General features: G+C 40.2%; 2 protein-coding genes and 1 long non-coding RNA gene across 6 annotated transcripts; 2 read left to right on the forward strand and 1 right to left on the reverse strand.

Moving 5' to 3' along the window:
- Positions 1 to 58,761: 58,761 nt before the first annotated feature.
- Positions 58,762 to 72,353, reverse strand: sybu (syntabulin (syntaxin-interacting)). Of its 4 annotated transcripts, none has more exons than XM_081597263.1 (8): positions 72,112 to 72,353; positions 67,455 to 67,492; positions 66,752 to 66,938; positions 65,422 to 65,568; positions 63,132 to 63,231; positions 62,858 to 63,010; positions 61,535 to 61,735; positions 58,762 to 60,432 (listed from the first exon to the last, which is right to left on the reverse strand). In XM_081597263.1, exons 2-8 carry the CDS (start codon positions 67,476 to 67,478, stop codon positions 59,316 to 59,318), a joined length of 1,929 nt encoding a protein of 642 aa, XP_081453389.1. In that variant the 5' UTR covers positions 67,479 to 67,492; positions 72,112 to 72,353; the 3' UTR covers positions 58,762 to 59,315. The 4 variants fall into 4 exon arrangements, with proteins under 4 accessions (XP_081453389.1, XP_081453388.1, XP_008430162.1 ...); XM_081597262.1 differs by having other exon boundaries at positions 65,422 to 65,622; XM_008431940.3 differs by lacking the exon at positions 72,112 to 72,353 and having other exon boundaries at positions 61,535 to 61,690; positions 65,422 to 65,622; positions 67,455 to 68,127.
- LOC145547601 (uncharacterized) lies at positions 70,326 to 77,481 on the forward strand. Its single transcript, XR_014083894.1, has 2 exons — positions 70,326 to 71,621; positions 74,507 to 77,481. It is a non-coding gene; the product is annotated as an uncharacterized LOC145547601 (long non-coding RNA).
- Positions 77,482 to 79,446: 1,965 nt separating this feature from the next.
- Positions 79,447 to 89,321, forward strand: gdf6a (growth differentiation factor 6a). Its single transcript, XM_008431939.3, has 2 exons — positions 79,447 to 81,424; positions 86,932 to 89,321. The coding sequence occupies exons 1-2, from the start codon at positions 81,058 to 81,060 to the stop codon at positions 87,819 to 87,821; spliced, it is 1,257 nt and encodes a 418-aa protein (XP_008430161.1). The 5' UTR covers positions 79,447 to 81,057; the 3' UTR covers positions 87,822 to 89,321.
- The last annotated feature ends 54,858 nt before the right edge of the window (positions 89,322 to 144,179 follow it).

The raw sequence follows: 144,179 nt of genomic DNA on the forward strand, positions 1-144,179 counted from the left end.
GTTACTCGACCGATTTCAACCGTCTCTGCTTCTCCTGATCCGCAGTGTCTGCAGCTCTACTTTGTTAAAATCAGGCCAGGCGCTCTCAAGAGCAGGGACCTGCCGGATAACCGGTTTTTCATCGGACAGTCCGGTTCTGGCATCAAGAGCGTCTCGATGGACATGGTGCAGCTGCACCAGCAGTGAGTATTCGCCTCGGAATCACTCTGCGAAACCACAGCTTTGCGCCGTGGTTTTGGCAACTGCCTGAACGTTGCTGCGTGTAGGAGGGGCTTTTTCCCCGACGAAATGCTCTGTCCTCCAGTTACCGTGTGCCGCTGGTGTCCAGCGAGGATGTCCACTACATCGCAGCCAGGGATGTGGCGGACATTCCTGAGGGTGCCGCGACCGTCCTCTGCGGCTATTTGGGGTTGCCCGACCGCCCTGATAACATGGCTACCTTGTAGCTCTCCGCGGGTGAGTGCATTTGTCCCTGGCGTGCACATTGCCGTCTCTCTCTCTCCGTGTGGCAACATGTTTTTTTAACGGTTTTAATCTCTTCCAGTTCCACAGACGGCGCGAGATGAATTTGTCTTTCTCCTCATCGTGTCTCATCCATCCCAAAGTTCAGTTGCTTTCATAAAGTCCACATATGTTAAGAATAGTTTTTAATGGTCCTGAAGCTGCTCTTAGCACTTTATTAGAAAGCGACCCCAGTGAGGCCTCGGACCTGGGGGCATTTTACATGGCCTTCCCGGTCACCCTCGATGGCGACCCGCCATCCAAAAAGCAGAGGGTAGACGCTGGCTTCCCTGGGTCGAGAGCGCTGTTTGATAAGTGGTGGTCGGCTCAGCAGAACCTGAGGAGGCATCACCTCATGAGTGAGTTCAGTCTTTTTTTTATTATTATTTTTGTCCCCTGCCCCTCCTCTGTGGCCCAGCTTTGATGCAGGGTGCGTTTTGCTCTGGTCAAACCGTATTTCTTTCTGTATCCTAGCCAAATGGAGCAAGCAGAAGCCCACCTTGGACCAAGTCGAGAGATTTCTCCGGCGGTCCAGGTGGAGCAAAAACTACGTTCTGGCAGCGGAGATACTTAGGCGCTGGGCTCCTCCCCCCACCACTGGCCAAGAGGAGAGGGATGTCGCCCGTTATGTCGGTGACCAGAGCTGGACCGGCCTTGCAGTCGCAGAGAGCCAGAGGACTGGTGCTGGAAGAGGTGAGTCGATTTTGAAACACATTTTTAAATGTGCTCGTTAAGCACCATTAAAAAAAAATCTGCTTAAAAAAGCACATTTTTAAATGGCAATTTTAAAAAGAAGTTGTTTTTTTAAATACCTTTTTTAAAAAGCTCTTTTAAAATGGCTTTGGCGAGGGTTATTTATATCACCGTGTTATTGTTGTAGCAGCCACCGTGTGTACTGTTGAGAGGAGGGGAGAGAGAAAAATACATTTTAACGCCTTTCCATTTACTTTCACAGGGGTCTTTACGACCAGGGATTTCAGCCAGGGCTCTGTTCCGTGCGACTACCATGGGCGGCTCATCAGCGCCAGCGAGGGCCGGCAGATACTCGGGACCCTGAAGGAGGCCGAGGACTCCTACCTTTTTTTTCAAGTGGCGTGACCAGGACCTCTGCGTCGATGCCCAGCCCGAACACTGCCAGTGCCATCCGCACATTGCCACGTTTGGCAGGTTAATCAACCACTCTGCCAAGAACAATAATTCGAAGTGCTTCGTGGCAAAGCTGGCAGGGCTGGCGCAACCGACGCTCCTCATCAAAGCGATGAGAGACATTGGTGTCGGAGAGGAGGTCCTGATGGACTATGGGGTCAGGAGAAACTCGTTTGGAGGAGAAGGGATGGACCTTGTTTGGTTGAACGAGTGAGCTGGAATCCATGTTTTTTCCTGACATTTTTTCTTTGTAAATAGTTCCTCCTTTATTTCAGTGTGTTCCATGAAGCGTTTAAATTGTTATTGTTGTAAATAGTTATTGTAAATAGTTCTCCTCTCCTCGGGCTGCTCACGGAGCCCGGCGGGGCCCAGCCCGAAGAGGAGACGTGGGTCCCCCTTCCAATGGGCTCACCACCTGTCGGAGGGGCCAAAGGGGTCAGGTGCACTGTGTAACGGGCGGCAGCAGAGAGAGGGACCCTGGCGGTCTGATCCTCCGCTGCAGAAGCTGGCTCTTGGGATGTGGAACGTCACCTCTCTGGTGAGGTGTTCCGGGCACGTCCCACCTTGATGAGGCCTCGGGGAAGACCCAGGACACGCTGGAGGGACTATGTCTCTCTTCTTAATTTTCCCTAATCCTTTCTATTTATTTATTATATTTTTATAATTAGTCCCAACTTTTTTTTGTGTGTGTGTGTGTTTTCCTAACAAATACAATTTTGCATCTATTGCAATTTCTTCCTTCCTTTCCTGTCCTTGAGTTAAGCTGGCTGTTGGAAACTAGATCTGCTTCCAGATTTTTCATTTGACGAGGAGCAAATGTAAAAGATTTGTTGATAGCTGGACCGTACTAAAATGTCCAACAAAACAGTAGTCAGTGGTAGTAGTTCTGTCATACTTTTTCTGTATTAATCTTGCTCATCGTAGTAAATAATTATCATTTGTAACTTATATATCTACAGAAGTTTTGACTGCATCTCTCCAGTCTTTGATTTTCCACTATAGAGCTTCGGAGCGTGACGTCACTGCTGTAGACGGAGGGACATCAGCGCCATCTTTGGGGTCCTCTCTGTTAAACATAACCGACAAAAACAACAATCTGGCAAATTTTTTTAATCCAAGTTACTTAAAATAATTTAGCTATGGTACAAACTTGCTGTGTTATTGTCTGTAATGTCCGATCACACGATTGAAACGGTAAAAAGATGGAAAACTGACTTTTGTTTCACTATTGACGCCCATGTCGGTCCGATGTTGTGGAGTTTACCTTGAAGTGGCTCATATTTAGCGCTGGACCCCAGTCTGGGTTGAGCTCATCCTTACGTCGGTTTGCCTTCAAGAGGACATATCAGAACACACATCAGTATTAATGCTGTAAATTTGATAACACTAGTAAAATAGTTTACTTCACAATAATGTAAAAACCCCGATGTCCACTGACAAAACTCAGACCATGCTACATAAACAAAATCTTAGCAAAAAAAAATATGACACAACACCAACAAAGCAAATTTAGACACTCACCAGAATGGAAATGTCTGGAGCAAACTTGTAGGTATCTGGGGATTTTGGAGAACGTAACATCAGGACGTCTCAACCGCTGACACCCAGGACATTTGTCTTCTTTTCGTTAGCTCCGATAGCTTAGCCTCCTCGTGTTGTTTCCAAGCAGGAAAATATTGAAACGAAAGTCAGTTTTCCATCTTTTTACCGTTTCAGTCGTGTGGTCGGACATTACAGACAATAACGCAGCAAGTTTGTACCATAGCTAAATTATTTTAAGTAACTTGGATTAAAAAGAATTTGCGAGACTTTTCTTTTTGTCGGTTATGTTTAACAGAGAGGACCCCAAAGATGGCGCTGATGTCCCTCCGTCTACAGCAGTGACGTCACGCTCCGAAGCTCTATTGTTTACAATTTGCATGCAAAGTGTGTCTTCTCCTGCCACCAATCAAGTCCAGGTTATGATCTTCAATAGGGTACTGTGCAACTCTGGAGGTTGCAAAATCTTTCCCTAATCCTCGCTATGCAAATCTTCTCCAGCTAGTAGTTAGGCGTTGATCATAATCAGCAGCTGCATTAAATTATTATAAAATTTATTATTGTAATAATCATGGTAAATATAGTATATAATTCTATATTAATATGTCAATATTATATATGTGTATCTATTATAAATAATATAATGTAATAAATTTTTACATTGTATATGCAGCTACTTTTAAAACAGCTGAAAGATGAACAGTTTTGTTTGCATTTCATAATACATTTCAAAAAGTGAAATTGCGCTTCCGTTGAACTCATTTCTTGTTGGACTTTGAACCTGTTAACATTAAAAAATAGTTTAATTCATAATGCATAATACCACATTACAATAAATAACATTAAATATTAAATAGCATGTTAAAATACACAGGAAAACAATACATTACATTTCATAGTTCATTATTTATTTCAGTGTATTAAGAGTTTAAATGCAAAGTGTGAGTAAAAGAGTTATTTTTGGAAATGGTGGTGTGATAGTGTGACAGTTTTTTTGATTTTTTTTTCATGTCTTTATTTTCCCTAATGCTTTCTGGTGGACAAGGAGTTGTACACTCTCCAGATTCGGGGCCGTGGTCGTTATCTCATGTTCAAGAACCTCAACGTTGGTCTGGAACTGATGGATAAAATGAGCTGCGAGACGACCCCGAGTTCAACACGAGAGCGTCAAGCGAGGCGCAAACAACTTCGGCTGAGAAGGAGAAGATCAGAGCGCTTCAGGATAATGCTCCCATCACCTCAGCCAATGGAAGCGCTCACGGAGAGAGAGAGAAAGACCCTGGCACGACAGAGGCGATGTAATCACAGCTTGTTTCTTGGGCGTTGAAGGAATTCTCGCAGAGGAGTGCAGCCTTGATGAAACATGTCAGCGGTCGATAAGTCTGAACGAGGGGAGGCTGAGAACAGCGTGTGGCAGAGGAGAGAGTAGGACGCATCACGCGTGATGCTGCGTTCAATTAACCAAATAAGTACAGAGAACTTGATTGCATTTTCACACAGAAGCTTACAAAACTCAGCATGGCTACAAATGACCCATACTGTGCGTTCTGAATCTGCGAAGTATTCTTTTGACAAAATGAGCCCAAGTAAATATCACAAAAAATTATTTTGGAGTTTAATTAACACATAATAACACAACACTTTGTAAACAAATGAAGTGTTCACAAAACAATTTGTAAACACTTTACTGTGGTTCTTTATTTGATAAGAACCACAATAAATAAAGACAGAGTTAATTTTTTATGAATTTGGGGAATTTTAATCCACTCGTCTCCTTAAAACTGCTGTGTTTGAGTCAGCTTGACCCAGTGCATCAATTAATGCATATCAGGGAAACAAAATACACTTATTTTGCGCTTTTAATATTGTTTTGTCGACGCGACTGAGCTGCAGGAGAAATTTCTGACGCCTGTCAGAAGTGGCTGAGAATAAGTGAATCTGAAAGGAGCTGGAAGCAGAACTCCCCTGGGTCCCGGCAGTACCTGCAGGCCCACTGACATGTTTCCTTTGGAAAACCAAAATGGTAAGTCCATCCCGTCTTTTCTGTTACATTTTTAGTCAACCACAACAAATATAATAAACTGATGATCAGAGCCACCTCTTAAGGTGACGATATGTGCAACAGTTTCGTGTAAAAGTTTCTTAAAGTTGGCCATGAAATTTGATTTTATTTGATAGTCCAATACAAGGTTATATTTATAACCGGTTGTTCCGTTGTTGAAGCAGGGGTCATAGGTCACACAAATCGTAACGAGGGTCACAAATCCTAACTGGGATGCACTTTTGGGACCTTTGAGATACAGAACTCACTGGTTTGATGTCAGAATAAAAGAACATTTTGAAAATCAAAGAGTCGCCAAATGAAACTGGTGCTTATTAACTGAACCAATTTTAATTGGTTGCAAAAATCGTTTTTTGCTTTCTATTGTTCCTGCTAATAAGGATCTAATGCAGCAGAGAAGAAACACGAAATAAGATCAAGTATCAGTAAATCAGGAGAACAAGCAAAAATCCTCTTTGATGTTGCATTTGTAAGCCTCCGAAAAATCATCATACAATGAATCCAATGAAAAATTTCGGTTGCACTGATTATCCCGATGGCTTTGATGGTTCATTTGAAAGAGAAACGCAAACCAAAACATTACTCTTTTCAACTTTTTAGTCTTCAATCGCCAAAAAAATAAAAATCTATTAGATTTCAAGGAAGAGCTGCACATCTCTCTCATTTTTTCCTTCTGCGAGTGACGATTTTCGCGAGAGAGCGCGGCATTATGAGAAAAGCCTTTGTGTCTTCTTAGCGAGGAACCCTTTTTAATTAGCCCCGAATACAAAGAGCGGCCGAGGACATTTCACCGCGGATCAAAGCCGAAGAGCCCGGCCACGCCGCAGACCCACGCTACTAATCCCACAGCTGCTCCCTCGCATGCCGAGAAGACGTCTAGAGTTCCCTTTATGCTGACAGCAGCAAGAATAATTCATTCAAATGCTTTTTTTTTTTTTTTTTTCAAATCTGTCTAGCAGACATGTACTTTATTATTTAGACATCAGGGTCGACTAAAACATTAGCCTACAATCCTGTAAGACGAGGGCTATGAAAACAAACCCCCAAAACAAAACACACAGCAGCATAAATCAAAACGACCAAAACAAAAAAAAAAATAGCAGCAGTGAATCCGTGTCACCGGCGTGAAAACAACACCGTCTTTCTTTTACGGGCAGAGCCGGAGCGTTTTCTGAGCCGCCGCTCCAGATTCTGGTCCTTACGTGTGAAAAGTGTCACATGGATGAGTATTGATTTTTGGGGTCATTTTAGCTCCCGTCTGCCAGAGCGCTCTGACGTGGTGCAGTCAGTCCGTCCACTCACTCCGTTACCTCTGAGCAGTCAGTGTAGCTGCTTGTGTGTGAGACTGACGTGTTGACAGAGTCGGAGGTTTGCATAGATTTTAGGTCAAATGAGGCTAAAAGTAGGTAAATAGAAATGTCTACTGCGGAGAATTTATCCATTCTCCATGCTACGTTCTTGATGTGTGAGGTTGAAGAAGAGTCAGTGAGTTGAATTCATGAATTCCATTTATTAAGACTGAAATACAGCTGGTCCATTTCGCATGCTACCTTTAGGAGCTAGCGGGACAAAATGGCATCAAGCAACAGCTGGTAATTTCCTTTGTTAGCATCTATCTAAGCTACTCCCTAAAGAGGGCGTTCCCTAAAATGTCACTTTCTTTAACGTTAGCTTTGAGGGCGTTTCCTAACATCCTTTAAACTTTAGCTTTGCAACTAGCTAAAAGAGATAAAAGAAAAAAACAGAATTATTTATTCTCAACATCATGACTCGTATCTATTTGATAATATTTTTGGAGTAGTTTTACTGGAGCATACACTGTAAAAAAACAAACAAACAAACAAAGCCTCAAATTTGCAGTGAAATACCAGCAGCTGTAGTTGCCAGAATTTTACTGCATTTGAAAAAATAAAAACTAAATATTTGTGTAGTTCTAATTTACTCCATCTGTGAAAGATGGAGCAAATCCTGTGTTCACTGAAATATAATTCGACTTCATCGTGTAAATGTTGTGAAATGTTTACAAATTAGCAAATGCTGCCCTGAATCAGTAGTTTTAAATTGATTGCAGATATTTAAGGTGGTATTTTTAGCTGCAGGATTTTTGATGAGCTTCTCTCCCACACTCTGCACAGCTGAGGGGACATCAGTCATCACTGCTGCAGTGGGAAAAGTGACTCCCTCCGTGGCCATGATTTAGAATCCACAGTCGGAAAGTCCTCTCAAAAACAGCCAGGGAAAATGAAAACCTTTGGAAAATAAGTTCCAGTAAAAACAGCATTCTGGCTCTAATAGTGGAAATGTGTCTAATTTGTTGAAACACTATTTAATTTAAATTTACTCAGTACTGTTCCCTCCCAGCTGAACGGCTGATGGTTTTCACTTTGGGAACCAGGCTAGTTTTCTGCGGCTGATAAACATTCCAGTTTCCACTGCATCTACCGGAGTCAAAAAGAAAGTAATTGGGTAGAAATTTGTCAGAAAATGGCCCTGCTACCTAGATAAAGCACCTAGTGTTACCCTGAACCTTTGGGGTGGAGCTTTGTCTACCTTAAATACTTCCTGTCTTCTGTGTACATTAACTTTTAAATGTTCATTTTGGAGACAGACAGGATCAACCATAGTTTTAAACCACCCTCCCTTATCGGGTGTTTTTCATTCTCCTGGCTGCTCCCCTTCTCCAGGTGGGCATGGCTGCTCTGCCGTGTATCCTGGATGTTTTATTCATCAGCAAAGACATTTAAAGGGAGAAAAGTCATTTGGGAATTTCAAACACAGCGACGAATCAGGTCAAAATCCTCAGGGTCGTGCTTGATGTTAAGTCACACAAACCTCAATGAAAAACGTCGAACATTGTCAGAGTGCGACTGTGTCTCGCTTCCTCAAGCGCAGAGACTTTAACTCAAGCCTTTCTAACTCGTGGAAGATATTATAATCCTCTGTTTTAACGTCGTCCTAAAAGAACCGCAGCTCCGTTATCGCTTCAGAATCCGGCTACGATGCAGACTACGACCAGATAAAAAGCTCACATCAACTCAATTTTAAAGGCTCGGCATTGACTACCTGTCCATTTCTAGAATTGAGTGGAACGTGCTCTTACTGGTATTTAAAACTCTAATGGTCTTAGGCCACCTGATGTATTGGATTTGCCTCAGTTGTGCAGCCCCTCCAGGCCCCCAGGGTCTTTTAGAGAGGCTCTTCTGTTGGTCTTTAGAGTGAGAACAACATGTGGTGAGGCGTCGTTCTGCTTTTGCAGCCTTCAGCTGTGATACAAGCAGCCAACACTGGGGCAAGTTTTCAACAACAACCTTAATTCTGCAGTTTTTCTTTAGTCTTAAACTTATTCCAAAGTTGTCAAAGTATCTCTGAACCAACAAAGCCAATGTAACTGAGATGTAATGATTCAGGTGGACCTTCAGTGTCAGCTGTGATTGATCCTTGATCCAGAATGTGTAGCTTGTGACTTAAAACATCTTCTAAGTTAGTAAGAAGAAATTAGCTCAGGTTGCCATGTCATACTGGCTAAATTTTATCACAGTAACTTCATTTTTTTATTTTATTTCATTTTTCTAATCATCCACAAGCTAATCGAGCATCGCTGCGTCTTCGAGGTACGCGCTATAAATATTTCTAGCCGGAGTTGAGGAAGTCGACGGGCGGCAGTCCGGAGCAAATCATGGCAGCCTGGCAACCGTGTGGTCGCTCTGTTTCTGTTTCTGTTTCTGTTGAAATTCACAAACGTCGGGTTTGGAGGAAGAAAAACATCACATTCCAGTCTAGGAGCTTATCAGTGACAGAAAGCAGAAGTGATTGTATCCACTCTAACATATGACCTCGACCAAATAAGGCAAGAAATACCTCGACGGGAGCACTGCTGTACTGTATTTATAATGTTAATAAAGATTTTTTAATTATTATTACTGCCTGGGGAGTTTTTAAACAATTTATAGATGAGTGAGTCAGATTACGACTGTAAAATGTGATTAACACTGGATAATATGTTGCTTATAAAGATTTTCTTGGCAAATTTTCTTGCAAGTCATATGACTTACATGAACCACTAGTGTTACGGAGGTCTTGGTTTTTTTTTTTTTTTGGAACGGACAGTTTTAATTTCCCATTTCTGTCTTCAAAACCGCAGTTTGGAGTAAGTTTGCTCGAGTGTGACCTCGATTAACAAGGTCTGCATCAGAAGTTACGGCACGTTGGGTTGAGGCGTTGCCTCTTGGAAAGAGTCTTGGATGGGTAAGAACTGCCGGGTTGCTTCTGTATCGGTAAGACCAGTGACAGCGTCTACATGAAAAGGGTCTATGGAAATCCAAAAAACACTACAGGTTACGATTAAAACATAACTTCCACTGTTTCAATGTCCAAAAACTCATTGTTACAGCAGAGGGAAATGACAGTTTTGTGACTTTTAGAAAAACACCGTCTTGTAGTTTTAATGGACTATTTTAATTGCATGCATGTTGAAAACAAAAAAAAAGCAGAGTAAAGGCTACTTATTAATTCCCTCCTCATGAAGAGTTTCCTCTTTAGCGATAATCAATCTCTTTTGAATCGTATTTTTAAGACGATTAAACTCATAAGCGCTTACGTCTTTTAAACTATGATTTCTGTGTGGTCAGATTTGAACTTATGCTGATCATTTTTAATTTACAAGATTTTCTAAACCGTAAAGTTTTAACTCCGTCTGATACAAGCAGCGGGAATTTAAAGACCGTACCTCATCAGAGTATCTGACCACAGTGATAATTTGTCTAAATGATTTATTGGATCCAACAATTTTTTCCGCAAAAAAAATAAAAATAAATAAATAAATAAATGTTGAAAAAGTCTGGACAGTAGAGCTGTGGTGAGGCATATCCAATTAATTTCTAGTAATTGTTACGCCTCTTGATACATCACTTTCCAAACCATGTGTTCAGAAACAAATGAAAACTGTGCATTGTATTTACCAATTGCTTTCCTGCAGGAGCAAGCAGATATGATAATCTCACTTACAATCAATATAGATAGTTAAATTACAGGTTGAATTCCCTGAAGAACAAATTTCATTCATGAATATCTTAGTTGCTAATTTCCGTGTAGAGAAACTTAACTTTGTCTCACTTTGTCTCACTGTATCACATTGCATGTTTTCGCTACACTATTAAATGTAATTAATCGAACATGACCGTGTTTTCACGGTTACAGCTGGCAGCTCTCTTGTTTAAGCCGTGCTGCCTCTGAATCATTCATGTGTCACAACTTGTTAAATGCTGTTTGACTTTGTTGAAGTGGGGCTTTGTGGCGTGGCTGCAAGCAGTTGGGAGTCTTACCTGCAGTCAGCAGCTGTCAAAGTGATCCGAGTTTGTGGAATTGGAAACAAAAGCTCTCAGCAAACCCAGAGTAACCGCCTGATATTACAACATCACAATCTTTCTCTTCAAAGTAAAGCATGCCACTTTTCCAGTTAATGTCATTACGGGACTTAGTCTGCCAAGAGAAGATTTGTAGCTGGGTGCTTTCAGCTCCATCCTCTGTATCTCAGCGTAACAGATTGCTTTGCTTTTTTTCCCCCAAGCATAATAGTTCATGAGTATTTGCAAAGTTGTAAATATTTCATCATTACTTGTAACTTGTTTGTGGGACAGAATTATGCATGCTTGTTGGAAAGAGAGGTGGAAGGTTTAAATAATTGTTCTACACTGTGAAAACACAGCCACCAGCTAAGCACCATTCATTCTGTAAACCGTGAAGTTAGCGTCTGATTCAGAGCATCTCAAACAACTTGGATGGAGTAAAAAAAAAAAAAAACACAATATGATGTGGAAATGACTGGAAATGATTTAGTAAACGTTAGAAACAGAAATGTAACTTAATGAAGGTATAAGAAAAAATGGTCAACTTCAAATAGTTTATTCATAGGAACACAAACTCATCAATAAAACACTTCACACCAGTGGCAACCGTAACTCAGTTTATGTTAAGTTTTAGAAGATTTCAAACACTCAGACAAGGGATGGAGAAAAGGCAGAAGAAGATTGTCATTCCACATATAGTGAGAGCATCCGGGAGACTAAGTAGCATATTTATAATGTCCCGGACAGAGACTGGTTCACTCCAAGGTTAAAACACCCAAACACGCTTAATGGCTCGGCCAGGAATATTCAGAGCTCTGAAGAGCAGATAAAATAAACAGCAGCTAGAAAAACTGACACAAAATGAGAAAAGTCATCGATTCAAGACACGCTAGTTCATTTACTTCTCGGGGATAAGGGACACTTGAAGGCAGAACTGTGCACCTTTTGGACAGAGAAGACATGTGGTTTGTGCCAAATGAAAGAAGCCACGAGAAACCAGAGGAGGCGTTTCATCTTTCATTTGTTTTTAAAGTACAACTCACATGGAATCGCTAAGGACATGTTTGGATCACTTTGCGACAACTCAAACAATGACTCACTTTTCCTCTTTTGCTCCATTAGAGACATTAGTATTCCCTTCTTTTGTCATTTTTCTGTCTAGAGCTGATAAGATCGTTACTCACAATGATATCTAGAACCGAAGCGGCCCTTATGATCGAGTGTTGAAACGCAAGACAAAAGAAGACGTTCAGTTGAAGCACTTACACCAATGAGTATCCACCCATTTACTTCAAACAGCCCCAGAACCTCATTAGGCGTAGTTCAAGTTCAGAATGCTAAACTAAACTTGGTCTTTGTACTCAAATTGGTTCTGGATTATTGGATCGCATTCTGACAGCTCATGCCAGTCACACAGCGAGAATTTTTACATTTTTACTTCACATATCATTAGGAGTGCAATAAATATGAATACGATGATTTTTTTTACCCTAAACCTGTGAAAATGTATAAGTTAACAACTTAACTCTCTTCACACTACAGGATGTGTGTCTTTCAATCGGAAGGCACAGGAAGATGTGACACTTCAGCATTCATAATTTAGTCTCCAGAGAGGCCATGCTGCTGCTGCTGACTTTTTTTAATAAGTCAAAAAATTACACCGTGTGTGCAGCTCCCATACCCAGGAGCGCTGATGATTTTGTTGCTGATGCTACAAAATCAATGTACTTGAGACCCAAATGTCACAGCTAAGAGCCAACAACAGCATTGCTTAAAAGACAGTAGCTCATTGTGCTGACTTTATAAATTACAAGGAGTAAAATTGAGGACCAGACCACACAGAGGCAAGATTAGATTTTTTTTTTGTCTGCGTATGTGTTCACAAGAATCCTGCATTTTAGGAGACCAGAAATTATCTTTATTTTTTCCCTGAGTGGAAAAATTTCAAAGCATCATGAAACGGTTCGTTTCAGAGCGTGTTTTTTTTTTAAAATGATGTAGCTCCATTTCTTTCTGTCACCCGCATTTCGCCAAACTGCAGCCTGAAGTTCTGGTTCTGGGTGGATTATTGTAATGTTCAATATGAGTGGAGCCATGCAGACAGAAGGGCAGCATTGCTGGTTCAACAAGTCTGATGATGAAATGTTTAACTTCATCTGTGTGTTTTAATGAAAACTCCTCATTTCTGTGAGGACATTGATGCTACTGACCTAATTTGTTAACCTTTATATGAGACTTGATCCTGATTCCTGTGTTTCTACATTCAACACACCTGTTCAGAGTTGCTTTTGAACCATAAGAAAAGGAATATTGACCAACATATTCAACGTCTATTGATCATCTTGGTCAATACAAGATGATCAATGTTGGTCACTGGCTTCTCAGTTGTCTAACGTACGTTGTTTTTATGACTTTATTTTTGTGATGTAAAGGTCTTTGAATTGCTGCAATGTGCTATACAAATAAACTTGACCAATTGATTTCTTCAGTTTTATCCCATTCTTAAGTAGTAAATTGAAATTAAAATCATATTTTTTATATTAAAATAAGATGAAGCTATAACCAAATCTTCATCTGGCTGCATTTGTAGTTGTGGTTACTTGAAACAGTTTTAATTAGAGATTTTCCAGTAGTTATATTTCAGGTGTTCTGATGTCTATGGTTCTGACTGTCTGTCATACCCGTAAATCCTGCATACCTTATGGCAATGCTCATGCGCACATCAATGTTATGTCACATACTACTTACTCAGCAGATTTCTTATAAATTCGTCATACCTGTAGTCCAACTTGGAGAGACTCACGCACAGAGAGAGAGAGAGAGAGAGAGAGTGGTATTAGAAAGTTTAATTGACAAATGAAAGTCTTTGGCGCTCGGACCCAGGAGGAAGACGTTGCGCTGAAAACTGCTGTCAGAGAGAATGAGCCGCTGTGTTTGAAAATTAGAGACGTCTTTCCCTCTGGGCCCGGACGCTGGTGGTGGAGAGGATGGAGGACACTGAATGGACATTGAAGAAGTCTTGGGCTGATGGTGGAGGAGGGGTGGAAGAAGGTTGAACCTCAGAAAACTAGCGGAGGCCGGTGAACAGCTGGACCTTATCAAGGGAGCGACGCTTGATGATTGGAGGAGGAGGAGACCACCACCGATTGGTTGGTATTGAGGTGCAGGACGACATCTTGGTTGGGCAGGTGGGATGGATATAATAGTCTTCCATGCAGACTGAATTTTTGCCTAGGCTTCACAAGTTCCATTTTGTGTGTTTTATTTCTCAGAAGTTAACGGTACATTTTATTTAATTAACCTGCTATGTTAATCAAACATATTAACATAAATGACTTGTGCTGTTTCCAATATTGTTACCATTCTGCAAACAAGATATTAGTCCCATTTACTATTACACTATTACAACAAATACTGTTTGACTACAAACTTGGTCTCCTGCGGGATATTTTGTCCCTACAGCTAATCTACCCAGATAGCACACAATGTTTAAATCAACGTTGAAAAATAGTTAGAATCGTTCATTTTTGGTTGAAGTCGACAAATGATGGTGGATCAACCATGAAACAACCATCCAATCAAACCGTTGAAACTGTCATTGAATCAATGTTGTTTTGTGGTTGAAATCTGATGACTGAAATGCCGAGGTCTGATTAATGGTTGATTTTTGGTTGAAGTCGACAAATGATGGTGGATCAACTATAAAACACACTCTAAAAAGAAAATAGTTGAACCAACTTAATTGAATTCCTTCTGTGGGTAACAAGCAATTCAATTAAGTTTATCCAACTTAATTTATTAAGTTTAACCAATTCAATATATTATAATCATCCGCAGAGATGGAGGGTGGGTGCGGTGGAAGGAGGACATGGACGCACAGGTAAGTGCTCAGGCACTGAGCAGCTCATATATATATATATATATATATATATATATATATATATATATATATATATATATATATATATATATATATATATTCTTTAATATTATTCTTTAATAAAATTAATAATATAAACAAATATCTATCTATACCCATCCATCCATTTTCTTGCGCCCTTGTCCCTTAGTGGGGTCGGGAGAGGTGCTGGTGCCCATCTCCAGCTAACGTTTCGGGCGAGAGGCGGGGTACACCCTGGACAGGTCGCCAGTCTGTCGCAGGGCAACACAGAGACACACTGGACAAACAACCATGCACACACACTCACACCTAGGGACAATTTGGAGAGGCCAATTAACCTGACAGTCATGTTTTTGGACTGTGGGAGGAAACCGGAGAAAGCCCACGCATGCACAGGGAGAACATGCAAACTCCATGCAGAAAGACCGGGGCCGGGAATCGAACCCAGCTCTACCAACTGCGCCACTGTGCAGCATATATATATATATATATATATATATATATATATATATATATATATATATATATATATACACTCACTCACTCATGCTACTCAGAGAACCGAGGTTACGAAAGTCACCTAAAGTTGCCTAAATTTCATCTTCAAACAATATTTACTTTGAAAATTAGTGACGTGTTAAATACTTTAGGCTATACGGATAATATTCAATAAGTTTGAATATTATTGAAAAGTTAATTTATTTCAGGAACTTTAGATGGCGGGACATCCTTCTTAAAGTGGCCCTGTCCTTAATGGATTCCTCATCCATTCAAATTCCTCACTGATTTAAACTTATATAACTCTGAGCACCGTCCACAGCCACCAAGACAATGAAGGAAAACTTCACCCTGCTGAATGACAGAAACTAAACTCTCGGTCTATTTAACAATCGTGCATTCTTCTAGTTGCCATTTTTGAAACAGTAGACTTATTCAGTGGTCTAAGACACATTACTGTACATTATGCTGTCTTCATTGTATCTATAGATTATTGCAATTTTTTTTTGTTTTGCATCTTTCTTACTTGAACAAAACAAAATTTCTTTACACTATTATTCCACTGTGTGACTGAGCCCGATTTAAAACCATAAACTCATATTGTTATGAGTTCAAAATCTTATTGACCCTTTACTGATCCCATGAAGCCTTCCTTTGAATGCTGCCCCTCAACTTACAGTGTAACCTATTAATATGCAGTAGGTTTAAAATGGTGTCTTACCACAGAAGGTAATAATCCTACTCAGCAGTACAATAAGTGGATTTTACAAAAGGCTGTGCTATTCTGGGTGCAGAAAACAACAGCTAATGATGCACTGAATGTCATGACAGCTTCTGCACTGATCATTTATGTAATAATATCATAATATTAAGAGTCGATCCCTCTTGACATTACAGAAATAACACCTTGTTTCTTCAAAAGGCATTTACATAATCTGCAGGAGTTGAAAAGTGCAGCTCAGGCTTCCCAAGGTGCATACATTTCATTAAAGTGGTAACGAAAAAAAAAAGTTCTAACACACCTACATACTGACAGACTTGTTTAAATATCATCCGCTAAATATTTCAGATCTGTTTGTCTTAAATTTTTTGTTTCATTACAGTATTTAAGATCTATTTTTATAATACCTTTTTATAATACTTTATGTGGGTACTATGACAAAAAAAAAAAAAAAAAATATATATATATATATATATATATATATATATATATATATATATATATATATATATATATATATATATATATATATATATATATATATAAGCTGGGTAGCCCTTGAATTGCTACAGAATAAAGCTGTATTTCCTTCAGCCCACTGGCTGCAATGTTGACACCTTGAGATGCCATGAGACCTAAATCCTGAACATCATGGCATGGAGTCATCCCAGTTTTCCATGTCTGGCATATAACCACTCATTTTAGCTTTTAAACTGGTTCTATTGACCCTGTGTCCAGACAGAGGGATAATCAGTAGCCCATCATCTTGACCTGTTTGTTCTGAAGATCCTGCAGCTTCCACTTCTCTTCCTAACATGGCGCCTCCTCACCCTGACTCTCATACTGACAGGAGGAACCACAGAGCTCTGTTAGGTTAAAGCTCATCTTCTGAAGTTGGGATATTTTTCCTCCAACAGGTTCCAGAGGAATCACCTCAAACCAGATGTTGGACTGGATTTTATTTCAATGTCATTTGTGAAAGTTAGAATCCCATTTTCAACAGTGGAGCTATAAAGGTTGAAACAGGTTATTATTTTGGAGAAAATCTCATAAACATCAATATTTCCACTAAATAAGAGGCAAAAAAAAATTTGTTTGATAAAGGAAAAGCCTCTCAAACTCTGAGCCCGACAGCACCAAACAATTTTTTAATATTAGACAATTAATTTAATTTCACATAATTATCGCTGTAGAAGCCATTTGTTTAAATACATAATGAAACATATTTACAGTGTTTGATGTTTGTTTTAAATGATGTCTACTCACAAAGAACAAGATAATTAGTCCAAGTTTGTCGTTTATTGAATGTTCAGAAACTACAGCGGCTGTGATGAGCCAAGACAATGGAAAACAAAGGTAAAACAACCTGAACAGGTGATCAACTCTAAACCACTCACATTTTTACTCTCCGTCTCTGTCATTTAAGCACACCCGTTGCCATGGCAACCTCCTGCGCTCCACAAGCCGACCAGAGGTTAAAAAAAACATAACCTTCAGTCCGATACGGTATTAGGTTTGCAGGCTTGATATTTATTTTGCGATTATTAATAAGCCTCTCATGAACACAGCGGTGGTTGATTAGTTAATTTTAAACTCCTGCTCTGCTGGTTATTTTGGAAATGGAACCGTAACGCACAGAATTGCGCAACACCTTGTAGAAACAATAATCACTGAGATTATTATTGTGGTTGAGTCATTAATTTGAACATGTTTTGTTTATTTTTTTTGTTGTTCTTTAATAAAGTTTCGAACATTTTAAGCCAGCCAGAGGAGGACGTGCTGCTCTCAGCGTCCTGGCGGCGTTCAGTTTGTCACCTAATGCCGAGATCAACTCAAATCCTTTCACAATTGACATATTGCACCCCTGCTCGGGCAAAGCACAAACAGTTCAGAAACAATATGAAATGGGAAAAAAGTTATTTATTAATTGATTAAGTAGTGTTTTAGATTGTTCTTGAAAAACTAATCAGTCACGGCTAATTAGTGGGTGAACTCGCGGCTGCACAGTGAATCCACTGATTCTTTACAGCAGGCAGCTGCTCCTCTCTCTTGCAGGTACTGCGTACCCCCACTAAATCTTTTAGGGGTATGCAGAACCCTGACGTACCCCCTTACTTTCACCCCTGCTTGTAACCAATGCAAGGGGTTAGTGAGGACTTTTCTTTCACTGTCACAATTGTTTGTTTTAGCTGATGGCAAAAAAATGAAAAATATCTAAAAAACTTCCAGCACAAGTTTCTGAAATTAGGCCCAGATAATGTGAATCTTGTCATCTCCCAGTTTCAAGATCCCTGGGAACTGAAACGCCACAACAAACTGAAGTCTGTCTAATGGAAAGCAATATCCAGTTGCTGCTGGTTGGGTTAGCTGATAGTATTCAACTATAAGTAATGAAAACTTTCAAAATGGTTTGACGCTGAAGGTCTGCTTAAGAATTTTTAAAGTTCGGACAATAGCTACTTTTTTTTTTTTTTTTTTTAAACTTATCTCAACCCAGTTGTGTAATTGTTAGTATTTCAGTGGACTGTCTTTCTGACCCATTCAAAAGGCCCCTGTTGGCAAGAGAAATCAGTGAACCATCTGAACATAATTAAAAAAAACAAACAGAAAACAACAATTGGTGTTTTTGAGGGAGTCAATCACAAAATAAGTTGTTCATTTTTATTTAATCTGTGTATAATGCTGAAGAAAGCACAGACCCACATATAGAGCTTTAGCATCATCAATGTGTGTCCTAATGTTGATTAATTAATTCAGGCCTAAACAAGTGTAGTGTATTTAAAAATATATATTATTGTAAATGCAATTTTACATTCCCAGAAACTGAGATTAAACCAGTTTATTTGTGTTTAAGTTATAGAAAAAAAGCTGTAATTACTCATTTGATGACTGTCACTATTAAAGGAGGATAATAATCTTAACAATTAGAAATTTAAAAAAAAAGGCAGGAAGGAACAGTCATCCTGAAAATGGTCGACTTCGTTTGAAGGACGCTCCTTTGTGATAAATTAGACACTTGCGCCTCCTTGCAAAACTGCAACTAAAATTACTAAGTGCTCCTCTGATGAGCAAAATGCAGTTCTTTCAATTTGCGGACTCAGCCGGCGCATCGCTGCTCCTTCCCCTTGCTCCGGCCTCCCAGAGGACTCGTCTGTCATCTGCTCAGAGGAAGCTTCCTTCAGCTTTGGGACTGGGGCAGAAATGAACGAGAGCAGGGATACAACGCTGGCTAATTGGCTTTTACGACAAGCAAGTAGCCATGAAAAGCTTGTTGCCATAGTAATTAGGAATTTTAGAAGTGAAAGACCTGAAAATTTCAAAGTCAAAAAAAAAAAGAAAGAAAGAAAAAGCAGACTGTCTCTTGTTAACATTTACCACTAAACAGAAGGGAGTGTTAGCTTAATGGGACAAAAAAAAGGAATGTTTTCTCTGTTTGATGCATTTAAACTGTAAGTTTTATGTTTAGTGTTGTAGGGAGGAAACCTACATTCAACAGTGTCATGTAAAAAAAATAAAATTTTAAAATGCAAATTTATCATGGATATGAAACGACCCAGTATAGCATTGTAACACAAACACTTGATCATTAAGACTATTTTGGTGCAAATCTTAGAGCTCATATACAGACATATTCAATAAATTAGAATATGAATTTTAATGAGGCTTTTATGTTTTGTTTTGTTTGGTTTTATTTACCTTAGGCAGGTATATACATTTCACAAAGCCCACATTTCTGTATTTAAAATGTCTTTTTTTATTGGTTTGATCCAATATAAGAAAGTCAATGTATTATTAGTTGCAGGCAGATAATATTTATTGGTTTGATCCAAGATAAGAAAGTCAATGTATTATTAGTTGCAGGCAGAAATTCATTCAAATTAACATAAACAAAAAGCAATTGATTGCAAAATATTTCATGTTCAATCAGACTGGACAGATGATGTCTGTGAATAGCAATTTATAAAACCTTTTCTCACAGATCACAGCTGTACATAGGTCTGGACTTTGACTAGATCAACTGGAATCAAAGGAACTTCAATGTTTTGGTCTCTGGTGTTGTTACAGTAACTGCCTTGATAATGTTTCATACAATACAACATAACCCAATGAGCCCATATGGTGGATATGTAAAGTTGAAACCAGAAGTTTACGTACAACATCTGTATTTATTTCTAACTCACTGAGGTGAAAAATGAGCTTTTTCTGTTTTAGGTCAATTAGAATTACCGATTTTTACCAGAATAAGTGAGTTTCTTAAGGTAATTTTTGTATTACTTTCTCCAAAGTCAAAAGTTTTATATCTTTAGATATTTGTATAAGACAAAAAAAGATCTGTGATTTCATGTTATTTAAAAACTTCAGAGAAATTGGGGCAGAGGGGGATTACTTAAAAATACTTATTTTTCCAGATTCGTTTTCTTAAATTGATCGGATCAAACTCTCTGTGCCGACCTGAGAACAGATTGTTCCTGATGGAGTTTCCAGTCCTGCTGTATATCCGTCAGCAGCGCCGCACCACGCTGTCACACTCCTTCTAATGACGCTCCCCAATTCAGCCCGACAGCACAAGGACAAGATCCTTTGATTCATGTCGAATGTAGAAACATAAAAGGAGACTCTGCTGGTTTTCTAGATGTTTAACGGATAGATCAGTAATTGAACTAATTGCATCATCTGTACTTTCCCGCTGTCTTTGTGTGAGCTGGAGTTGGTCTAACTCAAGTTGTGTCTCTGTTTTCAGAAGAGACGACTTTTCAAAACATTACATGACAAAAGACGTTGACCAGGTCAGAGGTCAGGCCTGTCACAATAACACGTTTCGCTGGACAGTAAACTGACCCAGAAGTTACGCGATAAACAATAATGTTGATTTGAGACTTATTTTCAAGGAATAAAATGGCATAATAATGAAAGTACAGCCTCTCTACGATCAATAAGCTTTAATTTCTGATGAACATCTGACACTGGAACTGGAAGAAATTTTAAATGTCCAAAATAAATAAACAAAACAACAGAAACAACAAACAAAATTAATTATAAAGTCTCTGAAAACAAAACTGTCCCTCAAGAAAAGGGTCTAGTTGAGACCAAAGCAACGGATGGAAGACTTTAGATGTTCAGTTTTCGGTATAAAGAGTGAAAGAAAAGAGAAAAATGATAAATAATGTAAAAACATGTGATTGATTGATTGATTGATTGATTGGTTGATTATTGCGACAGGCCTAAACAAAGGTTTCCAAACCTTTCCATGCTTAGCCAGGGACTCCGGCATGCGGTGGTATAGAATATGTAGAGACATTTTTGGAATATTATTTTTTCTCATTATTCAATGATTACTACATTAGTTTAGCATAAATGCTGCCTCATACTTCCTGATTTTAGTTTGTCGTTTAGTGTTTTTCGCAGCAGGGCTTAATGGACGGTTCTTTCAGCCTGGTTGTTATCAGAAATGTTCATTTTGCACTTGCTAAGCCACTTTGAGGAGCAAAAAAAAAAATCTAGAGAAATTTGACAGGCAGACAATCAGAAAGATGAGCATAGCAGCAAAGATCTTCTAAAGGGCCTTGTTGTCCCAGTGTGCATGTTGATATTTGGCTTTTCTTGCAATACAGAGAAAACTCTGGTTCTGACATGACTGATTATCGAGCAGAATCTGTTCTGTTGATATTCCTTTCAGATTTATCATCACTGATTGCGACATTATCTAATACTAATTCACTACAGAATCGCTTTAATTTGCTCACATCTCCTATTACTTCTTTGGATGGAATAAATCAAAATGTTTTTTTTTTACTTTATCTCAAGCACCTCACGCAGAAAACAAATTATTATTGTGAGGAAAACTGGTTTAATATCCAAAAAAAGGGGTGTGTGAGCAGCCTTACTATCAGGTTAATTGGTTTCTCGGTGCTGAGAGTGTTGGCTGAGGTACTGTCATGATCACCTTGTTGTCCACCGCTGAGAAGGCTACCTCGGGGAGATCCCGTTCATGTTTAATTCAAGGAATAACATGTAAAGGCATGATCTGCTTTGACAGTTGCTGGACAAAATAACCCAAACATTCAGGTCGGTGGTTTTCTCTTTTTGCTCCACCTGAGCATTTACGCCCAGAGCAGCTTTCACTTTCCTCACCCGTCCATTCATCCTTCTCAGTGGCTGCTGCTGCTGCCGCCTCGGGAAGTGAGATGTGTTATTTTGAGTTAGCGCTAGCTCCCTTCAGATGAAGGGTAGCTCGTCCGAGATCTTCCGCAGTTTTTTAGAGGATAGGTAAAACTCCCTTTTCATTTCTTCCTTGATGTTTCATTGCTTCCTTGTGACAATTCTTGAGTTTTATAAGCCTGTCGCCCCAGTTTGTCACAGAGTAACCGTGTAGTTTTGCGGGTGAGTGAGGTAAAAGCCCCAGAGAATGAGGTCTGGGGAAGATGGACGCGGAGCGCCGTGTCGGAGCCGCTGTCCTTTAAGGCTCATTAAAGCCCGCTGGTGCGTGGCCACCTACAGTCAGGCTCGCAGACAGCTAAGGTAGCAGGTAGGAAGATGAGTAAGCACGCAAGCGAGCATGAACGCAGTGTAGGAGGGTCCTGACAGCGAAAAGGTTAGCCGCCCCCTGTTCTCCTCGAAGCCCACATGCCTGATTAATGAGAACACGTCTGCCGGATGGCTAAGACGCTTAGCATCTCAGGATAAGTAGAAAATGAGAGATAAAAGAAAACCAGACAGCTGATCAGTCGCTCAGCTTAAACCCAGTGATCCTGTTTTCCTATTTATTTATTTTTGATCCCTTTCAGAAAGTTCACTTTAATTAAAGAGAGTCTCTTCTTCTTAATTCTTGATTGGACTACAAAAAAAACCTGCAACAATCTGATGAGTCACATGTAGCAAAAATAAATCTAAAGTGACATTCAGAATGGTATGCTGTGCCTCTCAAAAGTTTGCACACCCCTGTAAAAATGTCAGGTTATTGTGATGTGATTTATTTTATTTTTTTTAACACGTTAGTTTTATTTGTAGAGCAATAAGGCAATTCAAGGTACTTTACAGATCCTTATAGTTCAGCCTCAGACATCACCCACTTTCCTGGGAGAAATATGCAGTTTCAGAGTTTATGGAACAGGAGCCAAACTAAAATATGTTATACATTTTTATATCACAACAGAAAATAAACATTCTGACTGAGTACAGGAAAATACCCCATTATTAAATTACTTAAATATGTAAAATAAATAAATAAATAAAAAGTTTAAAAAAAACGTTTCTAAAACAAGCACACAATGAAAGCATCACAAATAAATCATTTACGTGATTTTCCTAATTTTTTCTTACATTTTTTTTCATGGTGTCAGGAACTGACTAGTCTGGCCATTCCCTTCCTACACAACTCCATTTGATTCTCATCTCCCTTCAGAGCTTCGTCTGGGGTTTTTCTCATTGAGTTCAAATTCTCAGAATGAAATTCATCCTGGCCAATCAGCGAGCAGAAGGAGGAGTCATGAACGACGACATCGGGTTTCTGTGCTGTTTTGGAATGGTAGTCTCCATGCGATTGTAGTTTGGCATCTCGTTCGGATCTGCAGTTCTGGTTGTTTACATCGCACACAATTTCTAGTTATCTCATAGCGTGGAGTCTATTCTTAAAACTAAGGGGTTACTTCTTTTCACTGGGTAATTTTTTTTCTAATTGGTTCAATTATGAAAATGTAAAAAGGCAGAATTATGTAAAATTCGCTTTTTTGAGCTTTACTTTTTGTTATAATTTTATTCCCTCATCAAGATACATACTTGGAGTGTTGTTTAAATTTTTTCATGTATGTTTGAATCCCAGAAAAATCCCTTAGTCTCCTCTGGCAACTATTCAGCTGTACATGGCTTTCTCTGGGTGGACCTAGCACCGCCCCTGAGGCGTAGCTCCTCCTCGGATTTCCAAGCTTCCGATCTTCTGACACTCAGTTCCCTCATACTAGCCAGAAGCAATTAGCAAACACCTGGTGGATCTGCGCATCTGCTGAGCTCATTGTACGCTTCAGTGCAACACTGGTAAAAACGTTATTAAAGGATTAATAGAGAAGCCATGTTGTCATGACTTCCTGAAAGTGGAGTTTCAAAAAGAGCAGGAGCTTCTTAAAGAGACGGAGACCCAACTTCAAGGCGTTAAATTACAAAGTCAAATTTATTTTAAGTCATATATATATATATATATATATATATATATATATATATATATATATATATATATATATATATCCAGTTATAAAAACAACCTTCAGTTGTGTGAACTGAAGGTAACACATTTACTTGCCCCTTTAAATATTAATTCTAATTTACCTTTCTGTGAAAAGTCACTTACACCGACCATATGAAATGCCAATTCGAGTAAATTAAGTAAGGTGACTTGAAGGCTGCATCCGGCAGGAGACATTTTCGCATCCATGACAGCACACATCCAATCTGCTGTAATGATGTGTCGCAGAGAGTAACCGGCCGTGAGGGCTCTCCAGCGGCGCTAGCGCTCTTCAGCGGGGGCTGGCTGTCCGCTGCAGCCTCCGCTTGGACCAAACCAGCTGGCGTGACGGGAGAAATGTCAGCCGCTGTTGAACCCCGGTGTGCTTAGTGTTTTGCTCCCTGTGACAAAAATAACGTACATATAGATAGATAGACAACCGGCCACCGCTATGAGTACAGCAGCAGCAATTTTCAAGTGTTTCCCATCAGTAAAAGCTCGAATAAAAAAGGAGCGGGCTAATCAATACGTGACCGGTGAGGGAGGGGAAGATTTCTTCCAGAAGTATCGACGTAATATAGCTCACTTCAAACAGCCTTTTCAGGCCAATCCAGAGCAAAGCCTGAGTGAATATAAATGACGCTCTCCCGAGCTTTTCAGCGCTTGTTAGCATTAGCGGACGAAACTGAAATTATCCACACATTTTGAGGAAAAGGGGGTTTAAAAGAAATTCGCCGTTCACGTTTTTTATTTTTCATGAGACGAAGCCCCCTGTAGCTCACCTCTCTGCCTCCCTGATGCGCACGGGGCTTTCACTGTACTTCCTGTGAATAAGCTGCGAGGCTCTTTTGGCCAAACACGAGGAGACGTGGGCTTATCACAATACTGCATGACAGAATGAGACGTTAATGGAGGGCAGGTCATGTGAAGAGAGGCTGTTGCTGCTGCCGCTCTCTTGATGTTTCTCTCTTCTCAGCGGCCGGATCCGTCACCCTCAAGGCGAAACAGAAATGTTGCACGCTGGCTTGGTTTTTCTTTTTTCTTTTTCTTTTTGTCCAAGGATTATGAAAAATAAGGGAACTCTGTAATTGCGGCAGCGCTCTTTGTTTACACACTGATTAATAGACTTAAAGTGAGTTCTTTTGGGATCTGTGAAAACAGCCGTTGAAGGACAGAGTCACAGCCATTTTGTAATTATCTCCACTTTAAGTGCGCAGCACTCTTCTAAGAAAGAACGCGTGAAAATGAAACAAAATGTTAAATATCAATAGGCGGAAAGGGCAATGCTCATAAAAGGAATGAGATTTCGAGACAGAATGCGCATTCAACACAGAAATGAGTCGCGTACAAGTGCATGCATTTAGGAAATTACATACTGCGAGCGATAAGAAATAACAATATTGCTTTTCTAAAGAGTTAGTTAAAAGCATAGTTGTTAAAGCTGATTTTCTCAGGCTGGCAGCTGGATCCACAGGAGACAAGCTTCTACAAAAACCCACTTTTATTTTTTTTTCCCCTGGATATTCTTGGAACCACAAACATGCCAACAATATCAGAGTGAACCTGGATTTTTTCTCTCTCTTTTTTCAAGTTTTTCTTTTGTCCTGAAATAAAGTGACACTTGAATGCTCAGGGGTTTGTATCTTGGTGGCAGCATTACTGCCTGTATTGAAAAAGAAAAGAAAGAAAAAGGTAGTTTGGAGTCACATCTAAAACTATATCATAATATGTCAACCAAGTGTCAACGACCTGTTTTTCAGTATTTCTATTGGACAAAATGCTCTAATCATCTGTTAAATTATGCTTCTCACATTTGTTTTGCTTATGTGCAGGATCTGCCCTCCGTATATTTGCTTGGTTTTTAAGGAAAAATTAAAGTAAATGTGAATACCTGATGGAGGGACGGACAGATGGATGAAAACTACATCGTTCACTGAAACATTCCCTCATCCAGTCTAGTCTGCATTGCTGTAGGTTAATATTATTATGAATTCAAATCACACACTGTTTTATCCCGGCAACTAATTTAACACATGAACAGTTACCAATTATCTTTTTTCCAAAAAAATAAATAAATAAAGAATTAATTAATCCAACATGCAAACAATTGTTATGAACAGTTGCAGATTATTTTTGACTTTCCCATCAGAGATAAGTCTTTGATTAAGAAAACATGAAAAACAACATAGAGATTATTAGGAAACAATGTTTTAAATGTGCCTTTAAGATATGTTGTGAATAGTGACATTTACCGGCTTACACTACAGACGTTTAATATTTGATGGAGAAGAACACAAAGTACTTTTATTTTCAAAATGAAGAGCAATACATTAAAAAGTTAGAGATAAGAGATAAGCAGGGCTGAAATTTTGATTGAAGCCTTTCTGAACAACTGAAGATGAACAAATATTAATTTATGCCATGTTGTATAATCAAACAAGTTGTGAAAATTACTATTTCTTACTTTTTTTTTTTATTCAATATATGGCACATGAATTACTTCATCAAGCTATTTGCTTATTTATTTCTATATTTATCTGCAATGTTTGGGCAGGATCTGCCCTCCGTATATTCGAACCTCTACTTTTGAGTAGAACGTTTGACTCAAATGAAATGGAAATAAGGCCAGGCACAAACAGTGTGTTCTCATTTCATAGCAGACTTCTGACGAAGCAGAATCAACAGAAATGTGTGCATTTGAACGTTCAAATGCACGACGTTCAGACGGATGAGCTACAAACAAAACTGATAATAGACTAAATAATACAGAATTACGCTCCTGTGTTATTTAGTCACGATTCTACCATTTGTCCAAACAAATAGAATCATGACTTGAGTATCTTTTTTTGCATCATTTCTACAATAATTTCTGTTAATTAGCTCGTGTGCCGTGTCCGACTGTTTTCATGGAGGTCTTTTTGTGAAATTTTGTGTTGAGTTTATGTCAAACAGGAAGAAGACACACACTTTCTAAAAATTAAAAGAAATCCACTTTTGTCTCTTAAGATCAAAGAATATTTTTAAGCAAGCCTTACGGATACATTTTATCGGTAAATGTGGGAAAGGTCTTTTTGTTCTTCTTGATCAGCGGCGGTCTTTGGCTTTAGATGTTGTTTTGAATTCTTTTGTGTTTGGTTGAGTCACTGATGCTCTCTTGCAGTAATTTTGTAAGGCCGATCACTCCAGGACGGCTTCACCACTTTCCAATATTTTCTCTATTTGTGGATAATGGCTCCCACTGTGGTTCACTGAAGTCAAAAAAACCCCCCCAAAAAAGTAAAAATGGCTTTGTAACCCTTTCAAGAAAGATCAATGTCAATGATTTGGTTTCTCATTTTTCTCCTTCACTCTGTTCAGATGGGAGTGTGACGTGCTGACATTTTAGGACACTTCATGTTGTCAAATTAATTGATTTTCTGATACTCCACAAACGTTAATTGCAGTTCATTTGTGATTCAACTCCAGTTATTGCAAACATTTCATGGCAGTCGTTGCAGCTCAACTTCTGTTTAGGTTCACTTAGTAATTACATTTTTCCACAAAGCCAGGATGCTTTGAATTAACCTTTTTCTATGATACATTTGAAAACTGCAGTTTGTATACACCCAGGTTGTTTTTGTCTTATGTCTACATTTATTTGATAATCCAGAACATTTAGGCGAATCAGGAGAACTTTAAGGTGGACGTTTCCGTCTTAAAGCCGGAGATGCACAAAAAAAAAAAAATCACAGCAGATACCGAGGAGCAACACCAACAGCATACCGCTTCTTGATTTTGATACACTGGCTCTTGTATGAACGGTACAGAAGCATGATTGCGGTGACATGAATCTAGCGCGGTTTCAGAATTGGAAATGAGCTCCATTCGGCTTCAGACTCAGACCTCCGACAAGTATTCAGAGACATGACAATGGCTTTTATTTTCTCTCTCTCTCCTTGTTCTTTTTGGCAATCAAGGCTGGAGAAGGCTTTGAATGCCAAAGGGGAGCGGCAGAAGAGGATGAAGAGAGTGTTATCAGCGGCAGAGGGAATTGAGTAGCATAAGAGCCGAATGAGGGTGGATCTGCTCGAGCGGTGAGAAGCATCTGGCCGTGGCTTGTGCTTTCTCAGTGTAAACAAGCCGCATCGCAGGGCCACACAACGCATGCAACACCAGGCGGGAGCGTCCCACGGGGCAACTTGGGTTGTCCACTGAAGTCTGTGTGTTTAGACGGACCGGAGCGTCTGATACTGGGAAGAGATTTTTATCGTGGTTTAATTAATGTGTTGCTTTATATAGGGTACGGTTATCAGATATACAGCGGCTCGCAGAGGTATTCTTAAGCCTGGAGCTTTTTTGTTTTTCCTTTTTTTTTTTTTTTTACATTATAGGAGAAAGTGGTTTATAGGGAACTTACAGTATGTAATGGGCCAACACACAGGAATGGATAGTTGGGAAGACAAAGGAGAACAAAACAGTCTTCCTTTACCCTGCTTAACAAACAAGACGCATCCCCACAGCATGATCCTACCACCACCGTGTTTCATGGTGGACATGGTTTGTCCAAGGTAACGTCTAATGTTGTAAGGCTGAAAAGTATGGCTGAAAAATGTATCACAATTTAATATATCAATAACACCGGGTTACAAAATATAATATTTGGAAGTTGTCTATGTTTTTTCAACTGAATTAGGACAATTTTGAAGCGCCGAATCCAAACATAACATCCGTTCTCCTCAATCAGATCAGGTTTGACTTAGAGAAATCTGACCTTCTGACTAAATTGATTACATTTTTGTGACATCATCAATTCGTTTCTGTTTCTCATCCGAAAAAGGTTTTAGGAGGAAAATAAATCATTTTCAAACAGACCGTATTAATTAAATGTTACAAACTTGGATTTCTGTAGATTGAATAATAAACACAAGTACATGTAAATTGAACATTACGTCTCCATCTCTTTCCTGTCCTGATGGAGTCTCTCCTCCTGCTCATCACCAACTGAACCCATATTCTCAGGAAACCGATCCAGGTGTGAGAACAAGTCATGCATTTCGATGCTCATGTTGCTCCATAGTTCCTAAAGTTGACCTGGTTGAGCAAACCCAATGGGATATTTTTGATTCAATACATCAAAATTACCCTAAAACAGTTGGAAAAACATCAGACAATTTTTTCAGCTGTTGACCAGAGTAATTATTAAGTCCATCCTCGTCCCGATACATGACCTTCGATGGTCACGTATCGGTGGTTTCAGTCCTTTCATTTAAAAAAATATCATCAGCCTTTTTCTGTTCTACCATGTAAAAGAAATTTTAAGAAAATGCAGAGAGAAATTTAAATATACTTTTGTTTATCTGCCACATGTTCTGTCAAAAACAGCATGCGCTCCGTCCTGCTAATGCGTTATTCATCAGTCACAACAAAATACCCCATAATGAGTTTGCAGAATTCCATGAGGGAAGCGTCACCATCAATATATCTGCCGACTAACATCCGACGGCACGGTTAAACAATCCAATCCCGTTCCTTAATGTGGAGACAGCGGCCCGCTCACATTCAGTTAGCGTCACAGCGCGATACGCTGCTGACAGAAATGAATTTGCTAGAAGCAGAGATCAATATGAAGGGAAGGAGCAGTCAGTCAGATGAGGGCACTGAAGGATTTCCTTCTCAGGGAGTTGAAATCGTTCAACTTGTTACCGACTCAGATATCTTTCATAGCCGAGCCAGGCACTGCTGTTCCTATAACACGATGCAATATAAGCCTGTTAGTGCAGGAGACTCTGGTCCTCGGGAGTCAAAACAGGCTGGCCTCTTTGTCAATTAACCCAATTTACAGCTTCGCCTCTGCGCAGTGGTTGAGTATGAGCAGATGGCCTCTTGGAGCCACAAGTGTCAATCAACAAGCTACGAAGGCGACGGGAGATATTGGAGAGTCCTCAGACGTGTGCAGTGAGAACATGCAAATGAATGCGAGCGCATACAGCGAGCTCGGCTGTACGCACATGGAGCGACCTGTATATTGGCTCAATATTTGCCTCGGATATTAAAGTTTAAAAAAAAGCTTCCACTGGTGTTCCCACAGCCAAACAAGAGAATTCAATGTCAGTTGTCTTTATTTTTAAGCTTATTATACTGAAATACCAAATGAAATGGACAGAAGTTCTCTAAATTTGTTCTGCTCTAGTTCAGAACCTAATTTTGTTTTTTTTTAGAGATAATGGAAAAAGTTTGCTTTTTTGGTTGTGTTTGTGAACTTTTTAAGTACAGTTTTAAAATCTGAATAGTTTTCAAAAAGTGATTTACATTATATCCCTAGGAGGAGTTTGATCAAATGCGAAGGCTGTAAACAGCCAAAATGGGGTCAAAATCGGAACTTCTATCCAAAATGGCCGACTTCCTGTTTGACTTGCACTATGACATTAATTGAATTTTCTGTGTGACTTGGGGAGCTCTACAAGTGTACCAAATTTAATGTCTGTACGATGAAGTAAGGTCAATGCAGACTGTATTTTGAAAGTTGCCAGATGGTGCTGCCTCGCCTTTCTCCTGCAATTTTTGCAATGACCTTAAAATATGTAATTTTCATGCAGACTTGACACGTCCGCCAACTTTGGTGAGTTTTTGAATATGATAAGGCCCCCTAAAAGCTAATTCATTTGACAGAAGCATAATAAAAAGAAGAAGAAGAAACAGTACAATTACAACAGGCCTTCGCAGTGCTTTGCTAATTGCCAATTAGCATGCATGGCCTGGTTATTATACAATGTGTATCCAGCCTTATAAAAGTTGGGGTTTCAAACAAATCAATACGTCTCTTATTAATATACTGAAGTTTTAAAAATGCAGAGCAGATAGCCAAAATTATTACCCATATTAATATCAGAACAAAATGGCTATATCATATGGAATATAAATATTTAGTTAAAAACTGTCATTAAATGAAGCTGATTCTTATTGTTTTACTTCAAATCTGTTTGAAAATAACACAAATGTTGAATGGATTGTATCGCCCTTTAGATAAAAATATGAAAAAAAAAAAGTTCAGCACTTGAATTTAAAATTTTTTGCATTGATATTACGCTGTAAAACTGTGGCTTATACTCAATGGTTATCACACTGTGAAAATCTTATGCTGTCCCATGCCTTCTCATTACCTCCCAGAAAGTCTCAGGAATTGTTTGTGGACATTGAAGGCCAATTAGTGAGCCATACTGGCAGCTAGCAGGGTTTCCTCGTTGTCAGCAGCGGAGGTTAGCCTTGATGTCGTCTCTCACACACAAACTGGGACCACTTCTTCCATATTCTCAAACTTCTGCAATTATTTTTAACTCCAATTGCTTTTTTTTCTTTTTCTTCAAAATATTACACAAATTCAGCATTTTTTGTTAGTTTCTCTTAAGGACACTCGTTATTAACAAATGTGGTCTAGTAAGCTGAGCAGTTAGTTAGCTGGTTTGAATCCCAGCTAGCGATTTTCTCTTTATCCAGGCGTGGGTTTTTTCCCAGCTTCCGTCTACGCTCCCGAAATATCATTGTTTGGTTAATCGCCTCTATGAGTCAGAGTGTGCGTGGTCGATTCACCCTGCCTCTTACTGACTGACTTCTGAAGATAGGCGCCTAGCTAAAACTTGTTGTGCTAAACATGAAAGAAATACCAGTCTTTATTTTTTTTCAGTCACATAGAAATCACCCCTGAACCAGTGTTTCTATCTCTTTTGCTCAGTATGAAGAATTGTTGCAAGGTGAGCTGGGTCCACTTAAATGAAAACAAAAACAAACAAAAAAAAAATAACATTGACAGCACTGTTAGGAACAAAACGTAATGTATGTCATTTTATTAAATTGATTATATGTCTTCATATAAATTAGAATTTTCTTTTTTCTTGCCTTTATTTGTTGCGAACTGGCACTATAAAAAAGCTGAATTGAAATAAACTGTAAATACTCAATAGTTTCACACCATGTGCCTCTCATTTCAATTGCTCTTAGAAGGTAGGTCAGCTTAAGCTGGATAACTATCAAGCATTGCCTTTCTGCATCTTTAATTATGTGGCAATCAATAATTTGCTATCAATTCACTAAATGAAATTTGCTACATAGATTAATTACACATGAACTGGTGTTTTCAGACCTTTATTTGGGTTAATTGCCCTGATTTTCTGCTTAAAGCAACTAAAACCATGTTATTTAAAATTAGAATATTACGCCAGATCAATAAATAAAAACATTTCAAAGAGAAATGTCAAAATGTTTAATACCTGGTTAAAGGTTGCTTAAAAAAGTTACTTTCATTCTGACAGAAGTTGTATCAAAATGGATATTCAAATTTATTAACTGTATACAGTACAAATGTGTCACTGCTACAGAATCAACACCAGTGCTGCTGACGCGTCCCTGTAATAAACTAATATTAATGTTATTTAATCTCGTGTTGCGCTTCGCGGATGCTCTGTCTGCGCCAGTAAAGTTTAACTCACCTCCAAATTCTAAAAGCTTGAAGTGTCCCCATCTGACCGACTCCAGCCGCCCACTGTGCTCTCTTCAATTCATGCAAAGTGCTGTCTGCTTTCACATTTTCAATGGGCAAATACAAGATGAAGAGTTTCCACACCGGTGCCTCCCTCAGCTCCAGCTCATCTGTAAATCTGTTTGCAGTGGCCACCACACACAGCACTTGAAATATTAAGGAAAGTAAGCAGATCGTACATCACGAGGAAGCCCTTGTCATTGTCACCGGCTTGCTGGGAGTGATTCATTTCATGAACTCCGTCTCACGCACCGAGCCTTTAAACCCTTAAGGACAAAGACAAACAAGGACAGAGTCCTGAGTTACTGAGACAAGCTGGGCAAAGATGGTGGCAAGTATTTTGACAGTCAAATTAAGTGTGGCTTTTTCATGCCAACTACTCTGCTATTTTGGAATGCAGTTAGAAATTTTAGGACAAACATGGCGATCTCGGAGTGCCGATTAGCGATCATCACAGGAGACATGGGAGGTTAATGATTGCAAGCATAGAGTATAATTTAGAAGCTGAAAAGTTAGCTTGATTTGTCAGACTAACTATTGATACATAATTATTGGTATAAATATGTTCATTTGAATTGATAGTGGGGGCTACCACAACTGACAACCCATCCTATGGCTAAAGGGTGTAGCAACTCAATTATACCGTAAGTCGTGATGCTTAAGAAAAGGTTGCTAGCTTAAGTGTTGCCACATAAGAGAACATAAATGAAATGATCCAAAGTCGAAACCACAGCTGCACTTCTTTTTGTTTGTGTACAAGCTACTGTTATCGCTAAAAATGAGCTAAGTGTATCAGGACCTTAGTAGAAGTAGCAGCTTTCATATCTGTTCAACTGCTTCTTCGAAAGTATTTGATTGGTCAGATGTTACCAAGATTACAAGGGGAGTTGCCCAGGGAGGCATTTCAAACACAAGAACAAAGTAAGAAAACATACTGTAACTTTTGTGTTCATTGCACCTTGAACAGGTTTTCTATTGCTTTAATGGATGTGCTTTTATATAGGTTTGCACACTGACTTGCTTGTTGTTGAGAGAAACATGATGTATTTGTATGTTAATAAGGTGATTTTATGCATTTTGATTGTTTGGGTGTGGGGTCGTTGCTGAATGGTAGCCACCACAACAAAAGGTTAAGTTTAGGTTTTTAGTTTACTGAGCACCATTAAATTTACGGAGGGAAAAACAGTTCAAATAGCTAACAGCGCCACTTGTTGGCACCACTGGTAAAAATACATAAGAAACCTTGAAAAATGAATCTTTTATTGGGGTAATATAATCTCACATTGTAAATTTTAGAAAACTCATAACCCTTAAGTACATTTATTCAGAAGGGATTAAACCCAACTAAAGAATTTATTGTTTTCAACAAAGTAATTGGATCCCTGAAGTATTCCTTTAATTTTTAATTTATACTTAATTGTCTTATTTTTTTAAGTTGTTCAGACAATTGCCCTCACTTAAGGTTATTGAGAAGCTAAGATAGGTGGAAAAATCATATATTGTTAGAGATGCTGTTAAGGGACTACAGAATTCATACCGACATGACTAATTTTCTGATAAATCTATACTAAGAAGGCCACATCAACGCACAGATATTGCTGTTTAAATTTTTTATGTAGTCATACAGGAAGGTAATTTGAGTTGTACGTGTTTATTTGTCCCTTCCGGTTGTCGTGTTTTGTAGCTTATTGTTCATAAAATCTTAGGCGAGAGGATTTGCCTCCATAATTCAAAGGCACACATTTTCTGTTGCTCCCCTGTCACAAACTCAATGGTTATTATTTTTAATTTTGTGATCATAATAGACTTCACAGAACATAATTTGGCTTGCAAGGAACAGGAGAAATTCGCAACATTAATGATGACCCCATTAAGTTCCATTAACTGTCCCATTCAGCCATGACGATGAATCAACATGCAAAATCCAGGGTGGAATCAATACTTCATGTGTGCCTTTTCCGCCCTGTCGGATGCACAAAAGCCCCACTGTTGCTGTGTGTTAGTAAAAAACTCATCCAGTTATTTAATCGTCTCCTCAATGCATGCATGGACTGTATGTACGTTTAAAAATAACAGATGCACAGAAATGTAGAGTGCAATGTAGAGTTTCAAATAGACTAGACAGATGCAAAAGATTGATGTTCTCTTCATATCTGTGGAAAACAAGAGAAACACCGGTATGGTTGTACTGCTTCCTTTCATTAAGGTCAGAGCTGAGACAGCAGCCCTCTGATTACTGAGTTAACCGAAAGCGTGAAAGCTTTAATAGATCCTCCAGAAGCCAATGAAGCTATGTCATTTAAGTCGTTTTGTCTCTTTAAATGCTTTTTAAAAAATTCAGTTTGGTTGTGCAACTGCACCAATGACAGATGAATCCTTAAGTCTAATGTAGTAACATGCTGAAATATTCATAATCCTTAAACATTGTCCACATCTAGACTCGTTACAACAACAAACCTCAAAGCAGTTTACTGGTATTTCACCGGACAGGCCCCCAAACAAACTAGCGCATAACTGTGAAGTGGAAGGAAACGTTACTGGGTTTTTCCAATGTTTTTTTTTTTTTTGACAAATGAAGTCCGTCTGGTGACACAAAAGAAAAAAAAACTCATGGCCACGACATGTTATAATTGAGTTGTTCCCACAAAATAAATGAGTCGTTCCCACAAGATACTTCAGCTGGGCCACAATTTCTTTTTTGTCCCATCATGTCACCAATTGGGCTCCATAGAAGTCTGAAAAATGTGGCGTGCATTTGTGCTCAACCACCTTGCAACAACACGTTTTGGAGTCAAACTTTACTCTGATTACAGTGGTATTTTTGGTAGTATTCTTTACAAGCTTAGCAATGAGAGATTTTTATGGAAAGGTTTAGTTATCTTGAGCGGTTAGCATCTGTAAACATCAGTGTTCCAGGTTAGCCTCAGATTTCCTTTTATATTTAGTTATTGACATGAATAATAAGTAAACTGATAGATGAGAAAAGCTTGATATAAGCCAATCTACTGCAGTTCTGTTCTCTATGTTTAAGGTTCTTGTAATAATAGTGAACGTAGCTCAAGTCTTTAGTGGCCTCTATCAAGTTTTCTCACATCCATCTTTCTGTTACAGTTTCCTCGTCCCTGCAAAAGAAAAGCAACCCCACACCATGTTGCTGCCACCACCATGTTTCTAAGAGGGGGTGGTCTTCTTCCACAGGTGGCATTTTGCATGTATTCCAAAACCTTTTTTGAGGACAACTGTCTTGTTTTCTCATGAAAAAGTGTTAAAATAGGGATGTTCCAAAAACTTAAAGTTAAAAATAGAACGTGTGAATGTTTAGGAGTGCATTTCATATTAAACATGAACAATGAAAGTCCAATTTTCCTCCCCCAAAAAGGACCAAAATTAGAGCCATTTCCAGAAACATATATAAGTTGTTAACAACCATTACATGTGTTTTTAACACTAAAAACCCTCCTTTTCAAATATCACGGGGTAATAGGTTGCCAAATGAAGATATAAAGCAGGCTGGGAAAAGCACAAACAGGACGAGGAGGATTATTAAGGTAGTGCATTAACCTTTTAAAGGGGATAATGACGAACCTCTTTTCAGGGACTGCACAATGTGCTGCACCATACAACATCCTGTTGCTCTCCATTCACATGGATGCACTTCAGTTACTGTGGCAACCTGAAATAAAGTGAAGTATAGCTTTACAACTTTCAAATGACTCACTCTGGTTGTGAGAATGATAAACAGCCGCGCCTCTAACTTACCACGAGAGCACGTAAGGAAAAGAATTTAAAATTTTAAACAAGAAAATAAGATAATATTGACAGAAATCCAATTTTGCGGACACGTTTGCCTTTTCTGAGAGTTTGTCTTCACACTAATTTATACACGTTTCCCTCTAATGTTGAAAAACATCAAGTCAAACGAGATGTCATCAGTTAGGCTTCTTTTGTCAAAAGAGCCCATTGTAATCAGACAAATTTTCTGTCAAATATAGATCGCTGCTTACTGGATTTGTCAATATGAGTTCTTCTTGTATCCCTCGTTAGTAGGATTTTCACATTAGATTAGCCTCATCTGTCTTTTTACGGTGTGTGAGTTTAATTTTTTGTGTTTAGTTTGTCGCATTTTGGATTTTGGCAAGACAGGATGTAAAGTCCCCCAGTAAGTCCTGGGTTTTCTTCTCTCAGTACCTGGAATTCCTCCAAAGGGAGGCCAGCAGGGGGCAGGCATCCTGATCGGCCGCCCGTAGCACCTGACTGACTTTTTTCAGCAGCAGCTCCATTTCCAGGATCTTGACAGAGGGTGATGGGCCAACCAGTAAATCAAGACCTTTACTTAATGGCTCAACTCTTTCCTCACCACAACAGACCGGGACGCCCCTGTTTGTCTGTCCATCTCCTGTTCCGTCCAACCATCACACTTGAATGAGACATTAAAGATACGTAAACGCCCCTGCTTGACACAAGGACTGACCCCCGACCCGGTGGTAGCAGCCCACCATACAATATCCTCAGACTTAGAGGAGCTGACTCATCGTGGCCACTTCACAGTCAGCAGCGAACCGCTCTAGTGAGGCCTGCACTTAACATTAGCACCAACCTTCAGCCTCATCTTTGCTCTGTCAGTTTACAGCAAACAGTTCTGGTCTTTGTCAGTAGAGCTATTACAGAAGCAGATCTACCTTGGAGTTTTGTTTCAGGAAACGTAGAACGCACAAGCTGTGTTTTACACATTTGGCTCCACCACAAAGTTCAGTTCTCTTGTGGTTTTCTTCCCTACGACAAACTTTGTTTGCTTAAACCCTTTCATGCCTCAGAGCTCAGCCGAAGCAGACCTGTCTTTACAACCTCACCTCCAGCTGTACTTGTGCCAGTGGGGCTTACGGAGAACCGGTCTCGCTTTGAGAGTGACCTACACCTCTGACTGTTCTGAACCAGCCCAACGTAGCTCTGCTTTAATACCCCCGTCTGTCATCCTCAGTCATTAGGAGGAACTCCCCATTACAGCTGGAAAGAGAAAATAGTTTTCTATCGTCGGCTCTTTATGTCCACATATTAAAAACCCATAACACGAGACAACATTAAGGGTAATAAAGCATACCCATTTCTAAAACTTACTGGAAGCTAGACTTGGAAAAAGAAAGAAAAAACCTGGTGTAATGTGGTAATAACTCAAGTAAAAAGCTTAGGAAGGTGAGCTCTGTAAATCCCCCAAGCTTGAGGAAACTCCTTGAAGAGCCAAAGTGAAGAGGCTGTCGCAACAGGCAGCGAAGACTTCAAAGTCAGCAATGGGATCTGTCTCTTTAAGTTGGGTCAGTTGCACACGTCGGACATGAACCTTTTCAGCTTAAGAGTCAGCAGCCCGGTTGCTCAGAGTTGAACAAGTGAGTCCAATTCCGAGTCATTCATGTAGAAAAATGACCTATAGCACAAAAAGGGGAGGGAGGAATTAGATAAGCTTGAGTGCATGTCCTCATATTTATAGCTGTTCTTTTCCCCCCAAAAGGCTGCTCTCTAGTATTGATCATATTATTTTTCATGTAGCCTGCTTTCAAGGAAACCATATGCCATGGATTGCAATCATAAACATGTCAGAAATTGCCTTGTAGCTTTAATTTAGAGAAAATATCGTTGTGAACTATTTTGCTTCTGTTGAATTAGGCGCATCAACCGATGTGTTTAAATGCGTACACAACAACCGGTGATTGCTTCAGTAACAACAGCAGCCCCTGGGTAAATACGATGAGCAATAGGAAAAAGATAACAATAAAAAAACAAAAAACTGTACAGAAACGACATTTATGTTTGTCAGGAAGAATTTTTATGTTTTCTGGCTCCCAGAAGAAGTCATTGATCAACATGTTTTCCTCAGCTTTCCTGCCATCTGGCAGAATGGCACACACACACACACACACACACACACACACACACACACACACGCACACCCCCACACGCACACACACACACACACACACACATATATATATATATTGTACAGACCCATTCTGTGAGCTAGAATATTATTCAAAAGCCCCCTTTGTTCAGGAAATTACTAAGTGAAACACTTCATATAGATTAATTACACAGATATATGTTTGAAATCATATATCTGTGTTATTTCTGTTAATTATGATATTTTTCTGCTTACAATTCATGAAAACATGTAATTTAAAACTAGAATATTACATCAGTCCAATAAAAAACAATAATACAGAGATGCAGCCGTTATGAAGTGTGATCAATAACTGCTGAAAGGTTGTGCATTTTCAAAAGGTAGTTTTAATCTGACCAGTGCGCTGAAATGGTTTGCATATTTTACTATATGAAAAAAAAGAGAAAGGAGTTCCAACTTTAAAAAAATTGTAATCGAATTAAGTTTGTCTAACTTTCTTTATGACGACTTGATAAACCTGATATATTTACTTGGATAAAGGTAATTTGACTGCTTGTATAAAAACGTATTCAACTTTTTTTAAAGTGGGATCTCACATTTTCTTTATCCACTTTATAAAACTCCATTTAGAGACCAATTTCCATCACAGTGGATTTCAATTAGTAAGGAGGTGACGTCTGAAGGCATCATGGTACAGGGGTAGAGTTCATAAAAACACACCCGAGTTGTTACAGAACATTTCTAAATTGGAAAACCCTGAAACCCTGTTCCTCCTCTTCTTAAACATGCACTTTATGGAGTTAGCATCTCACATAAAATCCCACTGAAATAGGCTGAAATTTATGGTTTTTGATTACAACATGACAAAATGTGGAAACGTTCAAGGTCTCTGATCCCACATAAAAAAAATAAATAAATAATCCACTGGCTATAAATCCTCTTGTAACATTCAGTACACAGTTGATGCCTCCATAAGACCGTGGCCATTCTTCACTGCCGTGGTGTCTGACGTAGATAACACAGAGGCAGCTGGGATTACATTTTATTTAAACGGCCACATTCAGTGAAAGAAAAGTGCTGATTCACAGAAAAAAAAATCAGAGAGCCTTATTTTTCATCTTCACAAACAACAGTGGAGATTTGTTAGAGTCTGAAGCTCATCAACATGATGATGAACGCAGAGCTGTGACAGCAAGTCCAGCTCAGGCCCTTCATCACTGACACCATAAGACGCCTGTAACCGCGGTGATGACTAAACTACTTCGCTGCAGATGCAGACTCTTTGCTCTCGTGGTGAAAAAAGCAAACGTTTGGGTACGTACGGAAAGGTCTTGTTGTGGCGTAACCATCGGTTACCATGACTTTTGCTTTTTAGGTTGGGTAACGGAAGGGAAGGGGTGGAGGGATGGGCAAAAGTTTCTCTATTTATTTTGACCTTCTAGTTAATGAAGTCAGAGAGGCTCAGAGCACACAGGAGCGCTCCGCTCCACCAACATGTACAAACAGGAGTGTGAGGCGTCACACCGACATCACTGCTCTGTCAAATTCTTTTCTACTGTCCTCACTTCACTAACAGAGGAAGTTTTTCGAGAAAGCTGTGGAGCTAGGATCAGGTGATTTTCTGGAGATAATGAAATCAGTGTATTTTTGGGAAAAACTGAATATTAACCACTGACGGAAATGACAAAGAAGACGACAGGAAATGGTAGGAGGATAATGGAGCAGCAGGTTTTCTAGAGTGAACACACATATTCATATGTGATTTTAATTGCATTTCTTTTTTAATGAAAACACCGCAATTGCAAATTTGTTGGGGTGGCGGGGGGCAGTTGACCCACAACATTAGTGAAATATCAACAAAGTTTAGCGCATATGTGTAATAAAAACCAAGCAAATGTCTCATCTTTCACTATTGCAGAACCTTCCAAACGTTTTCACACTGGGCTTTTAAGTCTCAGAGTTTCGTTAACGAAATAAAAACCACCATGGAGACAAACAACCACACCAGGCAGGTCAGACAGACTGATCAGAGCTCTGTTCAGTCAACTTTCAAAAAAAAAAAAAAGAGTGTGAAATACCTCAAAATCTACCAAGAAACGGCTGTTCAGTTAACATCCACAAGAACGTCGATCAAGGTAACAGCAAAAGAGGTGCAAGGTTTTGTAAAGAGGACAACAACTGCAATCAATAACCACTGAGTGATGCTCAGTGGTGGCTTTTATGGATGACTGGGAAGAATAAAGCTGTTTAAAGGAGCTGGAAGAAATCGTGTTTGGATTTCACCACAACCCACAGAAGATATGTATCAAATATATAGAAGGTGTTTTGGTTCATATTTAGTTTAGAGGGTCAGAGTTTATGGAAAGGTGGAAAGAGACAAACAGTAAAATCCTGAAAATGATCTGAGACTTCAGTAGGGATCCACCTTCCTGTAGGACAGCTGCCCACTGTGGTGGTGGTTTATACCTTTATGTCTTGTGAAAAAGTAAAGGAGGTGAAGTTTATTATTAGCCAATTTATGTCTGGTAACAGTAGTGCAAAATACACTTTCACTTCCAATTTCACTGCTTATTTTAAGCTTATAAGACAAACGCCAAGGAGGTTTAACTTCAAGGTTTTTACTCTCCTGCCAGTATGTTTGCTGAAAGCGTTTGGGGCCGTATTTCACTTAAATAAAAGTTCTGAGCGCAGTGACATATTGAAGAGTTTCTTTATCAATATTAATAATAAATATATATATATATTTTTTTAATAAAAGTACTTACAACGATGATTGCAAGGGAAACAGGACAGGAAGGGAAGACCAGGAACAGGTAGTGCGACGGCCATAAAAGTCAGGAACCAATGAAGAACGATGAGGACTGATGATATACATATACTTACATACAGAGGCGGACACGACCAGGAGGACCAATCAGAGGCAGATGGAAACAGCTGAGGTAGAGTGCAGACAGAGAGGAACCGGGAAACAGATGACAGCTGTGACGGGGAACCAAGGGGCGGCCGAGGGGAGGTGAAATAATAAACACTGAGGCTAGTCGAGAGCAAAAAGTAGAAATAAATCAATGGGGTAAAAGCATAACAATCATCAAGGAGAATAAAATCTAAAAGCACAAAGAACAGAACCTAAGAATAAATAAAGCAGCAACATAAAAAGGCATGAACAGATACGGAAATATCTTCAAGACAGTAGCAATTAACTGAATATGGCAAGACTTTTGGAGAAATAATGAAGGAACACAAACATAAAACTCAACAACAACAGCAATCAGTGAACAGACGGTAAAGTTACCTGGAAGTAGCTTTTTGCTGGTTGTGAGGCGACACTCTTCTATAAAAAACACGAGCTGTTCCAAGTGAAATACATGTGAAACATTAATTACTAGTTGGCAATCTGACTCAGTGAAGGATAATAGCGGCGTTTGTCATCGTGAGCGCAACTCATGCTGAACATGTTGTCATATTAAGGCGTAAATGACCATTTGGGTCAGAATAATTACCAAGTGAATGCAGCTGGTTGCCTCCCCTTTATGTCCAGCTTCCTCCTGAGTTTCTTACAAACTATGGCGGGTATGAAGCACTTTACGCTATAATTAGCAAATAACGAGTCTAAGCTGACCCCAAGGGGTGGACAGGGAGGCTCTGAAAACAGTTTAATTTGGAGACTCTGTTTTAGAGCTTAACAGTAGATGTGTGTTGGAGAAGTAGTCAGATCTCTTGAACTTTATGCTTTGGTTACAATCACAGACTTCATTGAATTCTGTTGGGATTTCATGTCACTGATACAAAGTAATGTATATTTGTGAACTGAAAGGTAAAAATGAAACCTTTTCTGTTGTTCATTAAAATAAACCCAGAAAAGTTTGCATACTTTTCTAGGTTTTGAAGCATGGTGCACATTTAGAGGTTGTAATCGTCACCTGTTAATTCTTGGCATAAAAACGTCAAATTCATTGTGATGGCAAACAGTTAATAAAAACATCAACTTTCAAATCTTGCACACAGATTCATTCAACAGATTTAGCACTGGACTTTTTATTTGGCTATTTTAAAACATTCGTTTGCACAATGTATTGCAAATTTATCTTTATCAAAAATATAAACATAAACTATAAATATTGGAAACAGCATATTACTCTGTTTAAAACATATTGTAGCACAAACAAAAACAGGATCTATAGAGTAAAACATATATTTTTTTTACCCTAGGGTAGCATTAAAGTACTAAGTATGTAACATTTTGATACACATAAGCATACATATATATTTATTTGTTTAAATGTAATATCCTAAAAAACTGAATTCACATAAGTATTTCTTTAAGGATCTTAAGTCGTATATAAACTGCATCTCTGTTGCTCTGCTGAGAGGTAAACATTTTCTCGGACTCACATCTCAGAGGATTTGTGTGTTGTTTTTCCAATTACTGATTGCCATGTTTCCAACATTCTCCCACCTGAGCGTTGGATCTCTGCAGCTCCTCCAGAGTCACCACAGTCCTCTCAGCTGCCTTCCTTACCCAATGCTCTCAGTTAAGGTGTGCCTTCGTGTCTTGGCCTGCTTTAAATTTTTCCACAGCTTCAAATTTGACCTCCGCTTCTTCTTCTTGACGATGTTTATGTTAATCTAAAGCCGTTTATGCAAAGAGAACTTCATTAACAGAGGAAGGGAGCTCTGCAGGCAGGCGGACAGAACATATTTCACTCTTTCACCAAGATGTGCCAAAGTGAAGGGAGCTACACAGTGAACATATATGCAGCAGGACGGTTCAGCAAAACATAAATTCTGAAGGGTATAAATTATGTTCTTGACTCATTTTCAGCACGTTCTTGTTTCAGCAGCTTTACAACAAACCAAATCAGCTCCTGCTAAACAAACACTGGATTGTGGCCATGTTTAGCCTCTCCTGCACGCCCAGCCGCCCCAGGCTGCTCCAGCCGAGATAAGCGTGCTAATGGGTGGAGGCTACGTCTACTGTAGACAGAGGCGAGAGCAGATAAGGAGTGTCTGAGACACTTTAAGGAGAAAATTCTTTGCTGGACTCTTTCTTCTGGAAAGATAGAGTCCAGCACCAAGGCTTTGTTTAGCAGATTGTTCCCGCTAAACAAAGTTGAGGCACAAACACATCAGATCGGGGTGGATCTGAGGGGTACAGGACCCTCAGCTGCTTGGTAAACCCGTTCACCTTTTCTCCTCGGTGGTAATTAACTACGTCTCCACACTTTTAGACAGTCGGGTTTGCTCTGTCATTCAGGTCTGCTCTAAATCAAGAGGCTGTTGGCTCTGGGCAGAGCAGGTAAGGTATCCATCACTCTGTCACAAGGCCGATTCAGGAGGAGGCATTTCCCACTTGAACAAGACAGGAAGCTCATACTAAATTCCACGCTGACAGACGGAGAGTTATTCTTAGCCAGAATTTTCAAAACAGCGAGCCGTGTAGGGCTTTTTTATCTGCCTTTTTTTGCTTTTCACGAAATAATCCTGCAGCCATTGGAGCGGTCGTCGTTTGCAGCGGAGACGTGACCCTGATAGGGTTTGGTAATGCGTAGCTGGGATGGCAGCAATCAGACATACAGCTGAGGTCGATGAAAGCGATTAATTAAACAGAGCACCAGACCAGAACTGGAGGCACGATTTCTGCACATGCTCCCTAACGAAGCAAAATAAAAAACTTCCAAGACCTTTTTTTCCCTTATATGTCTGAGAGTTTTTGAGAACTCGTTCCGAATTAATAAACTTCTAACTGGTTATGACAAAGATGCGCCGGAGTCTTCTGAGACTGGCGCTCGGAGCTAAAGCCAGGGAAACCTTTTCATTCGGCATGCATGACGGTCCTCGGATTCTCTCTGGTACCGCTTTTTCTTCTCATTCTGAATTCTCCCGTCTTCTTAGGATTCTGTTTCATTCACGTTTAGAACCAAAAGATGGATTGCGTCACTCAAAGAAACCTTGGCAGATTTAATCTTTTCCCGTCTCTCGCTACACTTCTTTCTTTCTGACAGTTTACTGACTCATTTCAACTATTTATATTATCTTGTCATTCATGCTGCATTTATATATGTTCACTGACCTTACGTGTCTTCTACATGATCCTTTGTGTTCTCATATCTAACGGAAAATAGACATTTTTGGGCAAGCAATTACAACGGGTGGAGGTTGAGCCAGATCAGAGACAGCGTCTCCTTTGTGGAATCTATCATTATTTATGATATCTTTTGAAAAATTTTAAATACCCCAAGGTCACTGACTACCCATGGTAGGCTGAATATTTACTTTGGATCCGGGGTTCCTTCAAAACCCCCGATAGGCCGGCATAGAGGTTAACCTCTTGAGAATTTTCCCCCTGCGGTAAAGATGTCACGATCTGATGCCCAAGTGAAACTCTTCTTCTTCTATGCCTTAAAGTTAGTTAATGCAGTGCATTCTTGGATTAATAGTTTTGTATACCAGTCTCTTTATTCCCTGTATGCAGTTCAATCCTTCATCTCTGGGTCCCAACATCACTGAAGTGACAACGAGGACAATTTGAGATAATATCCAAGTTTCTTCAGAACACATATAGATATAGGGTGGGACTGTCGGCCGTGAAGAAGGAATCAGTTTGATCAAACAACATGGCAGCTTGATTACCGTAACAAGCTGCGCGGCGTTGACGTCGGGGGCAATGCTGCTGTGCAGCAGGAAGTTCCTCGGTTTGAATCGGGTTTTTCTGCATGGAGTTTGCATGTTACTTTGTGTATGGGTGGTTTCTCTCCAGGTTCTCCAATCCAAAAACATGACTGTGAATTCAATACTCCAAGTTGCCTTAACACGTCTGTGTGTGTGTGTGTGTGCGTGCGTGTGTGTGTGTGTCGCCTTCTGATGGACTGACGACCTGTCGAGAAAGAAATCAACTCCAACCTGGCAGATCTTTGGATTTATAAGCAGTGTAAAAACCAAAAATGAATCTTAGACCCGGAGATGAAGTGTCCGTACGTCTTCAACCACCACAATGAAGAACTGCAGTGCAGCAAACGGTGGGCAGTGACCTGGCAGGTGGAGACTGGCTGGGAGCACAAAAGGCTCATAGCAACAAGTTTCATCTGGGACTCATGAGACAGAAGATTAACTTGGAGTGAAAGAAGCAACTTTAATCAGAGTGTCACATCGTCCAACAAGTCTTCAAGGTTTGGCATGTTTGTACATTTATCAGATATTCGGCATAAATTAGTTTCAATTTGAGCTCTTCTTCTCTGTCATCTCAAACCAGTCTAACCATTGTCCTCATACCTGATGACATTCTCTGAATGCTCTGTAAACCCAGAGGGTAGCTGCGACTGAAAAGACCTGCACAACCACTTCAGCAGGCTGTCTTCTCCTCATCTAATTTACATGATTTGGTTTTGTACTTAAAACAAAAGACGTTTCAAGCATAGCTGTTTCAACAGACACTACAAATCTTTCCAAAAAATGGTCAACAAACGCTTCCAAAAGAGATGAAACTGGTCATTGTCTACAGCGTCAAGGGATGAACATCCCGGGTTACAGGAGGAGCGACATGACATGAAAGGTAAGTGTATATGAAGGCAAAATGCATAATCTTGATCACATGTGACTTCATCTAAACAGGCCCGTGATGCGCTAGCTGCATGAGCGTCTTATGTATTTGGGGCATGACCACAAACCGAGTTGTATATCTATCTTGGTGATTTGCTCCCTGCGTGAGACTTGTTTCTAGATCTTACCATCTGACGTTGGATGTAAATGCTTTGCAGTTGCCCCTTTTAACCTTCCACGGGTTTTTACAGAGCCACAACAGTGTGTCCGACTATAAACGGCAAAGGCTTCACTATTTCCTCAGCAGGACGTAGATGTGTCTGTCAGGGACAATCAAAGGCTGAGCACTTTTTTACCAACCGAGACACCTGATTCACAGATACCCCCCGTCCATGACATGAGATGTGTTGTTTAAAAAAATGAAATCACACACACCAGTTCACATGTCCGTTTGGCTGGCAAACTCATTTTACAGCTTCAGTTTGCAGAAACTCCAGTCGTTTCTTAGAGTTTTTCCTCCTTTTCTCCTGGGTTCAGCATCGGTGGATCCACAGAGGCTTCGCAATGAGGGTGGTGCCGTTCTACAGACGAAAACAACTCAGTTACTGGAAGAAAACACACATTTTACAACACAGGTCACCACAGCAGAATGATTAGGATCAGATTTAAGTACCAAAGCAGCTTGCCAGCACGCGGCGTTTCATTCTGTTCATCTTGAGAAGCAAAGACGGTAACCAGCCTGCTGTGTTTTACACCTGGACATCAATAGTTGTGTGCATTAATTCACGACGACAACTTATGAATTAGAAAAAAATAGTTGCAAGCAGTTGAAATTAAAATTGAAATCTGTAGAGTAGGAGGACCACACACTCGCTTCAAACACAAAATTTTACCAAGTTTTTTTTTTTGTTGTTTCTCCAGTTTCAGGTGCAAATATTTTTAGTACACTTGAAATAAGACGAAACTAGCTTACAAGTAACTTTTCGGCAAGATAAAGTTGCTTGTTTTAAGTAAATAATTCGTAAATATTAATAAAAAGAAGCAGCAGTTAAATTGGCAGATTACTGCACATGTAAATTGGGAAAAATATTTTAAGTGAAATAATCTGCTAGTGAAACTGCTGCTGTTTTTAAATCAATATTAAGAAATTATTGACTTAAAGCAAGCTCCTATGTCTTTCTGAAAAGTTACTTGTAAGCTAGTTTCGTCTTATTTCAAGTGTGTTAAGATATTTGCTCTTGAAACTAGACCCAAATATATATATATATATATATATATATATATATATATATATATATATATATATATATATATATATATATATATATATATATATATATGGTTTGTTTTGCTTGTTTTGCTTTTTTTTTTTTACCATTTTGTACGACTAGTATCAAAACTAAGTAAATGCAATAACACAATATGTATCTAATAAATAAATAGATAAATAACAACCACACTTGTGTACAAACACGAATGCACGACGCAGCTTTACAAATAGCTGACGACGCCACAGAGCTGGTGAAGGGCAGAACCCCGAGAGCATTAGAGGCTGTTATTCTTTCTTTGGCATTCAGGTTGAGCATGTTTTCCCGGAGCTCTTAAGAGCCAGGCCTCTGCTCTGAGAGGTGCTTGTGAAGAAGATCGGGTACCTGTGCCTTCGGAAACAAAGCAAATAATACATTATCTGTGGCACTTCAAACAAACAGCGTCACACAGTGTGTTTGCTCTGCGCGCGCTAAACACAAATTACTAATTACATGCAGTACAAGCCAGGATTAGTCATCCCTCAGACTGTCAGAGCCAGAGGTTTATTACAGGCCGGCAGACAAATTGGTATTCTTTGTTTTCCCACATTAAAACTGAAAGCCGTGTTAGACTACCTGTCAGCGGTGTGGTCGCTATAAGTCGGCAGCCAAATACGAGGCAACATGTGGAGACAAAAGCTGCCTCTTTTCTTTTTTTCTTCTTTTTTCTTTTTAGGATTAAAACATGTCAGTTTGCAGCAGACACCGACCGGAACAAACAGCTAACGAGCTCATGTGAATTAGTGACAGTGAAGGAGTAAATTAATCCCCTAATGAAACCAAAGGAAAGTTCAAACCTGCTTTTTATTTAAGCTTGAGCAACACTGCCTCTTTGTGGTTTCTTATGGTACTGCAGCGACTGCTTGGAACTTTGGGAGCTCCGCTTTTAGGCGGAAACGGCTCCACCGGTGGGCGGAAGCCAAGATTATTTGCACATCGCGTTCCAGTCTTTTTCTTTGGGAAACAAAAAGATCATGAATGTCCTCATCAAGCCGGTTGTGACAAAACTAGTTATTAAAATATTTCCGGACTGTTTTGTACTTCTTATTATAAAATTATATTTATTTCAACATATTTTTACACTGATGTAATTTGATACAAAAACTGTTGATTTGACTTATTAAATAATATTTAAGCACACAACTTAAGATACAACTTCAACTTCTGACAGGCCAGTTTTGGCCCTCATGCCTAGAGTTTGGTCAAAAACTCAAATTTTCTTTGGAGTTAAAAATTATTTCATAATTTTTCCTCATGCTTTGACTTGGATCAGATGTGCAGAGTTCATAATGTGAGCATGGAAGTAAAAGTTATGAGGACTGGATTGGATCTATACTCACTTTCGTAATTAATTATTTATGTATGTATTTTTTTTTACACAACTTTAAATAATCCTAAAAGAACTGCATCGTTAGATTTATAGAATGCATGATTCTCATTGCCTTGAGAGTCAATTTGGAGTTTTTCATTCTAAACAAATTCATTTTAACACACCAACTGGCATTAAGCAGCTTTTTCCACTGTCTGTTACTTGAAAGTTAAAAGTTTCCATGAAAATGTTTTTCCTGTCACTGACCCTCTTAGATATTTTCTTTGTGTAATTTACAGTTAAGCTAATGGCAGAAAGTTACAGTGCTGAATAAGGGGTTATGATCATATTTTAGGAGCAGCCATCATCCGATAGTTTGTCATGTTATATGTGATCCGATAGGTGGAGCTGTTTTACAGTACAAAAGATTAAAGATGAGAAGAGGCGCAGTGATAGCTGATTCTATCATCCGCACCTTTTAAAAAGCAGAATCAAAATAAAATATTTATGACATTTTAGAGGGTTTTTTTGTAAGGTCTTTCTTGCATAAACAGCCTTAAATCATCTCAACAAAATCTAAATCTGAACTTTGATGGAGCTGGTCAGATCTTGCAAAGCCTCCCCAGACTGAGACACCAAATTTATTCACAGATTATATAAGGTTCTTTTTCTTAAATGCTGTTTTTGGTTTACACCAAACACATCCTCAGTTCTGGTGTTCAAATAATTATATTTTTGATGCATGTGTGGTTAAAAAAACATTGCTCCAGGAGTCAATTTATTGTTAAATCCAACTGCAGATACACTGTAAAAAAAAACTGTAAAAAAAAAAAAAACGGGTAAATGTACTGTAGAAATTTGAAGGAATTTCTCTGTTTTTTTAGTTTTACAGGTATTTGTACCGTATTTTCCATTTTACGCATTGCATCATGGGAACAAGAAACTTCGCGAAGCGCGAAAACTGGTCAGACGACATTTCAAGCTCGCTAACCGGACCCTGGAACATATATCTTTTGGACTTTGGTTGGATTAAGAGACAGAGTTACCTTTCTGCCATCTCCCTGGTAAAGTAAAATAAATAAAAACTAGAGATGTGCCGATCAGGTTTTTTCCTGCCGATACCGATCACGCATGAGGGCCGATCACCGATACCGATCACCGATTCCGATCACATAATTATTATTTTTTTTATCATAAACACTTTGGAAAAAGGAACCATGAATTCACCTTAATTTAGACAAAAACTTGTTTTTAATAACTTTTTCCAAGAAGAAAATTAAACAAAATAGGCATTCTGCAAATTGCACTGCTATCAATAATACCATCTTTAACAGACTGATAACATATGAAGGCTCTGAAGAGGCTAAATAATGCAAAGAGCCAAAATAAAACCTCTCAACATTGCCAAAAAAATTCAAGTATAAAACTTAACATTCAAAGGCAAATACAGGTTCCATTGCAATAAACAATCCTGAGTTACTGAATGAAAACTTCCTGATAGCATGGCGGCTAGCTGATTACTGCTAGTTCTGATTGGCTGTTTCTGACTGAGTGGAGTAATTATGCAGAGCAGGGAGGAGATCGATTATTTTTTTTGAAATTATCTGTCTCATGTTAGAACAGCGAAAGTTTTAATACGTATGTAAAATGTATTTTTTTAGGTTAGATGCTGCAGCTTTAAGCAGAGGTTCGGTGTGAGAGTCACTACCAGGTGGAGCAGAAGAAGCGCTCCATCTGTCAAATATTACTACCTGTAGCTTAGCAGCGGTTCAACAGCGAGAACAGAACCAGCGTCTTGCATCGCAGCTCGAAGACTTAAATAATTTTGCGGGTTATTTGTTTAGCTTTCTGACCGTCATGCTAATCCGGGTGAGTGTTTGTAGCTGTGCGCTGCTTTACCTGCTATCTGATCCTCCACATGTCTTTTTTACTGCAGTGAGCCTCGATGTAGCCAAACTCCGTCAAGTATGGCATTGTTTTTATGTCGTATTAGCTTCGTTGTGTTGATGCATTTTGACATGCTTCAATTTTCTGCCGCAACACGCAAACTTCCCCATTCACACGTTATAGTTCAACATCGCTTAGGATTTGTTGCTGCGCGTTTGCGCAGTGTGAAGGAAAGAGGAGACCAGCTGCACAGGCAGGCTGCGAAATGAGAAGCAGGTGATCGGTATCTGCAACACTAGCCAATGATCGCCGATCACCGATCATGCACTTTTTCACGAAAATCGGCCCGATTATGATTGGTGACCGATCGATCGGCACATCTCTAATGAAAACACATTCTTTTCTGTGAATAATGTTTTGAAATATTTGTAGTTGACTTTGTTTGACTTCGTGAGACTCCTGGCACAGTCTATAATTGCAGACTGTTTTGCAGTCTTTTTTTTTTTACACAAAAGATATAATTTTTTTTACAATGCTGTGTTTGCTTGTGTATTATAAAAGTAAAATGTGGTGATTGCTGTATTACTATTCATGTATTTTACCGAATTCAAAGTAAATTTTTTCAAGTCAAACTGAACTGGGCGCGTGAAAGCTAACCGTTCATGGCGTCATGCTACTTATGTCTCAATCCTGCTTTTTAAAAATATCAAGCTGCTGTTTTATTTGATAACGTGATTTGATGTCCCGGTTGTTTACATAGAAGCAGGTGGCCATTTAACTTCGGTAAATATACTTTCAATGTCAAGTTTGGGGTTTTAGAATATGGGAAATGTCGCGGGTGGGGAGTATGGTGGGGTCGCACGATGAATGAACGTAAACTTGGGGGGGGAGTGGCCCCACCCTCTTCGACCCCTCACACTTCTAATGGTACACTAGCCCCCCCTCAAAGTCTCTCCTTCGCTGCCTCCTTCTTCGCTTCCCCCAACCCCCCACCCCTTTAACGATACGTCAGCCCCCTTACCTTATCTCCTTCTTCTTCGAACCCCTTTGAAGGTACTCTAGCCCCCCAGTCCGCCACCGTTCCCTCGGCCCCCCATTCTGACTCTTCGGTACGCTCTTCCCACCTTGATCTGACTGTAACAGCGGATAACTAAAGGTTTCCGGTATTCTCAGATTGAAAACTTGTAAGCACTCTTAAGGCCATAATCATCCACACCCGCAAGCTGTGAAGTTCTGTTGAAGAAACGCATCCAGTTTTGACACTTCTGATAATGTGTCACTCCGTTGGTGAGAAAAAATCCTCAAAACACCGTTAGGCATGAGGACTCAGAGGCAGGTCCTGTCTCAGAGGTCTGTCCAGACTCAGAGGCAGGTCAAGACTTGGAGGCGGGTCCCGTCTCGTAGGCGGGTCCAGACTCGGAGGCGGGTCCTGTCTCGGAGACGGGTCCACACTCGGAGGCGGGTCCCTTCTCGGAGGCGGTTCCAGACTCGGAGGCGGGTCCTTTCTCAGAGGGGGTTCCTGTCTCGGAGGCGAGTCCCGTCTCAGCTGCAGGTCCAGACTCTGAGGCGGGTCCTGTCTCAGAGGCGGGTCCCGTCTCGGAGGCGGGTCCTTTATCGGAGGCGGTTCCAGACTCTGAGGCGGGTCCACACTCGGAGGAGGGTCCTTTCTCGGAGGCGGTTCCTGTCTCGGAGGTGAGACCTGTCTCAGCTGCAGGTCCAGACTCGGAGGCGGGTCCTGTCTTGGAGGCGGGTCCTGTCTCGGAGGCGGGTCTTGTCTCGGAGGCGGTTCCTGTCTCGGAGGCAGGTCCTTTCTCAGAGGGGGTTCCTGTCTCGGAGGCGGGTCCTGTCTCAGCTGCAGGTCCAGACTCTGAAGCGGGTCCTGTCTCAGAGGCGGGTCCCGTCTCGGAGGCGGGTCCTTTATCAGAGGCGGTTCCAGACTCTGAGGCGGGTCCACACTTGGAGGAGGGTCCTTTCTCTGAGGCGGTTCCTGTCTCGGAGGCGAGTCCTGTCTCAGCTGCAGGTCCAGACTCGGAGGCGGGTCCTGTCTTGGAGGCGGGTCCTGTCTCGGAGGCGGGTCTTGTCTCGGAGGCGGTTCCTGTCTCGGAGGCAGGTCCCTTCTCGGAGGCGGTTCCAGACTCGGAGGCGGGTCCTTTCTCAGAGGGGGTTCCTGTCTTGGAGGCGAGTCCTGTCTCAGCTGCAGGTCCAGACTCTGAAGCGGGTCCTGTCTCAGAGGCGGGTCCCGTCTCGGAGGCGGGTCCTTTATCGGAGGCGGTTCCAGACTCAGAGCCGGGTCCAGACTCAGAGCCGGGTCCTGTCTCGGAGGTGGGTTCTGACTCGGAGACCGGCCCTGACTTCTCTGAGTCAGTACCGACCTCTGAGCAGACCAAACTTTGAGTCCCAACTAAGCGTGGACTAAACACAGCGTTCAGTCCATTCTTGGTGGGTTCTTGCCTCTCTTCTTCCTCTGAAGCGTCTCCACAACAAGCAGCCTTTTTGATTTGCCCCCAGGCCTTTTGAAGAACGGTATCTCGGAGAATGACTTTCCGCGGTCGTGCCAGGGTTCTTCTGAAGCATTGGATAACCTTGTAAATAACGATTGGGTTGTCGCTTTTGATCAGCTTGAAGAGCAGTTCTCTAACTGCATCTTCATTGCCCCAGAGAAGTTGCAAGATGTCTCTGCAGATTTTTTTTTCCATCTTCTCAAAAAAGACAAAATCTATGTCCTTTACTTCTTTCCAGATTTTTGGAGCAAGCTTTCTCTGGACTGGTTCGGTGTGCTTCATTTTGTAATGCCCATAGCTAGATCGGTTACTAGACTTATAAATCATTCTCCAAAGAATATTTTCTACCATAACTCTCCTTTCGTCTTCGGTTCCTCGTCTGAAACCCATCCTGTTTGCGTCCCTCAAAAACTGTTCAGGGTCCATGGCTGCCTGAGTATAATCCTCACTCAGGCAGTTTTCATCTGCGTACAAGTCTTCAGTAGGAAATAATGTCTTTATGAACTTTCTTTTTGTGGACGCTAACATTTTCTCCTTAGGAACAGGATTCTCCAGGTGCTTTTTGAATTTCTCCACAATTACTTGGTGTCCTTCTGGGTAATCAAGGAGTGCGATTAAATGCAGTCCACTGGCAAAGTGGAATGCATCTCTCGCAATACTCTGGAAAATCCTTTCTCCTAGCTCGTCTGACACCTCGGAGAGTACGTCCACGTTTAATTCTCCAGTTTTTCTCAAAAGCAAGATCAAAATTTTGCTGTGTTGTTCCTGAAAGGTTTGTCTGACAAGATGCAGAGTTGGTCCATCTGCAGACTTTTCAATCACTTCCCACAGAAGTTCACTGAGAAAGTTTCTCTTCTTGTAATCTGGGCTTCTTTGACCAGGGTGAACTTTGTTGAACAATGTTTTTTTCACTTTTGTCCAAAAAGAGACCGTAGGCTTTACATCCATTTCTCTCTGTGGGCTTTCGTCGTTCATCTTTATTGAGCTGAGCTAAAACGTCCAAATGAATCTTGTGCCGACTTACTTAACTGATTTGTGTTAACTGATCAGAGAATTAACTGATCAGTTGGTGATGTCATGGTCTCTATGACGTCACAAAGTGAACTTTAGAAGGGCCTCATGACACAGACATCATTTGAAGTCATGCTGATATGACATCATTGTAGCAGCATGGCAGCTGTTGCTAGGGCTAATAATAGCACGTAGTGAGCATGCGCTACCAAAAAAAAAGAATCTGTGGGCACTAAATGCATTATTCTCTCAAGTCTAAACTGGCAGTGATTTGTGCAGCGTAACAGGACGGCCAGGGAACCATTGACCCCTCCACTTTACCGCCCTACCCATTTTTATTTGTTATTTCAATCAATCAATCAATCAATCAATCAATCAAATTTTATTTGTATAGCACATTTCAGCAGCAAGGCATTTCTAAGTGCTTTACATAATTAAAATAAAAACAGCATGTGACATTGAATAAACAGTGAGAAAGAGATTTAAAAAAAGATAAAAACATTAGAAAAGAAACAAAAAGAAATTAAAAACATTAAAGACATAAAAACATGGAAGACATCAAAACCCGCACTCTAACCCTAATTTAGCCACAAGCAACTCTAAACAGGTGGGTTTTAAGTTGAGATTTAAAGGCACCCAGTGTTTCAGCTGTTTTACAGTTTTCTGGAAGTTTGTTCCAAATCTGTGGTGCGTAGAAACTGAATGCTGCTTCTCCTCGTCTGGTTCTGGTTCTGGGGATGCAGAGCAGACCAGAACCAGAAGATCTGAGGGGTCTAGACGGTTGGTACAACAATAACAGATCTTTAAGGTATTGTGGTGCTAAATCATTGAGTGATTTATAAACTAACATCAGTATTTTAAAGTCTATTCTCTGAGCTACAGGGAGCCAGAGTAGGGACTTTAAAACTGGTGTTATGTGCTCTATCTTCCTGGTTTTAGTGGGAACGCGAGCAGCAGCGTTCTTGATCAGCTGCAACTGTTTGATTGATTTATTAGTCAGACCTGTGAAGACGCTGTTGCAGCAATCAATGCGGCTAAAGATAAACGCATGGATGAGTTTCTCTAGATCGTGCTGAGACATAAGTCCTCTAATCCTGGAGATGTTCTTCAGGTGATAGAAGGCAGACTTTGTGACTGTCTTAATGTGGCTCTGAAGGTTCAGGTCAGAGTCCATCACTACTCCCAGGTTTCGGGCTGATCGCTGGTTTTCAGTTGTAATAGCTGAAGCTGTGCGTTGATTCGGGTTCGCTCCTCTTTAGGTCCAACGATAATAACTTCAGTTTTGTTTCTGTTCAGCTGGAGAAAGTTTTGGCACATCCACACATTGATCTGTTCTAAGCATCTATTTAGTGATTGGATGGGTTCAGAGTCACCTGGTGACATCATGATGTAGAGCTGTGTATCATCCGCATAATTGTGGTAGCTAATCCTATGTCCTGTTATAACCTTAGCCAGTGGGAGCATATAAATATTGAAAAGAAGGGGTCCTAGGATTGAACCTTGGGGTACCCCACATGTGACCTTTGACCTCTCTGATGAGAAATTTCCAATTGAAACAAAGAAATCTCTGTTCTTTATGTAGGATTCAAACCAGTTGAGCACTGGACCAGAGAGTCCGACCCAACTCTCCAGTCGATTCAGTAAAATGTCATGGCCAACAGCGTCGAAAGCTGCACTGAGGTTCAACAGAACCAGCACTGTGGTTCTCCCACAGTCTGTATTTATATAGATGTCATTGAACACTTTTACAAGGGCCGTCTCCGTGCTGTGGTGAGCACGAAAACCAGACTAGGAGTCAAAGCGATTCATTATTGTTAGGAAGTTATTTAATTGCTTAAAAACAGCTTTTTCAATAATTTTGCTGATGAATGGGAGTTTGGAGATCGGCCTGTAATTCTGCAGTAGGGATTTGTCCAGATTGTTCTTTTTAATCAGTGGTTTGATAACTGCTGTTTTCAAAGCCAGGGGGAAAACACCTGAAGACAGTGATGAGTTTACTATTTGGATCAGATCATTAGCAACGACAGGCAGGACTTTCTTAAAGAAATGTGTGGGTAGGACATCCAGACAGCACGAACCGGAGCTTAATTGACTTATAATTTCTTCTAGGGTTTTATAATTTAGTAGTTGAAATTTGGTAATTTTTCCTGCATTTGTTTTGTTTGGGCACAGCATTGATACTGACTTTGGAGTGGATGTGCAGATTAATCCTCTGATCTTTTGAATTTTCTCTAAAAAGAAACTTGAAAACTTGTTGCAGGCGGCATTAGATTGAAGTTCAGGTGGTAACGTCATTGGAGGATTTGTGAGCCTGTCAACAGTAGCAAATAAAACTCGAGCGTTGTTAGTGTTTTTGTTTATGACATCTGCAAAGAAAGCTTCTCTTGCATGTTTTAGTGTTGTGTGATAGTTACGTAGTCTTTCCTTGTAGATGTCACAATAAATGTGCAGTTGACCTTTACGCCATTTCCGTTCGGCCCTGTGGCAGAGTTGTCTTGCAGATTGAATTGTTTGTACATTTCTCCATGGAGATTTCTTCCTACCAGTCACAACCTTTACTTTAGTGGGGGCAATGTAATCAATGATATCTGAAAGTTTGCACTGAAACATGAATGTTGAAAATCACAGACAATTATCAAACAATCGTGATCAATACATATGAGAGATAGAAGCTCATTAAAGTCTGCAAAGAAATTTTCCACATATGTTGGTGTTTTGTATAGAGTTAGTGTCAAAGTTCGTTTGTGGCCCTTTACCTCGATTCCAAGATATTCAAAAGACATAAAGTTACCCAGAGAGATTTTACTACGGTTTATGGTATTCTTAAATATTGAAGCCACGCCTCCTCCTTTTTTGTGTTTTCTATTTTCACTTAAAAAATTGTACGTAGGAGGCGTTGATTCAATTAGTATGATTGCTTCATTATTGTCATTCAGCCATGTTTCTGTCAGAAATAAACCATTAATATTATGCTCAGCGATTAAATCATTAATTAATAGAGCTTTAGCACAGAGAGATCTGGTATTTAAAAGAGCCAATTTAAGTGACTTGGAGGCTGAAAGCTCTTCAGTCTGAGGTTCCTTTAGGCAGGGGATCAGTCTGAGGTTTGAATTAAGACCGCTGCTTTTTGTATTTCTGTTTTTTGTAACTTTTCTTGTAGTGATCCAGACATGTATTGTCCTGCTATGCAATGTTGGGGGGCCAGACACATTCTGGAGGAAGACGGGTGTGAAGATAATATCTGGACCCCAGTCTCGGACCTCAGAAACGGAGAGTTCTGGATCCTCAGGGAGGTCAGAGACAGGTGGCTTAGATGAAGTGAGAGTTGTGCCGAGGCGAACTTGTTGATCCATACTATCCAGCTGGGAGGAGAAAGAGTCCCTCTGTCTTTCTCTCTGACCTAAATTCTCCACCAGCATTTTCAGGCGGCTCAGGTGCAGCCCGACTCTCTTTAGTGATTCACTTTCTGAGAAACTCTGATCTTGTGAGTGAGTATAGGAGCAGAGAGGGAGGGGGGAGGGGGGAGGGAAAGATGTGGAATGGGGGAAGGAGGAGGGGAACCAGTCATTCTGTTCACAGCCGATGTTTTATCAGTTTGTATTGGAATAGTTTGTTCTTGATATGCGGAGGGCTCCATCTTAGTCAGACATCCTTGAGCCTGTTCTTCTGAAGCAATGGGTTCCATCTCCTAACAGGCGTAGTCCAAAGTGTCAATGGAAACGCTACATGACCTGGTTGTTTTCTATGTTAAAAATTTTACATATAAAAGCTGTTAAATTACGGGAAAAAATCTGTTAAATTACAGAAAAAATTCTACTGGAAATTCCGTAAAAAAACAGAAAATGTCCTGGCTGAAAATTACCAGTACATTTTCCTGTTTTTTTTACAGAATTTTTTTTTACTGTGTAGTTACACTTGGGTAACTATCTGCAGTTTTAGAGTCTACATTTGATAATCGGCATCGACTACTTTTTGTCTCCAAATAAAGACTTAAAGCTGCAAACTTTATGCAGAAAGACACCAAGTGTGGATTTACCAGTGCAGCCTGTTTGGAAAACATGAGCATGATCACATAAAAGCAGCCCTTTGTCAAACTCCTAAACTGTAGACTGTAACATCACCAGAACATCCTGTAAGACGTAGCCTACATTTAGAGATTTCATTTGATCCGCATTACAATAATATCACAGCCGTTCACCTGGGGGACTCTGCCTTCCATTGGGAAACTGACCCACTTTAAAAAACAAAACAAAAAAAGAAATCCGCTCGTCATCAGTAGCAGAGTGAATAAGCTTCGGCTGCCGACTGGATGCTGCAGAACAAGTGTGATGTCAAGTTACAAAAATTACATCTGGGTATCAGCGTGACTCGCTGAGAATTTTGATGACTCATTTAGTGCCGATTTAAATGAGTATCAGTTATGCAACATTACCATATGGCAGAGTGGAAGTGGAGTCAAAAGTAAGACTTGGATAGTTTTATTTTTAGCTCCGTTTAGAAATTACCATTGAATAAGGATGCAAAATGGAGCATTGGTGGCTTTTACAGATGGGGTTAGCCCGATCTGTGCACCAGCAGCAGTATTTTATGGTCCAAGAATTTTAAGTAGTCGATCTAAAGCACTCAGTGCCGTCAGCTCCATCACCCAAGGGATGACAGAGGCAGAGGCTTTTATCTACGACGGCTTGGGAGCTTTTGGCAGGCTGGAGACATTGCCCTACCATTCAGAGTTTTTATTTATTCACGAAAAGAACTGAAGAAACTTCAGAACTTATAGATTTTTTCCCCGACAAGCCTCTTACATAAACCAGACTTAACAGCTTACGGCTCCAGACAGGAATTCTGGCCACCGTGAGATTAAAACATTCGGAGTCTGAACATGCTCAGAAATATCATGCTTTATTAATAAAGTTACAATGACATTTGATATAGACTGACAATATTGCACATTGCTCAGGCACAGAACAAGTCTTGTATGAACAATACACAAGCTGTACAGAGTAAAGCTCCACTCCAAAGGAAAGGGTCAAGAGAGGGGACTTCACAAAAAACGGTGAACTCACATTAAAGCTTTGGCTGAAGGTTTCTTTATGAACAGCAACACAAAACATTTCAAATTAGCATGGACTTCCATTTCCCGGAGGTCATAAATTAAAAAAAGAAAACAAACTAAAAGATATGACAGGACATAACCATCTACTCGGATGATATGCTTGTTAAATATAAATAAATATATAAATAAAGAATAAATACTGTTTGGTCACCACCAAGCTTCCATTTATGGTAACTGTACAATGCAAAAATACCAGTGCTGAAAACAAAGCAGCTGCAATAATCTCATCAAGTGCTGAACAACAAAAGAAACGTTTCCATGATACTCTTTGCAAAGTGCTTCTAGTACAAAGTTAGGCGTGAGCATGCAGGTTTAAAGCGATTATGCGTCTGGTCTACGGGCAACGCGACGAAGCGAGTGCAGTCCCATGATGCAACAGCCCCTTATCAGGGCCCCAATGTTGTAGACCGGAGCGTTTCCGTCCACACCATGCCTCGAATACAGCCAGGCCACAGTGGGTAGCACAGGGGCTGCCACTGCCACCAGATCAACCAGGAAGCTGTTGCTCCAGTAACGCTTGTCCACCAGTTCCTGTCTCGTCGATTCGAAAGGTTTCTCTTCCTGGGCGGTGAAGTCCAGCTCGTCCATGAACTGGCTGCTCTTCGTATTGTCTGAACAACCGGAATCAGTAGATGTGCTGGATTCATCCCCCGTGGATGTGGGTAGCTTTGGGACTTCCAGAAGTCCGGTGGGAGGAGCTGCATCCCCTAGTGATGACCCGTGGAGCTTCAGCAGCTGAAGTAGTAGAGCCTGCAGCTCTGCGGATATGGACGGAAAGTCGGTCTGAACTTCTTTGTCGTTGGTGTTTTGGTGGCAAGGTGCGCTTGAAGAGATGGTGACTGTGGATGAAAGTGCATTTGGCGGAGATGCTGAAGATTCACGTGCCAACTGTCCGTCTTCTGACAGCGCAGGCTGCCCAGCGTCGGTCTCCACCAGGGGCCCTTGCCTGCAACTGGAGTCCTGGCTGAAATCCGCTGCAGTAGACATGAAGACCTGTTCAAAGATGTCCTCTCTGTTGGCCATCTCATCGTTCACCAGCAGCCCACTGTCTGCCATTGCCTCTGCTCCCGGATTCCCCATCTCCAGCCCTCCGTCCTCCTCACCCATCAGCTTCTTATCACCCCCTTCAGGACCATCACACATGAAGTCCAAGGCACCTTCATCTTGGAGGGCAGAGCCACTCTGGGCGAGCTCCATGCTGTGCAGCAGGGACTCCAGCTTCCTGTTTTGGATGTTGATATCTATGAAGTACTTCTGTATTCCCTTGTCTTTCTCCATCAGGCTGTTCTTCATGGTTTCCACCACCTGACGCAGCTGCCTGATCTCTTTGCGGGCCTCTTTGAGGGACAGCTGAGCCTCCACTCTGTGGCATTCTTCTTCAATCCAGTCTTCCCTCATCCTGCAGAGCTGGGACTTGAGCTCTTGGATCTCGTTCTCTCTGGTGAATTAGAAAGCACAGTCAGAAATTATCCATATGGTACGCCGCATCGTATACGGGGCAGAACTTCCACAAGACATCCAGAATGTTTTCCTTATGCAATAGCTCATTCCTAATTTATTTCTACCAAGTAGATGCTTGGATTGAGCTCGTGGAGGCATTATGTCACCAGTTTCTTCTAAAGCGGTTATCTAACCCTTTTTCGAACAAATGGCTAGAGATATTTCCTTTTCACCAACATTACAAGTACAAAAGTACAAGAATAAATTAATTGAAATGTTTTGCCAGATGCCAACAACAGAAAAGCAGGTTGGAACACGTAAAGTCGATTTGTTGACTTTAGAAGACACTAGCTTTGTTTTCATTACCCATATAGTTGCACAAATTGAAACTACAAAAATACATGTGCTTAATGGAAACATGCCAATTAAAAAAAACAAACTAATTTGATTGAAATCGGTGTGTTCGCAAAACTGCAACGAAACACTTGTTTTGCACAATCATAGTCATGTGATCAACAAGCAAGTGTTGCTACTACAAAGACAATAGTAGTTTGACAGCATGGTCTGATTTTCCATGACTTCTCACATGAACAAACTCATTCACGTGTGATTTTAATTGTGTTCCTATTTAATGGGGAAAAACATAAATGTGCCAATGTTTTAGATATTAGTTTCTTCAATTGCTACAAGTCACTTTTTAATTTTAAATATTGTAAATGGATCCACTTTTTCTATGTGCATGGATGGTGGGACTGTCTTTTCTTTTTAAATGGGCCATGTTGGCAATTCTGCAGGAAGGCATTATTAAAAGAGGGTGCAGTTATACAAGATAAAAATCAGATTTACCCTAAGCAAGTTTTCTATGACTTTATGCATGCAATAAATGAGTAGTTTGTATCATTGAGCATCAAGATGGAGAAACACTGTGTATTTTAGCCAACACACTGACAGCATTAGCCATAATGCTTATAATAATTATGTTACCATTTACCCAAATAAAACAAATGGAAAAACTTAACCCACATTAGATAAAACCACATGTAGCGTGTATTCGATTGCAAAACCAACTTTGGCCAATTTGTAAGTGGGAGCCGTACAACCTGTCGTGGACTTTGTTCTCCGACTCCATCAGCTTGGTCTTCAGGTGTCTGATGGCCACTTCCTTCTGCTGCAGCGGGGTCAGGTACTGCTCAGGGTTCGGGGGCCTGACGCCGTGGTTGTCTCCGCAGGAGCGGAAGCGGCCCAAGCTCACTCTTCTGTCGAGCAGAGATGACGGTGGTGAAACGGAACATTTACCTCTTCTGGAATAAACACCCATCCGTCTTCATCAAGACATTTTAAAGCGGCACCAAAACAAAAAACAAAAAACTGATGCTTAAGATGCAAAGTGATTCTGTGATAAAGGTAATTAGTCTGACTCACAGAGTGCTGTCAGAGCAGATGCTCCCTGCAGCCTAGAATTACTGTTTGACACAGGATAACAGAGTCTTGTCTTACGAGCACAAACATCTTCATTCGTCTTTATAAAAAAAAAAAAAAATCTAATGTTGTCCGAGTGCTTTATGACATGTACATTTATTCAAGGGAAAAAGATTCATGGATTTACGTTTCTGTTCATCTTTTTTTGTGGATTTGGACAAAGCAGCATGAAAACCTCACTCTCTGGCAATATCCTAGCAACCTGGAATACTTGAGGCTTTGATGCAAATGCTTTGCTCTCCTGCCAGAAATAGAACAGCCAAGGAGAAGGCAACACTCGGGAGAAAAGGATGTCACATGACACGTAGCCATACAGGCAGAAAAATAAAGAACTGACAAGGGGAAGGTTTTGAAGTGGCAGCAGTTCCGGACTGAGCTGCGAGTACCAGATAAGGAAGAATCCATCTGAACAAAACCCTGAGAAGGCTTCAAGACGAACAGTTTCATTTAAGCGTCAAAGATATTTTTAGGTCATTTTTTTGTCCATGTAGTGAGCAGCCTAAAGCACCAAGTAAAAAAAAAATAAAAAAATTCAATGACGTAAAAAATAAAAAAAAAATTCCAGATCTTTCCACTTCCTCCATTCTGGACTGGCCCCAGTCAACAGAGTGCCTGCTTTTACATTTGCACTACAAAGTGCTCACTAATCCCAGTCAGACTATAACCAATATAATCCCAGGCAGATGCAAGACAGGAAATAACAGTCTGGTTTTAATCCTACTACCCACTCACTCACTTACTGACTTTCAGCCATTTTGCCCGTTTAGTTAAAACCTCAAATCCCCCAAATCCATTTTTTTCTCACCCTCAGAGAAATTTCTGATAAATGTAAGATGGAAATTTCATCAGGTCATTGTCTTAACATAAATTGCAACCAGAACCTTTCACTTCGCCTTGACAACTTGGACATGCAAGATGATTGGTGTTAAATGAAGGACTTGTACCTGGAAGTGGGACTGGAGTTGCAGCTGCTGCTGAAAGTCAAAGATGCAGCTCTGGGGGGAGTCCTGTAGGGGGCGTAAAGTTCGGAGTCATGTTTCAAAGACGGAGCCCCAGCTGGTTTGAAAACCGGGAGCGTTCTGATTTGAGGGCCACGGCTTCAGTGGAGTTTGGAGAAGGTGTTTAAAAAAGCAAAAAAAAAACAAAAAACTTATGAGTTAAAAACTGGTAACTTCCTCTGGGCCATCAGAATGATACAAGAGAATTCAGTCAACATACCAGCGAGAAGAAACTTTCTTCCCAACCAAACTTGATGCGAGGATGTCCTTGGTCTTCAGGCTGCCTGTGCTGCTGGAGGAACTGAAATCTGCTTCGCTGCCTGCAGGGGGAGCCGGTGAGATGTTAGGCTGTTAGATTTTAAAAGTTTTTGAAAATTGAGTGAAGATTCTTTATGCTACTTTCTGTGATAGAAAATTGAGGGATTTCTTGGCAAAAGTTAGAAGACTGCTCTAATTTCTAAGACTGTGGCAAAATTTCCAACTTGGATTTTTGATTTCAAATTCAAACTGGAATATTTTAACTTCTGTGTAAAAAAGAAAAAAAAATTAAAATTAAGCTACTTTAAAAAAAAAAAGATTGAAATTCTCACTTGATACATCACCTGTTTGGAAAAGAACCAACAGCTATGATTCAAAACCATGTGTAGTTCACAAGCTGTTGGCTAACCAGGGATTTATACATTTTTATTTGAAACAGGTTTCACAAATCCATCTATACAGCTCATCTATAGACAGTTCACAATAAATCACAAGAAACGTCCCACTTTACTGGATACGTCCAATAGAATCCAGTTCAGTTCAAATTGAATTTAAAATCATTTCAAGATCCAGTGCAATCCAATCCGATTAGATCAACGTCACATGACATGGAGCTCAATTGTAAAACAATAGTCACTTTCAGCTGATTGGAGGCTTTTGAAAACTTCTCACCTAAAAACCTTTTATTTTGACAAGTTCAGTTTGACAAGTTTGCCTACATGCCAGGGTAAAGTCCAAGTCTGCTAATCAAATTATTCGTTTTGTCTTCAACGATTAATGGCAGTCACCATTTTCACATGTGTCCATTACTGATGCCCGTTAGCGGTCGTGTTCCTTTCAAATAATAATTTAATTTCAGAAGTGACATTTCAAATTTGTTAGATTTTCATCCTTTCGGGGTTTCTAGACACACTGGTGCACGTCTTCAGCAGGCGTTGCCTTGGGCAATCAATATAGCAACAAAATGGATCTGCATTTTATAATTAGTATTGCAACTTCATTGCTTTATCCATTTCTTGGGTTAAATAAAAGGCCAGAAAACACAAGTAAATCACATCAAATTTGAATGATTTCCTGCAAAAACAAAAGCTTACCAAGTAATTTTCGTCTAGTTTCTAGTTCAGATACCTTCACGCGCTTGAAGACAAAATTAACTGACAAGCAACTTTTCACCAATATATAGGAGCTTGTTGTAAATCAATAATTCTTTAATATTGATTAAAAACAGGACTTGTTCAATTGTCTCTCTTATACGATGTTTTCCCCATAGTGGAATAAGTAACTTCACAAATATTAAGGAATTATTGACTTAAAAAATGTCTATCTTGCTGAAAAGTAACTTGTAAGTTACTTAAAGTCTACAAAGACATTTGCAATATAAAAACACTTGGGAAGAGTTTGTGTTTTTTGCAGCGTTCTGCAAAACTAAATCCAAATTCCAAAGATCAGACTAAATGTTAAGATTCATCATCACTGATGATTAGGAATCATTCATTCATTCATCAAGATCTGAGGTAATGGAACAATCAAAGTCCTACCTGAGAAACATCTCTTCCCATCAAACAACACCATAGTAACGTGTCTAGTGACAGCTGTGAAAACAAAAAGTAACTCAAACTTGATGCCTGTGACCCTTCACCACTCCGTGAGTCAACTGAGGCTGTGTGCATGTTCCCTCGGTGAAGTAACCTCCTGCTAATCAGACTAATTGGCTGAGCGCCTAAACTTTTCCCACAACCAATCACCTTTCTTCCTGCCTCTGAGTCACAATCAGGCACTTTTTTTTTTCTCCCCCTTTTTCTCTTTTACGCTGAGATTAAAAGGGCAGGAAATTTAATTTGGGGGTGAAACTGGAGAACTGTTTCTGCTCAGTCTTTTTTTTTTTTTTTTACACTTTTGAGAAAATAATAAAACATAACATTAAATCAAGGCATAATGATGTGTATTGACTCAGCAGCGTTGCATTATTAGATAATATATCACTTTTGAATGACTTCTGCAAAATTTGTATCTTTTAACTACTTGTTTTCATTCTAAAGCTTTTGCTAATATCAGCATGTGACATGTTCATTTTAAACCGTAAATGAATGACATAAAGAAGTAAATAAGTGATTATGATAAATCTGGGGGAAAACATTTTAAAATTTTATGATTTGTATTATTATTATTTTTAATTAATTAATTTATTTATTTATTTTTTGATAAAAAACAAAACAAAACAAAAAAACTACATTTTGTGACATCTTCTTTACCTCGGGCTCTCGGGGCAGACCTCATCTCCCTCTTGTGCCTGGGCGCGCTGCGGGCCTCCCCGCCGCTCTCGGCCACCACCCTCACCCTCTTCGCTTTGGCTTTGCGCTCCGGCAGCGTCGGCGACGCGTGGACGCTCCGCTCTGAGCCTGACGGAGTTTTGGAGGGGGACACAGACTGACTAGTGGGGCAGCCGGTGTCATCTATTGTGGACAGGCACACAGAACATGCCAGGAACATGCGGGGCAGAGCACGCAGTCAACACAGGCAGTCGGTAGCTACGTTTCCATCACTGACGTGCGCAGACGTTAGCCGATATTATGCTTATGTCGAGAAAAAAAACAACACGATTTCGCAATTGCGGAGTTTCCATTATATAATAAAGTAAATTAAAGTCGCACGTTAACAAGCTTGCTCACGCGATAAGGCATTCAAACTCATGGCAGTGATGGATGTAAACAGTTGCATGTAAAATATTCGTAACTCAGCCACGCTAACGTCTCCAGAAAAATTAACAAAAACAAACCATCGTCCTCCCACTACTTCCTGTCGTCTTCTTCGTCGTTTTATTTGCAGTAGTAACGTCCTGTTGTTGGTCACGTGATGCGAAACAAGCGTTTCCATTGCATGGAAATAACTCTATTTCACTGAAAAAGCTCCTCATCATAGCGCAAAAACATTTCAGTGAGTTTTTTTTCGAAATTGCCGTTTTTCCATTAGGCTATATATATATATATATATATATATATATATATATATATATATATATATATATATATATATATATATATATATATATATATATATATATAATTTGTTATATAATTATATATATATATAATTATATAATTATATATATATATATATATATATATATATATATATATATATATATATATTATATATAATATATATATATATATATATAATTTGTTTTTTGTTTTTTTTTTCCTCCGTAATTTCAATTCACACACTTTTAATGGAAACGCAGCTAGTCAGAGAGGCTCATCACCTCCGCTCACACACAGACACTCTCCAGTGCATTGTGTTTGTTCCTTATCTCCACAGAATTGCATTTGAGTCAACATAGCAAAAAAAAAAAATACATTGGCCAGGTCTGTTTTAGGTTACATAATCCACTATGCAAATTTAATCAAACAGCAGAAGCAGCATAATGCAATTTGACACCTGACATAACTGATTAAAGCATCTGAGGTTTCTATGTTTAATTCAGTATGTAAAGCCCTCATAACCCAGCCAGCATATGTGTTATGCAACGACATTTTACTGTGAAAACTGCTAATCTTTGGCTGATCCTGAGGGTCGTCTTACCGGAGCAAAAGCTGTTGGTGCTGATGGTCCTCTTGGAGTGATCCGAGCTGATGTCGCACTCCTTCCCCTCCTCTTCGGATAGCAGGGAATCAGACAGAAGCGTGCCTCTGTCCTTCGGCCGGAAAGGATGGAGAACCAAACGTGGGATGCGGCTGCGGGGGCTTCCTTTCTCGGGTGATTTCTTTTCCTGTTGTAAACATTTGTCAGCATAAAAAGTCAAAATAAAAGAATTTAGATTAACATACATAAAGCTTTCTTTTGGAAATAACTAGGCGTGGGTGATATTGTGACAAACTTAATGTTTCATCGCGATATTTTGTGGTGCTATCGTGATAACGATAAAAGTGACAATAACTATTTACTCCTTCTTTTTCAATTAACTGTATGGCTGGAATATTATTTTATACTTCATCCCTAACATGTCCATACACTGTAACTTCTATAGGAAAATGGTTGCACCGGATTTAATTTAGGTCTATCAGAGTAGGAGGACTGAATATACATGAAAAGCGCATGTTCAGAAAAAAAAAAGGTTTTGTAAAGATATTTATGACTGTCATTTGACAAAATGTGAAATGGATCAAGGGGTTTTTATAGTTTATGTTACTACTATAGTTATATTTATCATTTATAGTGCCTCAAACAGCAATTTATACACAATTATTATCAAAGCTCTCATCAAAAGCTCGAAGAGAAGACTCACCTCATATTCTTGGAATGGTCCCATTGCAGCGTTATTCCCTAATGAGAGGAAGGGAAAGCAGAAATCCAGAGATTTATTTTTGGTACGAAACATGTCTGTGGCAGCATTTTGACGTGGCACTGAAACTGCTCAAAAACAAGAGTCCTCTGTCTGAACTCTGTTACGCCACTAAATCCCACCCTCAACACACACACATACACTTAGAAACACACACAAACACAGAGCCTGCCTGGTACAGATGGCGCATGAATTCTTGACCTGGAAAGACATATAAAAATCCAATCTTTGTTTTTTTTCTGGCCCCAGTTGAATGAGGTGAAAAACAAGAAATGTACAGATGCCATGTTTTATTTTGTCCAGGTTATTGAGTAATTCTAAAATTATTAGACTGAGTTTTACTCTGAGGAAAGGGAAAATGAATTAACAGAAAATAATCATGATCACAAACTTCAACGTGTTTTCTGAAGGATTTATGTGACAGATTAACACAAAGCTGCGCATAATTGTTAGGTGAAAGGAAAAGAACACATTTTCAAAATTTTGTTCCAAAACCTGAAAAGTGTGGCATGCATTTTTATTCATCTCTCTCTTGGAAACCCAGAAGAATCAATCGGTGAATGACATTTATGTTCTATAACGGCCTAATAAAAGTTTGGACCTAAATTCAATGGGCATTTTCTGTTTAGATTTATCTCACTGAGCTATTTTGATAAATATATTGGGCCAAAATTTTTTTTTGTAAAATTGCAAAGCTGGTATAAACAGAATAATGACATCTGTATCTACAGATTTTTTGTTGTAAAAACCAAATTATAATTTCACTTCCACTTCACAATTATTAATCACTTTGTGCTCATCTGTCACATTAAATATAACAAAATATACTAAAGTTCATGGTTATAATGTAAAAGAAAAAAAACCCCACTTTGGTAAGGAATCTACTATTTAATTTTGACTCTCTGACTAAACTTAAAAACCTCTTTAAAAGGTAAACAGGGTTCAGAGTCACACACACACTGTGACAGACTTTGATAAAGTTTGCAGAGCAGGAAATAACTTGTATAACAGTAAACCTCAGCTTTTGTTCTTGCACGTTATACACAATATTGAAGCATTTTTTTATTGAAGCCACAGAGATAAATAATGCAGACCTTTATTCATGCTTGGATAAACTTTTTGTAGTCGCTTCACTTCCTCTCTCTTGTTGGTTGCGTAAGTGGGATGAGTTGCATAAGTGCATAAATATTTTTTTCCACTTTCCTCTGTAAGGAATGGTGTCATTTACCTCCAAAGAGGAGGTTTGTACACTTTCTAAGCACATCACTGATTTAAATGTTATTTTTTAAAATCCAGCATTGACGTTAGACATGACAATGTTCTAAAATTATCATCTTTGTATTTCATTCTAGGTAACCCAGAATGAGTCAAAATTACCCCCCCGCCCCCCAAACCACGGCGGACCAAAGATGATTGCTAAAACGAGTCAGGGTGTCTGGGGAGTCCGAGCTCAGCTCATTTTTAGAAACCGATTTAGGTGGCTTAAATCACTTGTGAGGCCCCCCACCTCCTATTCTGGAGTAGCATCCTGCAGCGAGGCAACACGGCAGAATGAGATTATAAGTACCGATGCTGAACAACAACCGCCTTGCCCTAGCAACACACTTAGCAACAGAGATGAATGAACGAATCAAGCAAGAGTGGAGCAGCTGAATCTACATATCTGCACAGTGTTCTCATCCTGAGAGGCTGTTTTTCCTTAGGAATATATAAAAATGAATAGTTTTAGGGAAGCATAATAGAGGGGTGCTTCTTACATACTTATTAATGATAGTAATTTTTAACAATTATGTAATGGTAGTACTAGCATGGGTGTGAAACCATATATATATATGGATATATATATATATGCATTTTTAGAACCACACCAGTAGATGCAGGGCATTGAAGAAATATTAACTATTAAAACAGCAGTATTATGTATTTCCCATGCACATAGTGTAATTTTATAGCACAATAAAGTAACTATGTTACCTTCAGTTGTTATACAAATGCCATAAATATCAAATATGACTTAAAAGAAATTTGACTTTGTAACTCAAGGTCTTGAAATTGGGTCTCTGTCTCTTTAAAAACTCCTGCTCTTTCTGAAACTCCGCCTTCAGGAAGTCTTCACAACATGGCTCCTCTTTTAACTCTTTAACAACATTTTTACCAGTGTTTTACTGAGGAGTAGCTCCTATAATGAGCTCAGCAGATGTGCAGTTTCACCAGGTGTTTGCTAAGTGCTGCTGGCTAGTCTGAAGGGGCTGAAACTGAAACTGCAGTTTTGCACAGCTGCATGGTTGCCGTGGGAGATTAAAGGATTTCTCAAACATGAAAGAATCAAGACGACAAAATAACATTATAACTTGAATGTAAAGCTAAAAAAAAGCAATTTTTTAGTTTTACAAAATATGTAAAGCTGACATCACTGCATTTTAACTGGATTCTGTAGGACAAAGCTGCACACAGGTATTAAGAGGAAGAAAAAAGATCCATGGTTCTAACTCTGATCTGAACCAGTCCATTATAAATCTAGTTGAATATTTATCAACCCTAACCCTTTTTTTCTGCTGGAAGATGAACCTCCTCCACTGTCTCGAGCGTTTTTTAGCCTATAGCATGTTTTCTTCCTGGGCTGTCACAAACTGGTAGGATTTTAGTTGTGCCGAGATAATAATTACTCAAACTCTATTTACTAATTAAGGTAACTTCTGAACGGAGATTTTATTTAGTGATGCCAGACTAAAGAGTGCTGGAAATAAAAGTATGCCACACTTTTCAGACTTTTGTTTGTAAAACATTTTTAAAATTCATTCGTTCTTACTTTATAACCTAACCATCTACAAGGCAGTTGCTAAGGAGACTGAGGTTTGTCTTCTGTTTGATGATGTCATTGAAATGTCAACCCTTGACCATTAAACTTAAACGTTCCCACCTCTGTACCTTCAGATTAATAAAATTCCCTTAGCGGGAGGGTTGGTAGAGTAAAAATTAGACTTTAAGAAGTAAAGTCCAAGTTTGAGTTGAATGAGTGTGTCCATATGCATCTGTGTAAATAGTATTTTCTTGCTGAAATGTCAGGAAGAATGCCTGAGGTCCTCAGTGGTTTGTGCTGGAATCTAAGATTTGGCTTAGATTCCTGTGTACCTTACTGTCTCTGCACCACTGCTAAAGAATTGTCTTGATTTGTGTTTTCATTTTCATGCAGCATGATGTTAGCAAAACAACAAATTCCAAATGAATGTCGAATGTTATCCTGATTACACTGGTTGCGAATAAACCCCAAGTCTTTTGTTTTTCTTTTCAACCATCTTGATGTCTTCAAAACCTCTCTGAGATTTTAGCATCTTTTATGCTTAACCACCAAAAATGTACATCATGTGTGTGTAGGTGAAACTCCTTTCAATTCACTTCTACAGTAAATAACTGCATACTGACATTGCAATGACAAATTTAATTCAGCGCCCAATCTGAACATTTTGAATGGGAGGTGGAAGCAGAACGGATAATCCCTAATCACACATTTTCCTAAATAGACAATCCAGAAAAATTGGACTTCTTTAAAAGCTGTTGGAGTGGCTTTAACTCTTTAAGCCTCATCTGGAACGCTTCCTCTCACCCAGATGGTGTTCTTTCCAAACAGCATGGAGTGGGCGTCCGTATTAATTCCCTTAATCCATCCCAAAGCATGTTTTATAACGTCTATCTCTCCCGCTGACTAACGTGGATTTGTTTACCCCATTTCAACAGTAACCTCGTGACCCACTGAGCACTTTGCATAAATATTCCACCACATCATTTCAGATGGAACAATCGATCTGAATCACAGCAAAAGAGTAAAAATATAATAATCAGAGCTTTTCATCATTCACTCAGCTCATCAACTCCTAAATAGACTGCGTCACCACTGCGTGATCTCACTGCACATCACTTCTGAAACCAATCAAACATGATCCACCAGAAGCAAGAGGGCTTTTGTTTACACTGTCACCACTGCAAGTGATCCCCAAATTGTTTTTTTTTTTTTTTTTTTGGTACAATTTGTACCCAAACCTCTCACAGTCAGAGGCAGCCAACAGCGCAACACGCTTCCAACCTAAAAAGTGTCATCATTTGCAGGATGAGGTGAGTCATCATCACACAGAAAAAGAACTGTGTGGCCTCAAATGTGTTTACACGACGCCCTTTGTTTACCCCTCCACACTTAACCCTTTCACAGAGTGTCATGTCGTCTTCGTATAAGCCTGATTACTTTCACAATAAATATCTCGATTTTAAAAAAGTGACTTTTTTGGGGGGACCCTGGGTCTAAAAGAAGATTTTTGTTCTGTTTCGTCAGGCACTCCCACAGAGATTGTTTTTCTTGGGCTCAGAGACGCATTGAGGAAAAAAAAAAAAAAAATGCGACGGGACTCAACTTCAGCCTCGACGGAGATACTGCAAAACAGAAAACCTTTCAAGAATATGATCGTTATTACTATTAAAACCCCGTTTTTGAACTTGTAAACATCTCGTTTCTTCGAGTCACGAGTAGTTTCAATTTCACTTAAATAACGTACTGACATGCCAGTTTGATTTTCTTATTCATAGAGGGAAAATGACCTGAAACGCCTACCGGAATGTTTCGAGCGGATGTTGTTGTTTTTTCGCCCCCGTCAGCTGATGATGCACAAACGGGGCTTGTTGTTGCTGCTTCTGCTGCTGATGCTGATGCTGCTGATGCTGCTGATGCTGTCGGTGCCAGCCTCGGCTCTGCCGGACGGATGCAGACTGGAGGGGGAGCTGAGCGCTTGCAAACTGTCGACACAAACAGACTGGGAGGGAATCGGGAGCTCTTATGATGATGATGATGATGATGATGATGACGATGGTGAGCGCTCAGTGCGCCTGCCTGTGTTACATAACAGCTGTTACTTAACCAGCGAAATGGGGCGTTAAAGGAGGGGAAACTCAGCGCGACATGACAGGCCAAATGGAAATGGCTCAGATGAGACGTTTTACATTTTTAACTATAGATTTCTCAACGGGTTTCCTGTCAAAAAAGTAGGATCTTTGCTCGAAGCTGCGCATGTGCGGGAGAGTTGCGAGGGGGGAGCGGTGTAGGGGGTGTTGTTCAAAGAAATGATCGCAGTGACGCTGAACTGATCTTTCTAACGTCTGAATGGCGTTTTGACAAACTAGCGTTACAGCATCGGAACTAATATCCACACAAAGCGTGTTGGGCTTCGTCGTGTTGAGCACTGACAGGTCAGGTGAGAGCGCGTGTTCTCTCCATGGTGCTGAAGCTGATTGAGCGCCTCAAGTTCAGCCATCTTAGCAAGAACACCGTGTTTTTTGGGGGTTTTTTTAATTTTTTTTTTATATGACCGACTGGAACATTTTTACCAGCATTTTTTCTCCCAACAGTGAGACTCATCTCACTGTTAGGAATTAAAGTGTTAGTGTGGCTCGACCTCGCTCTTGCATAGCGGGGTACAAGGAGTCAAAGACAGAAAGAAGCAGCCATCTACACACACAGTTGTGTTTTCATGACTTGTGGGGACTTCTCATCGACTTCTATTCATTTTCTACAGCCTGACCCTTGCCATAATCCTAACAATAACCCCATCTGTCACAGACCTAACCCCTAACCCTTAAAAAGGTCCCCATAAGAATATAAAAACCTGGTACACGCTCGCACACACAAACAGGACAGTTGTGAACACACTTATTCTGGAGCTGTCCTACAGAATTAACATTTTAAGAGGTTAACTCTGTGTTATGGAAACCTGAATCATAGTTTCTCACACAGAGTCTGCAAATGTTGTGCCCCTAAAGAACACAGATTTTGTCTACTTTATTTATTTATTTATTTATTTATTTATTTATTTATTTATTTATTTATTTATTTATTTATTTGCAGCAATAGTCACCTGTATGTGACAGTAAGTTGAAAAAGCAGAAAGGTTTTACATGCACGGGGATTGAACCAGCATCATGGCATCAGCTCATTTGTCTCACTGAAATGTTTCTGTTAGGATCTGTGGGTGTATGACCTCTGGATGTCTGTTTTTTTTATTCAAGATTTTTTTTTTTTTGCACTTGTGGCCTTTCATGAATCAATCAATGAATCAAATCAATCAAATTTTATTTGTATAGCACATTTCAGCAGCAAGGTATTTCAAAGTGCTTTACATAAATAAAATAAAAACAGCATGTGACATTGAATAAACAGTGAGAAAGAGAAAGAGATTTAAAAATAAGAAACAGTGAGAAAGAGAAATAAAAAGAAATTAAAAACATTAAAGACATAAAAACATGGAAGACATCAAAACCCGCACTCTAACCCTAATTTAGCCATAAGCAACTCTAAACAGGTGGGTTTTAAGTTGAGATTTAAAGGCACCCAGTGTTTCAGCTGTTTTACAGTTTTCTGGAAGTTTGTTCCTGTGGTGCATAGAAGCTGAATGCTGCTTCTCCTCGTTTGGTTCTGGTTCTGGGGATGCAGAGCAGAACCAGGAGATCTGAGGGGTCTAGACGGTTGGTACAGCAATAACAGATTTTAATGTATAGTGGTGCTAAACCGTTCAGTGATTTATGAACAGTAAATAAACAAGAACATTTTAAATGTGCTGTAGTATAACACCATTAACCCCACTCAATGTTTGTAAGGCACTACAGCTACTTCTAAATAAAAATAACCTTCTGATTCTTGTGTTGTTCAGTTCCTGATCCACAATCTGTGTGGGAAATATGTGTGTGGCTGACCTCATCATATTTAGAAAGTAGTTATTTTTTTCATGAAGCTGTTCCACAACTTGACTGCTTGCAGTGTCAGCAAATTCAAAGTCAAGTGATATGTTTCACGTTCTTTCACGGACATTTTGTTGTTGTCCATTTATCATACAGCTTATAGTGCTCAGATGAACATACAGGCTGACAGTTTTGGTCTGTGTTGTGTCTCTTCTCTTTTAATCAAGGTAAATGGGTCAATATTTTCTTTTGTGCTTTCTTCAACTTTTGCTGCACAGGCTCTGCTAGTCGCCCTTGATTTGGTGTAAGAGAAGCAGGATCTGGCTGCCTCAAATCTGCATGGCTCGACAAATTAAAGCAATTGATGCAAATACTTGGGATGTGTTTCCATGACAGCAGAATATCTGTGAATGTTGGTCTGCTCTTCATGTCTTATTGCAGGTATAAAACCAGGTCTATTTTTTGACCCCTCACTGTCCTCGCCACAGGCTATGCAAAGATTTTATTTTCCAACATAACATACATAACTGCATAATTATGGAGGACCAAAACCGACATAATAAGAAATAAAAGCATAAATATATATTTAGTTTTTCCTTTTCCTTACATGTTTTCCGTCAAGTAATGTATATATTTTATTTTTCATTTCCCCTTACACATGAATTTCCATCAAGTAATGTATATATTTTCTTTTTTATTTCCCCATAACATACATTTTTGTCAAGAAAAATAGATATTTTGCTCTGTCTTGTTTTTTTTTTTGCTTCTCCTTTTCCTGTTCGTTGTATTTCTGCTTGCTGTTTTTCCGTTTGCTGTTTTTCTGCTGCATCGTTATGTTAATGAGGAGCTGCCTTCTATGCCTCCTATTGGCCAATAGAGCTTTGGAACCAACGCGTCAGACGTTGTGGGGGGTTTAGGTGCAGTCGCTCGGTGCCATCTTTGCAGGCCACAGACCAAAACAAACGTTATCCCGATGGTTTTATTGTGTTACTGGCTGCAGTGAAATGAACCTCCGAGCGCTGAGGAGGGAGCCAGAGAACGGCTGGCCGAAATTAGCGTTCATAAATCGGATCAACCTTGAGCTAAACGCCGCTTACTCGGCCATGAAACTAACTTCACTGCAGTAGTAGACATAGAAGGCAGCTCTCCTCATTAACATAACGATGCAGCAGAAAAACAGCAAACTGAAATACAGCGAGCAGAAAAGGGAGAAGCAAAAAAAGAAAAAGCAAAATATCTATTTTTCTTGACAAAACTGCATGTTTAGGGGAAATAAAAAAGAAAATAAGAAAATGCCGCGTCTCCCTCACCACCGCCTTCCGCAAATCATGACAGTGAAACGGTGAGGAACGCGTTTAGCAGCATCTTCATGGACCCCGCCAGCTGGAGCGATTTTTCTGAGTCCGATTACCTCCTTCTCCTTCGTAAATACAAGAATTAACCGACCACATTAGAAATAGTTTTGGTACTCTATGACTCATTCATCCAGAGAAAACAATCCACCACACCTCCAGCCACAGCTCCAGTCACGTTTCCAGCCGGAGTTTCTGCCAGCGTTCGCTGTCTCCAAGACCAGCACCACCATCAGGTGAAGCCGCTGCGGCGTCTCCGTCCTTCCCGAAACCAGCCGCCAGTGCGGGTGTAACCCAGGTTAAAAGAACCCTTACTAAATGTAAGCCTTTTCATAAAATAGCTATAAAATAGATAAATAGGAAATAAATGTAAAAAAAATAAATAAATAGGAGAATAAATAAAGAATAAATAAGTCTTAAAATAGTTAAAAATATAAAAAGTAATAATTACAGACATCATAAATGTTATATTTCATGTTATGACATTTTATTTGGTTAAAAATCTGTATAAAACAGAGTTTTATTTTGTCAGCAGCTAAAACGGTCAAGTGTGAGATAAATCTCTTATTCTGAAGGGTCACATTGATGTGTAGCCCATGTGACTAGCTCCAGCCAACCGGATTGCTCTGTTCTCTGGCGCCAGAAGAAGAAGCAGATGTTGTTCTAGTCGCGGTTTGGGCGTCTTTTGAAACCAGAGCAGATTAAAGGTTGGTACAAATAAAAATAAAAATTAGACAGACTAGCCCTTTAGATAATTACTGAATGGGAAGCTGCATTTAGCAGCCATTAGCTTCATATACAAAACAAAGTCGGAGTTAAAGGCTATCTGTGTGAAAGTATCATGATCAAATTATAATCACATGCCGCTTTGGACGAGTGTAGAAACTGTGCGGGGCAGAGCATACTGTGATACGGCCCCTGTGTCAGCCGGATAGAGAGAACTTCCGGGTCAGACCGATTGTCAATGAAATAATGAAAAGCTAAATTGACAGCTCGTTATCTTTTTTATTTTTGCAATTGCCGTTTTTCTAATTTCGTTTTAAAAACGAAAAAACAAAAAAACAATGCTTGTTTTGTTTTTCCAATTTTACTTTGAAACGAAAAAAACCAAAGAACGAACCACAGACGGATTTTAAACAAACTTTTATTATGTTTTGTTGGTTATTAAAACAGGCCTTTAAGGTTCTGCTGGAAATTGGACCGGGAAATTCCGAGTCGATTGCCGAGTTGGATTCCGCTAGTGAGAAACAAGATTGCGAGCCGTAACCCAGGTTGCCCTGTGACCGCAGTCTAGCAGGAGCTACGCCCTCTGCTGGACATTGCAAATCATCCAAACTGGTATGACCTGCCCATGTTTTCCTGCTGGAATAGCAGTGGATTCAGAGAAACGGGATTAACCCTTTAGGATCATCAGAGAGAAAAGACATTGATTTGAAGCACAAGTTATTCGGTCTTTTGCTGGATTGTTTCTGTTGTGTGTTATTGTTTTTTTTTCCCTCCTTCTCGAACCACATTCAATATCCATTGTTACAGGGTGTGGAATGTGAAATTGTCCGTTGGGTTTAAAATAGAAACAAGAAAAGGTTAAAACAGGAAATTAAAAAACCTTAACTTCTTAAAAAGAACACTAAAGTAAAATTGACTTTAAAATATAAAAAAACTAACTGTAAATCAAATAGATTAACAGTACTATCTTGAACTTAAATAGAACTATAACCTAAGTTTGAATAAATAGTATTCTTTAATACCTAACATTAGGTTTAAATTTCAAAACGGGGATTCAATAAAATATTCTGGAAGAAGCAGGGAAACTATTTTGAATTTTGTGTCATTGTATGTCAACTGTTTGTAATGTTGTTTGTTTTCTTTTCAACAAATAATAAGCCAGCAGTTTAAACTTATTTTCTGGTCTGTGGTCATTAATGCACTTGCACTTCTCCCTACTCCCGAAGCCGAACCTAGCACTGGTCCTATTGTCTGTCCTATTAAATGTAATCATGTCATAAGTGTTACACGGTCACCTCTCCTGCCGGAGCTCCAGTGGGCACTGCAACATCTTCTGCGTCATCTTTGGAGCCAGCACTACTTCCAGCTCCTATTAGATGGTCGATAGTAGGGAATTTTAAATAAAAAAAGAAATCTAAAAAAGACAAATCTATTTTCTGCCAGCAATATAAAACAACCTACTAGAGATAGCCATAAATAAATGCTTTTATCTGATGCAGAAGCCTTATTGACTTCTAGGAAGGAAATTTCAATTAAATGCATAAAAAATAAACATTTTGGGCAAGTAAAAAATTCTCTAAAATTAAATTTTTTTTAAAAGTCAAGCAACACATCCCTATTTCCTACCAGCAATATCAAGGAAACTATTAAAGATGACCAAAAATGGATGCCTTTATTTTATTCAGTAGCAAAAAATACTCAATTTTGTTAATTTTTGAATTTTTTTTCTGTCGGTCAAATTAGCTTTGGAAGCATTTTTGCGACCTAATAAAGTTTTATTTAACAGTCCCAGACCCCTACAAAAATTGAGCATGTTAAGAACACACAGCAGGCTGGGAAAAATAGTTTTTGGGGTTGGGTTTCAGCATATATTTTTAAATATGGTATCCCAAAAATGCCATGTCTGCTGTCAGGGTCAATATTGAAATTTCTTATATTTTTCAAAGTAATAATTATTTTTGAAATAATTATTATTATTTCAAAATAATTGAAATAATATTATTATTATTATTATTATTATTATTATTATTATTATTATTATTATTATTATTATTATTATTATTATGTTATTATTATTTATGAAGAAGAATCTTAATTTTTAAAGTAAGCTATTATACAGTGCATTTTCATGTTTTGAAATATGATTTATATATATTTAAAGAGTGTCATTACAAATAAGTGTCAAATTGATTTATTGTTTAAGTAATAAGCTTTCAAAAACCCCATCTTTTTCTTCTCAAAGGTGGGTTTGTGGCAAGGTACACCTACCCCCCAAAATCTCAAAAACCATTAGACATAACGGGCTGAAATTTTTCTGCTTTTTTTCTGGTAAGATACTTAATAGAAAAATGCATTTAGAGTACTAAAAATCCAAAGAAAAAAATTGACTGCCGGTATCTATTCCGAGTCCCCGCCTCCCGGTTCTCCCTCTGAGTCCCCGCCTCCCAGAACCCCTTCCGAGCGCTCTGCCAGCCCTCCAGAAAGTTCTGCCCGCCCCTTGCGCCGAAGTCGTCATGACACTTACTGAATCAGCAGTGGTCTTCTTTCTCCATGACTCCATTGGTATCACAGTTTGGTTTGTCGTGACCAAACTGCTGTAGAGTGTTTAAACTCTACAGAAGTGGTGCCCAAAGTCGGTCCTCGAGGCCCGGCATCCTGCATGTTTTAGTTCTGTCCATGGTGGTAGAAACAACCTACCACCAGGGCTGTGCCGCTGCAACCTGCAGCACAGTTCTCTCAACCTTAAAGAAAAACCTCGCAAACAATAGTGTCTCTGCAAAAAGTTCAGAAATCTCCCCATTAAACTGAGCCACAAGCCTTCTTACAATAGTCAAATGCATGATGCTTTGTGTTGTGGCATTCATCCAACAATTGAAAAACAAGTTGGAAAATTTACAAAAGTACATGGCTGGGTGAAGATTGACATCCATGTGGACGAAATCATCCGTGTCATTCTGATCTCCATCAGATTTTTTTTCTTCTGAAGACGATTCCTCTGATGAAGAAAACTGATAGACTTCTCCAAAATGTGCCCACATACATTTGTGCTTCCAGAATGAACTTCCTCATCCTTAGAGGAAGCATCCAGCTCTTATATATATATATATATTTTTTTTTTTTCTCCTTGTGCTGCTATTGCTGCCTACACAGATGAACCAGGCCTGTTAAAAACAACCAATCAGAGCCAGGAGGAGGATCTTAGTGCTGTCAGTAATCCTTGTGCTGATAAATGTGCTAATGGCAGAGAAACAACTCACCTTTACAGATAAACTGTCTGTACGACATTATTGGTTGCTATGCTAACTTAGCCTTAGCTTTCACAACAGGCTCTGCTAACATGGAGAAGCTGTATCATAGCAGACAGCCACTATGGGGGCAGTGGAGGTAAGCAGCACGCACATGGAGGTGAATGACAGCGCTTGGATACGTCATATCTGATTTCAACAACAGTATTGTAGACAATGACTGATGTTGATCAAATGAATGGCTGTAACAGAACTGCTAAACTTCCAAAGGCCTTGTGATGCGTTATAAATATTCCATAAGCATCACAGTGTAATAAATACAATATATTGTCATTTTCTATAATTTCGCTTTAGAAAAGCTCAAAATCGTTTAACCTCCCCAGATCACTTGACGCACCGTTTAGCTTCAATCGTGAGCTTCTCGGTCCATAAAGCCTTCTTGTAATAGATTATGTCAACCACTAGATGTCGCCAGAGTCCTTCCATGTGTGCTTGATGCATTTAAACGACTATCAAGCCCGTAGGTATTTTTTAAGTTGAAATGTGTTTTGTTTACGGGTTAGTTGATGACATTTCTGTGGGTTTGTTAATGTGTTGAGGGAAAATAAATTTTGGCTGAAATGGGATCTGTTTTTATTATTATTATTATTATTATTATTATTATTATTATTATTATTATTATTATTATTGTTATTATTTGTTTATTGTTGGTTTGGTTTGTTGTTGTTTTCTTTTTTTATGCATTCGACCATTTCTACCAGCGAGTAAACAAACTGAGAGGTCAGAAACTTTTGCGCTTCAGAAGCGTCTCCTCTTCATGCTGAACCTCAGTCTGTACTTGCGTGTAAAAAAAATCTTATCAGATCAGATGAGGTTGGGATTGGGAGACTTTGCGATAAGTCTGGACTCTGTGCGGACTTGCACTTTGGTTCTGCGGGATTGCAGACATGCCTCTGCTGATAAGACATGTGCTTTCAGTTTAAAGCTCAGAGCGGATAAGTTCGGTTTTGGAATAAGAATTACTTTCTTCGTCACGATATTTAAGAGTGTGTTTTTGTTTGTTTGTTTGTTTTCCCTTCTTTCTTTTTTTTCTTTTTGCTACAGATTAGATTACATGTTGACGCGATGACTCCCGACTTGTTTACTCCTCTGAGTCCTGTCTGTGTCACCTCTGGCGGTCCGCCGGCTGCAGCCGCGGCTCCGTGGAGCTCTGTGACATGAAGATTGTTTAGGAAGCCCTGCATTTGAGCCACCATGTGGGCGTGTTTCTCTCAGGCCCAGCAGTCTCTCCGCTCTTGTGTGGAGTTCAGAGCGAGGAAAACGCATTTCTTCTGCTGCGACCGCAGAGCGCAAAAGGTGGGAGCTCTCCGACTCTGACGCGCACATAATCATCTCCCACCCCGGGGCTCCAGGCGCTTCACTTCAATAACAAGAGGGAGATTTACGAAAAGGAAAAAGGAAAAAAAAGAAAGAAAAAGAAGAACTCATCATCATCATCATCTAGCCATGGACGCATCTCGGTTCGCTGCGGTACATCTGGGCCTGCTCCTCGTTTTGTTTGGGAATGTACCGTGTTTCCAGTCTGCTGCTATCATCTCCCCCTCTGCGCCGAAGAGGAACAGGGAAGCCAGGACCTCTCATCCGCACGGACAAAGGTCACCCAGGCTCTTCAGAGACATCATCGCCTCCTCGCACCCCGCAGCAGGACACCACAAAGACGGAGAGGTCCCAAAGGACGCCGTGGTGCCGCACGAGTACATGCTCTCCATATACAGGACGTATTCGGCGGCCGAGAAACTCGGACTAAACGCGAGCTTCTTCCGCTCCTCAAAGTCTGCCAACACCATAACGAGTTTTGTGGACAAAGGAACAGGTTGGGTTTTTCTCTCTCTTTTTTTTCCCGTGTCTGCTCTGATATACCGTCTTCTTGGAACGGGTTAGAGTAGGGTCAAGATCTTTTTACGCACACTCTAGATGAAGCAAAAACAAAACAAACAAAAAAATTATACGGACGCATTTTACGCGCTCAAAATCTAATCAAATGTTTTTGAATTTTTAGACAATGCACAAGAGCTTCAGATTTTTTTCGGTTCATGTGAAAACAGGCGATTATTTGCCACTTCTTGTCTCCTTTCTTTCAGACGATCAGCTCTGATTTAAATCCTCGTCCTCTGACTCTGTGAAAACCACAAGTTTTTGCAGAGAGAGGAACCGAACCGGTTGGATTCAGAGCGTCTGCGCAGCCCACCGATCTGATAGTATAATCACTGAACATGCTAGAAACCAAAGAATGGGGGGCTGGGGGGACTTCTGCAAAGTATTAAATCACCGGCTTTAGCTCTTCAGATTTTACGCACGGTGTAAAGCAAACAAAAGCACATTTACGCGCTCAGATAGTGTGAAATCTTGATATATTTTTCATGAATTATGCTAAGGCTGCACTTTTTTTAATTTCTCAACTTTTTTTGAAAGAGAACAGAGTTTAATTGGTTTTAAATGAACACTACAGTGAACTAATAATGGACTCTCTCTCTCTCTCTAAACGAGCGCAGTAAGTCACTGTCAGCCTAGAATCTAACATGTGGAAAGGTTCATGTCTCCCTCGTCGCTTCCTTCAATTTTCCTCCTCTAACAAACCTTCAAACGGAGCCCAGCCCCCTCACCCCACACCGCAGCCATCACTTATTAAAACGTCCAATCTGTTGCCATTATGGTGCCCAGTAGAAGGCCAGCTTGTGCCAACAAAGGGGGTCCTGAGGGGCCCAGGGCTGGGGCGGAGGGGGGCATGGGGCCGCAGAACGGGTCGGTGTGAGCAGCAGGTGTTTGAGTCAGTTATACATGTGTAACCAAGTGATAGGAGCAGCCTGCGAGAGCAAACACAGTCCGATCAACACAAACGCGCACGTACGCGCGCGCGCACACACAGACACACACAAACACTTTGCAAGGACAGGAGTTAATCTTTGAGGGAGAAATAAAAAGTAAGTCTTTGGCAGTCCCGGTGCGCCGCAGGCTGCAAAACATCCCAACATCTTGATGCTACATGTGAGAGTGAATACTTTTATATATAAAAAAATGAATTTTGATTTGTTTCGACACTGTATTGACTATGTTTTGTGCAGTCCAGACAGTTTAGAGATTTTGATGCCGCTTCCGACAGAGCTGTTCCAACTGAAGGATTTCCAACTGGGTGCCAGAACTGAAAACCTTGGCGTTGCACACTTTCATTTTAAGTCTCTGTGTGTATATGTGAGGAGGTGGCCCACGAATGAAGGCTAAATCAATAAATGTATTTATCGTGGGGGCCCCCTTTCGCCCCCCATTAGCTACGCAGCTGATTTTAAACTTGATTTGCGCGTAAAAAAGATCTGATGGACGTTGTTGGTTTCTGGCAGTGGGACTTGGTTTGATTTATTTTTTAGGAGGAGTTGGGGGTGTGTGCTGGTTAAGGAGAGGATTTGGGGGGTTGGAGGGTTGGACGTGTCAGGCTCTCTCTTGTGATTTTGATGTGATGTGTCAGTGGCTCTGACCCCGAGCTGGACCCTTCTGAGGGGCAGCTTGGCATCGGAACGGCTGACTGCAGTGTTTGAACTCGGTGATCTAATTGAGTGTTCATGTCATAACATATCAAACACTGTCTATTCTCCCGTAATGACCCGGCCCGGCCACGGTGGGCAGATCCCCGAGAAAAGAGAAGAAAATGAAAAAGAGAAGAAGAAAGAAAGAAAGAAAAAGGGGAAAATTAGAGCGCTTCCTCCTCTGTGAAGTGGTTTGGATTTTTTTTTTCTCCCTTCTTGTTTTACTGCGGAACCTCCCTTTGCGAGCACCACTTTAATTACGGAAACTTAAGTTTTGCAGCTCGAGCGCCTTTGGTTGCTTTTTGGTGTTGCTCTCAGCCCCCTCACCCGCTTCCCCACCACCACCACCTCTCTCAAACCTCCCTCTAACCCTCCACTAAGCGTTGCGCTGCATTCTAACCTGCAGCATGAACCTGGGCTGAGCTGGGACACGGTTTGAAATCGCAGCAGTGTCACATTTTGGAGGAAAACAACCTGTGCGCCTTTTGCGCGTCATTTTACGCACGCAGGAGCAGATTTTTATTTATTTATTTATTTATTTATTTATTTTTTAAACTGAGAAATCCATGTCTCCGTTTGCTTTAGAAAAAAAAATTATAAGTGGTAACTCATATATTAAATCGATAAATCTGAGTAAGAGAGGGAACACTTTCTAATAATCGATCATTTAAAAGTCTGAGAGGGGGAAAAAAAAGGCAGCTCTTGAGATTTAACCAACAAGATTTAGCTGAAGGATACAGCAGGATGCTTCAAGTGACCAAGCAAATAAAGCAAAAAAAAAAAAAAAAAAAAAGGTTTTAAAAATCAAACAAGACTGACAACTTAAATAACGCAATCACTCACTCAGTCGATCACTGAGTCGTTCCGCGCTGGCGCACTCGTTTTCAGCGGAATGTTGTCGTTGGCAAGCCGGAATGAAATGGAAGAGGGGAAGTGTTTTAATGAGGAGGATGGGAGCTGAGAACTGTTAATTATTTGGCAAACTTGTATTCGATTTGTTTGAGTGCTTATAAAAGTACCAAAAAAAAAAGTAACGCGAACCAGACGGAGGGAGAGAAGGAAAAAAAAGTTACTGAAAGGAGGCAGAAGGTTTCAATCTTCTTTTTACTGTCTGACTCGGCGGGCTTCACGGGACGGAATCTGACAGCCAGATTTATTTGGAAAAACTCTCTTTAAAGGTGCTCTCACAAACGATGTGACGTGGATGTCGCGACGTAGAAACATGTCAGTTTAAGTTAAGACAACGTTCAAATAAACAAATAGAGACAACCTGTCATTTAGAGGGGAGAAAAACAGACAAATTAAGACGAATTCGACTAAATAAATCACACTCTGCAGATGAACGTTTCGGGAGAAAATTGGCGGAAATGTTAAAATAAAAGGGATGATTTCTCTAATACGGTTTTTCTTCTGGGGAAAACCGAAAACAATGTTTTGTTCGAAATGTTATGCTCGAACTGTTTCCTGTTTGTGCTAAATGCTTCTCAGTCTCTCTCTCTGGTTTACATCCCATTCTCATTGGTTCGCTTTGATGAAACATGTTCAGGCCTCTGGGGAGGAGAATAATGTAATAATTGTGCATTGTTGAGCTGAGTATGCAGTTGGTAGCTTTTGCTACGTCGTGCCTAACAGGACCACACGAAACCCCTTTTCCTAAAATCTGTGTCTTAAAAAATATATTTTTCTTTTTTAATTTACAACTTTTTAAAAATGGTATTCCCCTTTTGGATATTCTGGTTGCTGTTTATATGCCAAATGTTTCTAGGACAGGGTTTTAAAAAATTGTTTTATTTCTTCTCCGCTACAAAGGTCGACATTATTAATCGACCTGTCAGCGCGTAAAACTTAATCACACACTGGTTAATGAAGGTGTTAGAAATAAATAAATAGGTGTAACAAATTGAGAGGGGAAAAAGTTGCTGGATTCGATTTCAATCCGTGTTTATGAGTAGAAATAATGGAAGTCTAACATCTAAAAGACAACTTAATCAAAAAATCTTATTCGAATAATTGGTCATTTCCAAATCAATTTTTTGTTGTTTTGTTTTGTCAGAGCCTTTTCTGTTACTCAGGTCTAAAATGTCTGCGATTAATATCAACAATAATAAAACCTGTAAATCTGTTACATTGTAACATAACTAAGATGGTTCATTTGCTGTCAGCATGACTTTAGCATTAGCTTTGTTGCTAGTTAACAAGTTAGTTTTTGCCAACAAGTAGGCAAAGATTAAATATTGCTCAATCTTTGCCTCAATCTATGCAAATATTAAATATTGCTTAAGATGTAATAAATTCAGTCATATTACAATCCATGCAAACATCTCAGCTGAACACTTCAGAGAACGAGAGCTGTGCACAAATTTTTAGCAAAAAATAAATGACGAAAGAAATAAAATAAAGAAATGGTTGTTACCAACAGCAATGTTAGCGCTGCTAAAATGTAGCTAATATTGAGCCTATCATTTACAAATTAATATGCTTAATTTCATTTCAATATTTTTGTATTGCCTGTTTGATACTATCTGAAGCTTCTTTTTTTTTTACAGAGCAACACGATAGCAAATCAGATTTTAACGCTGAACTGGTTCATGACAAATCAGACAAATTGCAATCTTTAAGTTTCAATCTTGATAAAACCATTAAAATCATATCCGCCTCACAGTCACCTGACAGATTACAGCAGCGGACTGAACCAACATGCTCAGTTAAATTCCGGTAAAGTTTGTGATTAAAATAAAATGGTAAATACTGCTGGATGTTAACCATTATTAAGCATCACGTTTACAAGCTACACTATAAGATTTTTTAAAATAATTTCATTGACAAATATTTCACTTTTCTTTTGTGTGATTTAGTAACATGTTGGGCGTTAGTACTAGCAACGTTTTAACTACATCTCTTTTTTTCTCAATAACAAATATGAATCTTTCTGTAGTTTTATTCTTACCGTCATTTATAACACAGCCCTGCCGGACGGGTCACTGTGAGCGGTTTTCTAGAGCAACATGTTCCCCATAAAATCAGGAGCAAAAAAATATTTATTTAAGGGGCTTTAATATTTTTAACATGTGCCACCTGGAATTAAAAAGATCGATTGTTTTTCATCGCTAATAATATTTTTTTGCAGTTTCCACAAATTCTGATTTCTAACGCAACTCTTCATCCAGACACGCTGTTTTTTGTTTTTTTTTTTTATTAAAAGTGGCACGCCATTAAAAATAAATAAATAAATAATAATAATAATAATAATCAGATGTATCGGCGTGTGGTGTTTTTTCTTAAAAAAAAAAAAAAAAACCAGGAGCAACCTGACAAATGCGCAAGATTTATGCGATAAAGTCATTCCTTTCTTTCATCTTTTTTTCCCCCTTTTTCCACGAAGGAAAAATGTTAAGGCAGCACTACGAGGCGTTAACGGGCATCTTAATTACATCATTATCGGATAAATTTATTATGAGGGCGGATGTGGATTAGAAATTAGACGGGGACATTAATCATACTTCTGTAGCGGCCATCCGTTGGGGTTTCGCCTTTCTTCTCCGAACAGCTTGTCAGCTGCAGTTTGTGTGAGGCGGGCTCATGGTGGACGTTTGACAAACAAGAAAGAGAGAGAGAGAGAGAGAGAGAGAGAGAGAGAGAGAGAGAGAGAGAGAGAGAGAGAGAGAGAGAGAGAGAGAGAAGGCCTCTGTGGGAGAATGTGACCCCCCCTAACACAAACACATACACACACACCACCTCTCTCTGAACACTGTACACTCTAAGTGAATCTGACTGCAATTATTTTCTTCTTTTCTCCTTGCAGACAATCTTTTGCACTCTCCTCTGAGAAGACAGAAGTATCTGTTTGATGTCTCAACCCTGTCAGAGAAAGAGGAGCTGGTCGGAGCCGAATTAAGGATATTTAGGAAAGCTTTGGGGGCCCCTCAGGCGGCGGGGCCCTTCCACCTCCAGCTCTACCCGTGCCGCTCCGACAAGCCGCTGGACTCCAGGTCTCTGGACGCCGCGGACTCCGCAGAGACCGGCGGCTGGGAGGTTCTGGACGTGTGGAACGCGTTTCAGATGCAGCGCCAGCACAGGAGCCAGCTCTGCTTCCAGCTCCGGGCCGTGCACGGCAAGTCCGACGCCGAGGTGGACTTGAGGCGGCTGGGCCTGGACAGGAGCGGCCGCGGGCAGCAGGAGAAGGCCATCCTGGTGGCCTACACCCGCTCCAGGAAGAGGGAGAACCTGTTCAACGAGATGAAGGAGAAGATCAAGTCGCGGCGGTCGGCCGAGGAGAAGCCGGCGAGGGCCGAGGGGCTGGGCGAGGGCCCCCCGCGGCGGCGGAGGAGGACGGCGCCGAACAACCGGCACGGGAAGCGGCACGGGAAGAAGTCCAAGTACAGGTGCAGCAAAAAGGCCCTGCACGTGAACTTCAAGGAGCTGGGCTGGGACGACTGGATCATCGCCCCGCTGGGCTACGAGGCCTACCACTGCGAGGGCGTGTGCGACTTCCCGCTGCGCTCGCACCTGGAGCCCACCAACCACGCCATCATCCAGACCCTCATGAACTCCATGGACCCCAACAGCACCCCGCCCAGCTGCTGCGTGCCCACCAAGCTCAGCCCCATCAGCATCTTGTTCACGGACTCAGGCAACAACGTGGTGTACAAGCAGTACGAGGAGATGGTGGTGGAGCAGTGCGGCTGCAGGTAGCGGCGTGTTGGTGTGATAAATAAAGCAACGGAGGAAAAACAAAAAGACAGATTTTGTTCAAGCCGAAGTGCTGCCGGCTCCGTGGACGTGAACAGATCAGCTCCTCACAGGGTCCGGAGTGTTTTAATCCAAATGACGGGATGCGCTCACAGGAAGCCCCCCTCCACCTCCACCCTACTTCAGTTTTATTTATTCAAACTGATTAACACTAAAAGCGTCCAGCACATTTATTCTCATCCACACAGAGACCTTAAAAAAGCCGTGTCAGGCGGAATGTCCAGGAGGTTTTGGCGCAAAGTAGCGAATAGACACAGTGCGCGCTCTGCATGGCTGCGGACCAGAAAGGAGCCTGTTTATCTGGGAGCGCCGCGCTTGATCGGAACGTTTTGGGGTCGTTCTTCCACCCCCTACACACACATACACACACACTCCCTAACTGGAGACATTAAGGCTCGGGACAGAGCATGCTTTCACCAAATAAATGAATAAATGAAAATAAAAGAGAGAGAAAAAAGAAATCAGTGAACACATGAGGTGAATGTCTAATGTACCAAACACAGAAACGTGGATCTGTATGTGAGGAGATAAAGATGGTGGTGGTGATGCCTTCAAGAGATTTTCTTTTTTCTTTTTTTTTTTTTTGCCTTAAAAGGACCCAGATTAGATCTGTGCCTCTCATGGGACCTGATGCATGGAAATCGATTTTTTTATTTTATTTTATTTTTATTTTTAATATTTTTGAAAAGCACACATAACTGGGGCGGATTTTTTTTTTTCGCTTAAAAGTCTGCATCTTTACGCAATGCACTTCCACGACTTCCTGCGCCATGCACGGACAAGTGGTTCAGCGAGAGAGAGAGGAGAGAAAAGAAAAATAAAAGACTCGCCAATCGAGACTATATTTAAATGCACATTAGCTTTGAATGCACTGCTGTTCATTATTTTTTTTCCTGTCTTTGTCTCTGAGCTGTAAATATTTTGTACAGTCGAAAGAAAAAACAAACTTTACAAAGTGCTGCGAATGAAGAGACGCTCGAAAGGCGTTTCTTTGTAAATGTAAAAAAAAACTGCACTCAAATCGGTAAAAAACAAAATGTCTATTCTATAATTATTTTATTATTTGTGATGTACAAAGTTCCATGATAATCATATATTTCTTACGTCGTAAAAAAAAAGAGTAATTTAAGGTGTCTTCGATATTTTTGCAGAGGGTGGAAAGTACTATTATTAATATCTATCTACCTCAATATTGCATATAGGATCTGAGTTTGAGGTGCATTCAGTTAAAGTGTAAAGAGCTTTTACAATGATATATATATGAGATCATTTATATAACATATATTACTGGATACTACTCCACACCATTACTGTACAAATAAAATTCCAAACAAAGTCTGGAATTTCTGGTGAGTTCTGCCTTTTTGTGTTTATTTCACTCGGTTGATGTTCGGAAATTTGGACATTTAATGAATGTCTTAAAAAAACGTGTTCACATTTTGTCACAATGCGACCACACACTTCATTGTTTTTTTGGGGTTTTTTGGGTGGGTGGTTATGAGACAGACCGACACAAAGCAAAGCCGCAAATGAAATTAGTGCGTGTTTTCTCGCATATTTCACAAATGATAAAACTGAAAAGTTTGGCATCGAGCCCCAGATGAGTCGGTACCCACGTAGAATGACTTTTGCAGCCGGAAGTTGTTTGGGATATGTTTCGCCCGGCTTCATAACATCTAAGGCCCATTGTTTTCTGAAAGCTCCTCGGTTAGTTTGGATGCAGATTCTTCATGGGATTTCGGTTTGCATCGATGTTGGGGGGATTATAAATAGTGGCAGGGGTTTATGTTAATTGTTAGAGAAAGGGCGGGAGGTGGGGGCCACGAGCACAGTCTAACAACAACATAATTTATCTGTAAATTGTGCATTGAACAAGTTTTCTATCGCTTTCATGCGTGTGAAGTTAACAGCTAAATCTCACTTTTTCCTTAAGATGTTTTTGCGCTTGAATGAGGTGGATTTGATCGAAATAGATGCATTTTGCAAAACTGCAATGGAAACACTTGTTTCGCACCCGGGTGTAACTAGAGGTGCGCGATTCTGGGAGTTTTGGCATCGATCCAATACCAAGTAAATGCAGGGCCAGTACCGCTTTAACAATATGGCGATACGTGACAAGAAAATACTTTAGAGGGCTGACAAACCACAATGCAACAAAATAAACACTCCACAACAAATAAACAGTTTTAAACTTATTCTGTTTTTCAAGTTGAACAATACAAGAAAGTAATACAAAGAATAAGGAATGCATTCCCTTCAGTGCACTTCTGGCTTTAAACAAAATAAAATCAATAAGTGAAAATTAAATTAAGAAAGAAAACGTGCTTCCCTGTTTGGCTGACGCCGCTGAGCCACATGACCGTAGAGGGTGGGGCAGCGCTGCTCCGTCCTGTGTGACGGCACCGCGCTGCTCAGACCAGCACAGAGGACACTTTGATGAATCAGTCTGTGCAGGCTTGAGAGAGAAAGAGCTTGAGTATCGATCTTTTTACATGAGTATCATTCAATACCAATACCAGCATTGGTATCAACATTATTGATATTAGGATCGATCCCCCCACCTCTAGTTACTACTGTCGAAAACCAGGAAGAAGACAAAAGGAAGTAGTAGGAGGATGATGTTAGGTTGTTTTTTTTCCCCCCTCCGGACAATGTGCACATGACTCCACCAAACCTCTCACAGCATTTCACAGCTCATATAAAAAAGTTGTGTGTCGTTGAAATGTGTTGAATCCATAACTCTTCTGTAAAATGGCAGACTACAATTTACCCAAAACGCTGCATAAGTAGCCGCTCCCAAGTATAAAGGCACTTGTCTCCTCTAATGGCTGATAGAAGATGAAATAATTATGATTATATGTCATGTAACTGTTTACTTCCGTTGCTGTCAGGGTGCGATTTATGCAAGAGTCACGTGAATATTTTGATGTAAATCTTTCCACTGTAGTTCTGGTTGATATTTAGGGTCTTCCTCCTTCTGAAAGCTAAACCTCTTGCTCTGGTCTCAGGTTTTTATGAAGCAGCAAACAGGTTTTCTTCCAGGAATCCTCTGTATTTAGCTCCCTCTATCTTCCCATCAAACTAGACCATCTTCCCTTTAGACGCTGGAGAAAAACTATCCCCACAGAACCATACGGCCATGACCATGTTCCACGTTAGGGATGGTGTTTTCACATGACGTGGAGTACTATTTTCAACCGTTTGAAATGTTAACAGCCCATAAATAAAACAAATAAACAAAAAAGCCCTCTGGTTTCAGATGCTGGTTAAGCTGCATATTATCAGTGATAAGAATGGTAGATAAGTACTAGGCAGTACTGGAGACTCAGTCTGAAACTAATGTATGGGACTGATAACTGCTTATCGTAGCCATTTAATGTGCTGATAACATTGAAAGCGGGTGCTATTCTTGCTATGTTTGCATGCAGGACAAACATGTTTAAGCTCTTCATCTTCTTCCACATGTTCTCCTTCATGCACATATTTGCTGTGTCGGCTTAGACGGTGCAAAAATGAACTGCTTTTAAACTCCACAACTTTCTGTTTGCCGCGTTCCTTCCTGATGGCGCACTGATCCAGATTTGGATTTGGAAGATGTTAAATTCAAATTCTAATGGAACGTGTTAAAGTTTGTGATCCTGTAATGTGGCAAAACACGTGGAAAAGTTCAAAGGGTTGTGAATACTTTTGCAAGCCACCGAGACAAACTAGCAGATTGATTCCTGAAAGAGAACGATCAGCTTGGAGAGTCAATTCTCACTGGAACACTAAGTTATTTAATTTTTATGTAGTTTCTAGTGCAAATCTCTTAGTACTCTTGTGATGAGGCAGAACTAAAGGTGACCCTTTATTTGACAGGGTGTGCATAAGACTGACATGACACTGTCATAAATATGTCTTAACACGCGTCATGAACATGAAAAAGTCTTCATGGATGTTTATGACTGTTGTCATTTGATAAATAATGACACTTTTAATACAAAGTTGCTTTAAAAGTTGCATTAAAAGTCCATTTAAAGTACCATTTTTACATTAAAGTGTCATTATTGCACAGTTCCACCAGGTGTTTGCTAATTGCTGCTGACTAGTCTGCAGGAGCTGAGTGGAGTGTTGTGGTGGAGGGTTGAGCTGTGAGACGGAAGCTACTCCTCAGAGGCGGCGCTAGGTTCAACTGCAAGATTTGCAGTCGAATGGTTGCCATGGAGATTAAAAGATTTCTCAAACAAGCATGAAAGAATCAAAGCAACACTCCAAGTATGTTTTTTTTATGAAGAAATAAAATGTTTTCATTTCCATTACATAAAAAATATATTTTGCTATAAGGAAAACAGTCTGCCAGTGGATCAAGTACCTTATATCTATATTCAAGCTCCTATTTCTTGCGGAAGAGTTACTTTTTCAAGTTAGTTTTGTCTTATTTATTATTATTATTTACGCTATACCAGTGTTTTCGCAGCGCTCCTGAAAAGATCCACATTGCGTCTGCCCTGGGATCAGACTCATCCTGTTGTTACCCCTTAGCAAACACGCTCTCATCATAGCCCAACAAATGCAATTACGTAGCGCCTGGATGTTTCAGGGACCGCGGCCGCGGAAACCGCATCAACATATGGTGTCCATCGAACCCGGGGAGGAAATCCACAGGACTGACTGTCACCGATATGGCACCGAGCGCAGGAACCCTGACTCTTTCCCAATGAATCCAACCCGGCTGGGTCAAGTTTACTTAACACTTTAATGCTTCCCAATCTGGAGATGAAAACAACACAAAACTGGGGGGTTGTGAGGGGAAGGGGTGTTTGGGGTTGGGAGTGGGGTGGAGGGGGGAATCTCCTCATAAAAGCAGCGACCTTGGCCTGGAAGCAATTAGGAAATTGCTTTGATATGTTATATGCTGTCCAGACTCTTGTACAGTATCATGTCACTGCTCACGTGTTTGTTAGAGGAGGCGGAGGATGCTCAGTGCACTCTTTAGTAATCCGTTCATATAGCAACCCTCACCTTCCAACAGATTCCTGTCAGAGTCGGAGGAACGGAGGAATCCTCAGGCGGCTCTTCATTATTCACCAATGCGGCGATGTCACATTAGCAGGTTTCCAAGCAAGCGGCAAACGAGTGGAGTAAACCTTTGCTTTAAGATTTATTTTTATTTGACAAGCTCGCCGCTCTGCTGGGCACTGGCCTGGAGGTGAGGCTGCGTGTTAAGGGAACAGTTAAATGGTGATGAAAGGGAAAGGAATGCTTTGTTTACCAGCTTCAATCCCTCACTCTTAAGTCGAATGTTCCTATAAAGTTCTTCATCGCAGCTCCCTTATTGTCCCTCCGTACACACTGAGACAGTCAGGGAGGGAGAGAGGAGGCGAAAAAAAGTGTTGTGTTTATTTGAAACGCGGCCCTAATATATATTAGTCCAGAGTTAACCAAAACTGGCAAGGAGAGGGGTCCTTTTCATCAGGAACAGGGAGAAATGTGGGGAATGTATAACACAAATAGTCTTGACACCCCACATCTGTGTGTGGAGGCTGCTCTTCAGAGGAACTGTAGAAGCTGCTCCAGAGCGTGGATCTGCGGAGCGGTGGAAAAGTATTTGCCCCTTTCCAGATTTCTTTGTTTTTGCTTCTGTCACCCCAAAATGTTTTAGATTATCAAACTAAATTATACACCAGACAAAAGACAGATTGAGACTATGTAGAATTCAGTTTTGAAGTCATTATTTTTATTTAGTGTGGGGAAGGTGGACGCTGTCCAAAGCAGCCCGGTCATAAAAGTAACAAATTATTGTGAGTTACCACATTGTTAAAGGAGTGGCATTATGTAAAATTGACTTTTTTGAGCTTTACATCATGTTATAATGTTATTCCTTCATAGAAAACATATTTGCATGGTTGCTTTGATTCTTTCATGCATGTTTGAGAAATCCTTTTGTCTCCAATGGCAACCATTCAGCTGTGGAAAACGCCTGACAGGACCGAGCAACGCCTTTGAGGACGAAACTCCTCCTCTGAGCTGCAGCTTTCGAGCTTCCCTCTCAGAAAGCAGCCCTGCCACTCCCCCTCTCCGCTCCTTCAGACTAGCCAGCAGCAATTAGCAAACACCTGGTGGAACTGCACATTAACTGAGCTCATTAAATGAACTACTTCTTAGTGAAATGCTGGTAAAAAAATTTTTTTTTTAATTTTCAAAAGGTTAATAGAGCAGCAATGCTGTGACGACTTCCTAAAGATGGAGTTTCGGAACAGCAGCACAAAGGCCCAATATCAAGAAATTAAATTACAGGGTCAAATTATTTTAAGTCATATTTGATATGTATATATTATGTGTAGCATTTTTATAACAGTTAAAGGTAACATATTTACTTTTTAGTGCTCTAAATTGTCACCACATGCCTGGAAAGTACATAATACTGTCCAGTTATTTTTGACTAGCCACACCCAAAGGAAGAAACTACTTAAACAGAATCTGTCTGATAAAGTGATGCAAGATGTAACACCACATCATGTTGCGACATAAAGGAATTTTAGCACAAGATGAGAAACATCCAGACTGGTAAGAATTAAAAAAACAAAACAAAAAAACCCCAAAGTCGTCTCTAAGGCTTTGGGACTCCAGTGAACCACACTGGGGACCCGTCATGCACAAATAGAGAAAATAGGGAACATTGGTCAAACTTCCCAGGAGTGACTTGCCCACCAAAAACACTTGAAAAAAAAAACAAGCCATGATTCATGCGGTGGCTCGTAAAGGAACCTGCTAGAACATCTGAAGCACTCTCAGTAAAGGTCAATGTTCATGATTCAACAATTAGAAAGAAGTCTGGCCAACTTCGCGGGGAAGTTCCAATGGCAAAGCCGCAGCTGGCCAAGAAGAACTCAAAGGTACATTTTACGTTTGTCCAAAATATTAAAAAAAGCCCCTCTTGATGAATCTCAATATTTTTTGGGGAAAATACTTTATTTACTGGTGAGACAAAGTGGGAACGTTCAGGATGACGTGAGTAAATCTGGCGTAAAACTAACAGCATTTCTGAGAAACAACGTCATGCAGGCAGTCATACACGGTGGAGGTAGTGTGGTGGTCTGGGACTCCATTTCTGCTTCGGCATCCTCAAGGGAAATGTGTTTGTGGCGTCAAGCTGACGATCTTCCAAAATTGCATGAGGATCATAATCCAAAGCAGTCCAAGAAGAGCAATTCTGAATACTTAAAAGAAGAACAAAATGGATATTTTGAACTGGCCTTGTCAAAGTTTGAGTTTAAATCTGAGGGCGGAGATGTGGAGTGAGTGTATACTGGGAGTGAGTGTTAGGAACCATTTGAACTCGACAGAGTTAAAAAATACAAATGTTGCAGTTATTGCAAAGGCGTTTGTTGTCAGATCCATTTATGAGAGTTAGAAGGTTTATATCCTACAGTCTGTTTCATAACTGCACTTTGTCTTTACTGAAGATTTGGTATTAACGTGTGCTGGATGATCTGGAACATGTAAGTGGGACAAAAAAGAAACAAAAACCACCCAAAAACAACAAACTAAAAAAGTTTGTAACAGAGCACATTCTGTCTTTTTCGCAACACTGTAGGTGCTGATCAGTAGCAGAATTGTTCTCACCAGTTAGGAAAGGCATAAGCATGGAGTTCTGTGCAATAAAAATCTGTCAGATGGGCATGAAAGCCCCACTCTGAGGGGGCTTTGAAGTAACTTTACTGACTTATTGTTTCTGTGTCATTTCCTTACCACTTAGAGCTTCTCTGTTTTCTTCCATTTACCACCGTCGTGGTTTGCCGATCCGATGGTTTCCTTTATAATAAAGCCTGACAGCTCTCTTTTGGCCAAAACTGGATTTAAAAAAAACAAACAAACAAAAAAAAAAACAACCCTCCAACAAAATACTTGTTGCGATCATTTGCATGCCACTTTCTTCGCTCGAGAGGCGTCTCCCCGGCCTCACTAGTGTGGGTGTGGGTGTGCGTGTGTGGTGTGTGTGTGTCTGGGTGAACAGAAGGACGGTGGCGTACACAGATGGGCAGCTGAACAGTGCCGGAGCGAAGCAAATGCATGAGGTGACCCCTTCTGCTGCCTTTCATTCAACCACTGGTTTCAACACAAAAGGCAGGGTTGGCCACCAAAAAAACACTTTAGATACACTTTGCTTGTGATTTATTTATGTGTGCTTCCTTGTAGCCATTCAAGAAATCAAAAAGAGTCTTTTCCTTGGAGTGTTCAAGAATCACCTGCTGAGCGAAGAACCAAAACTAGGATGCTAGATAAACCTCGTGTGGCGTAGCAGTAAACCTAGACGTTCTCCTCTGTCAGGGCATCTGCCCATCTTTTTTTTTTTTCTTCTCTCCTCTGTGGTGCAACAGACAACCACACCTCCCTTCTGTCGGGGCAACAGGAAGAGCGCTCCTCCACTTCACCACAGATAACCTGCTAATTGCATTAAACTCGTTCCCCACCGGGGCTTTTGAAACGTGAGGACGAAGGCAGCTTGCAGCGATTGTGGTCAAAGCCGTCCTTTGCTTTACGTCTTTTGCGGCGGAGAAGCAATTTATGTTCTGTTGGGGGGGGCGAGGGGGTGGGAGGGGAAACCTACAGATGTGTCATTAAGCATATTTAGACGCTCAGAAAAGGGGCAGCAGCTGAGGTTGATAGATCTGCTTTAAAATACCTGTGCAGAGAAGCCCGTTTTTGTTCTGTTTATTTTCCGAAGGAATGTCTGCGGTTGCCCTTTCACCCCCCCACTCATTCGTTTGCTACCCCTGGTCTGTGTTAAGAGATGGTGACCCGGGTCCTCAACATCTCAGATCAACAAGCGCACTGTTGAATTCTCCAGCAAATCTCAGTCAAAAGGAACATTGACTTCTTGTATGCTCAAAGTCCATTGTTTTTGTTCTCTCTCTCTCTCTTTTTTCTGTGAGGCGGTGAGAGTGTCGGCGTTGGTGCAAGGGTCCAAATGGGCTCAAGTTAAAAGTAAATTTGCTCAGTTAACTCTGACAATGGTTAGGTTTGAGAGCTAGTTGAGGACATGACCTCACTGCCAATTTAGATCAGCGCGGGGATGGTTGCTGAGCAGCCGAGGCTACACAATGGCAGTCAGTGGTCTGGACGACTGGACCTAAAATATGGAGAGGGAAAAAAAAAAAAAAAAAAAGAAGCTTTCACATCCAATACCGGAGTGGAGGAGAGCAAATTAAATGGAAAAAGAAGGCCAGAAATACACAGCAAGGGGTTTAAAATAAGAGAAAAAAATAGTGTCAGTAACCCGAATCAGTGCTTTCTACTACCACGTTTTGAAATTACCACACATTCTTAATTAGAAGTAGGTCTGGACTTTGACTAGGCCATTGCAATACATAGACCTGCTTTTGCGTACACCATTCCATTCTTCTCTGGTTTATAGTTGTCCTTATAGAAAGTGAATCTTGGCACCAGTCTTATGCAACCTCTAGCAGGTTTAAGGATTGTTATGTCCAGCTCCATCCATGAACTCTGATGCGTATTCGCGTCCCGCATCTCTAGCGCGTGATGGTGCCACTACCATGTCTCACCATGGTGTGTCAAAGGGGCAGTATTGTGCAAAATCAACTTTTTTAAAAATGTACTTCATGTTGTAATGTTATTCCCTCAGCAAAAACATACCTGAAGTGTTGCTTTGATTCTTTCATGCATGTTTGAAAATAATCTCCCGTAGCAAACATTCAGATGTGCAAAACGCCTGGGTGAACATCCAGTAGCACCGCCTTCGAAGGACGAAGCTCCTCAACCGATCAGTAATTTCCAAGGCTTTGGCCTCACAGAGTGTGACTCTCACACTCAGCTCCTTCAGACTAGCCAGCAGCAGTCAGCGAACACCTGGTGGAACTGCTCATCAGCACAGCTCATTATACGAGCTACTTCTCAGTGCAAAGCTGGTAAAAGCCTGAGGGGTTTTTAGGCTTTTACCAGGCATGAGGGGCCTGGTAAAAGGCCTGAAAGTACCTTTGGTACTTCAGGTTTATCAGATTTTTGTATGAAAAAAAAAGGAAAATGGTTTATTCTTTTTCTTGTGCTTGAAAATGTATGCTCTAATTTGTGTCGACCTATCTCATAAAATGAAAATAAAACACATCAAAGTTTTACTTTGTAGCAAGAAAGAATGTGGATAAGTTCAACGGCCATTAATACCTTAGTAACACACTGTAAATCTCGGGTCTGTTTAATTTTTTTTTCTCTCAGTATGCATTGACTTTTTCACTCTTTCATTCAAGATTTACAATTACTTAAAAGGAAACCTGTATTGTTTTAAAAGAGTTTTAACCTGTGATTTTCTAAGTGGCACAAACAAACATAGCGGCAGGAAAAACAAGGACTCAACATTGAACGGGAGCTGATGTCAGGTTTAAGGAAGTTGGGTGGCAGGGTCCGAGAGGACTTGATGGACAACTCCCTGACTCGACAGAGGCAGAGCTTTCACTTAAAAATGGTGCCTGGCCTATCTCAAAAGGTCAAAAGCCCAGAGAACGAACACACTACATTAATCATGAGAGGCTGAGGCTTACCTGTCTAGCGTTTCAGCCGTGCCGTACAGTTAACCTCAATTACGCTTGATTACAAGGTGTGGAAGACGCGAGTTCTCGAGACGACAACATCGGGCGTCAATAATGCAACGTCGGATTAGATGTGCCCGTCTGTCAGTCGTTCAGAACTGACAGAAAAGCTTTCCGGGGAAGAATGTATAAAAAGAATGAACGAACAGGTATAAGAAAAAACAAATTTCAGGTCTACATTAAGCTTGAGGCCAAGAATCTCGACATATGGATGAACTGACATACTGTATGCATTTGAGGCACAATAGCTGAACCCTTCTGTGGTGAACCAAAAGAGAGCTGAAGGCTTCATGCTGTCCCACCACCACCCCCCAAACCCCTTTCCTGGTAATTGCCCCATTATGTGTTGGTGGTGGATGGAGCCGTTGCAGATGTTTTATGATGGGGCCATTTTCGTTTTGTCTTCCCAATGAGCGACAGATTTATGGCACAAGACAGTCTTCCATTCAGTGTTTAAAAAAAAACAAAAAAAAAACCCTCTCCACTTTCAGACACACACACATCCCCCCCCCTAACAGACACACACTGCCACAGACATGCATTCAAACCCACTGCATCATCTCTTAAACAACTGTCATATCTGTAAGTTTTTGGGGGGGGTTTTTGCGTAACTTCACCACAGTGCTGCCCCGGCTTGTTGGCAGGAGTTTAGGAGACACAGAAAAGTTGGATGAACCCACAAAACAAGGCACACTTCCAGGGCCGTTGTCAGTCGTCTCTTAAGAGTCGGTATGTGTGCGTGTGTGTGTGTGTGTGACAAGGAGGCAGCCGTGAGAAGACCCCCTCGAAGAGTCTCGGGTCTGCGGGGAAGCAGAAGACCTCAAGCGAAACCAAGTCTGACACTTTCTCACCGAATGTTATCCTACTAGAAGAAACCATCACAGAAGTGCAAAGTAAACACCAGTTAGCTTTTCAGAATTAATCTCCTTTAGCTTGGGGTGAAGTGTTTGAAGTGTTGAAGACTATCTGACTGTGTGGTTTCTTTCCACTGGCTGTTTTTGGTGTGGTTCCCCAGAGTTTCCCTTTGGAAATCAAACCTTCAGCTCAGTAGCTTTTATGCCAAGAAAAATATTGGTCGTAAATTGGTTCCTGTACAGGCGGTGTAATTACAGGCCTGCGGACTGAAAGTTTACCCCGCAACTGATGGCTGCGATTATTAAGGTTAACAATGGGAACACTTTAGCAAAGACAGCGAAAAGGTTCAGAGTCGTCAGCTTTTTTAACGACTCGTTTCTCCGGCCCAGGAAGATGGCTTGAAACAGAAGACGGTTCTTGTCTCTGTCAGGGACGGTTTATTCGTCATGCGCCGACTGTGGGAAGTTGTCAGGTACAAGTCTTTTAACAAACAAGGTCAGCAGAGGAACACTCGCTATTAATCATTTACCGAATCTGCACAAAGGGAGAGCGAGAGACAAGATAGCCCCAAGGTCCCCAAGGTTTTGGTACTGAGACACAGCGGCTCGTCGTGTTACACACCGTCCACTGTGATATTTCTAACACCTCGCTCCTATCGACCCCACCTGCCCGCTCATGATTGATCTCCTCGCTGTGAGAGTCACCTCGAACCAGACGTCCTCATTGTCCACGTGATGGATTTATCGCCGTTTGACTCGAGAGAAAATCCATGTTGTAGCTCCAAACAGCAAGTTTCAAACTGCAGCTGCTTGAGCAGCTTCAGGAAATCTGACCTGGCTTTAAAACATGCAGCAAGGATGCTGGGGCTGAACGAATGATCTATGTCCGACCAAGTCCGAGGTTAGTTCCTGTCAATTCTCTCAAATGCGGCTCCTTATTCACTACAACATAAATTCTCCTGCTCTGGCATGAGGAATGGACTGAGGTTTGTTTGACCAGATGTAACTTTATCAGGGTCTCTCTCTCTCTCTCTTTCTCTCTCTCTCTCTGTCTCTGTCTCTCTCTCTCCTTGCTTGTTCTCAAGTCCTTCACATCTCTGGGCTCAGGCACAAAAAAAGGGAGCTCTCACACAATATTTCTGTTTGCTGTAGTCTGACCTCTTTGTGAACTGCGGCAAAGTGAAAGGCACTTTCAGCTGGGGTGGAATCGGATGGCAGTAACCATATGCCTTTCAACTGATACAAAGGTGGGAGAGGGGGAGGCCACGGGTGAGCATGGGTGTGTGTTGGGTGCTGTCGGCGGGGCGGAGGGGGTAGCTGTTGCATGCTAGGGTGAAAAGGAAAGTGCCGTGCCGCATCTTTTTGTGTTTGTAAAGTGGCAGTGGTTTAGGGTCGGAGGGTCCCGGGGGAAGAGAGGGTGGGTGTTGGCTGGATGTGACGCTAAACCCAAGGCAATGTTCGGCTGATTGGCTGCCGAAGGGAAGGTGGGGGGCAGGGGGCTCTTATGGATGAGTGCAATAGGTAAACAGCATTCCGTTCTCTCTGTCTGACCTTCTCTGTATCTCTGTCTTTCTCCTGCTAACACGTCAAACCCTCCAAAGAGGCCTCGGTTCTGCCACCTGAGATGTTTTCTGTAAGAACATCTGATATCTTGTGCACTCAAAGGCAAACCAAACTTTTCAGGAAACAATGCGTCTGACCTCTGACATTTTGGTCCCCCAAAGGTGGATGATGTGATGATCTGACTGGAGGAGAATTAACAAGGATGTACACAGTTTAGAGTTCTCTTAGCAATTATTCAGAATAAGCATAAGAAATCCATAAGTGCTTCCTTTTTAGAAAAGTTGTGAGCTTTTCCAAACATATGCTTGACTTAGGCCATTCGGTTTTGTAAAATTGCACTTACCAGTGCACTGTTTGACTTTGGGGTGGATTTGTTGGGACCTTCACTAACAGGATAATTTGCAATGGTCTTCTACTTGTGAATAATCTTTCCCAGTCTAGTATGATAATTAGCTCGTATAATGAGCTCAGTGGAGGTACAGTTCCACCAGGTATTTGCTAATTGATGCTGGCTAGTCTGAAGGAGCTGAGTGGGGGAGTTGCAGGGCAGGGCGGCTCTGTGATGTGGACATTTGTAAACTGTTTCATCATCTGAGGTATAGGTCAAAGAATCAAGGCAACATTCCAGGTATGTTTTTGAAGAGGGCACAACATAATAAAGTTCAAAAAAGTAGATTTTACATAACACTGCCCCTTTAGAAATGTGGAATTTGTTTTGCCTTGGAACAAAAAGCTTTAAAGCAACAAATTGTGTGCTGGAATTAGACCTGTTGTACAAAATCTGTACTGTGTTTGAACCAGATCATTCAGAGCATTCTGTAAACATAGCTACGGCTTCAGGCCGGATAAAGTAAGAACTCTGTATCTGTGCCACATCTAGATGAAACATTATGTTTCTGTAGCACCTGTGGACCAACTCTTGCCCAGATACAGTTTTGGGCCATTGGGGGTGCGGAGGAAGTCCAGCCCAAACCATAACCTGTATTTGGTTATAATTTGGGAGCAAATAACCCTTCATTATCAGGGGTTGGTCTGTCAAACAAAAACCGGTAGCACTTTATTTGAAGGGGTGTGCATAAGACTGACATGACACTGTCATAAACATGACATAACATCTGTCATGAACATGAAGAAGTCTTTATGAATGTTTATGACTGTTGTCATGAAGTGTCATTCGGTAAATAATGACACTTTTAATGCAAAGTTGCTCTAAAAGTTGCATTGAAACTTCATTAAAAATGCCAACTTTGCATGATTTTGTAAATAATGACAATTTAATGCAAAGTTGGCATTTTTAATGAAGTTTCAATGCAACTTTTAGAGCAATGACACTTCATGACAACAGTCATAAACATTCATAAAGACTTCTTCATGTTCATGACAGATGTTATGTCATGTTTATGACAGTGTCATGTCAGTCTTATGCACACCCCTTCAAATAAAGAGTTACCCAAAAACCTTCAAAGAACAGCTGGGCTCACACGTTTTCCTTAAAATTGATTTGGGCGTATCAGAGTAAAGGGGCTGAATGGCTATGGCTACGCTTTACAAATTTTTATATGTAAAAAAAAAAATTTAAACTCTGCATCAGTTTTCCTATCATAAGGCGACACTTGAAGTTGCTTTATGACCTAAAATCATAATAAAATTAGACGGATATTGTGCTTGCAACATAAAACATGAATAGGTTCAAAAGGTCACGACAATACCTTTGTAAAACTCAAGCATTGTCAACAAATGCCTGGATGCTGTGGTGCGGCTGAATGGTAGGCAGTCATATATCTGCATCTATCAAGGTGTACGCTTGTCAAGAGCTCTTTCCCAAAACCTCTGAAAAGACTTCTCACTAGTGTTCTGGTATTTTTATGATTATGGGGTTTTTTTTATGAGCACATCCTCTTTTCCTCCCCAACTCCTTTTTACCCCTGCACCTTCTTCATTCATCCTCATCCTCTTTCTCTGCCGCCTCTCTGGAAGTCAGCTGGGACCTCTCCGTTTTCTCCTCCAGAACTCCATGGCTCCCCAGCAGAGCACCGATGGGAGTCCTGGATACACAAAACACACAAGCACCTGCTGGAAAAGACGGCAGGATGGGACTGATAAACAGGGACACACACACACCGTCATGTTTTCATGACTTGTGGGGACGTTACATTGATTTCCATTCATGTTCTACAACCTAATTCTAACCCTAACCCTTACCATAACCCTAACCCTAACGCTAACCATCACAGACCTAAGCCCTAACCCCTAACCCAAAAACAGCATTTCTCTTCATGGGGACCAAGAAAATGTCCCCACAAGGAGTAATGGTCCCAACAACCCCACATTGTAGACAGAAATAGGTTCCCATAAGGATATAAAAACCTGATACACACACACACAGAAAAAAAGTATTTAGCTTTGAAAGTGAACTCCAGTTCTGACAGGAAGTGTGTTTGGCTTCCAGAGAACCTTTTAGTGTTAAATGTACCTGTTGTGCCAAGTTGCACTCCAGTGACACATGGAGGAATCACATCTTACACGTCCAGTACCTAATAAAATAAATAAATAAAAAATACAAAAACCCTCTCGCAGCATCTGTTCTATATCTATCTGTGGATGTATATGTTTTGAGCAATAAGAGCGAAAGTGACAGAGATGTATGGACCAACTTTTTCTCCTCATTCTAATCAGATTCAGCGCAAACTCAAGAACTCCACGGAGAAGAGAGAACTAGGAGATATTCTTTCAGATGTTCATGTCAAAGCCTTCCGAAGCAGACAAAGAAGCAATTTGTAAAATAAATAAATAAATAAATAAAAGAAGCATCTGGATCTGGCGGCAATGCAGGCCAAGCGGTGTGCGTTCCCCCGTCTCTCTCTCTCCCCCCAGAAAGCCCCTCCGCCCAGCCAACTTCCTCCTTCCACTGTTGCCGTCGGTTCCCGTCTGTTTATCATAGGATCTCCAGCGCACAATCAAACATGAAAGGATGAGTGCTCGAGAGAGCCCTTTCTAGAGCTCGGTGGAAATGTGACATCTCTGGAAACGTTTAGGCTGTCATGGCGTCTCCCGCTCTTCAAAGAGTGCGGAGAGGAGCGGATTAATGCTGCTTCTGTAACAAACCTCCTTCCTCCCTGACTGTTCCCCCTAAACATGTTGGCTCCTCAGAAGCGCACGCAGAGATTAATGACACCGGGGTGATATGACAGCTATCTATTTGGTGATTTATGATTTGTATCTGTGCTGTACTGCTACATTATTTTATATCCCACTGATGTAAGATGCTGTTTCTCATTTCGGAGTGCGACAGTGTATGTGAATTTTTCCGTCTGCATAGGAAATATTGGGCCTTAATGGAGTATATAAACTCACTTCATTTTCCCACAGTAGGGCATAAATGTGAAGAGGAAAGGAAAATGATTCATAATTTTAAACATCTTATAAGTGCGGGGTGCCTTTTAATTTAATCCCCGTTACGCTGAAACCCTAAAATGCAGTGCAAAAGAACGCCATAAAAATTCCTCAAATTGCGTGATTTTCAAAGATTTTGTCATGAAATATTAACGAACTTAACGCATTGATTAAGACCAACGAACACACCTGACACATCAGGGATACAGATCCGCAGAAGTTGGTTCTTGGTTTGAATCTCAGCATATGCGTTTTGGAATGGCCTAGTCAATGTCCAGACATAAATCCAATTGAGGATTTGTGACGAAACCTGAAGAAAATGCATATCTATATCATCAACGGATCCAGTCTGACTGAGTCTAACCTATCTCAAACCAAAGCACTTGCATCTTTAATTACAGCAAAAGGAGGCTCTACCGCCAGTACTGACTCCAACGGGCTAAGTACAAATGCACGCCACACTTTTCAGATTTTTTATTTATAAAAGCAGATTGAAAATCTCTACACTCTACTTTGCGTTGGTGCATCCCAGGTAAATCCCTTTTTTTTCTCTCACTCTTAACACTTTTGCAAGTTGTTGAGTAGCTACATATAGCTAGCTTCAACAACCAGGAATGATTCCCAGAGGTGTTGGGAGTAATGACCTGATATTGGTTACGTAGGTCCAAAATTAAACAAAATGTTATCATTTAAAGACTTGTAAAGAGGTGTCTCATGCAGGGCTGCATTTCCATCCCGTTAAAAGCTATTAGTTAACCTAACATGAAGCTAAACACGTTCTAAACCTTTCTTTAAATCAAGTACACTGAACAAAATGTTTAGGATATATTAGAGTGCTGTAGGTCTGCACACCGTGACCATGTAAACAGTTTTAAATGTGTCTGCAGCAGTTATCAGCTTTAAGAGGTGTGACCCGGGCTGTGATGTTCTGTTTAGTCAGAACACTGGACCACCCTCAGGTAGTGCAGAATCATGTTTTGTTTTCAAAATTAATCTCAAAATGTCTCTTAAAGAGACAGAGGACCAATTTCAAGGCGTTAAATTACAATATCAAATTTCTTTTAAGTTATATAAATGTCACTATGTGTTTGAAAAGTACATAAATAAATCATATGTACCATGCATTGCATCTTTATGGCAGTTTTAGTGTCCTTTAGCCAGATTAAAACAGTCAGACACAGCGAAGGAAACAACATCCTCACTCATCGGTGATGCATCATGCAGCATCATGGGTTAATATTTTTTCTTTCTTATTTTTTCATCATGGGTTAATATTTTTTCTTTCTTATTTTTTCTTTCTGGAAGATTTTGTTGACAGGACATATGATAAAAGGTCACTGCACAAATCTGAGCTTTATGGATTTCCATCAGGGGAGAAATCCACAACAGGTTCTGTTTGTAGTTTATCACAAGCCTCAAAGGACACAGCAAATAGGTGTCAGACTTGACCAAAGTTGAACTTTGAACTTTCTTTGGGATGTTTTTCTTTGGCAGGGATAACGAAGGCGCTCAGAGTTGATTGGAAGACAGACGGAGCTCAACACGGAGCGATCCTGGAAGGAAACCTGTTAGAGGCAGCAACTGACATGAGACTGCACTGTAAAACAAAAAAAAGAATTTTAATTCTGGCAACAACAGCTGCAAGTTTTTAATCGTAAATTATATACATTTTTCTTTTACAGTGTCGGGCAGAGGTTCAACTTCTGGCTGGACAACGACCCTAAACACACCACCAAACCTACATTGGAATGATTTAGATCAATGCATATTACTGTTTTTAAAATGGCACAAAGTTCAGACCACAATACAGATAAGAGTCTGCTAAGAAAGAGAAAGAGAGTTCTAGAAAGTTTTCATTAGAGGGACTGATTGCAAATAGGAAGCTACACTTTTCAGGGTTTTTTTGTTTCGTTTTCATTTTTACATTGAGAACAGTTTAATCTTTTCCTTTCACTTCACAATTATGCACTATTTCACGTTGGTCTGTCAGCTTATAGTCACAATACGACACACTGAAGTGTATTTTTCCAACATGGCACTGTATATAAAAGCTCAAGACGGAAGAATATTTTTATTTGGCACCAAATAAATGGAATGTTTTGTGATTTTCTCTAACCAAGCTAAAAATATATAAAAAAGCTGTGCTTCTTGATGAATTTTTAACTTTCTATTACATTTATTCTTGATTTTATTTTATTTTTTTAAGTAGCACATTGTTATGCTAGAATGGAAATTACACAGGTGCAGCGCCTTTTCTTTCTTTCTCCCTTGCCTTCTGGGAAACCGGCGGCGGTCCTCTGGTTGATTTGGAGGAGTTGTGTGGTTCTCGGCCACGGCTCTCCTGGTGAGTTTGGTATAAGCCATTAGGAAAAGGGAAAGGAGTATGAGGCAGAAATAGCCGAAAACAAGATGGTTTTAGGAGGACATTCCTGATTTCCAGCCAGGCTGATTGGCAAAAATTCTGCTCCTCGTCATCCGTCACCAGGAAGGAAACGCAGGGCATCCAGTGACTGGTGAATCCTGTTAGGAGACGAGTGGAGGCTGAAAACGGAGAAAACGAGACTGGGAGAGCAGAGTTCGCCCGTTCTCAAGGCTACAGCATCTTTTGATTTGGGGAAGATACAGAGCCAGTATCAGAAACCAGATCCTGATTTTCTTCACTTTTACAATCCAATCGCAATAATAATTCACATAGTACAGTGATTCTTGAGAATAGGGACAAAACAGGTCCTATGGATAAAGCACAAAATTTGAATAAAATATACACAAAATATAATTTTTTCAAATATCTGACTAAATTTACCTGGGTTATATGAGCACAACAATATATATTTTCCTGGTGTTTGCTGAATATTTTTTTGTTTTAAACATTGTAGAAGGTGGATGGTGTCTGTAAAATCCCTTGTCCAGGAGCAGAACTCAATACATTGTAATAATTTAAAACAATTAAAGAAATACTAAGATAATATATTATGACAATTAAGTATAAGTAGTCATATAAATAAGTATAAAAGTATCAATAAATTGAATTAAAAATAATTTTTATATATTTTCCAACTCCATTGAAATTTGTCCCTAGTTTTTGTCAACACCGTCAGACATGAAAATAATGTAAAAAACATTAGGCATTATTGGGGGGCACCAGAACGCCTGAGGACCCCATGACCTCTTCCTTTCTCTTCCTTTGCTAAGAGGGCTAGTTAGCTCTGGTTAGCTTATGTTATTCTTTAGTTTTTTCTTCTGTTTTATTCCTAAGTTGCTCGTCACAACCATGATGTGTCAAATCCATAACTGACAATTTACAAAACTTTGATGAAATTTTGTGAAATAAAAGCTTAATTTGTTGCTCATCATGGACCTGATGAGCAACAATATGGCCTCCTTCAGAATAACATCATATAAATTGAGGTAGTTTGGTATTTTGTCAACTCCGTCAGATGTCAACTCCATCAGTTTTTGTGCCTATTTCAGTGAAATTGTTGTCAAATCTCACTTAAATGTGCAATTTATTAATTTGAATGTATTTTACATAAATTGCATTACTTCACATGTATGCAGTTTTTCATTTTACTGGCTAGTTTGTCACCACCTTCAGTTCTGTGTCAACTCCGTCATGCACTGTCAACTCCATCAGATGGACTTATTGTTGTTTTTTGTTTTAAATAATATTTCTTTTGTTTCTTGAGAAGCATTTGTCTGCAAAACTGAGTAAAAATCTCACTAATAGGGTCATTAAAAAATAATTTTATATTTATTTTTGTCAGATGGTGATGACAAAGTTCTGGGTCAGGTCGATTAAAAATGTAATTAAAAAAAAATGTTGCAACTGGGAGCCTGTACCTTAGCATCTATACATTTCCAAAACATTATTTGTCATATTTGCATACATCAGGTTGAGAAATAACAACAAAAAAACCTGAGAAAAATTTAAACCCATTTTGTCCCTATTCTCAAGAATTACTGAATAGCTAGTTTCTCAATGTTTTTTTTTTGTTTTGTTTGTTTTTTGCAATAATTTTTTTCAACCTTTCATTTTGACTTCTCTGAAACCTCAGGCACAGAAAAGTTAATCCCATTAGTCACAATTGGCTACGGATGACCGAATGGAGAAATGACCATAAATATAATTATTACATTAAATATAGAAAACACGTAATGTTTTACGGGCACTTGCCTAAAAAAATAAAATAATAAAATAAAATGAAATTTAAGCAGATCCCAGGGTGGGATAAAAACACATGTGCAATTCATATTTTTGCACAGTTATGTTCTAAAAGTCTAATAATAAAATATAAATAGATCTGAGATTATGGAGGATCAAAAAGCTCTTGACACTGTTCTGGGAGTTTAGTTCTAAAATTCAACTAATGGAAAACTAAAGCTTGTAGGACTTCAAATATTTTGAAAAAACAGCGTGTAATTGGAAAAAGATTAGTCATACATCAACAAAAAGCTATTTTGAATGTAAAAAATAAAATAATAATAATAATAAGAGCTTCCTTTGCTTTGGCACCAAAACCTACTAGAACTTTTGAGTCCAGACCAGAGTGGGCTGATGACAAAACATATCCCACACAGTCTTGCGGTCAAGTGGACTAGGGAGAAGACCGGGCCGTAGGATTTAGGTCTTGCTATCAACTCGTGTCGCTAGCTGTAGTTAGCAAAATGAGACAACACCTAGCAAAAACCCCACGAGTTCTCTGCCTTCCAAAAGGAAAACTAACCAGGGTTGGGTGTGAGGACGTTCAGAAACCAGAGTTTGGACTCAGGTAAGCAAACTGCTAGATGAAAACAATGTGTTCGGTTGGGGTCGAACTCTGTTGTCCTTTTGTAATCTTAAGGAGACAGATTATAACCAAAATTCAAGCTAATGTTCAAGGTTGAGAAACAGAACAGCTGCAAAGTTACTGTAAGTCCTGGTTTTCCGTCCAGCTGAACTTCATGTTCTTGGATTTTTGGCCCCCAAAAAAAGATAATAATAATTCGCCTGATGAAAAAAACATATAAAACAAATGTACAGATTAAAAAAAAAAAAAAAAAAAGGCTTCAGAACTGGAGGTTTTAAATCGTCCCACTAAAAAACTTTCTCTCCACTGCACAATGTAATGGTTTGTCCTTGTCTGAAGAAGAAGGCCCCCTGACAGCTATAACACACAGTCAGCCATGACTCGCTGGCTTCAGTTCCTGGACTCAAACCTGACTGTACAGTGCATCTGTGCACAATAAACTCTGCTGTTGTGTATTTAGCCTGGCAGTAATATTCAACTTTCTGCATATATAATTCTGATTAAAAAAAAGAAGAAACAGAAACAGAAAAGCACTTCCCACACTGGAAAACCCATCCAGAACTCTCCAGATGGCTGAGAAAGTAAAACGACAAAAAAAAAGAAGAAAAAATTCTGAATGAACTTGCAGAGAAACGCATTGCATCTATTCATTTGTTTCAATAAATGCATGAATTTACAGACATGCCAACTTTACGGGCCTCGGAGCAGCGTGCCAACACTATCCACTAACACAGATTTGGCCAAATAAAATGGCTCGACTGTTTATGATTGACTACGCTCACATGAACACCAGTTAAAGTTTGGCATGGCAAGTCTGCCTACCTAAGGCCGTTTTTATAGTTTGTGTGTGTGTGTTTGTGCATTTATTAATATTTTGAACATCTGCTCAAAATAAAAGCCAAACAGATTTTGTCCTTTACGTGCGCACAATAAAGACACTCAGTTTCTGTTTGGCTTTTAAAAAAAAAATTAAATCTAACAACTCCTCATTAAACCTCATGATGTGTTGTAAATAAAATTACATGAGCTTTTTAAAATTGTTAACACCCTACATCCCGAATCCCTACAGCCCTCTCCAAAAGTGTGCGTGTATCACTTAAAAAACAAAAACATCCACAGAAGTTGCAAATTCTTTTTCTTTCTTTCTTTCTTTCTTTCTTTCTTTCTTTCTTTCTTTCTTTCTTTCTTTCTTTCTTTCTTTCTTTCTTTCTTTCTTTCTTTCTTTCTTTCTTTCTTTCTTTCTTTCTTTCTTTCTTTCTTTCTTTCTTTCCCCTCCAGTCATGTCATCTGAGGTGGGAGCCCTTTGAGGAGGTGGAAGGCCGGGGTTTTAGTTCTTAGCCAGACACTAGGCTGAGTAAATAAACCCGGAAACATTAAAAGCCCCTTTCCCCTTCACCTTTGAACTTGTGCATTAGATTGTGTAAACATACATCCAGATATTCAGGCGCAGCTTGCACTGACACCGGGCGACTCGCACTGACAGCTGATCCATGTCTGCAGCTCCAGATCCGTGTGGGAGCTCAAGGAAATAATGACAACAGTGGATTTTTGGTGTTTTCCTTTGGGGGGAAGGGAAGGGGGGGTTTCTAATTAGTCTAAAAACTTCTGGGTTTTTGGTGAAAATTTATTCCTCTTTGTTTTTTCTGCCTACAACAGCCTTAATGTGCCATCATACATAAGCAATGCCAGCAATCATATGAAAAAAATGTCAACATTGCAAAGTTAAATTGTACTTTTCTTTCTTTAGCAACATCCTGATTCTCACAGTTTTCTAGTTCTCCCCAAGCAGTCCAGTTTTGCCTCAAAGTCCAAAAGCATCCATGATGGATCAGCTCAAGGTCAAAAAGTCATCCTAAGGTCACAGGTTGTGTTGTGTGTCTCTGTGTTAACCCTGTGATGGACTGGTGACATTGTCATAATATATCCATCACACCATTTAGCATCCAAATACAACTACAGTCAATAGTTATTTATATTAAGACCAAGGTAGTATTATGCAAAATCAACTTTTTTGAGCCTTACCTAATTTTTTCAGAACACCTATCCCCTCCTCCTCACTACTCAGCTCCTTCAGACTAGCCAGCAGCAATTAGCAAACACCCAGTTACTTCTCAGTGAAACGCTGATAAAAACGTTATTAAACGGTTAATAGAGGAGAGATGCTGTGATGACTTCCTGAAGGTGGAGTGTCAGGAAGAGCAAGACTTCCAGCAGAGCGAAGGATGAGACAGAGAAGTAATATTTGATATGTACAGCATTTTTATAACATAGTTACTTGACTCAGCTATAAAATGGCTCTATGTGCCTGGAGAACACATGATACAACAAACAACCAAAGTACAAAATGACCAAGATGTGTCACAGTCTGGTTCTGTGGAGTGACAGTCTGAATGAAGAGCTGTGATGAAACGGAGAAAATCAGTTTCAGTTTTGGTCTCTGTTGTTTAAACTTTACTTTCTCAAATACTGCTACATATAACGATATGATTAATCAAGATTAATTCACTAATTAATCATTTGAAATGATTAATTTCTTATTTTTAATCCTTCCCCACTAACAATGTTAGTAAAACGCCACAGAAATTCCTGAACTAGCCCTTTAATTAAAGAGAAAGTGGACTCTGATGTCTCCATGCAAGTCCAGAGTTTTGGCATTTGGGTCCAACGTTGACAGTCTTGTCACTGAAGTTGCCTTTTAGCCTTCGGTTAACTTGGCAGCGTAGCCTCACCCATTTTTAAGTGGACAGCAGAGCGAAGGGTGAAGTCACAGCTGTGGACTTTTGAAGAGCAACCTGGGCGGGCAGGAGAGGAGAGGAGAGGAGAGGAGAGGAGAGGAGAGGAGAGGAGAGGAGAGGAGAGGAGAGGAGAGGAGAGGAGAGGAGAGGAGAGGAGAGGAGAGGAGAGGAGAGGAGAGGAGAGGAGAGGAGAGGAGAGGAGAGGAGAGGAGAGGAGAGGAGAGGAGAGGAGAGGAGAGGAGAGGAGAGACACCTGCAAATGGCCGGTCAACATGGACGCATGGAGTCAAAAGAGAAGACGGCCACTTGAGCAGGAATGCAGAATCTGTAGGTTCTGCTTGTTTAGCTTCATCCCCACAATCACACAACGCACTTAGGCAAACAGATGGTACTTCCACTGATTCAAAGGGTCATGCAGAGAAAGTCTATCTAGTCAATTTTTTCCCCCCTCCACTCAACATCAATGAAAAAGGAAAACAGATTTGATTGGACACTTTTACTGGCCTCGCTTGCCTCCTCAACAAATAATGTCCCTCTCATGCGTGCTTGACTGTGTTTCTAAGAATACGCATCTGTTTGTGTGCATATGACCTGCATTATTCTGCTTTACTTTGGTTACAGAGTCCTCTAAGTTTTTTTTCTTCTTCTTCTTCTTCTTCTTCCTTTTTTCACTCAGGAGCTGAAGCCCCGAGGCGGAGACAGCAGGGGTCCCATACTTAGTTTCCTGTAAAACATACCTCCGCACTCCACATCCTAATTAATGAGAATGGCATGCCCAAGATCCCTATAAAATCATACAAGACTATAGCAATTTCCTGGTAGCTTGCTCACTACATGTGCTTCTTGTTCTTCGGCGTAAGAGTTTCCTTCCCTGCAAACCCCATGAAGATTTATATACCACTACCACCGCCATGCTCGCTCGCTCCCCACCACCACCAACCCTTCATTCGTCTTTTTTTTCTCCTTTTTTACCCTCCCCTCAGTGTGATTTGTACTTTATAACATGATACAGAGAGATTAGACTTTCTGTCCTTTTTACTCTGAAATAAAACATGAAGATCTCATGAAAAGAGGCTGTCAGGGCAACATGAGAAACACATGGCGTCTGCTGGTCGAATGAGGAACTGGTTTAAATCATTTAGCTTGGAAGAGGGCGCACATGTTTTTGTGTGCGTGCGTGTGTTTTTTTTTTGTATGAGTCCCTTTGGGTATGTGTTACTTTGTTAGAGAGTTGGCGCTGAGTTATTGGGGTCCAAAAAAAAAAAAAAAAAAGGTCTATTGAAAATGATGTAGCAACACCAACTGATTGCATGCACGGCTGCACCCCAACACTCAGGAGCGGTAACAAAGCTCTCTGTCTGAAATGGAACAGACCCCCCCAGAAACACACACACACACGCACACACGCACGCACACACGCACGCAAACACACACCTGCACACGCATACAGACGTCACCACATGCGTAAAGTGAGCAAGCTTCCTCTGTGGGATTCATGTGAGGTTGTTTTTTTTTTTCTCTTAACTTCCATGTTTTGCTTTTCTGTTATCATCCGCCACCCGCGATTCAGCACCACTGCGTCTCCATGGCAGCAAACAACAATATAAACTGGATTTTGATTTTCTCAATCAACTGTAAAGAAGATTTCCCTCGAGCACATTGATGAAAAATATCCAATTGCGGTTTTACAGGGAAGAAAAATAATTGTCGTCATTTCAAACAACACAAATGAAGACCTAAAAGTTACCAGTGTAACTCTTTGCAAGGGTTTGACCTGATGTTACCAGTATTAGCTGATTTGGACACTTTTTAAAAAATGTTTAATATAAAAATGTAACATATAGATATATATTTTATGTGTTCTCTGCAAAAGCGTAGCACACAGAATATAGAAGCAAACATCTAAGATGTTTGCTTCTATTCTCTTCTTCCCTCTTTCCTTCCTCTTCTTTTATCTCCAAGTTTCCCTTTATGTTTTTTACCCCACCTCACTTCCTTTCTTCCCCCCACCTTTTCCATCTTCGTGTTCAATGCATTTGAAATGAACTCAAATCTCTTTCTAATTGTTTTTTTTTCTGTCTCAATATTTTGTGAAGAACAGTTTCCTTCTAAGCGGCGTTGTACATCTCTGTGTACCCTCTCATTTGATTTTCAAGCACTTGATGGACACTGAATACAGAAAGCACTCAATGTCCCAAAGGCAGAGAAAGACAAAAACATTCATCCTCCGTCATTAGTTGCTATGCTAACTAGCTTTAGCACAACCACTGCAATAGGGAGAGAATGATAATGTATAAACTTATAGTAACAAGAACTTGAATATTTTACACAGTGACCTTTGTCACATTTTTTTTTATAAACATTTGGACACAAAAACATTAATATTGATGCTGATGCACATAACATGTTGAGTGACTGCAGCTTACACCTGAGACTCTGCTCTGCTGTGGCGGCTTAAATGCATTTGCTCACTGATTGGTGAGAAATCAGTTCACATAAAGATCCGACCCGCTGCAGCCACTAATTTAAAACCAGGCTTTAAACGGATTTTCTGGATGTTTCCACATTCCTCAGAGGGACTCGTTGGGCAGTGTTCGCACATGGCTTTTGCTCTCATGCCGGCATCAGAATGAATCATCACCACTCTTTGGAGTCCTTTACACAGACCAGGTCCCACTTCAAGGAACCTGTGTGTGTGTGTGCGTGTGTGTGTGTGAGTCACTGTGGCTCATCTGACGACTTTCCACGGCTTGCTCTTGCAGCTTCCCTGCCTGATCACTCCCAAGAGACCCATTCAATCAAACTCCCATATATTTTGTAATTACCTTTAACTGATGACTTTATGCAATAGCGGTGTTTTACTGTCTCCTTTAAATGCCATTAATCATTCCGCAAGTTTTGAAGAAAGAGATCCCTTCCCTCTGTTGAGCCAGTCGGGTCCAACCGGGCCCGTTCAGAGACGTGACCCTGGCATCCCAATAACCTGAACCCCCCTACACACCCCCCTTCCTTGTCTCTTTTCTCTCTCTCAGGGTGTCTCATGATCAGCCGAGACAGTTTTATGATCCTGTGACCGAGTGGGCAGGAAAAAGGGAACCGTTGCAGGATCTCAGCCGACGAGGAAACAACAAGATTTTCACTGAGAGATTGATGAAGGAGCTGAGGCGGGATTGATAAGCAAAGCGCTCGGTGGGGGTGAGGAGGCTGGGTCAGGGGACACGAGGAAACGGTGGCTCGGCTGAATGAGAGGAAGAGGTGGAGATGCGCCCCATAAACTTGCTTTCAGACTCGTTTGTCACTGACAGGCCGGTCCGTTAAAGTCAGAGTTTCGTGTTGTTACAGGTGCAACGATAAGGAACCAGTCGAGATACGCCGTCTCGCATTTGTCATCTTCAGAACACAAATTCCACGTGATTGACCCGGGAGTTATGCAGAGTTGTGCCAGTGGGAGGAGAGGGATGTCAGACTTTTGAAGAATTTTTCCACACAAAAAAATGAAAGAAAAAATGTGAAGAATGTTTTATGAAGGCCGTTTTTTATTTTTTTTATTTTTGCAAAATATATCAAACTGAGTCAGATTGGATGTAGAGGTCAGGCACCAGATTATTGGTTGGAAATGGGTCTAGATGTAGACTGGGGCAATTCAGGCTTAGATTTAAAACCATTCCGTTGACACGGTGTCCACACATCCTCAAAAGTCTTAATTTCACGTATCTAAAAAAATTAAGGCCTTAAAAAATGTTTTAACTTCAAAGAAACTGTAGGCTATCCTTAAGTACATCAATCACAGGTCTGAAGTGCTGTGATCCTTTAAATTAAGGCTTAAAACCCACCTGTTTAGATTTGCCTTTGATTAGTAGGAAGTGAAACATTGACCAACATATTTGATGTGTATTTGCTTGATGAACGCATTTGACAAAATACACGTTTCTTATACATAAGTCTTACAATTTATTCATAATCGTCCTAAAATGGTCTGTAAAAGCTGTAAACTTAACCTGCTGTTTGTCTTTTTAGTCAAACCATCACCTATATCTTTTTGATTGACATGTTTTGTGTTTTTATGCCTCCATTGGTTGAAGCAGGGGGGTTTAGTCCTCTAGCTAAATATTAATTGTTGGTGTATAGATGTTTCCGCTGTTTTTATTGTGACTTACTGTAAAATTAATTGCCCATTGGTCCTTGTATAAAGATCTGAATCTGAATCCTGCATTAGCTCTGGCCAAATCCATACTGTCATTGTCCTACTGAAGGTGAAACTCTGAAAACTCACAAGTCTTTTGCGCCTTCTAACGAGTTTTCTCTGATAATGTCCTGCATTTAACTCGATTTGTTTTCCCTCCCCATCACCTCTGACGGGTTTCCCTATCCCTGCTGGAGAAAGACATCTTAATTCCACCTTGTATTTAACTCCTTTATGTTGGTCTAAACTAGAGGTGTGCCAATCGATCGGCCACCGATCATAATAGGCCAATTTCCGTGAAAAAGTGTATGATTGGTGATCGCCGATCACGGTCTCTTGTTGCCGATCACACAAACCGATCACCTGCTTCTCATTTTGCTGCCTACCTGTGCAGTAACAAATCCTAAGCGATATTGTGTGGAACTATAACGCACTGAGTGAATGCGGAAGTTTGCGTGTTGCGGCGGAAAATTGAAGCACGTCAAAATGCATCAACACAACGAAGCTAATATGACATAAAATCAATGGCACCTGACGGAGTTTGGCTACATCAAGGCTCACTGCAGTAAAAAAGACATATGGAGGATCAGATAGCAGGTAAAGCAGCGCACAGCTACAAACACTCACCCGGATTAGCATGACGGTCAGAAGCTAAACAAATAACCCGCAAAATTATTTAAGTCTTCGAGCTGCGATGCAAGACGCTGGTTCTGCTCTCGCTGTTGAACCGCTGCTACACGGTACAGGTAGTAATATTTCACAGACGGAGCGCCGCTTCTGCTCCACCTGGTAGTGACTCTCACACTGAACCTGTTTAAAGCTGCAGCATCCAACCTAAAAAAATGTATTTTACATACGTATTAAAATTTTTGCTGTCCTAACATGAGACAAATAATCTCTGAAAAACATAATCGATCTCCTCCCTGCTCTGCATAATTACTGCGCTCAGTCAGAAACAGCCAATCAGAACTAGCAGTAATCAGCTAGCCGCCATGCTATCAGGAAGTTTTCATTCAGTAACTCAGGATTGTTTATTGTAATGGAACCTGTATTTGCCTTTGAATGTTAAGTTTTATACTTGAATTTTTTTGGCAATGTTGAGAGGTTTTATTTTGACTCTTTGCATTATTTAACCTCTTCAGAGCCTTCATATGTTTTCAGTCTGTTAAAGATGGTATTATTGATAGCAGTACAATTTGCACAATGCCTGTTTTGTTTTTTTCTTGGAAAAAGTTATTAAAAACAAGTTTTTGTCTAAATTAAGGTGAATTCATGGTTCCTTTTTCCACATAATGTTACCGGTAGTGCTTATGATGAAAAAAATAAAATAATTATATGATCGGTATCTGTGATCGGTATCGGTGATCGGCCCTCATGGGTGATCGGAATCGGAATCGGCAGGAAAAAACCTGATCGGCACATCTCTAGTACCTCTAATGACAAGCATCGAAGCTTGAGTTTGTGACAATGAGACCAAATGCAGAAAGCATTGCAACAGTGGTCCTGTATAATGAATAATACCCCATGTGTGAAAGTCATTTGCACATAAAATATTGCTGGAAGCAAACAGTCGCTGTTTTTCCCTGAGACGGCTGCAGCTTTTACCAGTTTTCTCTCCAGACGTCAAGAGGAGTGACGTGCGTCCCTGAGTAGCTGCTCTTTACCCTCTTCTCTTCACCAGGTGCTATTAGATGCAGAAGACGATGAAAGGAGCCCAGCGGAGCAGCATGTGCAGCCTCGGCTCTGCGCAGTCTGCGAATAGTCAAAGGTTAGATGTTTCAGAGGTCTTTAATCAAGAAATGTTCTCAATTTCCTCCCTCTGTCTTCCTCTGCGTGACCTCTGGTCCTCACAGTAAGGCTAGACGTGTACTGTAACACCCAAGACAACGCAACTCTTTAATCTTTTGCTCCTCATTAGAATTACAAATCCGTCTGCAGCCGACGAAAGGTGTGTGTGGACCGTGTGCACGCGCACTCACGCAGCCGTGCGTCTCCAGTGGGCCGAGTAGGGACGAAATACTTGAATAACAGCCTAATAAATATCAGCGGCTATTTTATTGGGTTTGAAGCATTTTCGCCGTTTGTTGGGAAACACAAAACCGTGAAAGGTTCCTGGCAAAGTGGCAGGGGTGGTGCTCCTTTCTGGGTCGCGGCGAGCGCAGAGGAAATCTATCCTGACATTAACAGGCTGCCATAGGAAGTGTTTTTTGGATTAAATTGGCATGGCATGAGAGGCCGGCTCGGCCGAACCAGAGGCGAGGGCACGAGTGTGCAGGAGGTTGGGCTGGGAGGGTGCAAAAGGGGGGCATTGAATAGGCAAATTTGATACAAGAGGAAATAGTCATCGCATATGAAGTGTGGATACAGCTGCAATCTCTTTACGAATGTTATGCACCGACTGCATCAGCCGTCAAAGATCTCGGGGGCCGGGAGCACGGCCTGCGCTTTGAGACGAAGAGGGAATCTGGGTGAGGGCCAGGTACAGGTGTTGTAGGGTTTTCTGTTTCTATAAGGTCGTTTAAGTCCAGGGTTCTTGGCATAGAGTAAGTATTAATTGCCAGAGGTGGTGTGTGAGGGTTCGGAAGTTCATTAGTTAGTTTCTTCAAAAAATATAAAATTGTGATGACGGAAGGAAGAGACAAAATAAGTAAATAACGAACAAGGTTGGGTTGCTATAGGTAGTCAGGATTTGTCTGGTTTATGTTTCTAGGATTAGGGTGATTTTATCTCACAACCCGTGACCTTGAATTAGAAATTTTCTGCGGCATTGAGTGCACAAAGCAGCATGTGGTGGGGGCTGGAAGTCATAAAAGGCTCATTTTAAGGGCTTACGAGAAGGGAAACAACTCATGTTCAGAGTAAAAAGTTACTAGAATCCTGTTTCCACATACCGTAGACGTATCAGTCTCAGGGTTGCCAAATGTCTGAGACATTCATTTCTATAGACTAGGGCCATGTAAATTGCCCTAATAACTTTTAAGGGTGCAGTGTCATGATGGGTTCTTGTCTGTTTACCCACATGCAAGAACACACTACGAGAAGCAATATGAAAAAACAACAATATTTATTTAAGGGAAAGGGGAGGTGGAGCAGGGAGAACAGTCCTGGATTCTGGAAGAGGGAAACGGTCGTCGAACTGTTAACGAGAGGAAAGGTGTGAATACTGGACAGATCCAAAGAAATATTTCAGAGAATTTTCTCAGAGGGGTTCTTACTTGAGGCGGAGTGAGATTCTCTGTGGTGGCAGCCGGAGAAGCGGGTTTCCGTTGGAGAGCGAGCAGGTAAGTTTTGGGGCTGGGTGAAAGGAGCGAGCTGACAGCAGAGCGGGGTCCAGATGGCTAGCTCCCGGAGCTTCTAACGCCGGCAGGCACAACCTGAGGTGAAACGAAGGGAATCCACGGGAATGACCAGGGAGGTGAGTGCACGAGGATGGAAACCAATTGGTAACACCAATGGTACATCCACCACGAGGAGTCTTCGGGGACCAATGAAGAAACCTGACGAAGAAAACAAAAGGAGCGATCAAAGCGAGTTCAAACGTAGAAGGCTTTCACAAGTGAAACGTTTACCAGTGGAGGCAAACACTCAGGCACTGTCGCTCCTTAAGAAGCACCTCAGCAGCTCTGGCAGATTAGACACAGGTGTGTCTACAGGTTGGCCACCGCACTTCTCCAGGGAGTCCGCCCGAGGCGGCATCTGGTGGCTGTTAGGGGAAGTAGCAGCTTCCCAGGAACCCTAGGACAGAGCAGAACACGAGGGGGAAAAAAAGAAAAGAAAGAAACAAAAACAGAACACAACTCCAACCTAACATGCAGGTTTGGTCTTTTCACAAAGTTTTACCTTAAAACAAGGGTTGAAGTGGAAAAAAATCTGACATTCTTCAAATCAGACCACATATTCTCTCTTGGGCTAAGTTCAGGGTTTTGTGACGGCCACATAAAGAACATTTACTTTCTTGTCCTTATGCCACTTTGTAACTACTGTGGCTGTAAAGTTAGCGTCATTTATACATGACCCATTTATGACCAAGTTTTAATGCCTTCATGTTGACGCACCAGTTCCTCCAGCAGTAAAACAGTCCCACAACATGATGCTTCCACCACCATACTTCACTGTCAGGATGGTACAACCGTCCCCGATCTTCCTCCAAATGCAACAATGGTCATTGTGGTCAAACAGTTCCACTTTAATTTCATCAGACCACAAAACATATCTAAAAAAAAAGGTTATTATCTCTGTGTGTGTTTGCAAACTCCAGCCTGACTCTTTTGAGTATCTTTCGGAGTAATGGCTTCCTCCTTGCTCAGTGGCCCTTTCACCTCATATTAGAACAGGACAGGTTTCACTGTGGATAATGACTCCATCTTGCCACCTTCAGTCAGTATCTCCGAGAGTTATTTGGCTTTTGTTCTGGGGTCAATCTGCACATTTTGGACCAAAACACATCCATTTTTGGGACACAAAACTTGAGCATAATTGTTTGAACAGATCAAGGTTCAAAGTGAAAGTTCTGGATGCATCACTTTCACACATCTAGAAATTGTTCCCAAGGATGAACCAGACTTGCACAGATTCCTCTTCCTGATATCTTGACTGATTCTTTTGACTTTCCCAACGTATCAAACCAAAAGGCAGTGAGTCTCAGGCGTGGTTTTAAAATACATCCACAACTCAAAAGTCTCAGTTTACCTGTCAGAAGTTTCCAAAGCCATGGCATCATCATCACCTTGGCTTTCCGTCATGGTTTAAAGAGACAGTAATCATAAGCAAACTTCTGATTTTGAAGTCTTTAATAGTCGTCTGACATATTCCCTCACTCACTATTGTGGAGTTTAGCAAAGAGAAATGATTTTGGTAATTTTTACTGACCTAAAACAAGATAAGTTTGGTCTAATTTAAATTTAGACAGTGAGGAAATAAATGGTGTCTGTCATTTTTGTCATATTTTGGGGTTTCAAAAACATGTTTTTTGCACAGAATCTTAATTCATACATATTTTACTTAATTAAAGGGAAGGTTTGAACAGGAAAAGAGATCCAACCATAACTGATACTACAATAGGACAAGATCCTGTTTGTTTTGGGGGACGATGGGTGTATACTGTCATTGAACCAAACTTGACTCAACTTCTTCTGTGTTTATTTCTTAGACTGCTGAAAATCCTTTGTCTGAATCAGGAGTACAAAGACGACGTTCCACGGTGATGCCATCAGACATTAGCAGTGAAGGGCTTCAGAAAAGTGTTTTCAGAAAAAACAAACTACTTTTTTGTTGTTCCTTTTCTTTAAACTTTTCAGGAGAAACAGTTCCAAAACAAAACTAGCATAAGGAATTTAATATCCAGGTCTACCGACACGCAATCCGGAGAAGAAAGTAGAAAAATAATATCATTTAATTTAGGAAACACTTGAACATGAATCGACAGGTATCTAAATAAACTGCAGCTTCAGGGTTAAAAGCTAACAGTCTGAGGAATGCAGTCGGGGAAATAGAAGATTATTTTAGCTCAATCTAATGTCACGGTGAAGGTTCTTTTCCCCAAGTCTTGGCCAGATGAGTGGAAGGTGTGCATATGTGTACAAGACGTCAGATTCCTGATGGCCGAAAATGCTGCCATGCAGTTCTTATTCATTTCATTTCTTTCTGTCTTAGGAAAGGCGAAATACATTTTTCCTACAGTGGTTAACAAATGTAATCTTTGCATCCTGAATTTTCAGTGATTAAGGCAGCTTTCCTTTTGCTTTTTGCTTTTTCTGGCCTCATTCAGCATTTAGCAGAATGGATCAGTTGTAGCAAGTTGACACAGATAAAATCCAGCTTTGTGGATCTGCTGCCAAACCAACCTGGCCGATTCCTCTGTGAACTGAACGAGTGAACAAATCGATCTCGTCTCTTTATGTTTTACTTTCCAGAACATTTTCATATCATTTTGAGGTTAGACAATTTAATTTGAATTATGACATGGTTTGGTAGTTTGTGTGCATTTTGCCTGAAACAACTGACGTAAATGAGATGTGTTTTAATTTCCACTGTTGATGAGTGTAAAAAAGTGCACATCGTACTCAGACAAGACCTAAAACAAAACATCCTTTTGTAATCCACAGAAAAGTATGCATTCCTTAAAAATGTTCTGCTTTCCCATAAAACGTGTCTGAATTTTGTTCTCTTTGTTTCTAAGCTATTGGCGGTACCTGTTACAAAATGCTGTCTTGTGAAATAAAATTTAAAAAAGTCTTAAAAAAAAAACCTAGTGTGAAATTATGTTTTTGTTTTTTATTTGTTTATTTTCCTTTATTCTTAAGATTCTTTCTTTTTTTTAAATAATGGCTACAATGAATCATCTTTCTTAGCGGGAAGATCTTTGCTTGTGATATAAAAATTGTTTTGCGTCTTTTATGTGAATGTTTAAGCTGTTGTCAAATCTATTTCTGCTTTACTTGCTTCAGTCTCAGTTTGCAACGTGTGATTTTGTGTTTCTCAAGAAAAAAGATGAAGATAATTTGGGGGTGAGCACTGAAACAAGGGGGACTCATTCAATGAAAATATAAATATCGTAAATATAAACATACCGTAATAGTTGCAGAACACTCCATGTGTATAATTATATCCTACCACATAGTTTGTTTGTTTGTTTTGGGGGCCTGAGGGGGGGGGGGTCATTTTTTAATTTTAATATAAAACAAATTGTAACATTTTGCCTATTTTTTACTGTTAATGTTGATGGAAATAATATCATAATTACTTAAATCAATTTATCTTTATTTTTCGTAATCGTCCGCATCGTTTAAAATGCCGTTTTAAAGTCGGTCATATTTGAGGTTTCCCTCGTTCCCACATCTTTCTTCCTGCTGAGTCAACTCTTGTGATCAGGTGACACAACCTCCACAATTTATGATCTTTGCATCCTGCCGCTTTCAGAGAAAGTTTTTTTTTCTTCTTTTCATTCTCCACCATTTTGAGAAAAAAAAAGCAGGTGGGAGTGTTGGGGGGGGGAGACAACATTTCAGCTCTTTGTCCTTGAAGGAGAGCCACAAAACCTGGAATGCACCAGGAAGGAAGTCAGAGAAGCACGGCTATCTGGCCTCACCGCTTTCCTTCACTTCCCTCCTCTTTTGTTTCCCACTCCTTCGTTTTCTGATAAAGAGGAGAAGGGATGATGGAGTGTAGAAATGAGCGCCTGGGCCCGGCGGTGTGCGTGTGTGTGTTAAGCGTTTCAGAGGCGGCGGTCTCCCCTCCAAGGCTGTCTCTCATCACAGCATTGACCCCCCAGGAAGCTTTAGATGTCCGCCTGGCTTCATAATTCTCTTATCGAGCTAATCAGGGAGATAAGGAGAGGGGAGCTGAAAGTGTAAACCCGCCACCGCTGACCCGGAATCCAGTTGCAGCGGCTCCATTCTTTACCTCTCTGCCTGAGAGACTTGTTAACGTAGAACAGTTTAATGCATACACGGGCAACAAAAAGACTTGTGTACCAAAGATTTGGTGTGTGTGTGTGTCTGCATCCCCCCCACCACACACACGCACACACACACACACACACACACACACACACACACACACACACACATGGAGGTCTGTATAGGAGTATGATTGATCTGGGCAGAGGCAGTGGTCACATCCTGAACTGGAGTTGATTTCCTCTGCTCTCTAAATGCAGACCTGGTGTTTATCATGGGTCCAGCGTCATGTTTGTGTGTTTTCATTGATCGGCGGAAGGTAGATAGAAGGGGTGGGATTGTGTTTGAGGAGAGGAAGAGGAAGGCTGCAATGAAAAAAGAGATTTGACGCTTTCTTTCTGTTTCAGAGGCATAAATCTCTCGACGGGCCGGGCGGAAGCAGCAAGACCGCAGAGCGCCGGCAGTTCTGAGAAAGAAAGCAGATTTGCATTTCAATCATTGATGTGATTTTTCGTTTGCCAAATAGGGGTCGGTGATATGGACTCAAAGTTTTATCATGATACTTTTTGGTACTTTTGTGATGACGATAAAAGTGACAATAAGAACTATTAATCGCTTCTTTTTTCGGTAACTGTATGTATGTATAATCACTCCTGAAAAACATTCTCGTTATTTGGAGAAAGAAGTGTGATTTAAATCATTACATTTCAAAAAGTGACTGCATTTGATCGTTCTTTCTTATTTATTGGCACTTATTAATGTTTTCATTGAACAAACAGCAGAGAAAATAGTAAAAATAACAATCCTGACAATACAGACAGTTTTGGGGGATTTAAACATCAATAAGCTGGAAATTATTAAGACAACAATAAAACAAAATTATTGTTGCAATAAAAGAGAAACCATACAATCTGATACAATAAACACCCAAACTTATTGTAAAGTTTGCCACTATCTATGTAAAAAAAAGTTCTCTGGTCAGATGAGAACAAATTTGAACTTTGTAGCACAAGTGCAAATTGTCATACGTTGCAGAAAACACAATCCACAAGGAGACACTTTGGCTGAGCAAAACTTGTTGAGAATTTCTCTGCAAATACGACCTTTTGAAAAATAAAGACATCTTGAATATTTTAAAATAAATTTCTACTGTTAGAAAATGTTTGTCATTTGCACAGAAAAAAACACAAATGTACTTCTTTTACATTTTTAAAATAAAGAAAAACTATTTTTGCAAAGAGATTTGATTTCTTTCACTGGGTGTTGATATTTGTGGAAAACTGTGTGGAAAAAAGCAAATAGTTTCCAACCTGATGACAAGAACCACACCTGTCTCAGAAAAATATTCCTACTGCCATAGTGTCATCCTGTTATGGATATTCAATATAATTATTATTTCTACAATATGGGTTTTATGTATTTTCCAGCCACATATAGCCATTTTATAGCACAATCAAATCACTATGTTACCGTTAATTGTTATGAAAAAGATGTATATATCAAATATTACTCTGTAATTTAATGCCTTCAAATTGGGCCTCTGCCTCTTTAAGAAGCTCAATGGTTGCAATGGGAGATTAAAGAATTTCTCAAACTTGCATGAAACCAATGAATCAAGGTAACACTCCATGTATGTTGTTAATAAGGGAATAACATGCTAACATAATGTAAAGCTCAAAAAAGTCAATTATTCATGGTACTGCTTTTTTTAAAAACCATTATTTGCTTCTTTGTCTTTTTAGTCAAAGTTTTTTTAAAGCCGTGTGGAAGGCCTGAAGTTCTGGAGCCAAAGGACAGTGGTACCGCTAACGGCAGCAGATGAACCGACTCTGCTAATAAAAGCATAAGAATTAGAGTAATGGATGATGTCAACGCTATTCAACACGTATTATTATTCCTCACCTGCTCTCTTACTGCCAGCTGCTTGGTGTTTTCCTCTACATTATTCTGCATGTTTCACTGTCTCCTCTTACTGCGTGTGATTTCTCAGAACATTTTCCTGCGCCTTAATGCAACAGCTGAACATCTGAGGTTTCAGTAACAGGCGTCCTCTTCTGAGTCAAAGGTGTAATGTAGATGTCAATACTTTTGCAGAGTTTCATCCTCCGATGCCCCCAAGTGAAATGACTCATACATTGTTGACGCTTTTAGATTTTTTTTGTATGATGTGCTGACACGTCCTCTCTCTCTCTCTCTCTCTCTGTCTCTCTCTCTCTCTCTCTCTCTCTCTGTATTGTGTGACAGTAATGATAGAGGTGTAATTAATGTCTGATTGTACAGGATGGAGCGTGTCTCATCGCCGTGATTTACTCATGACATTATGAACTCCTCCCTGTTCGCAGCATCTTCTGGCTGAACTTTAGATTACAGAGCAGGCCGGTCCGGGCTTCTCACAGGTATCACAGGAATTGAGTAATCGTGTGGTCTGACAAGATCCTAACCTTTAATTTTCCTCCTCCGACTTTGGCTGCTACGGTTTCGTCCTGTCTGATGTTTTTTTCCTTTTTTATAATTTTTTTTTTCTTCTTTACACTCTTCTCTGTTTTGTCACAATCTCATTTCTTTCATCTTGATCCTGACCCGACTGCAGGATTATGTGAATTGCAGGGTAAAGTCAGCTAAACGAGCGAGCGGCATACCATTATACACACGCCACTCTCTTGTGCACGTAATGAATCTTCAGACGTTCAGCCACGCAGACCCCACAACCCCCCTGGGTCTGGCCGTGCCCTAATCCACAGCGATACTCAATTTGAGTGACTCGCGTCATATCAAGTTAAAGCTCGAGGACTTGAAGTTATCACATTAGGTTAATTCGTCGTATTGTCGTGACTCCATGTGATTTTTGTCACCCGGTGTGGAAATTGGATGATGCCAGTAAAAGACCCTAATATAAAGGCTGGCTCCAAATTATCCAAAGATTTATTTTTATTTTTTTTACATCAGGTGAAACAGATTTTTAGAAACAAGGTAAGCACTTCCTGTTTTCAGTAGGTTCAGACTAATAAAATTATTTCAATGCGAATAATGAATATTATTAATATGTAAAGTGCCAATGCCATAAGAACACTGACTCTTGATGAGGTGAGAGAGCCAGGGACAGTACTTCTTCCCTGTTTTCATAGAAACAGTGAAAACCATAGCTTTGACAAAATGCTATTTCAGCATTTCATCACCTTCCAACTTCCATTGTGTGTTTTACTCTCAATCATTTCCCCAAGACCCCCATCTTGAGATCTTCCACACTCAAAATTGGCTTCTTATAATACTAAGTAAAAGCACCTTGTTAAAGTTAAGCTAATCTATTAAACACAGAACGATGCTCAGCAACCTAGACTCCCACAGTTGGTAGCGAATTTCCTTCCCATACTTCCTACCATAGCAACTCAGCAAATTCACGTCAGGTATCTAAAATATTCATTATGAAGGTTCTCAACAATACACACTCAATCAGGAATAACGGGATTCACGTCAGCCATATGTTTCTCATGAAGTTGAATCTTGAGGAATGTGGTATTTTTGGTGAGAAGCGTCTATGATTTGTGAGGTGTTCTTAGTGGAAAGACAACAGGGATAGTGGGAGCCTGCGGTGGGACTTTCCCCTCTGCGCAACCACTGTACCCCTAACCTGTTTACCTACAGCACAGTCATCCTCACTTTTTTTGTTTTACAGCTTTACATTCCTCTTACCTCACTGTGTGTTTAAATTTGCAATATGTCAATTTCCTTGCTTGCGCACAGGCATAACGTGCATGCAAAATTTGCTTTTGGCAGCCGCGACGTATACGGACGAGTATCTACATGTTTCCCAGGCTTTCAGGCCAAGCCTAGTCCCCACAGTGCGACCCCTGACACATGGGTCCCAGCCCATTTTGAGCTCATATAGAATGAGGCAATGCAGGACACGTGGAGAAGAGCAGTAAGCAGACACCAGCCGGAGTGAGGACAGTCTTAGCGTATGAAGACGGGAGAAAAAGGCCTTGTCTCTGTAACGGAGTTAGTTGATTTGGGACTTTGGTCAAGCGTCCCAGAGGATAGACAGCATAAAGTGAGAAAGGAAGTCAGAGAGTGTGTGAGTGTGAGGGAGCGGTGAGGACGAGACAGTGTCTGCTCGCCACACGCTTGACTTGACTCTAAATCGCAGTCTGGACTGCAGCGACCTTCAGAGCTGCAGGGACGGCGCCATAAAAGTCTCACTGAAACTAATAACTTCCTCACATCTACGGCTTTGGCAGGATGAATAGACTGAAACTATGTACAACTTTTATACCTCGTACAGATGGACAGAGGAGTAGTAAAATGTTGCGCTAACATTTTCACACTTTTTGTTGCACTCTAACAGTTTTCGGAGCGTATAACGCCACGCTGAAAATCCCGCCGTGAACAAACGTAAACTGCCCTGCAGGGTTTCAAGAGTTAGGGTGCATTTACACAAGCCCTGTTTAGTTCGCTTACATTTTTTAAGGATTTTCTTGGCTCTAGTGGGCTTTATTTGACCAAGAGTGGACAGGAAAGCAGGTTGAGAGAGGGGGAAAGACATTCAGCAGAAGTCAACAGGCCAGGACTTGAACGTGGCCTGTTGAAGACATGGGTGGTTTAGATCTGCTTAGTCCTCTTTAATGGGACTCTAATTCATTTGTCTGCACAGTCCAGTTCATTTAGAGAGGTGTGGATTAATAATTTGATCTCTGATGTGGACCAAAAAAAGCAAAAACCTAGGTTTCGGTTGGGTTGAAGTGAATTCCGGCGTGGTTCAAATGTGAATGTCAAGTGGACTACATTGAGTCCAAACAACAAAAACAAATGTACGAGTCTAGCGCTAGCAGGAGAAATGTCTAGAAAGAAATCCTACAACTGCTAAAATCTCACGCCACTCCATTTTTGTTTACGATTCATAGAGAAGGATGTTGCGCGCAGTGTCTTCTTTTGAGGTTCTTGTGTTGTTTCCTTAGGAGGTTTCTTGGTGATGGAGAACAGGTTTTTCAAAGGGTTTGGTTCGTTTCACCAACTGCAGAGTGAAAGCGAACTGCACCAGCTGAAAATAAGTAACAAATGTTCCAGTTTTGGTGCCTAATCGATCCAAATCTACCACACTATCAGGTGTGAAAACACCCATTAAAGTCAAATTTGAATCCTGAATGTATCAGGGCTCATACAGAATCTGGAGAATCTGGTCATATTCAAGGTCTGGATGAGTATTGATGTTTGTCTTCCATCCATCCATTTTTTTGGAGCTTCCATATCAATGGCCAGACTCTTGTAGAAATCACTTCAGCATGTTACTGGCAAACTTTAGCATTTAGTTTCAAAGGATTTAAAATTTTAATTTGTGAAAAAGTATGATATACTGACAAAATTTGTGGGAACCCAGATTTTTCCCCTACTGACTTCAGAAAATGATGTCAAATTCAACAGAGGGTCAGTATTTCATCTACCTGATTCAACAGAGGGTCAGTATTTCATCTACCTGCTAGCATGGCTCTCCACAGTGACACTGAGTGTGCAATGTGTTGTATTTCTAACATACCACTGGCTTCTCAGCTGTGTAGTCTAAGAATGCAGAATTAATTGTGGCTCCGGGTGCCACTGGACGGTTTACTATGTCTTTAAGCAATTCACAACACTTGACTTAATGGCCTTCTTTGCTTCCAGTGGGGGCAGCATACTGGCCACGGGCCCATTAGGTTCATCATCACATTCTAATGGCTTCAAGTGAAGTTGAGGTTTACGTCGAGTTTAAAAACCATTTTCCTCGAGATGTTTGAGCTACGAGAATGGGATGCATGCCCGGACAAAACCACAAGTTCCCAGAATCGCTCTGGTCAGTGACTCTTCATACGGAGGGTCTGTGTTTACGGCTTGCAACGACTCAGTAATCGGTGCGCCGCTCAAACGTCTGTACCGTTCCACCATTAAGAATACCGCGTCCCCCACACCCTCTCCGTCATGTCTGGCCGGCGCTCCAACACGGCCACCCCAGCTCGCCCCCCTCGACCCCCCTATGACCAGAGCTGCACAATTAAAGCAAGTGCAGCCTGGATCGCTTCAAATGCAGAGTTTGGAAATGCCTAAGAGTAATGCAGCCCGAACTTCTAAACACCTCAGTCAGTGGGGGCATTGCAAAGAGGCTTTGGGTATTACTCACCGATCTAGTTGAAAACTCCAATTATTCCGTGACTCTATTCATTACACCGGCAGATAAATACTACTACTCAGCGTGTACAACAGAGATGAAAAAGGAGAATTCCTTCTCCATTTTGTCATAACGTCTCCCAGAGGATCTTCATTACACAGTTCCTGCTCTGGTTAGAGCGTCTCCGTTACGTTCGAGCTGATTGTTCATCTTTCCTTTAGCACACCCACCGCCGCTAACACAAACCTCCTGATCAGACTGACCAAAGAGAATCTGCTCTTGATCACACGTTCCTTCTTGTTAACTCCCTGTCCGATTTAAGCGGCTCACGGTTGTGTCTCGGGTCAATAAATCATGTTTTCTGTTACAGCTAAAAAAGCAGTGATGTGTGCGTCTGGATATGGAGTCGTCTCATTTTCATCCCCGGGGGGTGAAGGGGGCTTGGGGGAGCCACCCCCCCACCCCCCTTGGAGCAGACTGAGACACACAAATAAAAGAACATGTCATCAGGGTCTGAAAGAAGCCAATTCTCTGATCAAAGAAGGGCTGCCACTGGGAACGGGCTCCTCAGACATCATGATATGGCCAGCGGTGCGTGTACATGTATACAGATATGTTTCGGCATCTGGATATTTTTAACTTTGATTAAAACATTACAAAGGTTCCTCAAGGAAATGAGGAAACAAATCAGCGGCCTTTGGCCCCAACAAAGCGCTCGGAAGGAAGGCTTCACGGATAGGAATCTCTCAAGTTCACCGTAAAAGTCATTGGTCAACTACATGCGTTTGTAACAATTTTTTTGTTAAATTTACCTGAGTGGGAAATTTGAATGCGAGAATCATTAGTTAGGTGTGAACTGCTTGGAAGTGGAAGGATCCTTCTGAGGTTTATTAGATAGTTTCTTTGTTTGGTTCAGCAAAACCTTTGAAATAATAATAATAATTTAAAAATCAATATCGCGCTGTGTTTACGCAGGGATTTTTGAAATATTCTCTCAGTAATTAGAAATCGCTTGTTGTTAATGAACAATTAAAGTGGTTCAAACACTAACCACAGAGCATCTATAGCATCTATCTTTTTCTTTTTCAAATATGTTTGTATTTAATTTGTGGTCCATTGGTATTATTTAGTCATCAATAGCTGTGTTGACCACATACCTGCACCAATTAGAACTCGCTTTTGATAATAGTTTTTTGCACTAAGATGAGGTGGGTTTTTTGGCTGTATGGAAATGAGTGTATTCATAAAGCTGCAATGGAAGCATTTTTTTCACATCACACAAGTCATGTGATCAGCAACTGTGTTTTACTACTGGCAGAAAAAACAAAGAAGAAGACAGGAAGTGGAAGGAGGATGACGGTATGGCATGTTTTTTAATGACATATTGCGTGAACCAACGAATTCACGTGTGATTTCAATTGAGTGTCTTGTCTAATGGAAACATGGCAATTGCAAGTTTGTGCTTTTTTGAAGTTAGCGATATATCACAATGGAAATGACGCAGCTAGCTGCTAAGTTGAGCAATGGGAAAAGAAAGGGCAACGTGAAAACTACAGGGCTTTATGCTAATATTAAAAACACACCTTCATCGTCTACTGGCCATCCTGTGCTTCAACAGCTTCTTTCCAAGAACTTGCTAACATTCTTTAAGTTTGTCTTTTATTAGACACCTGGCCACTAGCATGGCTGCCAGCCAGCAGATATGAGTCATGCCACACAAGGAAAATACAAGCATCTCTCACTATTTCATCCTGAGATACTAAGTAGGATTTTAATAATGGACTAGCCAGTGAAAGCTACATATTATGGAAGTTTCTGTAAAAAGAGAAATCTGTTTTCAATGTCTAAATCATTAATATCAATTTCAGTAAAATACAGTTTATCTCAAACCAGATTTTGTATGTCAAACGCTCTAACTAGGCAGAATACTTTTGATTTTATGATTTTCACAGATGTAGTAAAGTATTAAATGTTTCACAATTCAGTAAGTATTGTTGTCAGTAGTTATAATGAACAAACATGTTGGATTTTTCCGCCCCCTCTCTTTAGAACGACGTCGTCTCCACATTCTGTGTGGCTTCAAGCTGTCATCAGCCAGCACATAAACTGTATAGATCCTAAGTGTTGGTCCAGTCTAACACAGGGAGGTGGATTATTACCAACAGTAGAGCTTATCCTTCAACATCCTCACATTCCTCATCCCGTGGAGAGGGATGATGGTTTTTGGTGTTGGAGAGGAAGTTAAACAATGACTCACTTTACTGACAGACGAGAGCAAATCGATATCACATGTCGGGGAAAGACATGCAAACGGTCACCTGGGCAGTTTCCTCAACAATGAAATACTGTGTGATTTTTTCTGATACATTGTGAGAATCTCAACTGGCATTGGTGTGATTAGACCTCTAGATATTGTTTTTCATTTAGCTGAACATCTTCACATGTTGCCTTTAGTCTCCCCTTTTTTACATTCTCCAGTCCTCACCTTGTCGGGGACGCACGCTGTTTTGGAGAGCGGGGCTGAAGATGAGGGCTACAGATTGAGTTGGGGAGCGGGGAGTTCAAGGGAAGTCCTGCTGGATGTGTTGTTAGCTCTTGTTTCACACCAGATGCTCAATATGGGAGGGTCACGGTTTCAGGCCGTCGCAAACTTAATATACCTCAGGTGTTCTTCGTTTTTACACCACTGGCACATTTTTAACGTGGACACACACCGAATACATCTCTACTGATGGTTTTTAGTTACTATCACAAAGAGATGGAGGATTCAGGAGGTCACTTGGCATGTGTTTCCCCAAAATGCCGAATTCATTTTACAGTGGGCACAAAATTCATTTGACGTTGGTTATATAATACCCAAAGTTCCACAGTGCATACAATTTTACGTAATGTGGTAAATCTGTTTCGGTTGCTTGCTGGTATACGTCCTAATAAACTTCGTCCTGTCATCAGCAGATGGGATCTCATCAGTCAAGTCTGTCTCACAAAACGTTGTCCAGGTTCTGTCAGCATGTGACTTCATTCGGAAATGTAAGTTTGTGCTGTTATTACGAGCCACAGATATGCAAGTCTGTCCCTCAAGTGTCACAATTTGATGTGTCTATGATTGGGACTTTTATTTTGAAGTAAGAAAGAAAGTAGTTCTGTTTTCAGATTCAGCTAACTTAAGGGTTTTTTCGTACTTAATCATCTGGTTGACTTTGACTTTGGCAACCAAAAATGCAACACACAAGCAAATTACACAAAAATCTCTGAAGAAGACTTGAGCGCAACTGCCTTGTTTGAAAAATGTGAGCAAAAATGGAGTGGCGTCAGATTTTAGCAATTCAGTCTAGCGTTACACTCTTGCATTTGCTTTGGTTGTAATTACCCAGAATGCCCTGCGCTACTGTTCGCTTTCAGCTACTGGAGCGGTCTGAGCCTTCATCCAAACTTAGACTTGGGTTTTTAAGCGGACCAGAATTTGCTTTATTTGTTCCATGTCAGAGTTTGATCATATATTCACACCTCCCCCAAACAAACTGGACTTTTTAGGTAAATGAACTGGAGTTTGAATAAAGCGGACTAATCAGGGTTGGTGTGAATGCACCCCAAGATTGCTCACCAATCAAACCACTTCAAAACTATTCGTCTGGCATCATGTTTGGTGCTTTGTAGAAAATCAAAACTGACAAAAATATGTCAAAACTGTAGAAAAATATGTTTAAACATTACAGAAATACCAGAAGTAGATAACTGCTGTCTGCTAATGAGTCTGAAACACATTGAATTATCTCCCATTTTGAAGCTAAAGTATCGAAACTAATCAAAATTACACTAAAGATTTCTAAAATGAACAAATAGTCTCCAAAATACTTCCCAACTACTAAATCCTTCAATCTATTTGTGAAAACACTCAACTAGAGTATTTTCTTGGAAGTGGACAAGCATTAGAAACCCTCGATCTCAAAGTATGCAATGGTTTGTGATTTGTTTGTCAAAAATTTGCTTCACCACAAATACCTCGTCTTCTCTTGCACTCGTGCATCCAGTACAGTCTTCCCTCATGAGCTGAAGGTTTAATTAATTACATCCTCAGTAAACAAGCATTGGGCTCTTGGATGCAACGCTCAGTGTAAACGCTTCCCACCAAAACAACACAGTGAAAGCTTCCTCCGTCTGGCCTGCGTTGCGCTTCGTCATTCGCACTTGCGTCAGAGTGCTGAGGCCGTTGCAAGAAGTTTTTGGCTGAAGCGTCTGCCTGCCACTAGCAGGAAAAACAAACCACCTCTTCCTCTTCTGAATGTCATGAAGCTTTGCTCTCTCATTCGGATTGCAGTGGTCTGTTGGCAGGGCAAGTCTTCTGATCCTTGAGATCCAGTCGCCATTGTCTCACCTCTAATTGTTGGTTGATCTTGGGGGTCTTGGGGCTGGTGCGTTTTTCCCATGCAGATTAAACCGTATTGCTTGAAGTCGTTTCAAGCGACATGGTTTCTGCAAGGTCAGAGGGTAACTGCATTCTAGTGGCTAATGGTAGCAAATAATGTCAATCATGCCAAACGAGCCACTGGTGCGGCTCACTCTAGCCTCTCTGTGGAATCCTAGGAATGAACCCATCAGGTGAAGACTACTTACTGGAAAGACGGGAAACTCTCTGAGCTCTGAACTTGGTTCTCTTGTTCCTGCTTTGAATATGTGTTCAAGTGATGTTAATTTTTTACATTTTGCTGTGGTAGAGCCATCTGTTTGACACAGGCAGCAATGGACTGAGCCTGGGTGTTAAACTTCAAGCTGTGGATGTGTAAATAAATTGGCTAATTTCTGTTCTTACCCACAGAATAAAACTCACCCTTCCACCTCTGAGTGGTCGCACTTTCATTTGGAACAACACTTAGCAACCCGCGCTTTAGAGAAAGATTACAAGTTTGATAAAGCTATCTACGTCATTTAATTATTAATTGGAAAATAATAAATATTTACACCTAAGAAAATTAGGACTTGCATTTCGATGAGGCTTGTTTGCTAAACCTTTAAGCAGGTCTTACACACACTGTTCATTCATTCAACGTTTAGTGTTAAAATGTCTTTACATTGGTCTGGTGCAATAAATTAATCTTCATAGAAATTCAGTTAACTTTCATTAGCTGTATCCAAAAAGAATCTTAAAAATTAACAGAAAAAAATGACTGGAAAGTAAATGTGTGTGTAATTACTCTATTTAATGTGTTTCATTTTGTGAATTAAATAAACTTTCATTCATTGTGAAAGACCTGCTGAGTTATTGTTCAGCTGATGTTTCAATTGTGTTCTTCACAATGTGACAAGTAGAACAAGTTCATATTAAGAAGTTTCCCCTTTGGGACTTTGTGTTTTGTTTGTTTGTTAGTTTTTTTGCCACTAGGAATACTTCCAAATGTATTTCTCTCCTAAGTGATGAAAAGGTGCAGCAGATTGACCAGCTGCAGGCGGTCAGCTGCTGTGTGCTGCCCCTTGCAGCGTAGAGTTAATCCATGGTCCAAACAGCGAGAGGAAACACTGGTCGCTCTGACCCTTTCCTTCAAAAATCTCAATAAAGGTACTTTACCAACAAGCCTGAGAATTTCAGTCATTTTTGAAATAATCTAATTGTCTATGTTGATATCACTACTCTGTCCATTCCTATCATTCTCTCACTTGGACCATAAGACAAGAAAAGCCTTTCAGTTTTGGATTTGTTGTCTGATATGTGATCTGTTGGTTAGTTTTATATTCAAGCTGAAAAAAAATATAGGTGAAATTCCTTTCATTTTAAAGTACAATTTTCAGTAGATAAATTCTGGCTTGTAGAGCTTCATAACCCCACATTCAAAACTAGCATAAAGAAATGACATGCATGACTAATGTGAATAGTTACACCCCTTATTTTAACAATTAGCACACAGATTCAAATTATGATACAAGTTATTCTGTGCTTTGAAAGAACAGATACTAACATCGTGTGATCAGAGATTATTCCTTCCTAGTTGTGATGTAGCCCAGTGACCTGTTTTAGTGAAAATACATCTAAAAAATGTTCATGCGCTAAAGGTTTCTAGGCTAAAGTTTAACATATTTTTATATACAGCTCTGGAAAAAGGATGAGAGACCACTTCACTGAACCTCGTAGTTATTCCACCATCAAATATTGATTTCTGATCTCTTCCTGAGTTAAAACATTGGTATTGCTGTTTCTAAATGAATATGAACTTGTTTTCTTCACATTATGAGTGGTCTGAAAGCACTGCATCTTTGTCATTATTTTGATCTTTTCTCATTTCCTGTTAATAAATACTACATTTTTGCTTAGAATTTTTCAGACATGTTGTCAATAGTTCATAGAATAAAAGAGCAATGTTCATTTTACTCAAACATATACCTATAAAAAGTAAAATCAGAGAAACTGATGATTTTAAGTGCTCTTTTAATTAAAATTAACAACTAAAAGTTGTACTCAAGTAGCAGTAGCACAACAAATTTTTACTCAAGTAAAAGTAAAAAGTAGTATTCCAAGAAATTACTGACGACGCAAGAGTAAAAACTTATTTGGTAAAAAGTCTACTCAAGTACAGAGTAACTGATGAAATTATCAGTCATTTAATATTTAAAAATGACATCAGACGGACTAAAATATAAAGTTAGGTGGAAATTTTGGAAGAAACTGACAATAACTAATATAAGTAACAAAAAAATCAGGAAAAAGACATTTCTTTTCAAATCAATTTCTTTCAATAAAAAAACTTATGAAAGTTTAACAAAAACTACAAACATCTGGTGAATTTTTGGTTAAAACATGTTTGTTTTTCATTCAGTGGGTAGAAAATCCAGGAATTTTATAGTAGCGGTACTTTATAACAAAATTACTCAAGTAAAAGTAAAAAGTACAGCATAGTAAAAATACTCCTAGAAGTACACTTTTTCAAAAAAGTTACTCAAGTAAATGTAATTGAGTAAATTACTACTCAACTCTACTACTCAACTCTGATTACATTTTGTTACTCATGAGATTTTTTTTCTTTTGATGGGCTAATGTGTACCAGGCTTAAATCTTGGTACAGAAAAAAAAAACTTTTTTTGTTTTGTATTCTCAATACTTCCATTTTTTTATTTACTGTTTGTATTTTTTCATCTGGATTCATTCAGAGGTTCATAAATTTCACCAGGAACGCTTCGTACCCTGCTTGTCTTTGCCTTGTAGTCTGTTCACTCACAGTTCTTATATCACCCCATTTTTCTGGATTTATCTTAGTTTTTTCTTTTTTGTCATGATGATCCTCACAGACACGTCAGAGACTTCGCTCCGCTCTCTCACAGGTCAGAAGCTCCGAACCGGGACTTTGACTTCGTCTCCTTTAGGGGTGACATGACTACGGAGGCGAATCCGCACAAGGGGGATTAGGATTTTGGGGGGGAGAGATTTGCTGCTTTTGAATTTCTATCTGCCCCTGGAGAGAGATCAGTAAGTTTTCCTGCTGTAGATGTCAGCGCTCCATGACCTCATCCTTCAACCTGAGCGTTTTTCTTGATGCCATTTTTCACAGTGCTATTAGATTTGATAAAAACATCGAGTGGAACGTCAAGACGTTTCACTCTGTGGGTAATTGTGCAATGGGAAAAAGAAAGAGAGAAGTCACAGATGAAGTCTCTCACAGAAAACTGGTCAAAATGTATCAGGTGAAAAGAAACACATCCCACTTAGACTCTAGCAATGCAGTGCATTTGACTGCATCACAGTCTAGGTCAGAGACTACAGTTCTGGCTGAACAATATGGCTGAAAAACGTATCGCAATATAAGGATTTCATATCGGTCGATGCTGATAATTATTGAATAGTTTCTTTTGTCTTAAATATGTGAAATACTGCCACACTGGTGACATTTCGTGTTTTTCCACAGTTTTCTCTCAAGCTGTTGTTCTCATTTTCTCCTGTCATTCCACTCTGCCATTATTTTTAAATACCTATGAGGCTCCATGGCAAAATGTGAAACTGTTGCTGAGAATGTTTTTTTGGCTCTAGTGGCCTTTATTTGAAAGTAGTTTGACAGGAAAGAGGAGGAAGACATGCGGCAAATGTCACCAGGCTGGGAATCAAACCTGTGACCACCGGCATGAGGACTTAGGCCTCAATACATGGGTTGCCCCTGCGCCACCACAACACAGTTGCTGTGCAAGTTATTCAATAGGAAGTTGCTAGTGGGTGGTATAATTCAGCACAGATTTGATAAATTCACATTTTATAGTTTTGCTTTGTTTGTTTTATTTTTAACTGAGCTAACCTCCGTTAGCATATTTGTCAAAAAGCTGTGAAACAGTTATTTTGCCATACTGTTGATTATGAAGCCAATTTCAGGGTTTATTTTTTCATGGTTTAAAACCAAACCAGGTAGAGGTGTTGTTCCTGGATGAGTAATATAAATGTCTAAATTAAAAATTTAGAAGTTTTTGTAGGGAAAATTATAGAATTTTGACATATAGCAAATTTGCAGGAACCTTGTGTTTCTGGTTTGCATGCCCACCAAAAAGCACATTAATTTAAATACAGCTGCTAACATTTAAGTAATATAACAGACAAAATGTTGCCTGTTTCCAGACTCCCATTGTATTTCTAAATCTTGTGGCCTTTCGGTGTTCTGCACGATTTAGCTTTTTTTTTTTTGCCAAACTCCCTTACAGTAGACGTCTTTCCTCTAAACGACAAACAAGAACTACGTTAAAGAACGACACGGGGACATTCAAAAGCAAGTGTTTTTTCAACCTGTAAGCACCAGTGACCAAATCTAAAAGATTGGTTAATTCCCGTGTTGACCTGATTAGCAGCTGGTGAGTTGGCAGCCAGGCCTTTTCAACTCAGCGAGGTGCCGGCCGGCGAGGCTAATGAGCTTTAAGCTGCACGGCCATGCCTCACTCTGCCTTCTCCAAACCACCTTTCAAGTCCGACCTGATTTCCAAAGAGGCGATTCAGAGTTCTGAACCCTGAAGGTTCTTAGCCTCTATCCCTCGAGAAAAAAAAAAACGAACTCTGCGCCGCTCTCGTTCCTGTTTTGAGAAGGAAAACCTGGCGCTTTTTAACCGACTCCCGTCAGAGCTTTTGGAAGCCTGGATAAAACTCCGACTGAAGCAGGTCAGATGACTTTTGTTTAACGTCGACTTCTCGCTATCCATCATTCTGTCCGCATGGGTGTCATAAAAGCAAGTATGTGTGCCAGTGTGTTTATTCATGTGTTTTACGCCTGGCGAGTCTGAAAAGAAAGAAAAAAACAAAACAAAACAAAAAATCACTGTAAGATCTCTCTCCTCGCTTGCCGCGAATGTTCCGAGGAGCCAACAAAACAATCGGGTTCACTAGAACTTGTCATTCCAAATTGACCCTAAAAACAATTAAGTCATAGGGACCATTAACTATGTATAACCACCATAAAACATGCTGCTGCACCAGAAGAAGAAAAAACGGGGGTAAAGCCGTGGTCACAGGAAATGAGGTAATAAGGACTACACAGCTAGTCAACCTGTCTTGCCGCTGCACAGCCTTGCTGACCTGAGGGGAGCCAGATGATTTTTTTTTCTTTTTCTTTGCTTTTTCTTCAGGGTGGGGAGAAGGAGAGCGAGGGGTGAACCAGTGGCGGCGTTGGAGCAAAGCACGTTCTCTAATCTCGAGCTCAGCCAGGCGATCTCATGATGCAGGAGGCTTAGCCACTGCAGTGAAAGCAATCTAATGGCCAGTGAGTAATCAACACTATTACCTGTCTGGACTAATAACCCTTCAGCCCAGTCCACTGGAGCGGGGAAAGTTTTCCCTTCTAGCAGAAAAAAAAGAAGTGAAAGACGGGATAAAAAAAAAAAGAAAAGAAAAAAAAAGGGTGCGACACACAAAATAGAAACGTAAACACGTTTGATTTATCGTCAGCTGCTGCAAAAACTTCCTCCTCGACAACTAGGAGTAACGTTTGTTTGGTGGAGTCGGATTTATTCCTATATGTTTTGCTCTAAACCCTTTTCCCAGCTTGCTTAAGAATTTCAGCAATACCTGTGTGATTATAATCAAGGGATCGAGAAAATATAGTGGAATCATAACTCTCCGAGTTGCTTTTGAATAATAATCAAAAAAGCATGTAGCGTGTCTACATCTGGTTTTAAAAATGTTCTTATTGTTTTTGGGTAAGGCAAAAGCTGGTTCAGATGGAGAAATGAGAGGGAGAGCTTTGATTAGATTTATTGGATGCAATAAACATCTTTTGGTTAACTGGTGGGGTTAGGGTAACCTGTAAAAAATCTGTGTCCTTGGCGATAGTTTTATATGTCAGCCACAACCTTTCCGCAGTGATGGTTAAATTCAGCTCCCAGAAAATGTCCACAAAATAAATCTCCCCCATTTTTTATTTTATTTTTTATTTTTACAAGCTCTTGTAGTTCATAATTGCAGTTCCTCGGTTACAATTTTAAAGTCCCGTAATCTGAAAACCGTAAAAACTAATCTGTGATTGTAACTTGTAACTTTATGAAAGTTGTTTTCTCACTGACAGTCTAGTCCACAGCCTCAACAACATACAACCTTTTCTCTGCCCCAATGTACTTGTGAGCTGTAATTGTGCTTTTCAGATAATCAGAAACTTGTTTTGTGTCATTATGTTTTTGGGTAACACATTTACCCTGGAAGAATCTTGATTAATCTGACTTCCGCCACAAATTAAGGTCGGGGTTTGCCATCTTCAAAACTCACGAAATTGCTTCTACAGTTGAAACATTTACCAAAACCAAATAAAAAGACACAAACACTATTTCCCCCCCCACTGTCTTAAGCTAAATCAGACCAAACCTCTCTGGTTTTAGGTCAATTAGATTTGGCCAAATGATTTTTATTTCCTAAATCAGTAACCTAAAAGGTTTGACCCAAGTCATACGGCTTAAAAGACAGTTATCCCGCATACTGACCAAATGTATGTAAACTTTTGAATTCAAAGAAAGTTACAAAAATAAGTCTTTAAAAAAAAAATTCTCATTAAGTTTTCTGGTATTAGAAATAGAAATAATTGAGCTAACTAAGCTAAAACAAAGAAAGCTTAGTCTGACTTAACTTCAGACATTGAGAGAAAAATGTGTATGTGTCTTTTTATTCAGTTTATGTAGATATCTGGTTTAACTACCAGAAGTATATAGGTTGTGTTAGTTTATCTTGTTCCAGCCAAGCTTTTTATTTAGGAAGGCATATTTAATAAAATTCAGTCATAGAAAACCTATCAAACTAAGCCTGTTAGAATAAGCAAAAAATCAATTAATAGCATAATAAATTAAAACAAACTCAATAATTTATTGTTTTCTTTCTCTCTTTCTACAAAACAATGGATGATGACGTTTCTTGAAGGACAATTTTGTTGACAGAAACTTCATTATTCATTTTATTTATCATTTCTGCTGGTTTGTTTCTTTATTTTGGATCAATAAAATGTCAGATTAATGCTCATTAGAATTTAAAGTTTACTGATCTTTGAGAAGGTGTTCTTGGATTATTATGCCGTTACGGTCATATTACTTGAAAATAGTCACAAAACATCAATATTATCGTTTATCGCGATAACTTCTGGGACAATTTATCGTCCAGCAAATGGCAAGCCTAGCCCAAATGTAAATAAATCCCAATCGTTCTTTTCACTATTTTTACAAACAAATATTTATAAAATAACGTTTTTAGTAAAATTGAAGCTTTTGAATGCAGGATTCCACATATGTAGTGTTTATCAATTATAGGACACAAATAAGTGCAACAATTATTCCTCGTAAACTGGAATATTTTGTTATGAAAAAAAAAAAACCTTTGTAACATAAATAAATTCTCTGGAGAGGTACTCTGGCAACACAGCAGAGGGTGTATTGCGTGGTTTTACTCACTGTAGCGATTCAACCACACTAAAAAAACAACAAGGTGTGAGTACGGTGAAACATGGATTTCAGTTCACCCATCAAAAACAGTACAAAAAAAAAAAAAAACGCCACAGGATTATGAAACACGTCTTAAGCATAGTCTTGGCTTCAACAGAAGGAAAAACACAAGGAGGAGGAAGGGACGCACAACACAGTTCATGCAATGCGATAACAGATCGCCTGAGTGGAGTCACCAGCCAGATGATTGAAATGATTTTGGCCTTCGACTGTGAAGAACCATAAAGTTTCTCAGCAAAGAAAATGTGATGCTTTACTATGTTTTTTCGTCCCTTTTTATGTGCCAGTACAAAATTATAGTTTTTGGGGGGGAGGAAACACGATCATGAGCTTGAAGACGAGGTGAAGACTCTCGAAGACACAGGAAGAGGCCTCAACATTCACCTGGATTAATAACAGAGCACACTTTACTTCTTCAGGGTTTGTACTGAAATGCTGCATATCTTCTATAAGTCCGTGGTTAAGAGTGTTATCTCTTCTGCCATCATTTGCTGGGGCAGCAGCACCAGACCAATGGACTTAAAAAGGCCCAACAACCTGATGGTTCTGTTCCAGGGACTACTTCTCTTTGTCCCAGGTTGTTAACAAAGAAAAAAAAAAAATATATATATATATATATATATTACAAAGAAATTATATATACAAAGAAATTATATATATATATATATATTTATAAATCAACCATACATGGCTCCAGTTGGCAAGGAGCTTTAACACATTCAGGCCAGAACCTTTGAATTCGCATGTTTCCAGTACACCGCTAAATCTGACACACACAAGCAACATCCGAAAACTTTAAATGGACAGAACAGGAAGTGATTTTGTTTCGATGCATTAGTTATGAAAGCATCCTTGTATACTTCAGCTATCTTAGCAGCAAAAAAATGTTATTTTTGTAAAGTTATAGCCAACATAAACAGGTTGCTGTGAGCCATTAATATCCCGTGATGTCACTCTCTAACAAAGCAAACCCTTGCACTGTAAAACATGCTTTCAGTATAAAACACCTGCTTCCTTTTGCTCTTCATTACATGAGATACAAACTGTTACCAAGACTCAAGTCTCAAACCAGAAGTCTGAGTCAAGTTTCAAGTCTTTAGGGGACAGGCCTAAGTCGAACCTGAAGTCTTTCCTTTTTGGGACAACCCAGAGACGTTTCTATAAACCATAAAGAAACAAAGCTAAAGCTTGAAATAAAATCCGACCTCACTATAAATAACCGACAACGTGAGCGCACACCTGCCAAGACTGTGGCTACTTTCCTTTCCTTTACATCTGAAACCAAAGGAAATTAGTTAAGTTTACTGTACAATAAATTCACGCTGACAGACAGGAAAATATTGTCATGCACACGTCGCGGTGCCTCTCCTTAATGGGTTCAGATTGGGCTTTCCTCTTTGAATTTATCTCTTGTCATTACACTCAACGAGATTAGCCGCTAAAAGGTCTGACATGCCCATTTATCCCATACTCCCACAGTGATTTTTTGGTATTGCATGAAGGAATTTAAATGTGACATTATAATCCAAATGGGGAGAATTATGTTTCAGGATAGGGTAAACACGACAGCTCTGTTCGTTGCTAATAGCTCTTTGTTTTCTGTAATTCGTGTCGTACTCGGCGTTCGGATTTAGCTAAAATTGCCCCTGAGATCTTGGTCTGGCGTGGGAGAGGGGGTGTGTGGAGGGGCTTTTGAACGGGAATCGCTCCACCAAAGCCAGTTACAGGATCCATCTCTCAGAGAGAAGAATAGCAGCGAAAGCGGAAGCCAACTAACCTCTGTCAAAACTGCCATCCATCACTCTGCGTTTTAACCCCGGCCACACTGAAAGACAGCCAATTACTTGGGCCAGTGGATGAAATAAATACGTCCTCACATTAGGGCCCATTACCAGGTCTCTCTCTCTCTCTCGCTCCCCCATTTCTGCTCCCGATCTGTGGAGGGACTGAGCGCTGGCCCAGCCCTGAACCATTATGTCTGTCTGGGATCTACTCAGCTATGGCCGTCTGTTGAGAGGTTTCAATCCGCACAGCCACTATAGAGCCCTCGAGCCTCGGAGCAAATGACAAAAGCTGCCCACCCACACACAAATATTGTATTATCACTTTAACAGGGACTCATTAAGTTTTAATTTTTTTGGCTCAATTTAGTATTTTTTTCCACTTGCTTATTGTTTCATAACGTTAGAAATGTCCCGTTATAGTCTGTTACCGTTGTTGTGGGTCCAATAATGTAAGTTGGAGCTCAAAGGTGTATACTGTTAAAATGACGGGTTTTTGTTGTGCAAAAAATGAGAAACTTTAATTATTTCAAACTTTTTAAAACATTTATTAATGATAAATCTTTAAATCTTGAGATCAGCCAATTATATATATATATATATATATATATATATATATATATATACATACTTTCATTTATAATAATAAAAATAATGCTAATAATAATAGCAGTACTAGATTTTATTTGTAATGCCCTTGAAAATGCTTGAGTGTCTTTCGGTGTTTAATCCTGAAACGTATTGTTGCGTTGTTGCTATGGTAATGAGTCTGCACGTCGTGTATCCAACGGAGAGTGAGAAAAAGGTGGTTCCGAGTTGCTCTTCAACGGTTTTCCTTCGTTATTTTTCCCTTTGTTGCGGTACATTGTACTAATTTAATAATACCTACAGCTCCAGGATTCATTTAGTTGACGGAAATGATCTCAGGGCTAAATCCAGCTCTATAACTGGGCAAAAAAAAAAC

Source organism: Poecilia reticulata, chromosome 16, assembly GCF_904066995.2.
Source record: "Poecilia reticulata chromosome 16, P_reticulata-male-v2, whole genome shotgun sequence".
Taxonomy (NCBI): domain Eukaryota; kingdom Metazoa; phylum Chordata; class Actinopteri; order Cyprinodontiformes; family Poeciliidae; genus Poecilia; species Poecilia reticulata.

What these genes read in the sequence shown, in the direction of transcription:
- sybu (XM_008431940.3), bottom strand. Translation starts at nt 67,547, where the DNA reads ATGTTTCGTACCAAAAATAAATCTCTGGATTTCTGCTTTCCCTTCCTC. An exon ending in AAGAAAGTTTCTTCTCGCTG is followed by an intron (nt 63,011 to 63,131) that starts GTATGTTGACTG and finishes ACTCCACTGAAG; the next exon opens with CCGTGGCCCTCAAATCAGAA. An exon ending in AACTCCAGTCCCACTTCCAG is followed by an intron (nt 61,691 to 62,857) that starts GTACAAGTCCTT and finishes TCTGCTCGACAG; the next exon opens with AAGAGTGAGCTTGGGCCGCT.
- gdf6a (XM_008431939.3), top strand. Translation starts at nt 81,058, where the DNA reads ATGGACGCATCTCGGTTCGCTGCGGTACATCTGGGCCTGCTCCTCGTT. An exon ending in TTTTGTGGACAAAGGAACAG is followed by an intron (nt 81,425 to 86,931) that starts GTTGGGTTTTTC and finishes TTCTCCTTGCAG; the next exon opens with ACAATCTTTTGCACTCTCCT.